Raw genomic sequence first — 144,179 nt, 5'->3', positions numbered from 1 at the left:
TGTAAGCATCCAATAAATGTTTCAATCTAGAGTCAGACATTAAGATTATTTTTATAAATAAATCTACATACTGCATCATCAGTGAAGGCATTTGTGTGTTAATAAACTGCATACCGAGTAGTTAATGTGTAAAGAAGCTGGCTATGAAATGCCCTCTAAAGAAAACATAATTGACTCCAGTTCAGTCAGTTCATCAGTTCCTCTCGAAGTCTTTAAATTCTAAATTGTTCACATTCAAAATGCTCAGAGCGATTTTCTACAGATTCACAATGCATTTAAATATTGTTCTGTTGGGGAAACTGCTGACTCACTTCAACTGAAAAAGGCCACTGACAGCAATAAGCAGTTATACAGTGCACTAATTTTCTCACATGCAGAATAGAAGAAATGATGTGAAGGCTAAGCTGAGCCTTTGCTTCGGGCTGTTTTACACTGGCTCTGTGTCTTTTAAAATGTATAGTTTGTGTAGTAAATGTTCCTTGCCACTATAAACACTCAACACCATTCATTAAGTAGTATAAACACTCATAACTAGACTTCATGCCCCCAAAATGAATATGTGCTACTTAAAGTAGCAGTGGTGGGTAAACAATTAGCGTATTCAGCCCTTCGATGATGAAGCGTCCCACTACCACTATTAAGACATGGCATCTTTATACAGTTTATCCCCGCTGTTTCATGAATTCACAATTACACCTCATTAATGTGTCATTTGCATAATTACAAGGAATGGGGACACCGTTCACAGTGGGAATACACACTACCTTGAAGAAAAAAAGATGCAACACAATGCTGTGTGCTACAGCAGAATAGATATTTTTATACTGTTCATGTTTTTAGGTGGGGAACTTATTAATGTTTTTACAGTTCCAAAGCTGGAACAAAATTCATGTAAGGAATCTTATTGCAGCCGTTCTTGATTGACAGCCAAAATTCACAAAAAGATACCTTTCTTCATATTTTTCCCCTAATATTTTCAAGTGCATTAATTCCCAAAATGCATTTCTTTCTCATTACGGACATGAAATAAAGTGTGATCTCTGCAATAAAGGGCTTTTGGAAAATTCAGGAAAAGAGCTTATTTGGCCTGCACAGGTACTTTAACCCACCGTCTCTGGGTTATTTGTAAGATAAATGAAACCAGAGAAACAGATGACAGGTCTTTAGCTCAACTATAAAATGCAATTAACCAGCAAATGAGGCCAGGCAAGCCACTCTGACCATTCGGTATGAGCAACAGCTAGAGGGGAAGGAGGAGAATGGTAATTCATACCCAATCTGCAAACTGCTCTGCTACCTTTAGTGAGTTGATAAATAGCATTTGACATTTTAACTGCTGCTGATTTGGATATTCAAAGGTACCTAATTATGATTCCCAAGATTTTCTTTCTCTTTGCTTGCAATCTTGGATGATAGTGTCTTTTTGAAATCTGCTAACTAGTTGGCTAAGAATATCAACCTGTCGTGTGTGTGTGTGTGTGTGTGTGTGTGTGTGTGTGTGTGTGTGTGTGTGTGTGTGTGTGTGTGTGTGTATAGATAGATATCACCCACCTGTACTTATTGTGTCAGGCAAGGGCCCTGGGTTCAAATATAAGAGTAAGTCAAATATTATTTTGTGTTTGAGTTTTGTTATTCATTTCAAATATGCTATATAACTATAAAAATGTAAAAGTACCACACTTACGAATGCTCAGTACAGTGGTCCCTCGCTATAACGCGGTTCACCTTTAGCGGCCTCGCTGTTTTGCAGATTTTTTTTTTAAGCTCATTGTGTTCTGCGCCCTGATAGAACATTGTCAATCAATCCCGTGCCATGTCTCCTGTACAGGACAGGATGTGTCCAGCTTATCAAATTTACATAATTCTTCAATCGCTAGCAGTGTGACTCTGAAGTGCTGTACTGTATGTTTGTAAGTTTTCACCCCAACAAACACATTAATGTCAATGAAACAGTTTTGCACCATCACCTTGCAAACGTTTTGCAAGGCACCTGTGGTTGCCTTTGGTTTCATTCTATAATACTGGACTTATTTTTCTACGAAGGTTTGACCTTTGAGGGTATTTAAACGAGAGAGAAAATGTGTAGTGAGGGGTTTACAACCTTAAAACAGCAAACAAGTCTCAGAAGATGAACTTAAATAAAACTCTTTGGAAAGCAAAACATACACAGTTAAAGAAAATGCTAGATTACTATCTGTTGAAAATGTCACTTTAAGTTTGGATTTAAATGATCTAAACTACCATACCAACTTCAAATGAAATAAAGTAACACACATTTCAGGCCTGAAGCTGGCTAGCTGTTTTAGTTAAAGAGCAAAAATAAAATATGGTACCTTATATTACCAAACTGTCAGATTTTATGGTCTTTGAAGAGCAGGATGAGAAAGACAGCATAGGGTAAAATCCCTCTGAGACTTTAATTAGACTCAGTGGTGCCATGAGGTGAATGATATAATCAACATATTGCCATGCTTACAAATGGCTCTGCAAACATTTTACCAAATTTTCCATAATGTATATTACAGTTCCAAGAAAAGGTTTTGAGGCCATTTCGACTTACAGGATTTCTGCTTCTATTAATTATCAAGATCTTTATCCAAGTGCATGAACAAGATTTAACTAAACAAAAGAGCTGTACTGTTGTCTAAAAGCACAAAGCAATCATTAAAAGTGAGTGAAACTCCAAAAAGACTTACTTGGGGTCAGGTGTTCCAGTTAAGAAGGCAGGTGCATCCCTCCACATGCAAAGTCTGCTATTTTCAAGAAAAATTACTTGGTATGAAAAATGCCCTAGAAGAAGCTTTATAGAGATACACAAAACAGGAGATGTCAGTCCAAATGCATGGGTGATAATGTGCAGTAAGACAGGCAATCTGCAAATGGAGTACAGTGCAAAGTATGCAAAGTATATTTTTCCAAATTTCATCATGTTACAGCCTCATTTCAAAATGGATTAAATTCATTTCTCACCTTTTAATTCTACACAGAATGCTCATAATGACAACGAGAAAGAAAGTTTGCCTGAAATTCTTACAAATGTTTTAAAAATAAAAAAACAAAAATATAACATGTACATAAATATTCACAGCTTTTGCTCAATACTTTCTGAAGCTCACTTGGAGCCAATTACAGCCTCAAGTCTTTTTTGGTATGATGCTATAAGCTTGGCACACCTAATTTTGGCAGTTCTTCTTTACAGAACCTCACAAGCTCCATTAGGTTGGAGGGGGAGATCTCAGATCTCTCCAAAGATTTTCAGTAAGGTTCAAGCCTGGGTTCTGGCTTGGGCACTCAAGGAAATTCACAAAGGGGTCCCTAAACACTCCTTTGTTATATTGGTTGTGGGCTCAGGTTTTTGTCCTCTTGTGGCAGATGACCCTTCTCACCAGTCAGAGGTCAAGAGTTCACTGGATGTCTCTGTACATTGCTGTGTTCATCTTTCCCTCAACTCTGACTACTCTCTCAGTTCCTGTTGTTGAAAAACATCCCTACAGCAATGTTGCCACCGCCATGCAGGAATGGTCTTGGCCAGGTGATGAGGAGTTCCTGGTTTCCTCCAGATAGGACGCTTGGTATTCAGGCCAAAGAGTTCAAACTTTGTTCCATCAGACCAGAGAATTTTTATTTCTCATAGTCTGAAAATATTTCAGGTGACTTTTGGCAAACTCAGCGTGGGCAGTCATGCCTATATTACTGAGGAGAGGAGAGGAGTGGAGTGCTGCAGAACATTGTGAGAGTTTTCCTCTCTCAGTAATGCTTGAGTTTTGTCAGAGGGACCACCGAGTTCATTGTCACCTCCCTGACTAAGACCCTTCTACCCTGGTAACTGAGATTGGACAGCCAGCTTTATAAAATGTCTTGCTGGTTCCAAACTTATTACATTTACAAGTGAGGGAGGCCGTTGTGCTTATTGGGAGATTTAGTGCTGCAGAAAGTTTTTTGTAACCCTCCCCAGATTTGTGTCTCAAGACAATTGTGTCTCAGATGTCTACAGACATTTCCTTGGACTTGACAGTGCATGTCAGAGCACAAACCAAGCCCTCAAGTATGGCACCTTGTCTGGACAGGTGTGTGCCTTTCCAAATTGTGTCTAATTAACCGACTTTACTACATGTGGACTCCAATCAAGTTTTAGAAACATCTGACAAATAATTTCTGGGAATACGATGTACCCGAGGTCAACTCAGGTGTCATGGAAGAGGCTATGAATACTATTGTTTAGAAAGGTTTTGACCTTCAAAAGATTAAAACAGTTACAAGCTCTGTGTCTGTTAACAAAATGACATCACAAAGGACGGTGAGAAAAAAAATATATATAGTAGAACAGCCAGGTGAGTTTCTCTAACTCCTAAATGAGATGTTGCTATATGACAAAAAAAGTTATTCAGTCAAATATTACAAATATTGATTAATTGTTCAGTGATGGTCATTGTTCAAGTCGCATAAGTAGCAACAGGAAATGTCTGGTGTAGACCGTTAAACTAGGTCCTACAAAACTGATATCTTTCCTGCCTTGCTATGTATGGTTACTCACTGTGTCCTTTTTTTATTGTTACCGAACTAAAATGTCTTAAATCAGTAAAAAGGTTTCTTCATAGCGCTGGATTATAAGTCTATGGTAACTTTAAACACTATGATGGTGGCCATTCATCCAACAGTTAACACATTATCTCTTAGCCCTTTGCACACCCTTTGACTCAAAAAGTTATTTCGATAATGCAAACATTTTTAATGAAGACGGTAAGTGATAAAACAATATCAAATTTAAAAAGAAACACACAAAAAAACCATCAAAACAAAGAAATATTTTTTCTTCATTTGAAACAAAAACAGAGACAGTAAATGTGTTAAAGAAGTAAATGAATTAAGACAATAAAGTGTATATTGCATAAAAGCAGAAGTGGGGGAAACATCTTACTCAAATGCTAAACTAAACAGATGTCTTTAGTGGACTTTAGTCAACAACCAGCAAACTTAGAGGTGCAGAAGGAGCCTTCCACAGGTCTGGCACCACACCCTCAAAAGCTTGATTACCTCTTGTCCAGGTCCATAAGCCAGGTGTATAAAAAGACCACAAACAGTATGTGAAAGTTGGGGAGTCAACAAATAAGTTGGCTATAACTTTGTTATGCCTCAAATTCTCTACAAAATACCACTAAAAGTAATTTTAACTGTGGTTCCAATGCTTTGGTGGACTGAAAAACAAGCCAATTTTTTCAGTCCCCATGGCCAAAAAGATCCCTGTTGTTGTAGTAGAAATTAAGAGGATCTGATAATAAAACTTCCGCACAGTTGCCTTTTCATCATTCACTGTGTTTAGAGTATAATCTGCAATCACTACAAAGGATGCCTGCATTTCATCAGGGAAAACGTACAGCTTAGTGGTTCCGCCCACCTAGCCTATCCACAAACAGCCCACAAGCCCCAGTGGTCGGATACCTTGCCAAGGCCTTTTGTTCTCAGCCATAATACATCTTTATTAGTATAATCCCATTGCTCCTCTGCTTTACTCACACGCCATTAGTCTTTATCCAAATCATGTAGTTACAAACAGACTGTCATTGAAGGCAGGAGAAATACTCTCCGGACATCATTGATGGATAATTGCTTTAACTTTTCCACTAACTGTTTAGCGCATCAAGTTTGAAAAAGCCTTTGGCAAGGAGACAACAAGCACCCCACATTCAGAGCTAAGCACTGAAATGAAAAGCCTCCTTCTGACATTTACACTGTCTCCATATTGAAGAAACCTGGCTCTGCCTTTCTTTCACTCCCCTAGACTGGATACAACAATGTGCACAGAGGTCCTGAGATTTATGGGAGCAGCTCAACATAGCTGGGGGGGAAGTCTTTGGGGGTTTTTACATCCCTCCATTTGTTTTGCACATTACTGATGTTTCCCTTAATGTGCTCCGAGCATTCCCTTGAGAAGCTTAGATGGGGCTGTTCTCAAGTTCAGGCTTCATTTAGTTTTCCCCCTGTTCTTCTCTGGAGATAAAACCTGACATACAGACCTCTCTGACTCTCCTGAGGAGCTATTAATACAGGAAAGGGAACAGAGGACAGGATGTGGCAAGCCCCAGATCCACCTGGCAGACCGAGCAATGCCATGTTTATTTGGATCTACATGGAAATGGATGAATAGGCAAGCGACAGCTTTTAGTAATGCTGGTAAACTAATAGATCTGAGGTCCCCGATGAGCAGAGGAACTTTTTGCGAGCCAGAGTTCTCCCTCGCTAATCATCATATCTCTAAACATCATTAATACAACTGTGAACTGCTTAAATGATATATCACCCTGGAAAGGTTTTCTAAAATTGTTGCTAATCTTTGATTTACAATCTTGGCTGTTTAAGTGAGAGTACAGCGTAACAATACATTGGCTGGATTTCAGCTACTGCATGAAACATTGAAAAGAAAAAAGATTGCATTCTTAAAAAAAACATGTTCCTGCTTGCAAATATCCAGGCATAGATTTATATCACTTCCATGTATTTTGTATTAAAGGTGATGACCTCATTCTCCAGTTTCATCTCCTGACATTTATGTGCAATAAACATGTAACCTCTGCTGATGAAAATTTAAAACTGTATTATTATATATTGTATTATTCAGAAACAATTCAATGTGGTGTCAGTGAGCGGTGGATTCCTCTGACCTGAATGTACTCTTGACTCGACTGGTGTTGTGGTCATAATATAAATGCTCCTCCAGGTAAATCCCGCTCACAAAGCACTCACACACCATGCACTTCTTGTGGATTAATTTGAGCAATACTAAAAGATTTCATGTTCTTAACTGATCATTAACAGCAAAGGACTGAGCAAGCTTAGGATGTGTAATTAGACGTGACGGTTGTCATGAGCCTGTGAAATTAAACCCAAAAATGCTAAAAGAAAGTGCAGTATGAACAGTACACCCCAAAGTAATTTGTTAATGTTAGAAAACCTGGCAAATGATGTCTTCACATATGCCAGATTAAAAACTGAGACCCTGTTTTGTTTAACCTTCTAATAGCACCATTTAAAGTTGATACAGCAAGTACTTGATGCTAACCACAATCAGAGTTTAGCTTAGTAGGATAGGTTCAGCTCTTTATTTGCTTTGGGGAGGTTTATCTGGCCAACTTTCACCAAAAACAAATGTATATAAATGCTTTTCTTTTTATTACATGATTTAATAATATTCACCATGTGAAAGCTTAGTTAGTGGTGGCTATTTGCAACTAAGGCTATGTTAACAAGATCTATATGCACATTATTCCATCCATCCTCCTTCCACTTATCCAGTTCAGACTCGTAGGGTGGGCTGGAGTTGTACCAGCTGTCAAAAAGAAAGAAACAGGATTCACTCTGGAAAATGTTACCAGTCCAAAGAAAGGCTGACACACAGAAACACAAACAACCATTCATGCACACATTCATACCTACAGCTAAATATAGGTACAAAGTGTTCTCTTTATTTTTTTATCCGAATCAGTCAGAGATACCAAAACATCATCCAGAAGTTTAAATGAAAAACTTGCTTTCCTCAACATCCACTGATGCAGCTCTGTCACATGTATCACCTCCAACAAACATATATTTTGGCCAGACAGATCAAAAACGTCCAAATCACAATCAGTATTTATTTTTGTCTTCAGCTGGTGAAAAATTCAAACAGAAATATCAGCAGCCTTTCTGATTCCTAGCACAGAGCGCATCCATACCCTGTAGTGGACACTACTCCTATAGTATAAATGTGTGTGTGTGTGTGTGTGTGTGTGTGTGTGTGTGTGTGTGTGTGTGTGTGTGTGTGTGTGTGTGTGTGAGAAGAGGAAACTCTTGCAAGCTCAGGGAGAACATGAAAACCCCACAATGAAGGGCAGTTCCCAGGATTGAACCCAAGACCCTCTTGCTATGAGGTAATAGTGTGGGTAGTAGTTAAGTTCTTCTGCATTGCATTGAGTTTTATTATGAATTGCACTCAAAAATAATAACCTATCGGAGAAGAGGAGCTTTAGGATACTAGGGCACTTCTCTCACCACTGGACTACCTACCTACAGCTCGCACTCCTCATGCATTATTTCTCTAAGCCCACCAGGCTAAAACTGCTTTCATCTGAAATGAAGGACACATTATTGAAGTTGCACTTGTTCTTGATATGTTATTGCATATCATTCTAATGTTGCGTTCACTCACTCATACATTGTGTCAGTCTCTGCCCTGTTGGCCAGGTTACTCTTAAAACAAAAACTCAGTGAAGCTTTTATTCAGATTAATAATGGATGTTAGTTGTATTTCATACTGTTATTGAACAAAACATATGCTACTCTAACATGTAAGGCTATTGGAAACCCAAAGTAAGCTGGAAAACTGAAGCTGAGTTTGACAAAACAGCAAAGAGTCAACCAGGAATATTGTCATACAGTAGTCTGCTTCTAGTTTCACAATATATCTGCATTAAAGGGAATTTTACTTAATTATACAGTGGAACCCCGACTTACGAATACCCCGTTTCACGAAAAATTCAAGTTACGAAGGCACTGAACGGCAATATTTTTGCCCGTGTTATGGCAAAATGCCCGAGTAACGAAATCCGCTGGCTCTGATTGGCTGAGCCTACAATGCTCACAATGCCTTCCAAATCATGTGACAACCCCTTGGCTTCCGTACTTGCGCTTCATTGTTCCACTTGAACGACGTATTGTTGTTCTAGTTAGCGATTAGCCTATAGCCTATCGTTCAGCATCGCCTCAGTCAAAACGCACGATGGGTGCTTCGACTTACGAAGATTTTCGACTTACGAAAGACCCTCGGGAACGAATTAATTAAGTATTAATTAATTAAGTCGGGGTAAATGAAGTTCACAAAAGTCTGTCCTTGTGATTGTCCTTCCTGGTCTTGTTAAAAAGATTTCCTCAACTGACACTAGGAAGGGCACACACTGTTCAATTCCTGGCAACCCATAATACCTTAGATAAACATGCGTAGATACTGTTTAGATACATAGAGAACCATTTAGGCTATATTCATTCATGCAGCCTGTCTTTACCACTCTCTCAAAACTTTGCCATGACTCAGTCTCCCCTGGCTAGCTGTGCAATGCCTTAACATAAGGACAATGAAGAGAAGGTGATAAATCTTTATTGAAGCAATTATAGAGCAAATGTTATTTACACCATGTAATTGGGCGCGGGTATCTCTCTGCTCATAGAAATTAAGGCTCGAGGGAAGTTAAAATGGACACCAATTAATTTTTGCTGACAGAATCAGCAAAACAGCAAATGGCAACAAAGGGAGTTTCCCCAGGAGGTAGTGACTTTAGAGAGAGGTGAGAATAACTCCACTAATGTAGTCACAACATCACACCATTTCCATATAAATAACTTCCTAAGAAATAAGAAACTCATTTGCAGGGATAAAAAGAAATCAATTATGGCAACAAACAGGCTAGTCCCATTCCCTTAGACCTTGAACAGTATGAATGACATGGTTATAGTACATTGTAATGCTTTGCGCAGGTTCTAGTAGAATATGCATAATGTGCACTGACGGACAGGGAGGGGTAACGTCAGCTAGTAAATGTCAAGTACACATACAGGACCGCACACAGCTTATTAAAAAGCTGTCACTAGGAGGGAAGAAGCTAACAGGATGTACCAGACTTGATGAGGATTTATTACCTACTGCCATCTTTACTAAATGGCATTCTTAGACTCTCTGAGTCTTAAAATAAATCATGCTACCAATGAGAGTATGTGTCTGCATGTGTATATGTGTTATTGGGTCACTTTTTAAAACTTGTTTTCTTCAGCATAATCTTTGACAAGAACAAAAATTACAAAGGCCACATTTTTTAACTTCAGTGTCATTGCACAGTATATCAAAACAAGAGTAAATGTGGTAGTGTCAGCTTTTCCCTCATTGTACTTCCAGCACTATTTGATAGTTGAATTGGGTTTGTGCATTGCTACCACTTGAAGAAACATTGCACACAGTGAGTGGTGGTATCCTGAAAAGTTCAGGGGGGGCTGAGCTAAATAGGCAACGGTTTCAATAACTATTAAAACCTTTCTATTTCAAGGATCCTGCAGAAATTAAAGCAATCTTTTTTTTATTTGACAGACACAAAATCAATCTCATAACAGTTCAGAAAGTAAACATGTCTCAAAATTGGATAGCTTAACTCAGAAAAAAGAGAGCTGTAACTGTTTAAAAAGTGACTGAATAGACTACTGCAACCAGGTAGATTGACCTTGAAGCACAATACAAATTGAGGGCAAACATATCCCAGTCAGATTAAGCACTGAGATGTTGCTTCAGTTTTCACCTAAAGAGATCCATAAATTGCCACCTCTACTGTAGCAACACAGTTTCCAACAGTTTTCTCTAAGCCTTCAGTTCCAGGTTGATGACTCGTCTCTTGGGGCCAAACCTTCACCTGTTAGGAAAAGCCCAAGGGACAGTGTTAACAAAACAGCTTCATAAAGCGCTGACAAAGTGCTTGACATATTAGAAGACTGAATTATATCATGACTCCATCTGCTATGTTACATACCTTCTGGCCCCTTACTTCCAATGCATTCTCTTCCCAGAATGTGAAACACTGTTTCTGTCAGAAGGAAACCATATTCATTTCCTGTTTGTCCTGACGGTCCTTTTCACTTGTTGGTTTAGGTTTAAAAAAAAATGATGCACTTTCACAACACTAACCCTTGCAAGTGCCTACTGTTAACCCAGTGTGTTTATTGCCAAGGGATTCTTTACATGTGTCCAAATGTGACCATGTGGGAGTGAAACATCTGACTATTGCCATCAGTACATCTAGCCCCATAGGTACTAAGGACTCACTGTGGACATTCATGTGAGATCTTTGGCACAGAAATGCCAAAAAAGCAGCATGCCACAATCCACCGTGTAACCACATGATGTGTCCTAGAACACTAGGATCTCATTCACTAATGTCTAACTAAAAATGATTTTAAGCTGAATAAAAACTATTCCTCAAATGACACTTGAATTTATAAAATGTGCACAGCAGCCTATTTTGTTTTTACCACCATGAGTATAAGAGTAAAGAATCTATTGAAATCAGTAGGCTTGTGCAATCTACATACATTCTGCAGGCTTTCTGCATACTGTATAGTACATAAAAAAGAAAAAAACTTTTGACATCAATGATATGATAACAAGAAAAGATATCATCACATGACTGTTTTTAAAAAGGAAAACCAGTGGACAAGGAGCATATGACCTGTTAGCCACAGATAAGAAAGTCACCACAATAATTAAAAAAAATTAAAAAGCTTGATGAAAATGGGATTTTTCTAAGATTTTCAAGTCCTTTGACAATATACTGAAGGGATGTTGCATATACCTGCTTTCTCGGTGCAATTCCCTTTTTGGCCATAATTTCATATATACCATGAACCTTTAACACATGCAGCTGAATGAGATATATCAATCAAACAATATTCATTCAAAACACATTTTCCGTGTAAAATTAGATAAGATTATTTGACATCAGTTTATGTTGGATGCGGCTGTGGAATTTCCGCATTCAATAACTTTAAATTGAAGTAACCGTTGTGTCAGCTATTTGAAGGATAAAGTGATGGAAATCAATCTGCTGAACAAACTGGGAGCAGTCTTCATTTGGAGCAGAAATGAGTGGAGCACCAGTGGGAAAAAGCAATATTGTCTGCTCTTCCCTCACTGGACAAGGTCAATTAGAGAAGGACATGGATTGGCAATCAAACCTGACACCAAAGATTGACTATGGTGATTATAACCATGCAGATGGGGGGCTTTAAAGGTTATTAATAATGATTTATGGAATTAATTAAAGAAGTGAGATAGGATTCCGTGCTTTAAATACATTATATAAGTCCAGCTGAGGGAACATTTACCACTTGCGGGAACTCTTGCTATAAATGCAATATGTTCTATGACTGAATGGATTGTCTTCTGGGCTGCACTGGAGTTATGATCGTGATTATAGTGAGTCAAGATTGATTAGTTGAAAAGAACAACATAAATGTCAGATATACAGTTCTGTTGTTTGGTTCTGGACATATTTGTCTCAGCATTATATATGTATCGTACTCTGATATCCATCAGGTATTTACAAAGACATTCTTCATAACTCATCTTTATTATTGGCTTACAGCAGCCATCTTGTTCTTATCTTCGGTGGCATGTTTCTGCACGTCAGACGGTGGCCACTGTTTGTAAGCTAAGCTATATTTTCAGGTGATTTTTTAATTATGGATTTGAGTTTCAGTGGATGCTCTTCTTAATTTTGTTCAGCTGTGAACTGCAACTAAAGTTTGTTCCATAAATATATAGGACTAAACATAAAATAGTGTATTACAAAATGTACACTCTTTAGTGCAAAGGACACCTCATGTGTTTTCTATTTCCAGGATAATGAACACATCATTAAAAAAAAAACCTCTGCAGTATAATGAAAAGTTTTCACTCTGGTAGAAAAGTGCATGTTGGTGGGCAACTTTAAAAAAGACACATTACATTTGGGTTTTTTAAAAGCTGAAAGATAGGGCTGTGGCTACTTTGATTGCTGTGTTGACAGCTGTAGATGGAAGTTGCAGACACTAGATATCTGCTAGACAAATGATGTGTCTTACTCTGGAGCAATGTTCCCTCTAAGCTGCGCGCGTGCACAATTGCGCACTGCTGGCACGGTCTCTGCGCACAGAAAATCTGCATTGCGCACAAAAAAAAATCTAACCTGAATTGCAATTAAAATTAAAACTTGAACAATTGTGTTTTGCAGTGTTGGTCAGTAAGTGACTAGCGACTCACGTATGGGATTAGAACGATGCCACCTTAGCCCATAGTCCAGCCAATGATGTGATTCACATTCGTATATATGCAGCTAATCAACGTCGTTGACAGGCTATGACAGCGTTCTTATGTGCTGACACCGGTGTTTTAGCTAGCAAAGCAGCGTGGCTGATGTGGAGTGAAGCCACATTAATGACAACGTGTACAACCATTGGAGATGTGAGCAGGACAGACGGAACAATTGATGGAAAAAGTGTGGACTTTATACCAGTTTTTAAATTGTGTTGTTGTTTATATTTACTGCGGGAAGAAACGGTAAAAACAGCATTTTAGCTCGAAAGCACTCTCCGCCTGTGAGCAAAAACAAAACCAAAAAAAACCCCACCCTAGGGCTTTGGAGTTGACGTAACACCGCAATGCATTGTGGGAGCGCGGCACCATTTGAGAAGGCCACAAATCAAAACAAACACACTGTGTTGGAAGGATGACTGCCAGAACCATGCTTAAAATCAGCTAAAAAGTCAAAGGCCTGTATCGAGACCGGTTGCGCCCGGACGCCAAGAGACCGTACTTGGAAAAAATAGCATGCATTGGTAATGTGGACCCGTATGATGAAATACGGGAACTGTAAGTGATAACTTTGGCACCTGATATAAATTTAGTTTTAGTAGTTTGACTAAAATGTGTAATAATTTTAGTCAAATTACTTTGACCAAAAAAAAAAAAAAACTGGCACCACCCGATGTTCTCTTGCTATGTCCCTGCTAAACATTGTAATTTACATAGCTGTGAGTTTAAAGATATGTTAAGTCACTCCAGGCTTCAGTGTAGTCTGAGCTGACCAACCTTGAGATAAACCAAAGACGTATGAAATGAAGGGCATTCAAAATATTTGGGTTTACTGTGAACATTACATTCTCCATATCTATCGTAAGGAAAAAAAAAAGGTAAATGGCCTGTATTTGTATAGCACTTTATTTAGTCCCTAATGACCCCAAAGCCCTTTACACTACATTCACACACTGGTGATGGCAAGCTACATTGTAGCCACAGCTGCCAGACACTGGCACCACCTGGCCCTCTGACCACCACCACCAGTAGGCAATGGGTGAAGTGTCTTGCCCAAGGACACGACGTTGACTGTCTGAGCCGGGGCTCGAACCAGCAACCTTCCGATTACAAGATGAACTGCCTTGAGTCACGATCGCCCCATCGTAGGATGCTTCTACATTCCAAAAAGAAGGTCCACTATCTATATTATCTGCATTACATTAGATTATCTATCAGTGCTGTCAGCATTCATATGAGCTAATGTATGATACTGTATATCACAGGGTCAGTTGTCCAGGAACTACAGTATCTGTGTGCATGTCTGAATATTAAAGCTCAGCAGTGACCCTTAAAGCCTCATTTCCTCAACAGAAGACAGAATCTGTCCGTGTTCTTCTTTCTTTAATTTAAAAAATATAAAAAAAACCAATGAAATCCCTTTTTTCCATGCACCTATTTCAGACTGCAAGATGACTCTACTAGCTTGTTAATCATTACCCATGCATGGTCAAAACTGACATGATCATTTGATGCATTACTATGCAATGCTCCAGTAATTATTCTTTCCTTTAACGAGGCAGGCAAGCAAAGCCAGGCTGCCCTCTTTCCCTCCCATGTCTCAGTCATTTATTTCTTCATTTTCTCTCAACTTAGGAACAATCTTATTTGTACTGAAGCATGGAGGAAATGTGACCCAGGGAGTGCTACTCTTTAGCTAATCTGCGAAGGCTAATCAGTGTTATAGCACACTAAGCTACACTTTGTAAGAGACTTGATTATTGTTAAGGTTTATGAATCCAGGGAAGCTTGATTTAGTGCATAGATTATTTTTATACGTAGAAAAACAATGTACACCCACATGTATGAGCAGAGCAAAGTCAAAATATGTCTTCTATTGTTGCTCTTGCTGCACTGGCAAAGATGGTGGTTCAGGGGTCTTGCTCAAAGGCACCATGATTGGCAGTATTTTGTTAGAGGTCAAAGTGGCTCATTGTCTTCCTACACAGTGGTTTACCCCTGCCAATCCGAGTATTTGAACCAAATGACCTCAGTGTTACATGCTTGCTTTTTTTCTGTAAATTGTATTTCTCGCTGTAGCTCTCAGGTGATTGTTAGAAGTGAAATAAACTGGATGTTATTGCAGGTCAACCAGAAGTTGTAAAACATTGCATTCCTTTAATTGCCCAATTGTAGGGAATTCTAACTAACCTTTCTTACCCTTCTGTAGAGCTGCAGCTTGGAAGGATTTATTTAGGGGTTACAGATCAGTAAATAAGGGTGGCACAGTCACCTCACAGCAATAAGGCTTTGGGTTGCCAAGGTCTACCCCACCTCTTGCCAAACGTCTGCTGGGATAGGCCTCCCACAGCTGCAGTAGTTGTTAAGAAAACACATCATTGGATCGGTAAATCTTCTTATATTAGGTAACAGTTATATCGTGCACTATAGATGGACATGGATGAGTGTCTGCCAGGTTGAATTAGACTAATAAAATATGAGCATCTATACTTAAAGTATTCCCAATATTCAATTAAAAATGACAAATCTAAGGTGAGCAGTAACTCATAGAAACTATATAGTCAAAATATAATTACCTTGACTAAAATAGCATTTGCTAGTTAAGATAAATATTAAAACATACTGACATAATAGATATATACTTTTGTCCACAAGCACATACTTCAGTATTTTGGTGTGAAATCTGATGAGAGCCCAAACTGGTGACTTTAATTTGCATTTTTAAAGGGTTTTTTTCCCCCATCATTTGACCATGCAAGCATCATACATCTATGGGTTTCAATCTCTTAGTCAGTTGGTAAACTGATTTCCTCAAGAGTAAAACTTTGCAGTTTTAGCCAGTTTTTACAAGGCTCCTGGTGTAGCCAGGCCAAGGCTTGCCTGTTTTCTTGATTTTGTTCAGAAATACATGAGGAGATGAATTCAGGGGCTATGATTTGGTGTTAAAGGTGACTTCATACACTGTCTATCATCTAACCAATGGCAACTTTGGCAGATATAGTAACTGCTTATTGCACTATGCTATAAACCTATTAGAATCCATGTGACTGCAGTGTTTCTCTTCTTAGGAATATTGGAGAGATCATTACAGAACAATAAAATATGAATGATATGAATATTATTGGATCCTTCTGCCTTGAAACGCTAGGAATCGTCTGCATGGAAGAACAGCAACATCCAGAGGAAGGACAAAAAAAACACAGCTTTAAAATGGTTAAGATTAGAGCTATTCAGCATTGAGGTGTCTGCTTTACTTGAATTTCATTACTGTTCAAAGGTCAATAACAACAAAGGAATCAAGACTAGCACTAAGGATCTAGGTAGTCATGCTTTGAAAATGACTAGTGTGTGTGTGTGTGTGTGTGTGTGTGTGTGTGTGTGTGTGTGTGTGTGTGTGTGTGTGTGTGTGTGTGTGTGTGTGTGTGTGTGTGTGGCCTTGACAGAATAAGAAAAAGGAAGAGTCACAGGGAGAGAAAGAGTGAGAGAAGAACAGGTAAAAATGAAAGTAGAGGGGGTAAGCCATTGAGAAACACATCCTACATGGTTCAGGAGACTAATTATACAAGAAGGCCATGCTAAGTCGACCACTTCAGAGAGTCTGCAGGCTACACAGGGACCAAGCGACATGGATACCCCATTCAGAGGAGGGAAACAGCTTCTCATGCATGCCTTATTACCCCAAAGACCTGCGTCTGTGGCAGATAAGTCACCTACTCCTTCTAGCCTTGCTCCTCTGCGGACACAGATCCTGTAATGATACATTTCACTTCTGGCTATTTCCAGTTTGATGGGTAGAAATGTGAAAACAAAAAAAGTAAGAAGTGTGCAGTATGGGACATCATCTCTGACCTCCATCAAAGAGTTCTCTCGTCACATCGTGAGGTACGGCGACATAGTGCCAACCCCTCATTTTCCTGCGGTCCATCTCTAATGGGATTTGGGTTTTATATTAAGTCCACCTTCCCCTCCCACCCTCCCCGTGTCCTGACACTGTGGTGTGAGTGATTTGAATTTAAAAACTGGCTGAATCCACAGAGTAGACTTCAAATGGGATTGTGTGAGGCTTTAACTGTTAAACAGGGCCTTCCAGGTAAGCCCATCCTGTAAAATGACAGAAAAGGTGAGGGGTGCAGTTATGTAGGGTACCGCTACGCTACATGCTGGTTCACAAGTGAATCCTGCCTTAGATCGCATTGTATAACTCAGTAAGGCAGATTGTCTCTCTCTCTGAGGATGGCTGTCATCACTTTTCATCCAAGGGTGCCAGAAAATTGTCACTGGGGGTGTTCATGAAGAGAACATGCACAGCATTTTGTACATTGCTTTCATTATGCACAATAATGGAGGGAGATGAGATTCTGATGAATAACTGACTCAAGGTCAGCTACGTAGTAACATGAGTTACATGAAGCATTAAACTGCCTTAAGCTTTACACTCATATCATGTGGACCGTTACAGACGTGTTCTCACTGCATGATAGCTTGTTCCAAACTTAAAGATATGTGGCAGACATTCACGTGTATAGAACATTAATCTTTAGAGGTGTCATTTGTAGAAAATAGTATAGCAGAAGGGGTCACTGTTATTTCTGTTAAATAGCCCTGGATGGTGAGGCCACTTTCATGATGTAGCTATATGTGTGTTTTAATACTGACTAGGGTACTTAAATCAGTGTAGAAGACACTGCCAGGCACAACTACAGCATACACATTATCCAACCACCAACCTGCATAATGATCGGCTGAAAATTCATGTCTTGCTGCAGGAATCAAGCCTCCAGTTTTTGCCATTGCTGTTGTCCAGGGGAGGGTATATCATAAGAAGTGTTTGAGGAAGTGTAACAGAGTGCACGATGATTGTGGCCAATGCTGGGGCTAAAAACATATCCCATCCAGCAATTTTGTCTGTCATTATCCAGCACTCTGACTACTTCACCATGCCTTGCAAAGAGGTAGGGATAAGACCTTTAAAAAAAGATATTTTCTGTTCAGCACTCTTGCTTCACCCCATGCTGGACTCAGGGCAGATAGAACACTAGGATAAAGCTATGCAATCTTGAGGTACTACCCCGGTTCCAAAGAAAAGTTCAGACATGCAAAATGCAAAATCTGAGATTTGCAAATTTCATAAACTCATAATGAATTCACAATAGATGATAGAAAATATATCAGATGGTTGAAAAAAAGAAAATGTGTCATTTCTAGGGGAAAAAAAGAGATAATTTTAAATTTGATGGCAGCAACATGTATGCATACTGTGTAGCATCCCCAATTTGTTTAGCAGTCTTTAAACATCTGGGAACAGGAGACCATTTGATGGACCTTTGGTAGAGGACTGCTGTCCCTTTCTGTCCGATATAGGACTATAGCTTCACAACAGTCCTGAGTCTTCTTTGTCATATTTTTCATTTAATCTTGTTTTCAGTTGGCAAACGGTCTGGACTGCAGGCAGGCCACTTCAGCACTTAAATATTTTACTATGGAGCAATGCTATTTAATAGCTTCAGTATGTGGTTTACCATTGTCTGGCTGAAATATGTAATAAATTCCCTGTAAAAGACATGTAGATGGGATCATCTGTTGCTCTAAAACCTGCATATCCATTTCAACATTGATGTTGCCTTTCCAGATGTACAAGCTCCAAATTCCATAGGCACTAATACCACCAAAAATGCAGACTTTGAACTGATTGCTGCTTCTTCTCATTAGTCTTCTATGTAATTCATCTGACAACAGAACAGGTTTTTCTTTTTGTCTCCATCCATTTTAAATGAGCAATAAAATTATACAGTGAGGAAGAATACTGGATTTGGATTATGTGGAATACTGGATTACATACCGGATATGTTCCACAAATTGTCTTTTTGTAGACTGATGAATCTCTACGTATTTTTATTTCTGAGAAACTGCCTCTGATGCTTTTTTATACAGTCTTGTTGCTGATCTAATTATTCCCAAAATGTTGCTCCAGTTGTTTCTTTTTACTACCACTTACTCTTCTAACCTTTTGATGTCCCTGTGTCAACTTTTTGGGGATAATTTGTGGTCATCTTTGTGGCTACTGGGACACGCCCAAAAACAATACTGCGTCCTTTGCCATCCAGCCTAGCAGTGGATAGTTGCTGTGCTATCGGATGCACTAATCAAAGTTTATTTATAGCTGCCAAAAAGGGTGTTTAGTATAGCATCAACATGTGAGCACACCTCTCATAACCCTGCCTTACAGACCAGATCACACCAATTCCTGCTTCTCCACAGCAGCCCAGGCTGTCAGTGGCTCATTTAAACTGTAGGTATGATTTACCTGACATTGAAAAATATTGTGGCCTTTACTGTTATGACACAACATTGATGTGGCAAATTAATACTACCTGTAAACTGTAAATGTTTTTACAGTGAATAATTTCTTTTTCTTCACCCTGTTCTTTCTCTCACACAGCAGCATTATTTACCCATCCAGCAAAAATCTATGCTGCTGGAAGCATTCATCCTGGCAGCAGTGTAAGATGAGTTATTCTCTAAAAGATACATGTATATGTCACCAAACTTGGCTCTGCAAAAGACATTGCCAGTTGGAGGGATTTAAATAAAGCAGACGGGGCAGATTATCAATTACGAGTTGTCAAAACTGGTAGTTTCTCTGCATCTCTTTGTTTTTTCCTCCATGGATAGATGATCGAAGTAGTCTTGGATTGAGACAGGTGAAAAAAATACACCCCTCTGTCCTGCAGTACTACTGTCTGTCCACTATTGACCATCATGACACAGTAATGTTTTGCCTGCCAGAACTGTGAGTGAGTCACATGACTGTAAACTATGTCTTGTGAAAATAATTTGGGTGATAAGATTTACAATCATTGCATTCTATTTGAATTTACATTTTACACAGAACCCCAATTTTTGTTTCTTTTGTAATTGGAGCTGTGGAATTATGTTGGTTGGCTTCAACAGGTATCTTAGTAACATAATATCATAATACCATTATTAACAAGCCATAGTATTGTTTGATCACATTCTTTACAAATTTAATGATTTTATGATTATCAAAAGCTCTGCTTAGGTATATAACTATATGTAAGTCAGTACATGAATAAATAAATAAATAAAATTTATTTATTTATTTATTTATTTACATGACTTCTTTCGGTCTATTCATCTGTAGACATATTCATGACACTTTATCAATTAGTTGTGGAAATATTTCACTAAAACGAACTCATGGTAGCTTTCCAATATTTGAGTTTATGCCAAACTGTTGTACCAACCCACCAGGATGTGCAGTACTGCCCAACCTTACAATGAAAAAATATCTATTCCTAATTTACTGGCATGCATCTGTCAGCATGTTTTTTGTCATGCATTCAGTCTAAATTTGCCTGACATGTACTGTGTCTAAGCTAATTAGAGAAGTAATACATTGGTCCATTAGTAATTGCCTTGACAGCGCAACTCATTTTTACCATAACTAGCTGGGACAATTGCATTGGTCTAATAGCATGCACGAAGTCATGCCTTCAGCTAAGAATACATTCCAGTGTGGCAAGGAAATTGTGTGTATTTGAGGTGAACACTCTATATTCAGAGTTATGATGCTCTAAAAATAATGCTGCCATCCCATTCTGTCTGACAGATTTTTGTGTTGTATTCTTCTTATTTTTCCTGGATTTTTGTTGGTGTTGAGAAAACAGAATTAAGCAATGACAAAAAAATATATATTTTTTTTATGCTGTATTTGTTCCAGGTAATTATAAACATAGGTTCCCTTTTCCCCACAAATGGTGAAATTCTGTCCCCATTAAAAAGTCAGACTCTCTGTTGTCAAGATATCAATTATCTGTCACCTGGCCAATGTTCCTCTGGATGGATTTCCTTTTTTATCTTGTTCATGCAATGATCCTGCACTTTATAAGACAAGCATTGTCCTCCTGTCTCCTGTCACAGACCAGCATGTAATGTTTGCACTTCTTTACATAAGCTAAACCCTACTGACAGTCCTATGAGCAGCAGATATCATCAATGATGATATCGTGGAATTTTAGACCATTATTAAACAGAACTGCAAACTAAGACTTATGAGAAACCTTGAAAAGTGGGGCTTCTCTTTAAAAAGAAACAGCTCCTTGATTACTGTCATCGGCAGGACTTTAATGAAGCCATAGAAAGTGCATTTTAATTTGATAAATAAAGTAGTAACAGTTAATTTTAGTTGCTAGGAAGCAACACAAAAACAAAGAAGATTTTCTAGTTAATAACTGGTTAATAAGTAGCTCAATATGGCATATGATTATATGATGAATAATGTAAATACTAATTACTTTTTTTTAATTGATGGTGATTTAAAATGTGGTAATTAAGTCTACAGATAAATTATGACTGTTAAGTTGTTAAACTTTCTGTTAAAAATTCAATATCAAGAAATGTAATTGTAGACATGTTTTTAATGATGAAAAACTTGGGCAATTGTAAAATTGTCCGTTGGGGTTGCCTCACTTCTGGAATCACCTTCATGTGGCCAGTCTAGGAAATGCAATTTCTGGTAATGCAGAAATGAAATCCAGGATGCCGCCATAGCTTATCTGCAGGGGCCAGCGTTGGAGTCAGGCCCAGACCATTTCTTGCATTTCATTACCCTAACGCTCTTCCATATTTCCAGTCTGCATCGTCTTATGTATTTAAGACAAAAAAAGACCAAAAATAAATCCTAAAAGTTAAGAAAAGAACATTAAAGAGTTACTGTTCTGCATGTTTACAGATGAAATTCTTAAATCCTTCTTTTACATGTCTCACAATTATAAAGACAGTAATTGCTTTTTTTTAAAACATAAATTAAATTTAGTGCTAAATGTAATAAAACATGCATCCATGGCATCTAATACATGTACTTTGGTTTCTAATCTATCAAAAACACACAAAATAGTCATTTTCAAGCATATACTGAGTCGCAAAAGTTCATCTATCTTTGACATCACAATGGGTGAAGTTTCTTTTACAGAGGCTTCCTATTCACCCACATCCAGCCAAAGTAGACCTTGCAAGCCGAAAGACCTTTTCCACATCTATCATGTCTGAGAACTGAGGGCTGCTTTCTTGCTTTCTTGAAGTTGTCACCTTCAAAGCCTATGTTTGGGAGCATGGAGAGATGACTGAAGCAGATGTTGCTCGAACTGAGATATGTGTCAGGAATAATGCAGTCTTCCAGTGTCTCCTCCCACGTCTTTTTCTTTTTCTCTAAGATCAGATTGTCATGACATATAAATTCAATCTTATCATTACATTGCAAACAATGCCAGAATTCCCATGGCAACAAAACTCTTTTCCAAGAAGATTATCACATAATTTCTGATCCTCATTCAAGTTGTATAGAACAATTGCAGATATAGGTAAGATCTTTTTGTGTCTTTACAGACAAATCCAACAGTGTGAGGGAAGCTGGTGGACAATCTGTTGTCCAGTTGTTTTAGTCACTGTTCTAAATGTGCCTAGGTCAAAGTGGTGCTCCTTGCAGTGCTTTTGAGCCTCAAACAAGGTTATTTGGAGCAGCAGATACGGAAGCGTTTTTGTGCAGCAGACGAGGGCTGCAAGATGAAAGGCAGATGAAAGATGAAGTTAAGAATGACACAAAAGAAACTGCTACAATTTGTCATTACTTCCCAAAGCTGGCCTACTGTATGGCTTTAACTATCAGATGACCATTGTCTACACTGTAATGTCTGTTTAACACCTATAGTTATATAAGAAATGCTCCATCTACACTGGTAGTGTAAAATCAGCTTTTGCAGACTGAGTAAGTTGCTACCATTGGTTCACTGATAAAAATACAGTGGAAAGAGTAGAAAAAGATCCAACTATCCATTTTCTGAGAAACCATATGTCAAACTCACAAATTATGTCACCTGCATTAAAAAAGGGTTGCATCAGAACATACGTGAAATCTCACCCAGGGAAGAAAGTGTTCTGTTTAACTGAAGAGTTAGTATAATAAGAATATAAAACAATCTTTTGTGTGTCATATGATGCAATAATCTAAGGAAAGCAGAACAACTGCTATAGCATGAAATGTGTGTTATGCAGCCAGCAGCCAAACAGTGGAGCATAAGGTTTTGTGGTTTGCAATAACCATTAGAAAACACTGAGCCATTGAACTGCCATCAATGCAGCTTGCAAAGACACAGACAGAATGACACACATAGAAGCAGAAATGTTATTTCAGGTTTTTTTCCACTTTCTTTGAATAGACAAAGAAGAGGCGATGGAGTCCTAATGCAATAAAGACTGCAGTACATATAAACAGATCAACGGGCGGCATCCCTATATAAATATATATCCTATATTGTATGTCCTGATAGATGGTGATTTTGCCCACAAATTCATGGTAGGACACATTCCCTCAAATCCAAACAATAACTATACATTTTGGCTTTGGCCCCTTCTATCAAAAACATGATCAAACTTACTAGAGAAAAAAGCTCTGTATAGAAGCCTATTTATTCTGCATTACCATTGCAAAGAGTTTCACATTCAAAAACATGAAAAGAGAAATGAGAGTGAAAGAAATCAATATCTTGTTTTGTTTTGTTTTTGTTTATTTAATACCAGGTTACAAAATGAAATCAGTTTTAAGGGTCAGGACTGTCAGAAAGGCTAATCTCATAGTAAAAGGTAAATAGAGTGTTTCTGGGTAAAACCAGCAAAGATGGCCTTCTGCTATTACAACTCAAGCTCTCGCCTTATTCAACAAATACTATAGGGCAACAAGTTAGAAAGGTAGTCACTGGCTGAATAACTATTTTTTTATTAGTCCTTTATTTATCCAGGTAAAAAAGCTCATTGAGATAAAAAAATAAAAAAAATCTCATTTCCAAGAGAGACTCGGCATCATGGCAACAAAAGTCAAAATACACGTACCACATAAGTATACAACATTTAAAACAAATACAATATCCCGTACAAACATGTGAAAGATATACAATAACAGATCAAGATAAGAGTACATTAAAAACAATCACACTGAGTAGAAGAGTTATTCTCTCGTTCCTTTAAGACAGACTTAAACTCTCCCAAGGTAATCAATTCTGATAATTTCAGTTCCATCTGCAGATTATTCCAGGAAGCAGGGGCAGCGTATTTAAAAGCCTTTTTCCCCAATTCTGTTCTGATTTTTGGGACAATCAACTGTATGATATTGTAAGAACGAAGGCTGTATTGGTTGTGGTTTTTACACATATAAACACATAAATAAGATGGAACCAGCCCAAGGAGAGATTTATAGATAAAGAAAGTAGTAGTAATAACTAAAACCTTGCACTGAATTGTAAATTCTTCTCACAGCCAACAGAGAAAGGCTGACATTGGACAATTTGCTTCTGTGCTTTGTCCTTACTGGATGAAGGGCTTCAGCATTATGAACTATGTGCAGACAGACTAAAGCACCACAGCTGAACCAGCAGCAGAATGCTGAGTATCAAAGTGACAAAGCTTGAGTTTAACAGCATTTTTTAATTAGAACTATGACTGATCCTTGAAAATTTTTCACTGCTGAAATATATGTTCAAGGTTTTTGCTGTGAACTGGTCTTTTTCTTCTCTACTTTCTTTCACGGATGTAGCCATCATGCAGTCTATTGTGTAGCTAATGCACTCCAAAATGTACAAAGATGTGAGTCGTTGTTTTTTTCTGCATTAAAAGCATGAAAAAAAAAAACCAGACAGAAATTATTAAAAAATGGAAAAGAGGAAATGTAATTATATTCCTTTTTCTTTCTTTTTTCACTGGAACTGAATCTCGACGCTTTAAAACTGGTTTGCCAATCTATAGGTATACGAATTCAGCAAGCCACAAATGTACTCACAAACTTCACTTTGTAGAGCTCAATAATTCATAACTAGAACTTTGTTTTGAATTCTGTATTTCACCAGAATCTGATTGCAAGAAGCTTAAGCTGTTTCTTTGTTCCTGTTAGAAAATATGCTGCAGCCCTTTGATCCACCTGCTTACTGATCATCGACTGAAACAGAGGCATGTTGAGTTATAGAGTACAGATGTCACAAAAGTCTCAATTTGAAAGCATTTTTTAACATAAATCATGGCTGATCCTTGAACTGTTGCACAAGGTGCATACACTTCATACAGTAGAGTTACATATAATCCTTAAGTTTATTATAAGCACACAGTGACACAATAAAAGTATTTGAAAAATACTTGCAAAGAGGTGGGAATACTTTGACCGTTATGCCACACAGACTTTATTCCATAAGCTGACGTTTCAGCACAGGAGTGCCTTCTTCAAAGCTTATCCACATAATGCCCTGCTGCCTGTGTCACCATGATAAATCCAAATCTTTTAACAAACCTAAGACAAAATCTACCAGCAAGTCTAATTGTGTTCCTCTAACCTCTCAACCTTCACAGTTTACAGTTTTTTGCAGCCTGTTTTCAGACCTAAAAACATACTATATAGACTTACCATATAATAAGAAGCATATAGCATCACATAGGGTTGTAAGTTGTCTCAGTGCAAATACCTCTCCATGCACTATTTGTCAGTGTAGGTCAGTGTTAATAATTTAAATACATTATACACTTGTTTTCAGAATAAAGGCTTAGAAGGAAGAGGGGGACATTTTTTAAAAGCATTTGGTTAGCAGCAAACTAAAGAAAGAAAAGATTGTGTGCTCCAGAGAAGGACACCAGTTTTACCAGAGCATGTGCTTGGATGCAGAGGGTATAAAAAAAAGGTTGTGGGTTGTGGCTGATTCATTGCAGGGGGGCTTTTTGAGATCCATAGATGCCCTCTCCTGCCCTTCACCCCAAGGTAACTTACTTTTATTGGTAGTGGTGAGACAAAAGGTCAAAGAATTTGAAAAAAAAATGTATATATAGATCAGTGCCAGCCCACCAGGGCTTAAAACATCCATAACTGTCAGCTGGTTTTATGTGCCACCCCACAGTTGCCTCCATTTTGTCCTGTTGTCTAGAATCACTCCCACTGGGCATCTGCTTTCATCATCTGAAGGTGTTCTCCACGTGAATGGATGCTCTTGGCTTTAGAGTGAAGCTGACACCAGACAACTTTGTCTATGATGTCTGAACAACCCAGGCCTCTCCTGAGGCATGTCTGTTGGGAGGATGACCTATAACTGTGGCGAGTCAGATGCCCGCCCTGTTCAAGTCTTTCTCATCCACAGCCTAAACACATTTTAGAGAGAAATACATCAGTTCTGTTTGTTTGCCATCAACTTTCTGGCAGAATGTGGTCTGGCTTTAAAATTAGATTTTTATGAAACAGCTTTTACTCAGTGGGAACTTTTCGCTGAATTTAAACAGTTTTCACCATGCAGACAATTTAACTGTTATCATTTAGTCCAAATAACTGCCAAGTTTGACAATTAAGTGTAAAAAATGTTTAAAGTATGGAGTCAGGATGTAAAAGAAATTTAAAATATTGCTATGGCTTTGCTTTCTGTTAAGATCTTGTAGAATTATGGATACCATATTTTTTTTATATTCACGTATTTGTTATTAAGACAAGCAGGTCCTCTTAACTAACACATTCCCCTGTTCATTTTTCTAACAATAGTACTACTCCACAATTATTGGAGGTTAAAGGATAACTAACAGGGAAGAAACAATCTGGTCTTGTGGCCGTTCATCCTGTAGTAATAACATTTAATCGAATGATTGGTGGTGTTAGACACAAATTTTCATTGTTGTGTGTGTGTGTATGTGTGTGTTTCTCAATGTGAATTTCCCAAAAATATTTATTGTTCCTCATATGGAGGTCAGAGGGATGTTTGAGCCCTATATCAGAGCTCCAGGTTTGGCTCATGTTAATAAAATGTGTCACCTCACCTCTGTCAGTGCGCCCCAGGGTGGCTGTGGCTACAATGTAGCTTGCCATCACCAGCGTGTGAATGTGTGTGTGAATGGGTGGATGACTGGATGTGTAAAGCGCTTTGGGGTCCTTAGGGACTAGAAAAGCGCTATACAAATACAAGCCATTTACTTAGTTGGGTTTATCTGTTACAAGTTCTTGTTTAAGAAGTCGGCAAGCAAAAAGATGGATGGATCGATAAATCGGTCGATAAGATCAGGCATTTAAAATTACTGGGTAACACGAGGACAAATATCATTGATTGGGTTATAACACAATGGCAGCCTTGTCTTTCAAATCTTTATCTTTCTGGTTGCCATGGTGATACCTCCCTTCTTTCTATGCAAAAATAAATGTGCAATTCAGACACTCAATATATTTCCTATAGAAATGAATTTCTTACACGTCTGCATTCACTAACACACATACAAAAAATGTCATACTTTGTGTTTATGAACACAAAAATGTAGATTCATAATTTTGTGACTCTTCCGTGAACTGCCACGAGACCAGGCCGGGGCAAACTACATGAAAGTGAGGTAAAGCAAGTTAGAGAGTGTATTGTATCAATACGTTATTAAACTGAAATAATAATTCAGACACAGTGGCATTCGTTTGGTATGAATAACAATACAATGTCTGCTGTTGATCATATTGTTCTATTAAGTATGACTGAATCACTATATTATGATGCATACATACATTTACTAGGGAATCATGGGGAAAATATTGTGACGCACTTGACTAAACATGAATTATGCAAATGTTAATTCTACACTTCTTAACATAGATGAAACCAAAGAGAAACATCCCCATAAAGATATGAATGTATGTCAAGTATGTCCAACTCAGTCTAAACTCAGTGAAATGAAACCCATGATATTCATGTGTGCCAGTAATCAGCATGTGCTGCAGCGACTTCTTTTTTTAACCAAGTCATTTACACATTACTAAAGTCTTCCCTGCCTGTGGCACTTATTAAACCTGCAATATCTGATTTTTTGCCACTCTTTACAGGCTATCATCCTAACAGTGATGTGACCTTTTCAGCTGATAATGGCGTGCTTACAAAGATTTCCTTATTTACACACCCAGGGTAACATTGCCTTTGTTTAGAGTGTCTGGACAAAGGTGAATTTCTTTGAGCTTTGTTTTTGGTTTCTAACAGTGCTGAGGGTTAGCATTTGCCTCTTTCTGAGCAGGTAGATTAAACCTGTCTCACAAATATTATTTGTTATACCTGCTGTACAACAAAAAGTTTGAAACGCGGTAAAAAAAATCTTGAAGTAGTGAAATGAAAAGATGATTTTACAAATAGCTGGTAGAACACAATCCAGACTGGCCATGTCAGGGTTGGGTTTATCTATATTTTTTGCCGATTTTAAAGACAAAAAGATGCTAGATTGCATCCCCTGAAACACTGGCACCTTACTCCTTCTAACACTGAACTGATCTTAAGATTCTTCCCCTTTTGAACTTAAGCCTTTCTCATTTCCGATACAACGTCTTCCCCTGGAAGGCAAACACATGGGCACATTTTGCAACACCCACAGGTCATCACACAGGATCTATGCCTTTTGCTTGACTTTCTAATACCTCCTGGCTTTATCAAAGTGCACAGATGGTGAGTCTTAGCATCTTTTGTGTGACCTTCTACATTCTAGCCTGATGTGTATTCCTGCCTACTGTGACAAAAAATGGAGATGGATGACTTTTTACTTGTTTGCTGCCTTCTCTGTCTTGTATTAGTTTGACTTGGATCTGAAATAGAACACAAGAGCTGCCAGTGCATTTGAGCTTGGTCTCACGAAAGAAGGTCATGGTTTCTTGTCCTGCTTCAAGGTAGGCCTCAAGCAGCTCTACATGCAGTTCCTTGACCCATACACTGACCTCTGCATGCAGCATGCAACAGAATTGTTCAAGAATGAGAATCTCCTCACTTTGTGTCTTCTGTGGTTCTGCTTGGCCACTTCTACTTGTGGTAGAGTTCCCCTTATGCCACAGATCTCCCAGGGGGCCTCGTCTGGTGTGATGTCAAGTTTTTGTGGGTTTCAATCTGAAGTATTTTATGCTTTCCAAACAGGACTGTGTGATATATCTCTTTTTTCACCACATAAAGGTATTTTGATTTTGCAATTACACTAATTTGATATCTTTGGATAATAAATAAACCAAATAATAATAAATAAATGAACTCAGTATTTCAGTATTGTAACAGTATACTGTTCAACCTTTAATTGAGACATTAATATGTAACTTTTTAAAGTCGCAGCAGTCTTCAGCAGTGAAGCAGTTCAGATTCAGGGTTTTGAGCTCATTGGCACGACAGCTGAGAAAGAGTTACCAACCTTGGTTTTATCAAAGCTTCTAAACCAAATGTTCACTCATATGGGATATGAAGGGAAATATATGTAAATGAAAATCCCTAATATATACACTCTTTTTTTTAACAAAAAAAGTTCTGCAAGAAAACTTTTGTAGCAACTAGAATGTTAACTAGAAATGGATCTTCAGATATGTTTCCCAGACTTGAGGTAGTATTTCAGACAAATGGTTATGGGGGTTATGTTCACACTTTGCTATCTTTTATGTAATTTATGTTGCAATTAATGGCAGCTTTCTGTGCCAATGCAATAAAAAATGAAGTATATATAATGACAAAGAGTTGTTTATAGTGACGATCCCACAGAGACTTAACGCCTTGTTTTGCATCAACAAAAAATTTTGGACTTTAAGCTCATTCTTTGTATTTTCTGTTCCCCAATAGCTCTGAACACTACCCAGCCAGCAACAAACAGAAGAAAGGTAAATATATGGGTGCTTCAAGCTGCTTTAGAATTTCCCATCAAGGTTTTGTGAAATAGTCTTTGCTACCACTCAAACAGACCTTTTTTTAATTGTCAAACCCCAAACCACTGATGATAGAAGGTTATTTTCCATGACCAGTTATTACCTCACATTCAGTTTAAATCATTGGCAATGAATATGTTTGAAGAGGAATACTTTAGTTCTGATTCATCAGAGTATTTATTTTTCATATTATCAAACCTATTATTAAGCTGTATATTTTAGCCTTAGGGTTGATAACTTATGGTAACAATGTTGACACCAGTTTCTAGGATCAACACTTTTTAAAATAACACTCTATTTAAACTAACGCTTTTGTATTGCAAATATGGCAAGCGCACACAATAAAATACAAGTATTTATGTGTCAAGGTGAAGATGTGTTGAGTGACAGTGATTATGAGTTCAGAGATGAGAGAAGAGTAAATGACAGCCTGCAGAGAAGGAAATGAAGGGGGAAGGAGATTGCCAGTACCTTAAATTACTCAATAGTATCTGATAGGAGACAAGAAATGAGCAGTGGTTAATTCTAACCACAAAATAACAACAATGTGGTGTTTTATTGCACAACTGGCCCACATATCTCCAGTCTCTGCTCAGCTGCATAAAAAAACTAAGGCATCAGAAATATAATAGTTTCAGTTTTCACACATAGTTCCACAAACACATCCTTTAGAAGCAAATTGTTTTACTCACTGACAGGCAGTTCATCACACTGATGTCAGCGGATGAACAGCGGGGGTCAGGATGGGCAAAAAAACCTACCCTTACCACAGGCTGAATGCATCTCTGTGTTCATCTAGTACAGATGTTGTGAAGATGCATGAGACTAATGGCAGTGCTGGAGAGATAAAGCTGTTCTCTTCCCATCAGCTCTCTGCCACATCACCATTGTCTGGTTCCTCAGATGAGACTGGTGAGATGAGGTCCAATTATGATTTGTGATCTTTCAGCACCGCATATAAAAGTCACCTCTGACTGAGGATCCCAGCTTCATAAAGGAATTCATTTTAAGTAAAAGAGCCAGGTCATAAAGTGTGTTATGTCTCTACAGCTCTGGATTTTTTTTTTTAAGTACACATCTTCTCAGAGATTAGAAATGGGAGTTTTATAAAAGAGCAGTGCCTTGACTAGCAAGCTTTCTTTGCATGTACTACTTTTTTACTAGTATTTTCTCTTAACATCGTTTTGAAAGTCCTGAAGTCCATTGACAACACGTGAACCTGCCTCTGTGTTTAATCTTCTATTTCATTTGTTGAGTCCCTTTCAAAATTGGCCACTGTTCTGTTAAGATTTTTTTCTGCTCAGTTTTTAAAACCTTATGGTGTACAGATTTGATCAGATTTGATTGGGGTTGTGACATTTTGGTAGCAAATATTTTGAATCATAGAGCAAGATGTTAATTACAAACTTCAAATCAAATCAAATCAAATCACTTTTTATTGTCACATCACATGTGCAGGCACACTGGCACAGCACATGCGAGTGAAATTCTTGTGTGCGAGCCCCACAAGCAGCAGAGATGTGCAAACACAACAACACAAACGAGCAAAATACAAGAATGGCCAACCTGAAACTAATAAATATATGTACAATATATAATAGTGTATGCATTTCTGGATGTGTATACTAAATATTTTCCTACGTGTGTGTGTGTGTGTGTGTGTGTGTGTGTGTGTGTGTGTGTATACACATTTTTACAAATTAAATAGTAAAAAAAAAAAAAATAAATAATAATAATAATAATAATAATAATAATAATAATAATAATAATAATAATAATAATAATAATAAAATATACAGAGTTGAATATGTGCAAAACAAGTGGCATTTATATACAGTGTGGAGTGCATAATGTTAAAGTTCCAGTAGTGAAGCTGAGGTGTCTATGACGTGTTCAGCAGTCTGATGGCCTGGTGGAAGAAGCTGTCTCTCAGTCTGCTGGTTCGGGACCGGATGCTGCAGAACCTCCTTCCTGATGGAAGCAGTCTGAACAGTTTATGGCTGGGGTGACTGGAGTCCTTGATGATCCTCCCCGCTTTCCTCAGGCAGCGCTTCCTGTAGATGTCTTGGAGGGAGGGAAGCTCACCTCCAATTATCCGTTCAGAGCACCGCACTACTCTCTGGAGAGCTTTGCAGTTGTAGGCGGTGCTGTTGCCATACCAGGTGGTGATGCATCCAGTGAGGATGCTCTCAATGGCACAGTGATAGAAGGTCCTGAGGATGCGGGGGCTCATGCCGAATCTTTTCAGTCTCCTGAGAAAGAAGAGGCGCTGCTGCGCCTTCTTCACTGTTTTGTTTGTGTGTACTGACCACGTAAGATCCTCAGCCAGATGTACTCCAAGGAACCGGAAGCTGCTCACTCTCTCCACAGCAGCGCCGTTGATGGTGATGGGGGTGTGTACTTCTCTGCACCTCCGGAAGTCCACTATCAACTCCTTTGTCTTTGCGACGTTGAGGGTGAGATGGTTGTCTTGACACCAGTGGGTCAGGGCGCTGACCTCCTCCCTGTAAGCCGTCTCATCACCGTTGGTGATAAGACCCACCACTGTAGTGTCGTCCGCAAACTTCACAATGATGTTGGAGCTGTTAGTGGCTGTGCAGTCGTAGGTGTAGAGTGAGTACAGGAGAGGGCTCAGTACACACCCCTGTGGAGCACCAGTGTTCAGTGTGATGGGGGATGAGGTGATGCTGCCCAGTCTGACCACCTGGCGTCTGTCAGACAGGAAGCTAAGGATCCAGCTGCAGAGGGAGCTGCTCAGTCCTAGATCCTGCAGTTTCCTGTCCAGCTTCGAGGGAACGATGGTATTGAATGCTGAGCTGTAATCTACAAACAGCATTCTCACATACGTGTCTCTCTTCTCCAGGTGTGACAGGGCAGTGTGTAGTGTCAGGGCTATGGCATCATCAGTGGACCTGTTGTGGCGGTATGCAAACTGTAGAGGGTCCAGTGAGTCGGGTAGTGCAGAGCAGATGAAGTCCCTGACCAGCTTCTCGAAGCATTTGCTTACGATGGGGGTCAGGGCTACAGGTCGCCAGTCGTTCAATGAGGAGATGGTGGAGGATTTGGGTACAGGGACGATGGTGGCCATTTTGAAGCAGGCTGGGACTACAGACAGAGAGAGGGAAAGGTTGAAGATGTGTGTGAACACTCCAGTCAGCTGAGCCGCGCATGACTTGAGGACGCGGCCGGGAATCCCGTCCGGACCAGTAGCTTTGCGCGCGTTCACCTTCCTGAAGCACTTCCGCACTTCATTGTGGATAGAGCCATCTGAATCTCTTTGTCGGCTCCAGTTTTGTCCTAATTGATGAGCTTGGTCTGCCCTTCATTTACTCACAGGTGTGTAGGTGTTCCCCAATGACTGACCCGCAAAGACTGTCTTGTATCTATTTAACCACCCCTCACCCAAAGCTTCTCAAATATGTTGTCTTCATTACTTTAATGATACTTCTGCAGCTAGCCATGCAGTGGCAAATATGTCGACTAACTCTTCCTAGTATTTAGTTGTTTCTTTGTTTTAATATTTCATTTTTAGACTTCAGCTAGCTCGCTAGCTGGCTTAGTGCTAACTAATAACGTTACTCTTTGTTGTAACATCTGCATGACCAGCTGATCACTTTATTTGTGCTGGAAACATTTTCTAATTCTCAGTGGGGCCTCTGTAGTTGTTTGCATTTGAGAATCAAAGTTTAATTTGGAAATGGCGCAAATATGAGACTGGCAAGCGATTACGGTAAAGTTACAATCTCGGAATAGGAATTTTGACAAACTCAAGAACGTGTGCCATTTTGCTGTGAGACCACTTGTGTACACATCAGATAAATTAAACCAATATCTCTCTTTTTCAGGATTTTTCTTCACTTTTTTGCACACACGTCTCATCCACCAATATTGTCTGCTGCAATATGTATAAAACCAAATTTGCTTTAAACAAAAAAAGACAAAAGAAAAAGAAATAATAGCATATAATGTTCTATTTTCTGACACCAGTTACCTACAGCAAGTGAAAATTTCATTATCAATTTACTACTTCATGGTTAAAAAAGGGTCATTTTTGCCTCAATCAGAAAGTGGTCAAAATATTCTGTGAAGCAACGACACCTCTCACAGAAACACTATGAAATAACACTTACTGTAATTCCCAATCAAAGACTTACAAGTAAAGCTTATATCTGTGAATACTAGACACCTCATTAGGCAAGCAATGTACAAGAGTCAAGTTCAGCTGCATCAGGTCCCACGCAATGGACCTAATAGTGGTTTAGCATCATTTCCATTTTGACTAATCAACTGAGTAAGGCATCTGCTCTTGCCAGTTTGAAAATGTGTGTGTGATGAACAGAGTGGACTGAATTACGCCCAGCTTGTAAGTTACAATTAATCTTGCAACATAATGCAGGCAACATCATGGAATATTCAGTCACACACTAACACACTAGCAGATTTAATGCTGTAGCCCTCAGGAAGAGAAACTGTTGTAAACAAAGACATTTTAGAAGAATGGAACCAAAATTTATCTGTAACATCTAATAAGGATTTATGGAACGTTGCAGCGTGATCGGGATCAAATAAATTAGCCAATGAATATAATGTAGAATCTGTAAAACAATTTTTTTATTAATTCAGGCTATATAGGTTATATATTCCCTGCTATGCATTGTGCGCAACTGTAATAGTGGTATATTAAAGTTGGATACTATTATTAACATGCGAGATATTCATGCAAATATAAGATTAATATTATAATGTTAACTTAGGAGAAGGAAAATATCATAAGGTGCCCGGGGAAAAAGCGATCCAACTTCTCAACAGCTGTAATATTCTTAGTTCAGAGTAAAATATCACATGAAGATTAAAGTGGTCTTATAAAAAAACATGATTTGCTAGTATATTGTCATCCCAGATTTATCAGGCCAGCCAACATGACAACAGCCCACCAGCAGCCTTTTCGCTGGCCAAGATGAGACATGATCGCTTCTGAAGTGTGAGAACATTTCAGCATCGGCTAATTAATTGTAATAAGGCTGGCTGGCACATACGTTGGCAATGACAACCCTTGGGTGAGAGGCGAGGCGAGGATTCCCTACTAAAGCCGGTGTGGAGTTTGAACTGTCAGGCCGCTGTGCACCAGAGACTTGGTCTGGCACTCACCTAGATACACATCTGCTCTGATAAATCGCCTGCATCACCCAGTGCATACATTTCATTATCGGCTTTAAGTGGGCGAAAACAACAAGAATCGGGGCTTTGAGCAGAACTTGGGTGAGAGGGCGGATGAAAGGGAGGAACAGGAGCAGAATATGCTGGGTGTTTAAAGAAATGCCCTCCTCATTTTCCTGTTAGTCACATTGACCTCTATCAACCTCTATTGACAGCTATGTGCAACTACAGAATCACACAGTTTAATTGTCTTCCATTGTTATGGGCTGATATTAGTGCTAAATTATTTGAAACTGTTACATTAATATGAAAGCATAAAATAACACGGGTTCCATCCCCATTGCAGTGTGCTATATTAACTACTGCTGAGGATTAACAGCCTTCCTCAAGGGTAACTTGACAAAATGTTCTGAGGGTTTGATAAATTCTGCATGGTTTCTGGCTTTCACAGGGTGGGAAAACTGTATTCTGCAAGTAACACAGTTTAAATGAGAAGGCTTTATCCTGCACCACACACCTGATAAGGGATGATCACTCACTCTGGCTACATCCAAAGGCAATTCACCACGACTTTCTTGTCCATCAGCTCTTTCATTGATTTTATGATTGTTCATGTCCTTGCTTGTCAAGAGCAAAGCTCCTCTGAGTTTGGTCTCAAAATGTAAGAAAATCTCAAAAGCGTGTGTAAGAGCCATTTTTATTCACAAACTCTACTGCTTTTCAAGTCTACTCAATATAGAACAACACTGCCATCACTTGGCAGCTTCTGCTCATTACTCTGACTTGAACCCACGCCGGCAATGCTGCAGAGGGCACCAAATTTGCAAGAAAGAGCAGAGTTATGCAGTCCTGCATGGAAGTTGAAATTAAATGGGTCAAGGAGATTTAGATCTAGGCCATTATTGTCAAAGAGAACAATGGGCATGGATGTAGGAGTAATTGGTAGAAAAGGGTAAGCATTTGTCATGTTAGTTCAGACTGAGTTCTGCACATACTTAATAGGGTTTCACATGATTTACAAAGGCATATTTGCTTTATTACAGCCAATGCCAGACTTGCTGTCACTGAGTATAATTAATGTGTCACACTTTAGTTGCTTCCTCTTTCTATAGTTTAAAACACCGCAAACTTTAATAGTAAAAGATTTATTTATATAAATATCCAGCACTAGCAATTTCACATGCACTAATTCCATTTCAAAACAGATTATCAATTAATCAGACAATCTGGAACTCAATCTTTTTACAATTGCCATAACTATGAGTAATTCTGAATTAAAAATTTTTAGAAAAAATGAATAAATTGCAGTTTTTATTTCTTTCAAAAAGAAGAATGTGACAAAGTTAGAGGGTGTTGCACTTCTAGCTTAAAGCTCATATTAGCATGCTAACATACTAACTCTGCTAACATGCTATCACTGATATTGCCAAACTAAACAGATTGTTTACCGTGTTCACAATATTTATTTGGCACTATATTGATATATTATTTGTTTGTCTCCTTTTTTTTCTGTTGTTGTTGCTATACTATTTTAACAAGTTCAAAATAAAGATACATTCTAACTATTACCCAGTAAAAACTGACTGAAAGTCACAGGTGTGTAACCACAACTGGAGCTGTCCCCTCAGAAGTGATCCTGAGAGTAAATGACCCACCATGTAATCATGTAAGACGTTTGCAGTCACATGAGTCAAGTTGTGAGTCAAGGTGTGAGTTGTTAATGTCGCACGGGCCAAGGTGTGAATCCACTGTGAGACATTACCCTACCCCACCCCCATCATGTAAGTTACTATGAGCAGAGGATTGGAGAGTGGATTAACCACTCTCAACACCACCTCCCAGGGGACAAGCCCACTAAGGGTTAAACACTTTTAGTGCATCAGAACTGAAAAGCCTCTTGGATGAGAGGTGACATGCCTTCATAAACCAAAAAGAGGTCCAGTTCATTTCAAGTGCTTGAGTTTTCCAGGTCAGAAAACAAAGAAAGCAGCTTAAGAACAGACAATGAAATGCCTCAATGGAAGGAATCATGAGAGGTCATCATCGGGTAAACGAAGCACAATCCATCCAGTTTTTGGGACACTAAAAAAAACTGTACACTTCAAGCATGCTTCAAATCCTGATGCTCATCCATCACCTTAGAGCCTGAAGTCATTAATATAGTGTCATCAGCCCACAAAACCTTTTCTTAGCAGTGTTGTAGAGGCACAAAGCGCAGTGCTGCTTGTGTTTTTGGAGTTCATACTTAATCTCAGGTGTCCTTTCATGAAAACCTCCCCAGTTTAATGATGTCCCTTTACATTTTTTAACTTAAACCAGGTTCTACAGAGCAGGGTGTACCTTAGCGAGCCCCACCCAGCCACACACACAAAGAGAAAGAGAGACAGAGAACAAATAAAACTACAGATTGATTGGGATTCTCTGACTTATGCAGCGTTTCAGAAATAATTAAATGTTCAATCATAATGAATTATTAAATATTAAATATGAGCCATATTCATTTAAGCAAATTAAATTACATAAAAAAGAAATACGTTTTCACTGGTGGTCTCAATCATTTTACTTTGCTGTAACCATGACCAATGTCCAACAGACACATGGTGCTTCCTAGATCTGTTCTTTTCCATCACTGATCATACAAAATAAATCCAGTGAAAAATAGGTTTACTCATCTATTAATATTTGTCATTTTTAAATTGAAATGTAAGTGCATGATTGATTAAACTTACATTTTTTTTGCAATTCAGTATGGTCTGATCCATCCACATAATGTACCATCATGAACTCAGATACAGCCATGCAAATTTACACTCCAGGCACATCTCTAACAATTTCTCATATTCTGTATCTGTGTATGAGGGTTATACTTCTTTATGCGCTGCAGGTAGGTCCCTTTAGTGGAGGAAGAAACCCCTGTGACTTGCACACAGCCCAGCATGGTCACCGCCCTGCACTCTACCCCTCTCTCCTTCATGCTGACAAGTGGGATCCATTCTTCTGTGTCTGGGTTGAAGCACTCAGTGAGGGTGGTCTGGCCCCCTACCATGCGCAGCCTGCTGTTCAAAGACACCAGGCACATCCCATACTCTGCAGGGAGCAACAGCGTGACAAGATTTATTTTAATAAAAAGGTTAAATTAAAAATAATGTGTCTTTTTGCACATACAGTCAAGAGCAGGCACTTAATACTAAACAAATCTCAGATAAGTTTGTCTTTTCTATTTGTTTTTTGTGACTAGATTTGCTAACACAGCTACGTGGATGTGGGTAATATTATGGTGGTTGAAATCCACTGTGAAACTTTACACCTTTTCTTAGATATAGTTGCCCTTGAAACCAAAAGATCCATCTGCTACATAATTTCAACACCTGACAAAATGTTAAAGAGAGAAAAGCAGAATAGAGATTTGATCTCTGACCTGCCTGCTAGCAGCCTGTGGGCTTCTTTCATCAGCAGGAGGGCGCGCATAGAGCTGAGAGAATGCTAGCATGTTGAAGCACTTGTCCACAACCAGGAGGGCCTCTCAGGCCCCTTTTACTGCTCAAAACTGCAGTAGGTCAGCAGCCCTTAGCAAGCTTTTCACGTTCAGCAAGGTTATGTTGACTCTGGAGGAGTAGACACGAGTCACCCAAGGCCAACACAAGCGCCGCGTCTGCCCCCAGCAGCTTGGATGAGAGAAGTAAATAACATCTTTACTTTCAAACTAAAATGTTTGTACACATTTGAGAACTTCTTATGAAAGTTAACCTCTAAATGCCAATCTCATGATTACATTTTTGTGAAGAGGACCTGCCCTTTACTTCCACACATTTATATTATTTGTGGGTTTCTTTTTTGTTGTTATTGTTGTTTTTACTGCATGATAGTTACTTTAACAGCTCCACTGTGTAGCAGTTTGCACATTCCTCTAACAACCAAACGATCCCTGCTTTGATCCTGGAAGGAGAGACTAATTTCTTTGTTTTTTTGTCAGGAGAGGAATCCTGAAAGGTGTAAAAGGTCTCCCAACTCTAAAACATGCAAGACGACCTACTTTGGTTGTATTGCTGTGAAAGAAAAATGGGAAAGCAGGTCCATTTGCATCCAGTTTCCTTTACTATGCATACCAAATGAGTTACAGATGCAAAAATCATATGTTGGAATGAAACTGACTGCTTCCGAACAATCTTTTGCCAAACTTTCCAAGGAAAATAGTCAAAATTCAGAAAACTTGTACCCAAGTTTGACAGCTTCAGTATTCAAGATGGCTGTTTCTAAGCATCTTCGTTTAATACAAAAATCCTCATCTAAACCCTCTTGCTACTGAAGAGTGAATTCAGAGAGTAAACAAAGCCTGCTTGTCTTGGACTGTAATACCAGGTTAGATCTTAGACAAGTGCAATTGAGTTGTTGGCCCTGATTCATACTCTAAATCTATGTTCCAACCGTGATGCATTTGTGCCAACCTACTGATGTGTGGGGGGCTTTCAGTCTTAGGAAGGAATATCTTTGCATCTCCACAGGATGTAACTGCCTCTCTGGATAGAAATGATAAATCAGTCCTTCATTTGCCACTGATTGAAGTCTGGGTGACAACAGCCCATTTGCATTTATTCATTTGGCAGACACTATAATCCGTACTGATGTACCGCTGAGGCACAATCCAAAGCACAGCAGATCAAGAACTGAGAAAAAAAACCCTTCCAGGTGTGATGTAATACACAAGTGTGTTGTAATTTTCTTTTTTTCTTTCTTCTTCTTCCTTTTTTTTTTTTTTTTTTTTTTTGGAGAAACAAGTGAAAAATCAAGCAAGAGAAATAGACAGAGGCAGTGCAAACTAGTCCAGTAACTCAGAGGCTGGGCTCCAAGCGAAATTTGACAACAGCAGCCTAAATTAAATTTGGTAAATCATTCCACCAAACCAATACAGCTCTACCATGAAGTTCTAAATACCCAAGCAGCAACCTCCAGGGCTGAAAAATGAAGCCAGTACCAAACACATTTCCTTTAATTGTAACCTGAGGTTGGCTCCAGAAGTGACTCAGTCCCCATAGAGGCCCATGTTAAGGTGTCCACCTCCAGCAATGAAATGATCATGTTTTTAAAATTACCAAGGCTTATGGCTTTGGCAGTGATGGGAATAATGGCGTTACAAGTAAAGGCGTCACTAACCTTGACCACAAACACAATACCGAGAGTGTCCGAGCCGGGGCTCGAACCGGCAACCTTCTGATCACAAGACAAACTCTCAACTCTTGAGCCACGATTGTCCTAAATAGCAATGATAATAATACTTATGTGATACTTGTGTTCTTTGGTGTATTAAGAGTTTTTTCATGTGCTATGTGCAGAGGTGTTTTTTTCTGTTCTCAAACTGATCTCCCTGTTGGAGCTCAGTCTGGTGGGAGTTATTTTTTTCTCTTTATCTTTCCTCATGTGGTGCATTTTCCATTGTTATACCTCTCTGACCTGTCTTCCCCATGTGATGTTTTGTGTAATGTATGTATGGTCGGCGGGTAAGATGGCGACGCCATTGCGTGCAATGGGTCGGCAGCCTTATGAAATTTCCCCTTGTGGGACTAATAAAGGTATATCAAATCAAATCAAATCCATAGCATTACATTTGAATTCAACAGTTCAATCTTTCAAATAACGGACAGATATTTGTGAAATCATGATACATTTGTGAATGTATTTTAACAATCTAAATATGCATATGTACAGACAGATACAGTTAATAATCATGAAAATTATGTTTTATTACATTACAGTGATTTAACATTAATTTACATTTGAAATGTGAAATCACAGTCTATCTACGTAACTTTAAAGATATTCTAGAAGAACAGAACAAAACTGTACAATGCACAGTAAAATACTTTTATATTAGGATTTTTTCCTACAGTACAGCCATACCCACGACCTTGTGGTTGTTAGTTCACATTCATTGGCCGATGCTTAGCGTCATGTTATTATGTGTCCCAACATCCAATGGCATGTCACATTGTTTTCATGGCCACACCCTCACCCCAGGTGCAGAGGCCTATTTCTGTTCAGGAATGTTGTGAATACTTTGAGATTTTTATTAATTGCAATTCCTACCTCTACATTTATTTTTTAAAATATATAATTAGCACAGCGTGGCCGTGCAGTGTTATATATATATATTTTTTTTTGTTTTTATTCCTATTAATTATATTTTCACTTGTTATCTCTGAATCATTGAATCAGACCAAGATGACATGAAATTTTCAGCAAAATTATAATTGAAATACTCCTTTAATTATTGATTATTTTCATTCATTTTCGATCATTTTATATATTTTCCATAGTATTACATTTGAATTTAACAGATCATTCTCTCACATAACAGACAAATATTTGTGAAATTATGATACATTTCTGAATGTATTTTTACAATCTAAATATGCATATGTACAAAAAATATATATTTAAAAAACAATTAAATTGTGTTTTACTATATTTACAGTGATGTTATGTTATTTTACCTTTGACATGTAAAATCACAGTCTACTTATGTAAATTTAATGATATTCTAGAAAGACAGTACAAAACTGTAAGATATACAGTAAGATACTTTGACATTACTATTTTTTGGAACAGTGTAGTAGCAGCCTTCTCATTTCTTTGTGTTTTGTGCTGTGTTTTACAGGCCCACAGAGGAGGACAGCTCCGAGGCAGATGAGGGACAGGTCCCAGGACGGTCCATCGGCAGTGGAGCTGGCCATCCTGGTGTCCCTGAAGATGCCACGCCAGTCTTCAACGGAGCATTTCCTCCTCGGTCTTGTTCCTGCTCTGGAGAGCAGCTGGGTCCTTTTTATTCCTGTCTCTCTGTAAATTCTTATATTTTATATATTTATGTTTAATGTTTTTCTGTTTGTAAATTTTAATATTATTTCAAATAAATTTTTATAATGACTAATGTCTCAGTTCTACTACACAGCAAATGTTGGCACACGACTTGACACATGTAGAATTTATTTCATATAATACTAACGACAAAATATACTAACACAGTGGGATGCAAAGGTTTGGGCAACCTTGTTAATAGCCATTATTTTCCCGTATAAATCGTTGGTTGTTACAATAAAAAAATGTCAGTTAAATATGTCATACAGGAGACACACACAGTGATATCTGAGAAGTGAAAAGAAGTTTACTGGATTTACAGAAAGTGTGCAATAATTGTTTAAACAAAATCAAGTAGGTGCATAAATTTGGGCACCACAAAAGCTAGGGGGCAAAACAATCACATGAGTGCTGCTTTTTGACAGAGGAAGAATAAAGTAGTCATGATAAGCCAATCACATGACCACTTCAAGATGACAAAGCAACAAGGTGATATATACCAGTTTTTAAATTATGTTGATAGTCATGATAAACAATATATACGTGGCGTTTTTTTCCTCAATAGTTTTGTCACGTTTACTGTCTAAGGACAGCGCTAGTAAGCACTCTCTGCTTATGAGCAAAAAACAAAACAAAACAAAAAACAGCCCGTCCGTGTTGGTGGAAAAATGCACCATGTCGACCAATCAAAAATAATATGGCAACATGACATTTGGTTGCTTAGGAACACGGAGAAGTTTTAGGAGTGAAGTCCAGAGAGAGAGAAAGGAAGACAGCAATAGAGAGTGAGTTTCGTGAGATTTTTTGAGATTGTGAGATTTGTGACGTTTAGCATGTTTGGAGTGTGTGTGGCATCTTATTGAATGCAGTGCGTGCCACAGGTAAATCGATTGCAGTGTCGCTAAACGGGGTGTAACGGTTTGCAGTGTTGTGTTATTTTTCGCACCATTTGTGTGGTAAGTCTCATGTGCATCAGCCGGATGTTTTGTAAGTCCTGTCTGGAAATAACTGGGAATTTGTATGTCTAATTAATGTAATAAATAAATGATCAATTTATTTCTTTGCCCCGTTTACTCATCCCTTGTCCTCGGTTACACAAACAAGGCAAAGTAAATAGTTTTTAAAGGTGAAATGTAGAGGAAACCTCAAAAATAGTGAAAAATGGTCAATTATACCCTGGACCCCAGAGGATTAAATATTTTGGGCTAGTGTTGGGCAAGAAAAAGGACCAAATGTTGTAGTCCTTGATAATGCATTGCTTTAAAAGGCGAGAATCTTGAGAGATGGCTGTTATGAGGAAGGGCAGCCCAGAAACTTTACTTTACCAGCAACACACATCATTGTGTGCCTCAACTTTCCGTCTTTTACCCAAGCTAATCTGCCATTTTGGGGGGGGGGGGGGGATTAGAGAGCTGATTTAGATTATCATATTAAGATTTAGGGACACATCATCAGTAGTGTGTGTATACACGTGTGTATATACACACACGTGTGTGTGTGTGTGTGTGTGTGTGTGTGTGTGTGTGTGTACATGTATATACGTATACATACATATGTGTGTATATATGTATGTATATATTAGGGGTGCAACGATACACAAAATTCACGGTTCGGTTCGGTTCGATACTTTGGTGTCACGGTTCGATATTTTTTCGATACAAAAAAAATGTTCATGCCTTTTTAATTTGTCATTTATTAAAATTATAAATATATATTTTAACTCAAAAGTACAGTTTTTAAATTTAACCCTAACCCTTGTGCATGTTTTTTATTTTGACAGTGAATGCGCACCTGCGGACCACTTATGTGCAGCCCTGGTTATTTAGCTCGTCATATTACATCCACAGAAATTCTTTTGTCCATGAAACCATAAAGCTGCACTTTCTTTTTGCCTTATAGTCTGATTTGTCATAACTTCTCCGTTTTGTGGTAAGCTTTTCTTTGGCTGTCACTTCTTCACCCTGACCTGTCTTATTTGGCTCAGCAGAACTGAAATGCTTTTACACACGCACTCACATAAGCTCAGCGATTCTCTGCGCGATCAACCTCTCACATGTTTAAGCTGCGGGAGATTTCACTTGTCATGTTTGCATAGTAAGCTAACAATTAATAAGACGATGTCAGAGGAATTGGTGCACAAATTATCATCACTCACAGATCAGTGCTGTCGCTCTCTATACACAGTTCGCACAATTGCAAAGTGAAAGCAAAAAAACAAGCGTAAATTCAAACGCGACTTCAATATGTCACATATTGACAGTGGCTCACCGATGCCAATGACATAATTACCCAGCTACATTTCCGAAAGAATGCAAAAGCATTGACATATATTTTTCCTACAATAGCCCGACGGGCAGGGCAGAGATAGATTTTGGTAGCCCGACTGAAAAAATCGCTAGCCCCGGGACGTCGGGCTAGCGATATTGCGAGCCCTGTATCTGATTGAGGAATCACTCATCTTTGGAAAAGAGAGTTTATTACAGAGAAATTTCTCTTTCCAAAATAAAGCTATACTATCCGCTTCTTCTGGGCTATATTCTCAGCAGCATATTAAACAGCTGTCTAAATGACTCGGCTAAAGTTAGTAGCATGCGTGCTTGTTTTTTTTCTGCTTCCACTTGTCTTTGCACTAGGATGATGTCGGCGTAAATGTGCAGTCATATTCGTTGTGTTCCCACTAGTGCTTTCAGGTTAATCTCGTTGAAATGACCTTAACGCCACAACACGGCAAATCTCCGTTAACGAGCTACCGCCGATCGCCCGTGCATGGGGCTAGACGGCCAACACGTTAACGAGCTAACTGCGCTAATGCACTAGTTCCCACCCATGTAATTGAGCATTGCATGGCACATCCAACATACTGTTTTACTTTAGTCCATGACTCGCTTACCTTCAGGGTCATACGTCACATGAAAACCAAAATAATTCCAAACGCCAGATCTGAATGAGGGTGGGGGAGGTCCATCTTGTAAGGAGAGCTTAACTTCTGTCTCGCTAGCTTGCCCTGCGCTCTTCCTTCTGACTATGCTGTCTGTGTTGAGCGCTCAGTGAATCTGCGTTCGACTACTCCGCCTAGGCTGCACTGTCGACCCTAGGCGGAGCAGTCGAACGCAGATTCACTGAGCGCTCAACACAGACAGCATCGTCAGAAGGAAAGTTGATAAAATAAATTACAAATTTTGTATTGTTCGATACATATGCGTACCGAACCGAAAGCACTGTATCGAACGGTTCAATATCGATACGAATATCATTGCACCCCTAGTATATATGTATATGTGTCGTTAAATTCAATTCATTTTATCCTTTCATCTAGAGAGTCTAGAAGCTAGCTTTTATATTTGTCACTGAGTCGTAAAATTACTTTAGATTTTAGGACAACAATTAATCTTAATTAGTCTCATAATTGTCTCATTCTCAATTCTCATTTAATATTTCTAACGAGAAGCTTGTTTTCATCCATTTATGAGTCTGTATAGTCAGTACCCCTCAAAAATCTATTGGACTACATTTAGTATTTTTAGTATAATTGTTCATTGTGAAACACGATTTAAAGCAATACCTCACAATATAATGAAATCTCACCTCACCATCACAGTGTTACAAAACCATCTTAATTACTGCAGTGGAAAATATTTGCACTACATTAATTTGGAAATATATTGGAGATAATACTTTAAAGATATGGCCCCAATATTTTATCACTGCTGGTGAGATGTAAGACTTGCCTCTAGAAGGATTTGAGTAAAACCTGAGAAAAAATAATCAAAGAGGTAATTAATTTGATTTAATCACTGGAATTACACATTAACAACACAAAATATTATTTTATCAAACTGGCTTTTGACAGTGGCAACAGAAAGTCAATCAATGCATATATACATATATATGTCTCCATGAGCACGGCTGTTGAAATTGTACATAAAAACTGAATAGTCTATTCAGATAATGCATACTGGCCACAAGAAACCTGAGCAAAATCCTAAATGAGGCAGATATCAGCTGAGGTAAGTTCATGTAAAAATGTTACATTCAAAATGTTGACAAAAGCACCTTATTTAAAGTATGTATTAGTTACATTATAATGTGCCTTTTACAGACGTATTTTTAGTCAGTTTACACTAAGACAGACAACTTCATGCCATTTGGCAGTTTCAAGTTCCTGGTATGGTGCATGCTGTAACACTGTCTGGAGCATTTAAATATAACACACCATAATGCCATCAGTAACATCAGTGCTTTTCTTTTCAGAAATCAAAATGTCTTACACAGAATATAGCAGGGAAGAACTGGTATAGTGTTTTTCTCAGATTCATAAAGAAAAATTACTCAAGTTAGTAGGAGTGCTTTAAGCTTTCGGTCATAATGTGAAGAGACAACTAACATTTGTAAACTACAAACCAAATTTAATTAAATGCGATATCCAGAACCCATTGTTTGTTCATTGGTTTGGAAATATTAACATATATCCAGTCAGCCAGTTTCCCAAACACAGTCTGGTGCTCACAAAATGAATAAAATTTTAAAAAGAAAGAAAAGAACATCAGTGAAGGTCTTCACTGAGTAAAGAGTTTAATCACCAGGCTTAATTCAAGGTTGGGAAATTGAGCAAGTGTGTGTTGAGACCCACAAAACAAAGAACGAATTAAAATTTTTATCTTTTGGCCTATTATTAGAACATGTTTATTAGCAGCCTGTCACAAAAACACAATGATGTCCCCACTTCTGTAGTAAAAAACACCAAAGATGACACAGTTTGACAGGCATGAATTTGCATTATAGTACCAGTGAGCTGATTTCCAAAGTGTTTTAGAAGAAATCCACATCAGTCAGTGTGTAAAACAGGAGGCTCTTTCGTGGTTTGGGGAAAATAAAAAATAAAATAAATTAATACCTTAAAAATTTTGAAAAGTAAAGGTCGTATCAAATATTGATACAATATTTTTGCACAGTACTGTGGCTAGATATAGTGCAGACTGCATGAAGTACACTGATTTAAGGTTTTCAGGTTAATAAAATGCCTTTAACATGAACCTTTCTAGAAACCCTAGTCCAGAAACATTTCAATGGAGACATCTTTTAATTTTTCTTGTAGTCTGGGACTAAAATTAATCCATGTCTCAAATCTGCTCAGAAATTTCCCTGACTTCTACTTTATCAGATCAAGTTAACTTGCTGGTTCATCTCTGCTTCTTGGATCAGCCCCAACAACAGATCTTGAATACTATACTAAATATAATCTTAACTGAATTCTTACGTAGTATTTAACATACACTGCACATGTTGTGACACACTGCCTATGTATTGTTAGTGGTTTCAGGCGCCTCTATTTTCGATCACCACGGAAAATTAGAAAAATTGTAAAGATCATGAAGATAAAAGATAAAGGTAAATTTCCCTGCAGACGAATTACCCTTTTTAAAAGACTGGTTTACATGTGCAAATGCTGTCGTTTTAAATAAGTTAAAAATTTCATAAACTATTCTAAAATTTTGAATTATAATATGAAAAAAAAAAGAATACAGGCGGCACAATGGATCCTGCAGTGCAGGCTCAATATTTGTAATATTTCATGTGCCACGGCTACGACTGCATGCTTGCTTTCAGCTCCCGGAGAATGTCAGTGCCACTGCTCCAGGCAATGTTTTTAGCTCTTACAGAAAAGTTGCCCTCCTGACCTTCCAGTTTGGCTAGCAGCTTCTCCAGAGTGTATCCCTTTCTTGGCATCACAACATCACGGCCTCTCAGACAGGAAGTAGGGCAGAGATCATTCCCCCCATCCCCCGCATAAAAGATTTGCTCATACTCCACGCCGGCATCAGATTGCAGAGAAAGGTAAAGCTCCAGGACTTTTTTCTTGCAGAGGTTGACAGGGCATTGATCACAGGCGTGAGAATGATAGCACTGCACCTCAATGTGGCCCAACTCATTGAGCTTAGCTGGGTTGGTAAAAACCTTGTCAACAGCCGCCTGGAGTCCTGCAGCATGGAGAATCCATTCTATAAACAAGGTGTTGGAATCAGAGATGACTATGCAGTCAATGGCACTTTTATTCTCTGCTATAAATGTCAGCAACTCAGTCATTCCAGCTGTGAAGGGGATGGTCTCCATCACACTGCGAACCCTGTCTGGGCTCACCTTCTGCTCACCTGCGGGCATAGATTAGAAAATGTTGAAGGCAGATTTCAGGAAGTAGTAAAACAAAAACAAACAGCATGACAGACTCACCTATGTAGTTCAGCACCCTGCCCATGTACTCAGTCCAGTAGCCTTTTCTGTACGAATTCTCCACAGAGCCAGGAAGTGTCTTATCAGGAAGGCACCTGACACAAGGAATATATAAATAAGAGAAATCAGGATAACTCAGCTATAGTGTTTCTCTAATGGTGTATTAAGGTCCTAGTATAAAACAGTAATTACAGAGTAGTAGCAGGAGCAGTGCAACAGAAAATCTTTGTCAAGATAATACATACAGATAAATACAAAGAAACATGGAAAGAGCTGAAGTAAAACTTTCTTGACCTACCTGACCACCCAAGTGTCACTGTTGGCATCGACCACGGTGTGGTCAAAATCAAACACCATCAGAATCTTCATTTGGCACCTTAAAAGCAAAATAGCACACAAAACTAACTAATAAATTAAGCAAGATAATAGTTATTTTTAAGCTCCACCCTTCTATTATTTCGTTTGGTAACGGATACTGCTCTCAACCGGTCTATTTACGTCTTATCAGCTCAAAACACAAGTAACTGAGCCCACACTTCCGCTTCTAAAAAATTACCCTTCCCATTAAAGCCGATCCTTACTTGACATGTCAAATAACATTTATTTAACAATATTTATTATTCCTTTCTCCATCAAAACTACGTTAAAACTAACGAACTTTTAAATGCCTTATTTTTTAAAGGAAGTGTGGTGTAAACTCGTCCCCTTACAAGTAAACAGCCCACGGGTAGAGCTAGTCAGTCAGTCACAGCGGTTCCTAATGTGCTGAAGACACGTGACTGGGATTACATAGCTTTCTGTAATAAACTGTAGTAAACTATACCCAAGATAAATACACATAAAACACATAATAATAATGTAAAATTTTGAGCAACTGCAAAATTACCGGTACGAGTCCTCCGTCAGGAATTCACCGATCTTCCTTATCTTCCTTCTCCTTATCTTGCTTTGCCGCAAAAAGTGGAACAAATCTCAGCTCATTACCGCCACCTGCAGCTTCTTTTGGATGTTGCGTTAAAACGTAGTAGTTCCTCTACTGCCAACAATGAGCACGTACTTTATAAGACATACCATTTTTCTACTTTAGGAAAGGTGTAGATCTTTCAACGTGCAACACTTTTGTGATAGTTTTTACTGATAAATACCGTTTTTTTTATTCATATATTCCACCATAGCACTAACAACAACCCATCAAACCAGACTTCCCATATTTGGCCTCCGGGTGGCAGTATCGCACAAGTGCACACACGAGAACGCAGAAGAAGAAAACGTCAGTTTATTTCCTGGTTGTATAGTCAGGAGAGTCCGTGCAGATTGTTTTTCCGTATCTTTAATTTAATCGATCGGTGTTTTTCCACCAACATGTTAAAAGGTTTAGGGACGTGGTTGGGTCTGGAGGGCCCGACCGTTACGGAGACGTCGGTTGACAAGGAAAAGCTGAATGTGGGGCAGGAAGAGAAGGTGGTAGAAGCACAAACCGAGGTAAACAAACAGCAGCCAGCTGACCAGGATGGAACACCAGAGGCGGAGCAGGAAAACTCGGAACAGTCCACAGGACTCGGCGGTGAGGAACAGCTCATATCTGGATGATTAACTCTTAATTAACTCTAAGCTACGTGCTCAAAGTTACTCAGCGTGACGTTAGTCTTTCTCTCTGTGTTGAACCCTGAAGGCTTTCCTGTTCATCTTTTTTGTATGTTCTTCACTCCCAGCAAGAGCAAATATGACTGCAGGAGAATCTGTTCTCTCATATATGTATCTTTTATTGCAGTGGCAATGGTTTTATTAACAGACTCTTTCTCCATTTGAAGGTTACATCTTCAGTTTTGCTTCCAGTGCCACCAAGAAAATCTCTGATTCAATGGTGGAGACTGCCCAGACCATCAAGAAGACAGTGGAAGAAGGAAAAATTGATGGCATCATAGACAAGGCATGTTGCTCTCAGATTCTTTTTGACTGGTTTTTCAGATTTTAAAAACGGCGTGGGGTTCATCTGTGCATTTGTGGGTTTGTAGGTCAGTTTTCTGTATTTGCTTTCCCCGAACTGGCACACAAAGCTGGTTATCAGTTCGCTAATTTAACCCAGGGTTTCTCCTAGAACTCTGAAACCTAAGATTACTGTCTGGCAGTCTAATAAGAAGATGAGCATAACCTTCTCCCAGCAGTTTTATTTTTGATATTCTCAGCTGCAAACTTTAAAGGTTTGAGAGTAAAGGTTTGTTTGTTTTTTTTATTCAAATATTGGCTTAGTCTACATAAGTTTCATATGAGTTCAGCAAGTACACTGTCGGTGTCCTATTTTAGGATCAGATATTAATACTTATAGTTTGTTTATTAAAACCAAAAGAATAAAGTTGTGTCTAGAAATCTATAGTATTTATTTCTGATTCTTATTAGGAAAACAAAGACAGTAGACGCTATAGAAGAAAACTTTAGACTCCTGTTTATGCACAGAAGTTTGAGGGATCTTCCAGGAATAGTGATGCTATTTTCTGGAGAATTGATTAATTAGTAGGCAGTGAGTTCATATCTGCTGATCTCTATTCTGGATCTTAACTTGCTCCAGATAGCGATTTACCCCGAGTAAGAAGTGAACCACCTTCAAAGTACAGAAAACCCAGGGGTTAAGCCTGAGCTTACCTGGATAAGCAGTATTGTATTATTATTAAGTAGCATTGGCCTCTGGACTTAAAGGTTTGATTATACACATAAGCGCACTGTGCTGTATATAGTCTACACACCCTCTTCTTATTTTTGGCAGTTTGATCAATAAAAAATATCAGGGGCAAATAAAGCTTCCATAGATTAAACATTACTTAAAAAAAATTTCAAAGTATTTTTAAGTCTAAAAGTGTTAAAGTTTAAAATTTGTATCAAAGTTTCCAGATTTTTTCATATGCAAGTAAAATCCTGGATTTTATCATAACTTTTTCAGGACTTCCTGCTTTGTTAACACTTTCCATTTATGCATCAGCTTTTCCAATCTATTTATTTGTGTGTGTGTGTGTGTGTGTGTGTGTGTGTGTGTGTGTGTGTGTGTGTGTGTGTGTGTGTGTGTGTGTGTGTGTGTGTGTGTGTGTGTGTAGACATTTTTAGGGGACTTCCAAAAAGAGCAAGAGAAATTTGTCCAGGAGAAGAAGGCCAAGAAATCAGGTAAACCAGACTTTAAAGCATGAATGTTATTTACTGATGACCTCAAATGATTCGTACAGTCACCACATACGCTGATTACACACCTTTGGGATTACAGTGACAAATCTGCAGCAGCTGTGTGGTGCTATCATGTCAATATGGATCAAAATCGCTGCATGATATTTCCAGAATTTTATTGAATCTGAGCAATGAAGAATTAAACTGGTGCTACAAGGTGAATGAAGTGTAGTCATAATGTTTTCCAAAGTCAATTATTGAACCACTATGAAAATAAATATATCAATCAAAAGTTCAAATATTAATTTCTGAAAGCAAGACTTACACTTTGAAATTGACACACTTTGTTTAAAATTGGAGTCTTGTGAGACCTGACTGGGATAAACTGTGTAATCTTTATTTTTACATTGCGCCTGTGAGGGGCAGCAGAAATGATATTATCACGATTTTATCAGCATACGTCACTTACTGGCCAAGCAGCTTCTATTTACAGAGAGCCAGGTTTGTACATGTGTGCATCTCAGAGATAAGGATTGGAACTGATGGTACATGACTGAATGTGTGTGTGCACACATGCTCTGATGTTTGTGTAGAAGCAGCAGTGCCACCCTGGGTCGGCTACAATGAAGAGGAGACAATCCAGCAACAGATTCTCGCTCTGTCCGCTGTAAGCAAAGACATCATGCACAGTATATAGTACAAATGTATGAATGGGTAGCTATTTTTGTGGCTACTGTTTTACTTATTTAAATTTATAAATTATGCTTTGAGTAGAAACTGAGCTGTTTGGTTGCTGATTCTAGGACAAGAGGAACTTCCTCCGCGACCCTCCCGCTGGTGTTCAGTTCCACTTTGACATGGAGCAGATGTATCCTTTAGCTGCAGTCATGCTGGAAGAAGATGAGCTCCTCAATCGCATGCGCTTTGACCTGGTTCCTAAACAGTCAGTGCTCCTCAAACGTGTGTGTGTGTGTGTGTGTGTGTGTGTGTGTGTGTGTGTGTGTGTGTGTGTGTGTGTGTGTGTGTGTGTGTGTGTGTGTGTGTGTGTGTGTGTGTGTGTGTGTGTGTGTGTGTGTGTGTGTGTGTGTGTGTGTGCGCGCAAATGTACCTGTTTTTGCCTCCATTTATAGCAGAGTCAACCTAAAACTGATATTTAAAAATGGATGGTGACATGTTTGTGTTTGACAGTGTGAAGGAGGAGATGTTTTGGCGGAACTATTTCTACCGGGTGTCTCTGATCAAGCAGTCGGCTCAGCTCACAGCCCTGGCAGCCCAGCAGCAGCGGAACAATAGTGTGGACAAAGGGGCCAGTGTTTCACCTGAAGACATCGTCCTAACAGGTCTGAATTTTTAGCTCTGCTAGAGAGGTAGAGATCACCAAGAAAACTTTGTCGTATCACAGCTGCAGGAAGGCAGGCGGATTTACAACCCCAATTCCACAGTGGAAAAATTAAAATGTAGTGATTTGAAAATCTCTTTTCAAAATCTTTGGTCATGGCTTTATAAAGGTGGTTTATACAGTCAAAGACCTTCACAGTCCTGCAACTTAAGCTGTGTTATTTTACAGTTTGCAGGCACCTAAACACCATGTAAGAAAGAAAGGGGCACAGCTCTCTCTTAAAGTTGGAAAGATATCAGTTTAAAATGTAAAAGCAGATACTGTGAAAGGAGCTAAAAGCTATATTTATTTTGTTCTCTAGGAAAAGTTGGCAGATGGTCTGAGAATTCAAGAGTACTTGTACAATAAAGATTACTCAGTCAGATCTTTTGTGGTCTAGAGCCACAGAGAGCTTTATATCCAAACAGCAGTACTTTAAATTGTTCTCTGACACACTGGAATCGATGGCAGAAATTGCTGCCATGTGTTCTTTTCTTGGGCTTTATTGATACTCATTCAGAATAAAAGGAAGGTGTCTATTTGATGTGAAATAATAATGAAGGAAATGGAAAAACCCAATCATCTTAATGCATCGCTGAAATCTCTTTTCCTCCCTTATTTAAATGGGAACATACAGTGTTTGTTAAGACTGATGTGGAATTTATTGTCCTTGTCTGTTTGAGTAGCTCATTGGCTACAGAGAGAGAGAAATTGTAATCCAGCAAACACAAAGGCTTTCAGTAGCGCTGAGAGCAGTTGTCCAAAAAGCCAAGAACAAGTTACCCAACAGTGATGGTTTATGTAGATAGAATGCTGATTGGTTGATAAGCTAAAGGAACCAGGAAAAGGATGATCACCAGGAAGAGGCATGTTATGTAATGAAGGCTTCCTCTCTAAGCTAAAGGATCAAAACCGGTGGAAACATAAAGAGCAGCCCACATTACCAGTTGTTCCATATATTTTTAACACTACCCCCAAGTCACAGTACTTTGCTACAATGTATAAAATGGAGCTAAATACTGTTTTAGTACGGTTTGGGAAGCTCTGTGGACTGTTTGGGAAGCACTTGTGGACTGTTTGGGAAGCACTTGTGGACTGTTTGGGAAGCTCTGTGGACTGTTTGGGAAGCACTTGTGGACTTCCAACACAATATCTGAATGTCTGATTCAATTGTTTAATTAGGGAAAGAAATCTGTCTTTTTTAATTATTCAATATAAACATGTAAAACGTCATTTCTTTTTTATTTTCTGCTTGGTTGAACTGGTAAACAAATTAGATATTTTATTTAAGGACTGAAAGGTAAAGAAGTCATATCATATAGTATTATAGAGTTACCTAAATGGATCAGGCGGCATCCATGGTAAAAGCTAATAAGGTTTGTGCTCATATTTTGATAAATGACCTCAGACACCATCCAAAGGTCAGAGGTTAAAGAGTAAGTCCATTGTAATATCAATGTGTTATTTCTTTGTAGACAATGTCAGACCAAAAACGCCACCAGTTTCCATCAGTGACATACAGAAGGTAAAAGCACTGCACACGTTGAACTTTTCCAACCACCTTTTGAGAAGTTAAGAAAAAAAAAAAAACAAGAGTCGCTCTCCTCTTTCTCTGCTGCCTGTTTTCCTCATAGCCAACACATGAAGAAGATGAGGAGATTTCAACAAGTCCCGGAGTGTCCGAGTTTGTTAGTGATGCTTTTGACTCAACGGCCATAAACCAGGAGGACCTAAGGAAAGAGATGGAGCAGCTGGTGCTGGACAAGAAGGACAGTCCTTCTCCTGATGGTTGGCTTTGGAAGAGTTCCTATCCTTTTTTTTAAGCTCAAAGTATTTCTTGTTCTGTAAGAGAATGGCTTTGCTCATAATATTTCCTCCCTTTCATATCCAGACGAATCAGCAGATTGGGAAAAGGAGCTGCAGCAAGAACTTCAGGAGTATGAGGTGGTGACTGAATCGGGCAACAAAGACGACCAGTGGGATCAAGAGATCGAGAAGATGCTCCAGTCTGATGACAGCTAGTGTGTTTGATGCGTTTATAGTCACTTGTCTGGGCTGAAATTAATGAATCGTGACCATTGATGCACAAGGGGAGGAACTTTACACGACTCTCATTTCTATCTCGTATCTGATGAAGTGTCGTAGATCCAATTATAGCAAGAATGTGTCACCTCTGCTGGAGGCAGCAGTCATTTTCTGGCATATTAGTGAGTTCATTGTTCCCTCCTAAATGAGTTTCCTCTATTTGGTTCTCCTAATCAGCTGTGTTTTTGATGAGAAATATCACTAGATGATACTCCAGTACAAGTACTATGAATTTTATAATGGAGAAAAATGGTCTTTATTATGTTTTGTTTGTTTGTTTTTTAATCTTAGTTTTTCACTGCTGGTTCCTGGTGGCTTGGACAGTCGTATATACGTCTTGCTATAATCTTAGTACAGAGTACTAGTCAAAGTCAAATGTAAAGTAACATGTATGTAAATAAAGAAGACTGTAACACTAAACTGCCAGGTGCATTTCTCTCTAATTATATCTGTCTGTGTGTTTTGCTGCTACTGCTGTGTCATTCTGTTTTATATGTCAGCCTTTAATAAAAATGCATCTGTTATGGAAAATTATGCCTCATGTTCAAGGTGGACACAAAGTCAAGGAAAACTGATAACCGCAGCTGATAACCTGAAAACCTTCCTTTGGAAACTTCTAAACTATGTTACAAATCTTTTAAATCAGCTCTGACCTACTACATATAACGTTATTCTACCTTAAAATATTTATGTGTAATGACTTGACTATGTTTTTTTACTTTTATGTTTTGTGACTGTCTGCACAGTCGCAGGTATGTTTGGTGACTTTCAGTGAGGATTTAGTGCCCCCTCACCCAGATCGAACACTGGTGACACTTTTCAGTGACAGGTAATGGATTCATTTGTATATACATTCCTACTGCTTTTCACACAAGTGGTCACGCTTTATAATCCAGTTCCAAAATCACTGGTACAGTCTTTAGAATATAAATGAAAGAAAACAGCAATTTGCAAATCACTATAAATATTTAATCCTGTGTTGAAAAAACAAAGCAGTCCTGCATATTAAACAGTTTTGAAATACCATATACTCAGCACTTTCTGTCTACACCCAGCTGAAGAGTATCCAGAGCAGATAACACAGTTCAGCCTCAGGGTGGAGCCAGAGCTACAACAATGGTGTTAGCAACCACATATCAGTTTATCTCATGCTCATTAACTGAAAGTAAAGTCTAGATATTCTATTGAGACTAATCTCAGGTTGCTGGATTACGAAAAAGGAAAGAAAATAATCAATACATCAAAGTCTAAGGCTTTATCAGTTAACTGCATGATTATTAGAGTCATTCCTGCCTCAACAGTAATTTATATTCAGTGCTTAAAAAAATACAGTTTTCTTTAAATGTTTGTTTAAAGAAAGTTATGAAACATTAAAAATAATTTTGTTAAACTGGGGGGAGGAACACGAGTATTTCAGCAGAAAAAAACAGGCATTCATAATAGCCATCAGTCTAAAACAGCAAGAGATGTATAAAAAACAAACACACAGACAAATGAAGACAAAGACCGCAGACAGGAAAGATGTGCAACCGACACAGTCATGTAACCTTTGTTGTAAACATCAAACTCACATGATCGGTGTGCTTTACACGTCCTACAGTATTATCATTTTCAGCTTTCAGCCTAACTTTTGAAATGTTTCGAAATATTTCATACAGTCATGCCACTTAGAAGTCTATAACATAGAGGTTTTGGGGGAGTTTTTAAATGATGAGGAATAAAATCCACTAAATCCATTCTGACAAAAATGTGAAAAGTTTTATTTTCCACTGTCAGTGACGGTAGAAGTCAGTGATCTTTTTTTTGTTTTGTTTTGTTTTGTTTGCAGTACAGTCTTAAAAACTCAAGAGAACCCTCCAGTAAACTAAATGAACATTCAAGTACATCATTAGTATTGGAGGCCAGCCTCTGCTTTCATACAGTGTCTGACTTTTTAATCCTATAGTACACTTGATGCTGTATTTGTTGTCACTGATGCCTGTTCTTTTCTATGCTATATTTGTGTAGAATGCAGAGAGTTTCCAAAACAGAAACATGCCACCAAATATTAATTATTGCAGATGAATAGATTTTTTTTTCAGTCTCTTGTGAGATCCTAACGAATAATAATTTCATTTTTGTACTAAATGTCGTGTGAGAAACATGGCAATCCAATTCAAATTTCTCATCTAACTTTTCAGTACCAGGTCAAGTGCTTTTCAAATGTTCTTTTCTTCCACTTCAATATAATTTCAGAGGTCCACAGTGTTGACCTTGCAATTATGCCACATTCTTACATTCTTCCCACGAGAATAAAATGGAAGTTCTGAAGCCCTTTGAATTCCCAGAAATGCCCATACCTGTACCCCCTCAAAACTGAGTTAAAGTACTTGCAATATAATGTGTTGTTTCTATGTACAAACAATGCTTGTCCTAGCCAAATGTGAAGTGGAATTCGGAGTAAGGTGAGAAAAGAAAGTCCTTCAAAAGAGTGATTCAGTCAGCGTGGAATGATGTCCTGGATGTTTGGTAGTAGAAAGTCTGTAATCATGAAATGAAACAAACACATATCTCTGCTTGTGCCAACCAGACAGCAAACCTGCCCCAGCACGCTCCTTACAGTCTATATGAGACTGGAAGGAACAGATGCCACACTGTCTGTAGTGTTAATGCTACTCCTACCACTTTAAGGATGCTGAAATGAATTGCAAAATGAATGCTCATTGGGACTAGCAATCAATACAAGAATCAATAAACCCTGTATGTGAGCTGTGCCTTGTGTTTGAGGTGCTTCCAGGCAGTTTTATGGGTAGGCTCATTCTCAGTGCTGCTGTGTGATGTCTTCTCTCTTTGTTCTGTCTCTCATTCTAATTCACATACATGTCACTCACATCACATCATCACAGCTAGACTCCACCAGCTGGCCTCAAGTCAGCTGCACAACCATCACCATGGTGATAAAGCCCAGCAGATGAGGACCCATGTGTGTGGTTTACTGCTTGTGTGCGACGCTGCTTTAATAGTGTTTTAATAATGCATAGGGGCAGACTTGTCTGTGCGTATGTGTGTTGTTGTGTGTCTAGCCCCCATAGCCTGCAGATCTTCTGTCTGACTTCAAGATAAAGAGGATGAAGAAGAAACAGAAATGAAGAAAAACCCCATTGAACTCTCTGAACTGCACTTCACACTTCATGTGCAGCACACAATATGCTGTTATTACATTTTACTGCTGGTGTTCAGACATCCTAGGTGAGGACTGCAGAAGAAAGAAACATACAGAGGAGGTACTGTACTCCCAATCGTCTGCTAAAGGGTGGAGGCTGCTATCAAACAAAGACAACAAAGAAAGTTTGTTTGTTTTTTGTTTGTTTGTTTGTTTTGAAAGTATACCACCACTGAATTCATGTTAGCATAGAAATATTTCCTAAGCATATTTTTCTTTAAAAAACCTCACAAATGAATTCCTCAGTTTGAATGTTCCAAGTGAATAAGTTAATTTTTATTTTTCATTTATTTAAGTGGTAAGGTGATTGTTTTGCTATACATAATACACACTCTACTACACAATACTAATTATCGTGGTGCATGTTGTCTATTGTGTCTCTTCTCACACTTCCTTAATCCGTCAACCTCCCCCACCTTGTCTCTAAGCATAATGCATTTCAGCATTGACTTCACCTTCACAGAATAAAATAAGATGCTTTCATTTATTGATTTGTTTGGTGGTGTTACAAAGACAGTGACCATATTTATTTTGTAATAGGCTGGGGGAGATTAAATCAGTAATCAAACATGACTGTTTTAGTTGATAAGGTTGAACTCCTGTTGTTATATGTGGGTCCACATGCAGTTCTGTCTTATCTAGAAGAATCAGTAAGAGGGAGATGGATAACTTTAGAAGAAGCATCTTTATTGTTCACATTTCATCTCTACCACCATGTAAATTTCCTCCCTCTGAGCCCTTGTCCATGAACTAACCAATCAGGAGCTAGAGGCTTTTAGAATGAGGTAAAGGTGAGAAAACCAGGGACAGACACTTAACACAAATGTCAACCTTTATACATATATGGTCTGAATATCCTTTACCATTATCTGCTTTCATAATTGGACTTGAAGCATCTTGTGCAGCTTCTAATCTAAAATCCCTAACACCCAATTTTCATGTGCTAAATGTGCACATATGTCAAAGATAAGTCTTCACTCAGAGACACCCAGGGGCCCCAGCAAGGAACGTGGTAAACTGTAAGTTATCTTTCTAGACACAAGGTTTCCTTTCAGTCATCAGACACACTTGTCTGGTGGTTGGACTGCAGCTGTGGCTGGTTTCACATATGGTGCTACTTATTACAGTTTTTATTTAGCGCAATTCTGAAATTAGAGTTCAAGTTGTTAGAACGATGAGCAAACATTTTCACATTTTGTTGATTGTGCAAACAATTTGTGACTTGTCACTTTGTGACAAGTTATTATGCGCTAAGTAGCTTTATTCTCCAAGAGTTATCATCACAGTATTCAATCGGATATGCAGAGAACATTTTTAAGATATGATTTTTGTTAAACATACTTCCATACCTTGCAAGACAAACATCTAGATCGAGCATGGAAAAGCGTGCAAACAACAGATGTGACAAACAGCATATTTTCACTTCTTGCATTGTAAGAGGAAGGATTGATGAGAATCTGTTGATCTGGCGCTATGTGTGGTGATTGTCAGCAATATTTTGCTATTGTCAAGAAAAATGTGTAAAATAAGACTTTTAGGAGCTAAAAAATGGTGAACACATGCTTACTGACAAATCTAAAGATTTTGACTTTTCTGATTTCCGTAATGTCACCTGAAGTAGATGTTTTATTACATGTGACTTGTTCCGATTGCCCCCTGAGTGAGTTAGTGTGTCTTGCAGGTTAACAATAGAGTTTTGTATGAGCTCCTTTGAGTTTCCAGAAATGTGCCCAATGGAGTGAAGTTATACTGTAATATTTCTATTTTATTTTTATTTTTTTTCTCAATATGCTGTGCACACTGGCTTCCTAAGGAAGTTATGCTTACATTATTGTGCACTAGTTGAGAACCATTGGTCCAGCATACAGTTGAGGATAATACTTTTAGTATTGTTGAAACTGCTATCAATGCAAATGATTGCTTGGAAAAACCTTAGGTTGCTATTATATGATTTCACCTGATGTCGCATCAATTGGGGAAGGACCTGCTGCTGCTTCATTCTCTCTGGTTGTTTCTAAAAGGAAGTAAGTGGTTTAAAGTTGTGCTCAGTCATTTTGATAGATATAGTTTCATATCTGACAAGTTTGTTATTGTTTGTTTTATTCCAGGCTAGCATTCCAGCCAGCGGTACCCTGTGTAGTCTGTTCCACTTTTCCTACAACCAGAAAGCCTGTATGCAGTGCTGATTTCCATTTCCCCCAGAAGTTGGATGTCTGATCTGGGAGTCATTTGCAAGTTGTCCACTTTCCACTCAGTGACTCGATTCTAGCAGTGAAGTGAGAAAAGCAAGAAAAAATAGAATTTGTTTTGTGCTTTAGCAAGGTAGCGCATCATTAGAAAGACAGCACAGTGCTTGATTTTGTGATTAAAACCCCCCTGTAGCACATTCATGGATCATGTCTATAACTTATTTAGCAAGTCACAATAACACGAAATACACAAAGGTTGCAGTAGAGATTACAAGTTTTAAAGTTCTACTGCTGTTTATGGATCTGCTGCATTTGATCTCTGAATTTCTGAGTCCCAGTTTCCCTCAAGTTGGACTTTCAGCTCCACAAACCCCAACTTCACAGTCCAAAATGGTAGTCGTGCACATGAACATTACCAAAACTGTAAAAACTTGTACAATGCACTACCACTGTTGCACAGTTGTGACCAGGCGTCTTTTCTGAACTTGTGAGTGACATCACTCCCACCGCCAACATCTGCCTTCAGAGTCAATTGGGACAAAGCAGAGAATTCAAGTGCCTTAGCCCCATCCAATTAGCTAATTATGTGTCAGGAACTAACAACTTTAAGTTAAACTATCTTTGTTGTATACCCATTTGAATAATTGTTTTAAAATGGTGTGAAATGTACCGAGGTCAGATGAACTTGTGGCAAGTAGAGCTGATTCAGGACCCTGTTGTTTCTGCTGCAAAAGCTAGCTTCTCTTTTATGACAGAGCTATAAAGTAATTATTGAGAACCCCAGAAAGCTTTGACCATTGTTTCTTAATTTAACAAGAAAGGGGCCCCCGTGAGAAACACCTACCAAGAGATCACAAGCTAACATAGTCTGAGCAAGACTGAAAGTGAGAATTACATTTCAGAACACTTCAGATTTAGGTCAAGATGGTCGAACCAGTGAAACGTCACACAAGATGTGAAACAAGAAAAAACTTGTCAAGGCCTCACATGTAGCTAAATGTGTTACAGTTGTTAGAGCCTTACATTTCTGTGTGCACAGTGCAACAGAATGCCTTAGCAAGTGTCTCATTCCAAAGTGGTGTGTGTGTTTCCCCTACCACTACTGAGTATTTGCACAGTTACTTTTTATTGTGTTGGCAACATGTTTGTTCCAAAATAATACTTGAGCTTGAAGAGGATTTTCTTTTGGATCTCATTCTTTGGTAGCTGCTGGTGGGAAACCATAATTGCAGTACGATTGACTGAAACACAGTTTTTTGCTTGTCTGTTTTTCCTGTGAAGCTGACATTTGCACAACGTGACATCACCGCGTGCATTGTAAAAGTAATTGTCTTGCAGTTCAGCCTAGATTCTGACTGCATTTGGAGCGTTCCACAGGGGATACTATTCAGTGTATATCCAATACACTCAGGAGGCAGAATACGCAGGACATTATTTGATGTTGGCAAACATGATCAAATATTTTCTCTTCTGCTGCACCTTAGCCGTTTAGCACAAAGCCTTTAATAGGTCATGTATTAAGGAAGGACTTCAGCCACTCGAGTAGTCTGTTATGGTTTTGCATGGTGATGGAAGATAAGATAGCTAAGTTGCGCAGATGCGTAATGGTCTTACACTGCTGCCTTTCATCAGCATTTTCTTCCTCTTCTCAATTGTCTGTCTGGCACCCATTCACCAGCCGGACTTGCACTTTCACCTCTACTTTCAAAACTGCACTGCACTTCTTCTAGATGACAAAGGTCTCTCACTTTTAGTTCTATTCCTGTTTGTCCTTTGTGTTTGTCTTTGGGTGTGTGCGTGATTCCAAGCACACCTGCCACTGCACACACAGTGAGCCCTTTATTACCTTAACCCACGCAATGCAGCTGACAAACTCAGCCCCAGACAAGAACACACACATGCACGTATTACCAACCAATCATGTAGACAGTTAAACTGAAAATAGGAGCCAGGTGCTCGACCAAGCCATTTCCTTCTCTCTTTCTCCCTTCTTATTCTTCTATATTTGTCTTTTCAGAGGAATACAAAAGCTTAAATTTGATATTTTAAGAGGTTTGCAGTGGAAAATAGGTTTTAAATTGTTGTGTGAGTACAAGAAATGGTATCAGATATCAGTGCTGGGGGTTTAAACATTAACCTGCAGCTCAAGATATTTCCTGGATTTCTCAGTTTTGTGCAATGCAAATCAGAGTCAAGTTCATTCAAACCTAATTTTATTAACAAGGAAACAGCATTGAGAAGGAAATGCTGCTTTAACCACAACTTCTTTTTTTGTTTTGGATATTACAGTAACTTGCAAAAATATTCGCCCCCCTTGAACTTTTCCACATTTTGTCACATTACAGCCACAAACATGAATCAATTTTATTGGAATTCCACGTGAAAGACCAACACAAAAGTGGTGTACACGTGAGAAGTGGAACGAAAATCATACATGATTCCAAACATTTTTTACAAATAAATAACTGAAAAGTGGGGTGTGAGTAATTATTCAGCCCCCTGAGTCAATACTTTGTAGTGATGGGATTTCCGGCTCTTTCGGCTCCAAACCGGCTCTTCAGGTTGTTTTGTTGCTTTAATTAATTTATTATTAACAATAATATAAAATTATGCACAAAAGGAATTACTAATGTAAAAAAAAAAGTGGTTTTATTTATATATGTTTATATATAAATATATGCAGTGGCCCCTAGAGACAAAACACGTACAAACTCCAAAACACATTTCTAGCATGAACTGAACTTCCAAAACAGAGCTACCTAGATCACTTAAATTACACAATTGAAAGCATGAAAGCATATGTGTATTGTTTGTGTATTTATACACAAGCATTCATATATAGTCAAATAATAAAAAAACAGTTTTTACCAGAAACCAAATCCGGTCGTTGGTACTGGCTGGCTTGTGTAGCCACTAGGTAACAAAAGTTCAACACTGCCCCTAGCATCCTGGAGCACTTCTGTTGCCTTTTGTACGTGTTTTGAGTTTTTATGTGCTTCGGAGTTTATACGTATTTTGGAGTTTATACGTGTTTTGGAGTTTGTACGTGTTTTTTTATGTGTTTTGGAGTTTGTACGTGCTTCAGGGTTTGTACGTGATTTGAAGTTTGTATGTGCTTTGTCTGTAGGGGCCACCGTAAATATACTTTTATTTATTCACTCCACATAAAATGTAATAAATAAATCATATAATACAAAAGTCAACTATTCACATTTCAATTTTTAACTATTTAAATTTTCAGCTTTTTCCTTTTACAAATTTAAAGTGAAACAACACAAAACACTGCAAACCACAACACAATTAAATATAAATTATAATATGAAAACAAAAAGAACATGCATATTGTCTGTCATATGGACCTGCATGAATAAACTTTCTCAATCCTTTATCATCTGCAACTGAAAATAGTTGTGGATGATTACTATACCTTTCTAATGTGACGTTGTTATCCCTGGCTCTTTCTCTGTCTCTCCCTCCTGCTCTGTTCCTGTGCTACTGAGTGTAACTACCGCCCCTCCCCCCTCTGCCCAGCGTAAAGCACAAGGCTCGCGTGCTGAATGAAGCGGAAAAAAAGCGCGAGAGAGAGGGTGAGAGAAAGAAAGAAAAAAAACAAACAAACAAAAAAACCGGCTCGTGATAGCAGAGTGAAGCTGACCCCCCACCCACTTGAAACGTAAAGGCAAATAGGCGGAGCGGTTAGTGCTACGTTTGTGCTGATTTGTGCAGGTAAAATTAGCGTTTGTGCTGCTACGGTTTCCGAGATATTAAACTTTATTTTATAGGTCATTCAAAGGTCACCATCCCCCCAGACTGCTCCAAAACGGGCCAAAATGGTCTACTTTTTTAGTGCTACGTTTGTGCTGGTTTGTGCTGCAAAGATTTTCGTTTGTGCTGCTATCATTTTAAAGATATTAATAACAATTTCTAGAGGTCATCAGAGGTCAACCAGCCCCCCCACATTAATTAAATCAAACAAAATGGGTGTCAATCAACTGTGCTACGTTTGTGCTGGTTTGTGCTGCTAAAATTTTCGTTTGTGCTGCTTCTGTTTTAAAGATATTAATGAAAATGTAAAGGTCAAAAGGTCAACCAGCCCCCCCACATTACCCAAATCCAACAAAAGTGGTATCAAACGTTTGTGCTACGTTTGTGCTGGTTTGTGCTGCAGAAATTTTTGTTTGTGCCGTTATTATTTTAAAGATATTAACAAAAATTTCTAGAGGTCAACCAGCCCCCCAATATTAATGGAATCAAACAAAATGGATGTCAAACGTTTGTGCTGGTTTGTGCTGCAAAAATGTTTGTTTGTGCTGCTAACATTTTAAAATGTTTAATAAAATAACGTCTTGATGCGTGCTTAATCATCCAGGTAAGTAAATCCCAAAAGGTTGATTCTGTTCATCTGGACATTTTCAGTTGGAGAAACGTTTCGTCACTCATCCAAGTGACTTCTTCAGTCTCAGCTGACTGTAGGTTTCCCCAACCATATAAACAGTACATTTGCATAGTGAAGGAAACTAGCGCCACTGAATGAACAATGTGCCGGGGGGTTAATTCCATGATTGTTAGTATGCAAATTCTTATGACCATTGATCAATGACAACTAATCAAAGCCTATTGATCAATGGCCATGAGTACCATTCACAGAAAGTGGGGAATGGCTACAATCACAGCATTGTAGGATGGCGAAAGATGTACCCTTGGGCCCCCCTTCTCGATCCAGAGATGGTCAGCATCCTGACAGCCCGATGGACGAAGCTGTCTCTCAGTCTGCTGGTTCTGCCCCGGAGGCTCTTCAGTATCCTTCCTGATGGCAGCAAACTGAAGACGCTGTTGAAGGGATGAGTGGAGTCACCTGTAATGGAGACGACCTTCCAGATGAGGCAGGTGCAGTAGATCTCCTGGGGAGGGAGGCAAGAGAGGTCCCCACAATGCTCTCGGCTGCTCTCACTACCCGTTGTCATTTTTTCCTGCAGAACCCAATGCAGGAGTCATACCACACCAGTGATGCAGCTGGTGAGGATACTCTCAACTGTGCCTCTGTAAAAGGTGCTCATAATGGGGGTTGAATCTCTTGTGCTTCTCAGTTTGCAGAGGAAGTAGAGTCACTGTTGGTCTTCTCCACATTCAGGGACAGGTTGTTGTTGCTGTACCACTCTGGCAGATGGTTAACTTCACCCCTGTAGTAGATCTCGTCGTGGGTCAGCAGAGTGAAGAGAAGGGAGCTCAACACACATCCTTGGGTAGCCCCCGTATTCCGTGTTCTTGGGCTGGAGGTGTTGCTGTTGACCCGTACTGTCTGCTGTCTTCCTGTCAAGAAATCTAGCAGCCCGTTATACAGCAAGGTGCTGATCCCCAGCAGATCCAGTTTGTGAATGAGTTGCTGGGGAATGATGGTGTTGAATGCTGAACTGAAGTCTATGAACAGCACTCTGACATATGAGTCTCTAGTGTTCAGATGTGTGAGGGCTGAGTGAGGGGCAGTTGAAATTCCATCATCGGTTGAGCGTTTTGACCGGTATGTGAACTGAAATGGATCCAGGTTGGGGGAAAGCAATAATTTGATTTGATGCATGACTAACCGTTCAAAGCACTTAACTTAATAATGATGGAGGTGAGTTTGACAGGACGGTAGTCCTTAAAGCAGGAGATAGATGACTTCTTGGGTTCAGTAATGATGGTGGAGGGATCTCCACACACTGTCTGGGGATTGTGTCACCACGGTCTGTAGAGTGGGCTTGTAGTCTGTGATGGTTTGTATTCCTTGCCACTGCCTCCAAGTATCTCTGCTGTCGCTGAAGCTTTGCTGTAGCTGATGCCACGTGACAGGTTTGCCCTTGCTGTTCTTAGACTCACCTAATTCCCGGCTCTGAAGGCTTGCATTTTTCAACTTTAGGAGCATTTAAACCTGACCTGTGAGCCATGGTTTCTGATTGGCCCAGACAGTGATAGTCCTGGTCTCTGTGACATCATCGATGCATTTTGGGATGTAGGCAGTGACAGTTTCTGTATATTCCTGAAAGTCTGTGGTGTTGTCGTGTGTGGCGGCCTGTGGTGGAAAAGCAGTGCCTCTGAGGACCCTTCTGGCCACACCTGTACCTGCTTACGAACTGGTTTGGTGACTTTGACCAGGGGCCTGTGGGAACCCATGGCACACCTAGATTTCTGCCTGTACTGACCCTTATGCAAAATAGGTGGAATTAAGACAGTTCCAAAAGCAAACACAACTGATCAGTGCTGAGAGTGGTCCTGTTGCTGAGGTTGGGATGATCCTGTAATCTCTTATGAACGACCTCCAACGCTTCTATGTCTGGGATGCAAGTGAAGACAGATGTAACATCTCTCTCTCACTGTACATGTACTGTTTATAAAATTAGGGAAACATAACCTGCACAAACAAAATAATTTGCAGGACAAATGTTTGACATCAATTTTGTTCGATTTGAAGAAGGTAGGGGGGGCAACTTCACTCACGGGTGTTTATAAGGTTGGGGAAACCTGCAGTCAGCTGAGACTGAAGAAGTCACTTGGATGAGTGACGAAACGTTTCTCCAACTGAAAATGTCCAGATGAACAGAATCAACCTTTTGGGATTTACTTACCTGGATGATTAAGCACGCATCAAGACGTTATTTTATTAAACATTTTAAAATGTTAGCAGCACAAACAAACATTTTTGCAGCACAAACCAGCACAAACGTTTGACATCCATTTTGTTTGATTCCATTAATATGGGGGGGCTGGTTGACCTCTAGAAATTTTTGTTAATATCTTTAAAATAATAACGGCACAAACAAAAATTTCTGCAGCACAAACGTAGCACAAACGTTTGATACCACTTTTGTTGGATTTGGGTAATGTGGGGGGGCTGGTTGACCTTTTGACCTTTACATTTTCATTAATATCTTTAAAACAGAAGCAGCACAAACGAAAATTTTAGCAGCACAAACCAGCACAAACGTAGCACAGTTGATTGACACCCATTTTGTTTGATTTAATTAATGTGGGGGGGCTGGTTGACCTCTGATGACCTCTAGAAATTGTTATTAATATCTTTAAAATGATAGCAGCACAAACCAGCACAAACGTAGCACAAACGTTTGATACCACTTTTGTTGGATTTGGGTAATGTGGGGGGGCTGGTTGACCTTTACATTTTCATTAATATCTTTAAAACAGAAGCAGCACAAACGCTAATTTTACCTGCACAAATCTGCACAAACGTAGCACTAAAAAAGTAGACCATTTTGGCCCGTTTTGGAGCAGTCTGGGGGGATGGTGACCTTTGAATGACCTATAAAATAAAGTTTAATATCTCGGAAACCGTAGCAGCACAAACGCTAATTTTACCTGCACAAATCTGCACAAACGTAGCACTAAAAAAGTAGACCATTTTGGTTTGTTTTGGAGCAGTCTGGGGGGATGGTGATGTCATCAGCAAAAAATATAACTTTTAATATCTCAGATACTGTAGCAGCACAAACGCTAATTTTACCTGCACAAACCAGCACAAACGTAGCACTAAAAAAGTAGACCATTTTGGTTTGTTTTGGAGCAGTCTGGGGGGATGGTGACCTTTGAATGACCTATAAATAAAGTTTAATATCTCGGAAACCGTAGCAGCACAAACGCTAATTTTACCTGCACAAATCAGCACAAACGTAGCACTAACCGCTCCGCCTATTTGCCTTTACGTTTCAAGTGGGTGGGGGGTCAGCTTCACTCTGCTGCTCGAGATAAGGAGCCGGCTCGCGTCGTTCACGTCGAAGAGCCGGCTCTAGAGCCATTTCGTTCGCGACCGACCCATCACTAATACTTTGTAGAACCACCTTTTGCTGCAATTCCAGCTGCCAGTCTTTTAGGGTCTGTCTCTACCAGCTTTGCACATCTAGAGACTGAAATCTTTGCCCATTCTTCTTTGCAAAACAGCTCCAGCTCAGTCAGATTAGATGGACAGTGTCTGTGAACAGCAGTTTTCAGATCTTGTCACAGATTCTCGATTGGATTTAGATCTGGACTTTGACTGGGCAATTCTAACACATGGATATGTTTTGTTTTAAACCATCCCATTGTTGCCCTGGCTTTATGTTTAGGGTCGTTGTCCTGCTGGAAGGTGAACCTCCGCCCCAGTCTCAAGTCTTTTGCAGACTCCAAGAGGTTTTCTTCCAAGATTGCCCTGTATTTGGCTCCATCCATCTTCCCATCAACTCTGACCAGCTTCCTGTCCCTGCTGAAGAGAAGCACCCCCAGAGCATGATGCTGCCACCACCATATTTGACAGTGTGGATGGTGCGTTCAGAGTGATGTGCAGTGTTAGTTTTCCGCCACACAGTGTTTTGCATTTTGGCCAAAAAGTTCCATTTTGGTCTCATCTGACCAGAGCACCTTCTTCCACATGTTTGCTGTGTCCCCCACATGGCTTGTGGGGGACACAACACCTTGTATGTGAGGAGCAGGATTTTGAATTCAATTCTGGATTTAACAGGAAGCCAATGAAGGGAAGCCAATACAGGAGAAATATGCTCTCTCTTTCTAGTCCCTGTCAGGACTCTTGCTGCAGCATTTTGGATTAGCTGAAGGCTTTTCAGCAAGTTTTTTGCACATCCTGATAATAACGAATTGCAGTAGTCCAGCCTGGAAGTAATAAAAGCATGAACTAGTTTTTCAGCGTCACTCTTAGACAGGATATTTGTAACTTCAGAGATGTTGCGCAAATGGAAGAAAGCAGTCTTACATATTTGTTTAATGTGCGTTGAAGGACATGTCCTGGTCAAAAATGACTCCAAGGTTCCTCACAGCATTACTGGAGGCCAAGGTAATGCCATCCAGAGTAACAATCTGCTTAGATACCATATTTCTAAGCTTTTCAGGGCCGAGTACAATAACCTCAGTTTTATCTGAATTAAGCAGAAAGTTGGCGGCCATCCAGGTCTTTATGTCTTTAAGACATTCCTGCAGTTTAACTAATTGGTGTGTTATCTGGCTTCATGGACAGATAGAGCTGGGTGTCATCTGCATAGCAGTGAAAATGTATGCTATGTCTTCTAATAATATTGCCTAGGGCAAGCATGTATAATGTAAACAGAATTGGTCCTAGCACTGAACCCTGTGGAACACCATAATTGACCTTAGTATGTGAAGAGGACTCAACATTTACATGCACAAATTGGAGTCTATTAGATAGATATGATACAAACCACTGCAGTGCAGTACCTGTAATACCTACAGCATGTTCTAATCGCTGTAATAGGATATTATGGTCAACAGTATCGAACGATGCACTGAGATCTAGTATAGTTGTCCTATGGACAGATTCCCCCACCTGAGCTGTAGATCTCTGCAGCTCGTCCAGAGTCACCATGGGCCTCTTGGCTGCAATTCTGATCAGCGCTCTCCTTGTTCGGCCTGTGAGTTTAGGTGGACGGCCTTGTCTTGGTAGGTTTACAGTTGTGCCATACTCCTTCCATTTCTGAATGATGGCTTGAACAGTGCTCCGTGGGATGTTCAAGGCTTGGGAAATCTTTTTGTAGCCTAAGCCTGCTTTAAATTTCTCGATAACTTTATCCCTGACCTGTCTGGTGTGTTCTTTGGACTTCATGGTGTTGTTGCTCCCAATATTCTCTTAGACAACCTCTGAGGCCGTCACAGAGCAGCTGTATTTGTACTGACATTAGATTACACACAGGAGCGCTGTATGTAGTCATTAGCACTCATCAGGCAATGTCTATGGGCAACTGACTGCACTCAGACCAAAGGGGGCTGAATAATTACTCACACCCAACTTTGCAGTTATTTATTTGTAAAAAATGTTTGGAATCATGTATGATTTTCATTCCACTTCTCACGTGTACACCACTTTGTGTTGGTCTTTCGCGTGGAATTCCAATAAAATTGATTCATGTTTGTGGCTGTAATGTGACAAAATGTGGGAAAGTTCAAAGGGGCTGAATACTTTTGCAAGCCACTGCATATAATACTTCCACACAAGACAGTGCACGAAAAAAGATTTTGAACATATACAAGCATACACTTTGTGCATGTGTGCACCTTGAAAAAAGGTTATGTCTATATTTTGTGCAGCTTTGGGGTTTCTTGAAAGTTGCCAGTAGTAAGACACTCAAGCCTTTGTTGCTTGATATCTTGCAACATAAAATTTCTCGCGATTAGGAAGAATTGCCTGCTGAGTCATAAACTCAGCTCAAATATGTAGAGTAATACTTCTCCTAGTCTCATGCAGCTGAAGATTATTTTATAAACTAGTTGATAGAATGTAATCTATCTTGGACACCACAAGGAAGGAACAGTGTTACAGCTGTTCGTAATGTTACACTTTTGTTTTTTGTAATTAAGGACACCGAGGGCCTTGGTTGTCTGTTGTTCATGCTAAATATCACATTATAACAAAATTTTAGTCTTTTGCACTTCACCTGTGGGGTTTTCTCATTGATTTCTTTGCATCTCTGTTCAAAGCATCTCCAAGGTGAAGCTGTGGTTTGTGGTGATATTTGAAGTCTAAAAGCATGCCAGCTGCTTGTGGCATTGACGTTGTACAGTCATAACTGCCTTCCTGATATCAGTATCACAAAAAATAAGTCACTTTTATGGCATGTTGATCTATTGATAAGGTGGAGACAGGCCTGCCTTTTCAAGTGTTCAGGCACTTAAGAAGTAGCCTACTTAAGTGGCATTTAAGCACGCATAGAATAACTGATTTGCGCTTTTAAGCAATGCCCAACTCAGAACAAACCTTCCCACAGTGAACAAAATAAATCGATATGAATAAAATTATAAATTTTAGGAGGTTTATAAGATGTGATAACAAAGCATAATGTAATAAATGTCTATATGCCAATAACAATCGCATTAAGTGGGTAGTTATTCAATAAAGCTATGCAGTGCTGAGGTTTGTCCCCTTGAGAATGTTCTTAGAAGTAGAATGAGTAATTGGATTCTCGCCTGTCCTCTTCAGTTCAGCCCTCTCTTTCTCTCTCGCTCTCTTCTGCTCCCCCCCTCCCCCCAAGATCCAGGGATAGTCACTCTGTCTGGCTTTCCGTTGAACACCTTGCTGCTGTGACAGCAGTCAAGTGAAACTCGGAATTTTAAAGAGAGGGAGAGAGAAATACGGACAAAATTGCGTGGCTTCAAAATAAAAGCACCAATGACCAAAGTGTGAAATTGAAACTTAGTCAAGTTCAGTTTCCTAAAAAATATAGGTAACTAAATTACTCTATGGCTAAATTTAGTTCTTGTTTTTTTTAAAGATGCATATGCTTTTAACAAACACATAGAATCTGTCTGAGATTACAAGATTAGTTTTTTGCATTATTTAATTATTATTTATTTATTTATTTTGCTTAGGTTTTATTTTGAAAGTCTAAAGGAAAAGTTCCCTTATTATAGTAAACTCGACAGCTGCCGGCGCGGACACCTAGTTATCTGTGGACAGGCTTCGCGGTGGTCGGCTTCAATTATCGTTTTACTGGGACACTTTTTTTAATCGCTCACTTTCCTTTAAAAAACAAAACAAAAAACGTTTTCACGGTTTCGAACTGCTGCTGCCGCAATTACCGGGAAAAAAAAATAGCAGCAACGGTCCAGGATGAACTTTTCCTTATCCCGGTTAACATTTTCGCTTCTTTGATTGGAGAATCCCGGGCGTGTGGAACTACACTTTTCCATTTTTAGTGGGTTCACTGCGAGTGGAACAGTGGGCGAAAGTGTTAGGTGAAGACTTTGAACATCATAAAGCGTGGTGGTGATTTTCACGAGGAGACCTGAAACCTCGAATACTGACGGGGGAAATATTCAAGGTAAGCCTACGCGCTCATGGAAGAATAATGCTGCATATGTTGGTTGGCTTTAGAAACCTAGGCTAAAGTTAAACACACACACATATGTATATATCACATTATCTCTCGCTCTCTCTATATATATATGTGTATGTGTGCGTGTGTATAGAGAGACAGAGAGATATGTATATATCACATTATAGATAGCTAGATAGACGTGTGTGTATCTATTTATGTATGCGTTTGAGTATCTCTGATATACATTTGCACCTCAATTAATTTATGAAAACATTTTGTGAATAAAATATAAACTAAAATAATCTTACTAAATAATCTTTGTGCTATAAAGTGATAATTAATTTACAAAAACATTAAAAAGGAGAGAGATACTAAGGCTCATTTGTTACATGCCCTGTAAGATAATAATGGTGGTTCAGTGTTAGTATTTATTATAAATGGCTTGGTTAACAGTGGTCGACCCATTTTTAATGTGTTATTTTGCCTTGTTTATTTCACATTAATTTCTTTTTTCATTGCTTATGTGCGTGCTTGAGCTAGGAATACATCAGTGCGCTGTTTACAGTAAAAAGGTTGTGACATTGGTTACCATTTTCTTCACCTCTCTCAGCCTGTATCTGTACAAAGAGGTGATGTCTGGGTTCATGCTGCTGCCTGAAGGCAGCCATCAAAGGTAGTGATAACAGCTCGAACTTGCTCTCCTTACAGCTGTAGCGTGCGGTTTCCTGTCAGTGATGAGATGCACAATCAAAAGACTTCACTCATGTAGAAAAAAAAAACTCCTGAACAACAGAAGATGGGCAATGGCCCAAATTAAATTAGATAAAGCAGCACATGCAGATATGAGAACTACTGGAAACTGAAAGTGATAAAGTAACAAATGAGAAGGGTATTTTTTTTAACCATTCATCTTGAGAAATGCAAATGCTGCTGTGGTTGTGTGACTCATTGCAGAAAGCGCTTCTCCTTTGTGCTGACTTCTTTTTTTTTAATAATGAGGAAAAGAAAGCCGTTGATGGCGAACCAAAGCCCTTGGCGATCACCTAAGGCCACACTGGGGGTGATTTAGACTTAATAATATGCAGTCTTTTGTCCGTGCCAGAGTTCGTATGTGTGTTGTTTTATTGATTTATTCATATCCCCGAAGGAAATGTGTGCAGCATTCCACCTGCTCCTCCAATTTCCTCGCAGAGTATGTCGAGATACAGATAAAGGAGCCATGTAATCACATGCACAGACATGCACCCTGCATCACTGTGGTGCTATGGGAAGGTATGCAAGGTCCAATGCAAATGTACCCTCAGGAACATTCCCCACGACCCATATTCCACCTAACCTTGAAAAATATCTCCGCATTCCTGCTTTGACTCAGCTTTCCTGGGGTTTAGTTGAGTGTCTGCTGCATGTGGTGAGATGAGAAAAAACAAACAACTTATTACAAATAGAATCTCACTTTGAGACTCATTCAGTAGCCGCTCAGCGTTAGTGCTGTAAATCAACATGACAGCAGCAGCACTGCTGGGCCCGTTGCTTCATGTAATGTGCTTCAGAAAAACAAAAACGTCTTATCTTTTAGGAAACGGTTGCACAAAAGTGTAGCCCAGTGAAGTCTCCTCCTAGCAGCACCATTTAAGCCAGTGTTAGAAAAGGCTTGAAATGCTTATTAAGGACCCCTTTTTTGTCCCTTAATTGATTCTGTCATTTTTCTTGATGAAAAATCATATAGAGCCATAAAATAAGTAAATCCAAACACATACGTACGTTTCAATGCAATCAGCGAATATTCTAATTTAAAAGTAAGTGACAGCTTTGTAAGTGTAAGCTGTCAGTATGGGTGTGCACAGTTCTTTTAACCACTGGCTGAACCAGCCTCTGAATCAGCCAGTGGTCTTTGACCCTTATTCATGCTCGCTGTCACTTCAGCTCTAAAGCCTGACAACAAAGAGCAGCTTTTGTTCCCTGGCTTACTCTTCTTCCATGCACATTCTTTGCTGCTTCACTCTGCTGCTTGTAGACGAGTGGGGTGAATTTAGATTGAAAACTGCCACAGGAAACAAACTCAGGCTACTTTAAAGGCACATTCATAATAAATATGTTAATATGTCTATAATTTAAAATGCTCCAGCTTGTTCCAAGACTGAGGGTAAAAGAAATGGTGAAACTGGATGGGTCGTTTTTTTTTTTCACATATTTAACTCAGGTGACTAGTCAGCAGAATAGAAGGACAGACATGAAAAGCAGTGACAGAAAATGTTACCCTGAGGTACTTTAAATCTTTGAGAATGACAGGAAATGGTATTTTCAAGGTACTTTTACTGAAACCAGGTCACGTATATCAAAGGGTTTAATAGGAGGTGCTTATCATTTGTAGAAAACATTCTCATTAACTCATGAAAGATTAAACTAAGAATAGACTAAAAATGTAAATGTTGCCCCTTTTCACAAGTGAATTGTATAATGTGATACCTAAGTCTTGTGAGATGTGTATATGAAATAAACATTTACTTTTGAAGAGAAATGCTAATGTGAGCATCCTAGCATGCCCTCAGTGGCAACGCTGAAATGCTGATCCTAGCAGTTTCGTCTACTGTCGTCAGAGCTTCATCTTTTCGTGTTTGGTTGAAAATCAACCCAACTGACAAGTAAATTATAATTCACTAGAAGATAAGTCTGTCACACGCATTTACATTAAGATACTTTTGGTATACTTCGTTGCTCAGTTATGGCTATATCTAGCAAATGTGTGTGCTGCATAGATGCTAGAAGTCGTGGCGTGGGCTGTGTCCCAAAATAACACAACACACTTAACATCTAGCCCACATTGCACAGGTCTTTGTCTGAGGCGATGCAACGCGTTTCAGTTCATCTGCTAGAGGTGTGAATTACCAAAGACCCAAAGGGGCAATATTATCATAATACCCAACTCAATGATACAATTTATTGTGATTCTGATACTTTTGCTAAATATTGCAATAAGTTATTGTGATATATTGTGTTTTATCATATATTTTCTGTTGCAAATGATGTCTTCAGTCATTTTTTTCTACAGCAAAGTGTGATTGTTAATCAGCCAGACTGACCAACACAGTTTATTCAAACTTGTAATTAAAGTTGCATGCACCTGACAAACTGAACTTTTTCTATTGCAATCTAGTCCAGTTTACTGACTAACTAAAATACTTTCTATTTACTTACCAATTCAATGCAAACATGTAGACTATTGTACCATTAAATAAGTCTTGAACCTAGAGAGTGATCACCATTTCTGAGATGTGAGGTGTTGTATGAATCCAGTGCCTGTGATGTCCACATGTGTCAGGTTAATGCAACCCTTTCTGCTGTACCTTTCCTCAACTTTGCACTTCCCTTCTCTGTAGAACCTAGGTGTGGCTGTATACATGAAAAAGCATTGAGATGGTGTCAAATATCTGGATCCCATTGTCTTCATCAAGACCAGGTGATCGATATGTTATCTTCTTAGCTCACTCTGAATTGGGAGGTAGCTCTAGTGTTTACTTTGGCATCCATGGCTGATTATTTTCAGACTTTTTACTATCATACAGTACTCTTTACAAATCCATCTACTTTGTCTTGCCCTTGTAAGAAAAAAATAAGTCCATGTGTCTGATTTAGATGTAGATGGCACTTTTTTGGTTTTCGTTCTTTTGCTTTATATCACCCACACCAAAAAGTACCAGTAGTCAGTACTTCGTTTTCACATATGCCAGAACCAAAACAAGATTATGCCTGCCTAGAAAGGTAACTACACATTGCTGTCAACGCAGCCCATACAGTTGGAAGCGCTGGCCACAATGTTGATCACTACCTTAGACTACCTTATATTGTAGTACAAGCGTAAACCAGGTTGGTTATGTAGGTCAAAGTACAACCGCAGCAGATTTATTGGTACTCTAGCACAGTGTATTTGTGGTAGTAAACTGCTACCAAACATACACCGCAACTGTAAGTATAACAACTATAACCCTGCTTGATAACCAAGCGGTAGTCTCTATTGTAAAGGCATACATAAAACAAATTTAAACTACTGGATTTTTGAAACAGATTTGTCTCTTTATTATTATTACAATTACCTATCCTCAAGCTAGGGCTGCTCAATTAATCGAATTTTAATCACGATTACGATCTGGGCTTTCAACGATCATTAAAAATGACTGAGCCGATTATTAGCCCCTCCCTCGTGCTTTACTCTCACGCTGCTCCGTGTGGCAAATCAAGCGCACCTCTCTGCATTTCCAACATGTGTCACAACAATTAAGAAGACCCAAGGGAAGCTCGGAAAGCTATGCAGAAGTTATTTGGGGAGGAGAGTGACTGCCGTTGGTTGAAAAGAGAGGTAAAAGAAAAAAAACTTCAGTGGTGTGGAAACATTATGGGTTCTACTTGACGTGGATCAAGTAGACATAGTGTGTACACTTTGCTACAGTGTCGTAACTGAGAGCAACACTGCAAAGTTCACTAAACATAGATGTTTACATTTTTCATTTATTTTTTATATTGCAAACATTTGCACTGTTATCAGTATTTGCACACTATTTTATATTATTTTTTAAAGTCATTATTCAATACATTGTTATTGTTAACCCTTTAAATCCCTGTAGAACCTGAACCGCGTAAGCTAGCGCAATAATTTGTTTTGCATATGAAACCAGAGGAGTTGTACTTACATCTTATGCCATCAGCTTGTCCTCGGTCACGGTTCCCTTCCACATAAAGCTTTGCAAAAATTGCATAAAAAGCGCTTGCAGGAACAAAAAAATAATATTCCAGAAACACGCTTTGCCGATCCGATCAGCTGTTCGTAACACTTCCCACATTGAACAAGACGTCAACGCGAACTATCGCATGTCCGCCATTTCCTGTCCGAAACCGACTTCATTTTCACGGAAAATGTAGTTTTTTACTTGTAGGCCTTAAAAGCCTATACTGGTGTTTTTATAAGTCATGTTTGACTTTTCTGAATAGTTTCTGTGATGCTTAGAACTCGAATTGCACTGCTGGAAATAGTTTATTTTGATGCACATGCTGCTTTCTTTGCAAATTTGCATCATAGGATTGTTTTTTGTTTTTCCTGCAGTATATAAAAATTGATGTATCTCCAAAATAAAACTATGAAGACACTCAAAATAAATTTACTGTGGTGGGAAACTATGTTTTGCAACTTTTTTGTATTTAAAGTTTTGAGGGATAAGCCTCTTAAATTTCCCCAAGTAGAAATATATGTAAAAAAAAAAAAAAAAAAAAGATTTTCAATTGTTTTGTAGTTTATTGCACTTTTTTGTAATTAATGTAATTACTATGGACTTAATGCATACATATTATTAAAATATGGGCTATAACAGTTGTATAGCAACTTGAAATGCTCCCAAAAATGGCACTACAGCATGTAAAAAAAAATAATATAAGCTCTGGTGGACTTGGTTCTATGGTAGGTCTTAAAGGGTTAAATAAATATCGTCAAATAATCGAGATCTCAATTTCAGTGAAAATAATCGTGATTATCATTTTTGCCATAATCGAGCAGCCCTACCTCAAGCTTCACAGCCACTTCATTACTAACACCTTGGTAGTTCAAGGTTGGGCCCTCGGGCCTTCAGATTGCCTAAAATTTGCGTGTTAAACATTAGAGAAACAATCTTCAGAGATTTTTGTCCATATTGACACAATAGCATAACGCATTTGTTGCAGACTTCTCATGTCCACTTCTCAGTGTAGTTTATGTTTGATGAATGAGAATGAAGAACGGCAAAGACAGTCGGCCTTGATGAGCAGAAACGTTTCAAACTTTTGTGGCAAAATATATTAGGTTTGGATAATTCACTAGCAAATATAAAAGTGTTACATATCCATGTACCTTGGAACACAGATTGCGTACTCCGTCTGGTATCATTTTCTGCCATCTGTGTCACACATTGTTTTGACTTTTGTGCCATAGTGTGAGAACTTGTAAAGATGATTCATATAGGCAGGTGAGTCAGACCCACATATGTCATTACAGGAAAACAGAATCAAGCAGACGGGGGAATCACAAGTGTTGTCTCGTTAACACAGTTGTGGGTAGTTTGAATGGATGCATGTGTTCACATAAATGCTGAGGCAAAGGCTCTTATCATATCATCTTATAAATGTGTAGGAGTGACAAATGGAGTGAATTTAGTTTCTGGATGTGTGGAGTCTTTGTGCTGAAAGGTGAGAAATTCTAAGACTGCTACGGTATGCGAGCACTGCGTCTCACTAACACACTTCCACGTATGCCAGGCTTTGGTCATTGCATCTCTTTCACACCCACATTCACACAAGCATAGGAAGTGAAAGAAAAGGGGAAATTCTTGTGCTGAATTGATCCCTGGCCAGTGTACATGAACAATAGAGAGTGAGTGCAGAATTAGAGATAGTTTACACGACAAGCTGAAATATTGTGTAAGAGAGAGTGGATATATTTGTTTAAACTTTGCAAAGACTCGAACCCAATTATATAATTGCACATAAAAGATTTGATAATAGGCATCATTGTCACCTTAACTAAGCTTACAGTGTGTGTTCACTCTTGTAGCTCTGGGTGTGGTGACAGTGGCCATTTATTTTTAACCTCTGATCTCTTCGTAGATATAATGAGAAAACTGTAATGAGCAGTTCGTGGGTGATGCTGCTACAAATCATACACTAATGCTGTGTGTGAATTCATCACCACTGCGATGCACCTGATATTTCACCCCAACTCTAAATTTAAAGTTTGGGGATTGTGTTAAGTACGTATTGGGACCATGGACTCTATTATGAAGATGCAAACAATAAGACATAACAAATTAAGACAAACATTTTAAAGCCTCAAGATTGGCCTTCTTACCTATTTATTTATTTATTTATATAAATAGGAACTCTCTTTGATGATATGGGTAGTTTCTAAAATGTACTTTCATGAGAAATGGAACAGCTGACAAAGTAACCACACCCATGTTTATTCACAACTTCATTATTTCAGCTTATATGTATATATGTAGGAGGAGATCAGCTGACATTTTGAGCCAAACTAAATTAGGGTTTTGTGGAAGGATCATTTTGGGAATTTTAGCTCGAAAAAGTCCAAATTGGTGTGTAGGTGTAAAGGTCATATGTAGGACTTTGATGACACTATTGTCGTGTTTTTATAACCTTAGAATGATCCTTTTGTATCTACAGAGGGAGGGACTCCTGTTCCTCCGAGTCCACCAGGAGAGACAGAGGTGTGTGTTTAGGTTAAGGTACCACAACAGCTCATTTCTGTCCTAGCATGGTACCATGGTACAAGGGCCACCAAACAAGCTCATCACTTACTGCTTTTGAAGATTCATCAAAGCTTTGGTCTCTTGAGCTTTCGTTTCCGTTGTAATAACATACATGAAACAGACCGATGGAATTGATGTTTTTCCTTAACAGATGTCTCTCTCATGAGACACACTGATAACAGCAATTATCCCATGCTCAAGCTTACTTCTTCTTAAGCCACTTCATTAAGCACACCTTGGTGTTACAAGGTTGGATCCTTTTTGCCTTCAGAACTGTTGTAACATATTCAACAAAAAAACATTCCTCAGATGTGTTGGAGCATATTGACATGATGATATTACACAGTTGTTGCAGACTTATCAGTTGCAAATGCGTGATGTGAATCTCCCATTTTGCATGTGCTCTGTTGGATTAAGATCTAGTGAATGAAGAGGCCATTTGAATTTGTGAAACGGTGCATCATCATCCTGAAATCAGTCATTAGATGATGGCTGTTCTGTGATTGTAAAGGGATGGACAACCATAGCAACAATACTCAGGGAGTCAGTGGCATTTTGGAAGTTATGTACAAAGACTCTACCACTACCACTCTGACCTGCTGACCTGTTGATACAGGACAGAATGCTTTTATTAACACCAAATTCTCACCCATCAAACTATTGCAACAGTTTATCGTCTACCTTTGGTGAACATATGTGGATTGTTATTTGAGTAATTGTTGCCTTCTTATCAGTTCAAAGCAAGCTCCTCCTCTGAACAACAAGATATTTTTACACAGAGAACTGCCGCTCAGTGGATATTTTCTCTTTTTCTGACCATTCAAGGTTAACCGTAGAGATAGTTGGGTGGAAAAAATACAGTAAATTGACACCACCAATCACATCGTTTTCAATATCTCATAAATCACTTTTTTCCTGACATAGAGGCTGAAATTATGATACAGAGCTCCACAATGAATCATGTTATTATATCATATTGTATCATGCTATTCTAGTAAAAGTTGTAATTCAGATAAATAAGTTTTCTAAAGATCCTAAAGCCTTGATAAATGAAAAGACAGTAACATATTTTAAACTACAATATCTGTTTAACTGAGGCAGAGAAATATTACTGCACTCCTTCCTGGCAGGTCACTATATTACACATTAGTTTCTCAAGCATGCACCGCTTGAAGTTACACCTTAGCAACTTTTTTGCTTTTGTCACTTTTAAATTATCAGAGAACGAAATGCCAAAACCACACTTTGACACGGAAAATACAAAGGTTTCATTTTCACACGTCTTTGTGTTAGATAACTGAACTGAAAAGTAAACTGTGGGATATTTTGATATTGTCTTCTTGGCTTCATTTCAAGAAGATATCTTATGTCAAACCACAGTTCTGCATCACAAGAAGTGTCGCAGCTGAGAGAACTGGCTGGTGTGACGTGGCATCTTCACAGGAAAGCTAATGTTCAGCTGTCGCTCTCAAACTAAATGCTTGAGTAACAAGTGGTGAGGCTTGTGTGTTGACTGGGATGACCATAGTGAAGACATGTGACACAGATAACGATAGAACAGACTAACGCTCTAAAATTTAGAGCATTCTCATGTTGGTATATATAAGAAAATGCAGTTAATTCAATATGACTTTATTTACATGACAGATTATTATCTCAAGGCAATTTGTACTGTAAGCTAAAAACCCTACTGTTTTTATAGAGAGAATCCTAACAACAGACATCCTCTATGAGTAAGTATATGGCAATGGTGGGGGTGAAGAACTCTCTTTTGACACGAGGAGACCTCAAGCAGAACCAGGCCTTGGGAGGGGCAGCCAATTGCATTGACCAATTTGGGTGTCAAGAGAAGGAAAAGGGAGGAAAGAGGAAGATATAGAGGCAAAAAAACAACAAAGAACTGAGCATGTTAACATCACCGACTTATCAAACTCTAAAACTGAAGCCAGGCCAATAGAGCATCAGTGAAAGTGCCGCATAATGCAAAAAAGTAAGGTAGCATTTTGTGTGTTCATCAAATAAACCTCCTGTTTGTGTGTGTTTGTTTGCTTATTTGTATGTCTCTGTGCATTAATGGGTGGGTTGTGCAAGGCTTATATCTTTCTCAAGTATCGAGTGTGGGTGTTATAAATAGCAAGCTGTCCTCTCAGGATATGCAGTGTGATATTTCCCTGTCTTTCTATTGTTCTTTTTTCTGTCTGTCTGCCTGCTTTGTCTGTGGTTCAACAGGTTCCTGTCTGCTTTTTTGATTATTTTCCAGACATTCTCACTGTCACGCATACCATGCAGTAAACCCACGCGACGTGGTCACAGATCTAGTATTTGTTAGGTTTTAACTTCCACGCTATGAGCTTGTCTGGATGTGGTGATGTAAAGCAATGACACCAGACTAGGATGAGTTTCCGTCTTTGGTTGAAATTGAAAATGACAAAAATGCATTTGTGGTTATTTGAGACATGTCCGTCTGTTGACAGTCATGTGATTCTCTAATATGATGCAAAGTGGATTTTTTTCAAAGAAAATTCCCAGTTGTATATTTTTCTGCTTTAGACACTAACTGGTGGTGGACATGGAAACTGTCAGTATAAGCTTGCTTGACTATTCAGCACTTGACCTTGGAGGAAAAGCAGCTCACTGTAGGGTTATGGAAAGACTGAATTGCTGATGCATGTGTATGTGTTCTCATTCCCGTTACAAGGGGAAGACTGTTTCCATTGATAAGAGCTTAGAAAGGTCGCTGTGTTTATTTTGAGGCTGAACTCATTTGTGTTCACTGATATATAAGGACAGATAACAAACCAGGCGTCCAAATGAGAATGGTATCACTAAGAAAATGTCATTACATTAAACTGGGAACTTTTTGTTTCGTTTTTTTATGACTTCATGTAAAAAGAATGTAATTGATATGCTTTTTTTATTTGTTCTAACATTTTCTATATGTGGTTAAAATTGGCTGCAAATTAACACTGTGCTCTTTCATTTAACCATGCACACACACACACACACACACACACACACACACACACACACACACACAGTTTTAGCCACTGATTTTAATGGTGCTAAATTGCTGTTCTCCTTGCATAAGCATTTACGCAGTTATAAATTTGTTCCCCTTTTAAAACCGTTTCACTTTTTGTATTTCTGCAGAACAGGTGTTAGCAACCGAGCTGCAGCCGATGGATAATCTGAAGTTTGCGCTCTTCTTAATCATCCTCACCACTGGTAAGATCTTAGAGATACTTTATCTTGTTCATCATAAAGCAAACTGCATTCATGTTGTGCCACTTCCTACATTATACGTTATGTTGCCCTTTTTATAGATATTCTAGAAGAGACATTAAATGAACATGACAGAATTCTCAAAAATATATTAGATTATCAGTTTTTCATAGCATTTCCTTTATAGTATTTTTCTCTATGTGACCTCTGTTTGTGAGCATTAGACAACTAGAGTGCCTCAGATAGTAAGGAAATACTTTGCTGACACAGGAGAGTTAAAGCTTCCACTACCACAAGAACTCTTCGGTCAGTATCATAAAGCAAGGCAGGACACATGGGCTCCAATAGGAATCAATGCAACGCCGAGCTCATGAACTGATCATAAGTTTAAAATTTGTAAATTGTAACTGTGACCTATTACCCAAGTGCTGGCAGACACACATTCATTTACATGTCAGTTTTCTGCCCTGAACCTAAAGTCTAGCCAAAGTAGTGACATTTTAGCAAACAATGCAGGTAGATGGCAGGATTGTGTTACTGAATGCGGAGGTGTAGTATTCATTGCTTTCAGTCATGTAACCAAAGCAAAGCCCTGGAGGAGGAAAATAATATAGCGACAACATGCTAGGAAACACTCAGTACTATAGAACTGCAATACAACCCACTAAGTTTCCCAGTAGCTTCAAACCACAAATATTTAAATCACCTCAGTGAAGAGAAGTGAAAAATATTATTTGAGCACTTGTAGTCCACATTGCAAAGTCCCTGCAAGAGGTCTACTTTAGAAATGCTTAACTTCTCTCTCTTGAATAATCCCTGCCCTTAAACTACCACCAGGATGAAAGCACATACAGTAGAGTGCAGCAAGAGGGTTGTTTTTATCATCTGGACTGGTCACTAATACCATTGTGAAGTAGACGAAATTTTTCATTTTCAAAACAAGTGGGAGAACCAATTAGCTAAATGTGTTAATTATGTTTTAATACTGTGTGCTGTATTTTAACAGTTTCCAGTAACAATGACAATGACCTGGACTGGAACTTTTGCGGCACATGGCACCATGGCAACAACCCCCTGAGCCTGAACCTCAACATCTCTACTGGCTGTAAAGGAATCTCCATTTCAGCCAATGAGAGCTTTCTGTCCATCAACGGGCAGATCACAGCCCAGTGTAGGCGATCTGAAGTGATTACCTTCAAGCACCTTGGACTTGAGTCAGGGGAGGACATCAAGTTCTGTCTGGACTGGGAGCCACTGCTGGACCAGTTAATGCTGACAGTAAGTGATAACAATTTTTAAATTTAAGTGTGGGTTCTAAATGCTATTTTTTTTTTTGTTTCATCATTTGACACCCATTATTTTACTCAATAACATTAAAGTTCAGGAGAACTCAACTAAAAATGAGCGTGAGGTAGTTAAATGAAAGATGTGGAAAAAGCACATGTGTATAATAATATACCACCACCACATTCTAAAAGCCATATAACAAAATGTAAAATTTATATGATGTTCTGTACACTGCATACACTACACTAGCTAAATTCAAGATTATTATGATAATTTCTGTTTTTTGTTTTTGTTTTTCCTGTTGTGATGTTCAGGTAGGAGAGAAGAAGCTTATTCTGTGCTCACCTGCAAGCCTGCAGGGTAACTGCTGCACTGACCTGAGTGATGGCCAAAACACACAAGAAGCAGACTACGGCATCCTCAATACCGAGATTAATCATGATTTCATCACCGACAAAACACGGATGGCGTACAACTTTCAAGCACATTCCACCAACTACAGTAAGGAAGATTACACATATTGTGTCAGCATATTCTTGATAGAAAATCTGTGAATGAAATATATTTAGCAAAAAATAAAATTGATGTTCTGTACTGTTTTATTTGTTCCAATAACTCAGTTTGTCTGTAATGTTGTTCATATTTAGCTTTGCTGAACCAGCATTTCAGATTTCTGTTATCAAGTGCAGCATGTCAGAATCAGAACTTTCTCTTCTTTTCTGTTTTTGCAGCAGAATTATGTGAACAGGCGAAACGGGAATCCGGCCCCAACAAGTAATTTCCTCTCTTTTCCTCACATGCACCAGTTTATTGCAGGGATATCATGGCAGGATGTTGTAGACTGAAGTACACAAACTTTGATTACAAACGAGGAGTGAAGACATTAGCTGTCTGATGTAATATTGCTCCATTCAAATGAAACATGACAAACTTATAATCATGGCTGTGCCTGATGTTTGTGTCCAGGTGTGCTGAGCCTCCATACGCTCACAAATCTGATGTGGAGATGAAGGAAGATTTCAAAGGCCACAGCGTCACATCACCTGTAAGACAAACACACAAAAGTTAAAGAGACTTGTCTTCAGATTAACCTTTTCTTTTTCAAACCAACCAGTGTGAGAAGGCTTTGATGATTTATTTTTAGAGAGTGGATGCTCTTTGTGATAGTGTGTCAGCTGTTGTATTGCAGTGTTACTGTTCTGAACTACCTCATCTTACAATCTCATTTAATTATAGCTACATTATAAAAAAGATAAAATTGAACAAAATTTTATTTGTAATAAACTATACTGAAACAAAATGAAATTTATTAAATTTCAATTATTTTTCAAAAAAACATTTGCAGTTCATTGTAATTCATTTATGTCGCCCACTGTGGCACACAGATATATTTTTATAGGTTAAGAGGAACACAGAGGGCAGAAAACATGTCAGGTTTTGGATTTGTGTACACTCAGTAGTGTCAGTTATTATTTGGTGTAGTAATGAGTTTAAAAACTGGAGGAGTGAAGAATGAAGTTAGCCTTACCTTTGCTTTCTTTAGTGCTCAGGCTGTGATGAAATGCAACCTTTCCTCCTTAGACACACAAAAATGTCCCGCTCTGCAGAGTAATATCACCTCTTAAATCCAATTATTAGGTTTCTGTAGGTTTCACCTGAATCACACATCTGCAGAAGTGAGGTTTCACTTTCAGTCATACGACTGGGATGAAGATTCATATTTTTAGAGTTTGCACTGCTGACATTAGCAAAAAACCTTCTTTGCATCTGAGACTGTGTGCTTCCATTTTTAATCCAGACTTACTTTACAGCACATTTTTGAATAACCTAGAGTATTCATGCAAGTAGAGGGGAGAAGTGATGTAGTACAGAAAATAGGGTGGGAGGTTAGTCACATAAAAGTGACTGATGGCAGCATTCTACTGACCATTACAGGATGGTGTTGAAAGCTGACTTTTTTTTTCCTCTAAACGACCCTAAAATAGAGTCATTTAGTAACCCAACAATCTCAAAGCAGAGCCACAAGCAGAGCTGCAGAGTGAAGCAGGTTTTGCTTACATTGTAAAAACTCACAGTTCTTATATGTGCTGTCTTTTCCAGGCCATTGCTGGTAGACCTGTCAAGTCCAATATCACTGTCCACCTCCCTGCTGCCTTAAAACAAGCTGTGAAAAATGTTAGCAATGTAGCCTGCACTTTCTTCAAGAACATCTCCCTGTTACAGGTAAGGCTGTTTGCCTTCAGTCGATACAGGCACATATGACAGGATTTCAGGTGACCTTATTTAGCTGTCAGCCTGCAATTTTTTCCAGTGTTCACATTTGCGATTCTATCTGGAATACTTTTGTTGCTTTGTGTGCAAATATTTATGCTGCATTGTGTAAGATGAAGGTCAAGTTGTGTGTGTTTGTTTCAGGAGGCTCACAAAACTGCCAAGCCTATCAATGATGTGGTGGAAATCACGGTGGAGAACGAGATCATCAGAAATCTGCCTGAACCCATTAGGATAGATTTTTACCATGAAGCCGTATCTGTAAGTTTGTGTGTTTCTGTGGCGTTTAGCCTGTATCAGTATGCTCCCCACCCACTTTATATTACTTAAAGCTACTTCCTTAAACTGACACTTACTGTACCAAATAGTAACTGCTGAATTGACTGCAATGTGCTGCAGTGCAAATATCAGTAAACACTCAGGGTGACAAATATGGCTTAGGTGCAGAAAACAAAAGCAAAATGCTGTTAAGTTCTGTAATATCAGCCTGTTGACCTCAAAGGTGCAACAAGCACAGAAACCATGTGTAGCAAAAATAGACTGCGGTCTTAATGCGCATAGTTTCTGTGAAGTAGTCATGGTGACACATGAAACTCCCTGTTTTTATGTTAACTGTGATCTAAACATTCTTTAGCATTATGGCGATACACAGTAAGCCAGATTATGTATGCAGCAAATAGGAAACAACTTTAAAGGAACTAAAATGTAGATTTTTACCATGAAGCCGTATCTGTAAGTTTGTGTGTTTCTGTGGCGTTTAGCCTGTATCAGTACGCTCCCCACCCACTTTATATTACTTAAAGCTACTTCCTTAAACTGACACTTACTGTACCAAATAGTAACTGCTGAAATTGACTGCAATGTGCAGCAGTACAGATGTCAATACACACACAGGCTGTCAAATGTGGCTCAGGTGTGGATGCTGTTAAAAGACAAACAAGATGGTTTTTACTTCCGTGACGTCTGCATATCTACCTCCACGGTGCAGCAAACACACAGAAACCACTTATAGGTTTCTTTTCTAACCTTATGTCTGGCAGAAACAGACTGTTGTTTATGCAATTTATGAGGCTGTCTATTGCATCTGTGCAATGCACACAACAACACATAAAAGCACCTGTGACGTGGATATTCTTTGACATTGTGGTGACATTGCAGCTCATGTCTCTCCCCTCCTTCTTTATTTCAGAAAAGAAAAACAAGGGCATGTGTTTCATGGGACACCAGAAAAGGTTGGAACCATTTAGAGATGAATATTATGTGCTACTTTACATATTTATCTGTATTTTCGTTTATCATAATTTTCAGCAATGCGGATTGATTTGATATTTCCCTGTTGCAGATTCTCTGCAGGTGAACTGGTCGAAGGATGGATGTAAGACAGAACCGAGTGGGGTAAACCACACTGTGTGTCAGTGTAACCATCTGACGTACTTCACTGTGCTGGTGGTGAGACATGCGGATACACTGCTTTTCATACAACAAATAAACAACAGACAGAAACCAATAGTGATGAGATTAGTAATGATTTTTAAAAGATACACAGAAATCAACAGTCTTCATTGTACCAGTGTGTCTTGTGAAGGCCATGTTGCTCACTGCACTGTTTCCTATGGCAGGACCTGAATCGTCAACCAGTGCCCCACCTGCTGGAGCTTACTGTCATTACATATCTGGGATGTGCCGTATCTCTGATCAGCTGTGTTGCTCTTATAATATATCTCTGCAGGAAAAGGTACAGATGTTATTAATGTAATATACAATATAGATATTTTTTTTATTATTTTATTATTTTAACTTTCCACTAACTTTCAAGGAGGCGATCAAAGGAGCAGTCCTTGCCCATCCATGTGGGCTTAGCTGTGTCCCTCGCCTTCCTCAGCCTGATTTTTTTCTTCAATGGAGTCCTGGCTAACGTGGGAGGGGAAAGTGTGTGCACTTGGGTAGGAGCAGTACTTCACTACGCCCTCCTCTGCTCCTTCGCCTGGATGGGCATCGAAGTGTTGCACACTTTCTGGTTGGTCTACATGGTCTTCACCCCCCGTCTGAAGCCCTACATTTGGAACCTAGTTGGTTTTGGTGAGTTTCATTTCTGAAATGTATCTCATGACACATAAAGGTAAAGCACATGTAAGACTCTTGATTATTCTTTTCCAGCTCTTCCTGCTGTTCCCGTTGTCATCCTGGCTCCAATAGGTGATATTTATGGGCTCATAGAGGTGCCACCAAGCGAAGACCCTGAGAATCCATATAAGATGTAAGCCTTTCCTTATCTGATCTAAAATTATTTGGAAAGTGAATAAATACAAGCACATGCTTGTATTTAAAATCATGCTTTCAAGGCAACAGCAAAACATTTCAAGGGGATTATGGGAATCGTTAATAAAATGCTGAGCATATTTTGAACATCATTTGGCCTTTATATTTGCATTTTTATTCTGGATTTTTTTTTTCTTTGTCTTCTGACTGTTTGATTTTTCCAGGTGTTGGATGGATATAAATGAGAATAAAGGCTGGCTAGCTTTCTGTTTGACCAACATGATGACTCTGGCCCTCCTGGTGTCATCTGGCCTTGTGATGCTGTTCCTGGTCTACAGGCAGATCCGCACCAGGGATGAATGGAAACAGAACCGAGTGGCGTTTCTCAGCATCTGGGGCCTCAGCTGCTTATATGGGACCACTTGGGGTCTGGCCTTCCTTAAGTTTGAGCCCATTTCTACCTTTATTCTCTTCATCACCTGTATCCTCAACTCATTTCAAGGTCAGTGCTTTTGCTGTACAGTGATTCCAGATTACACTCCAGGTTTAAAATGAGATGTTATACTTAAGGACAAGTACCATAAGGATATTTTGCAGACCATCACGTGATAGATGAGCAGTTCGACAGTCATGATGACTGAGAGATGCTCTCACTCTCATACATTCTCCTACAGCTGTGCGAACACTGAACTGCTCCTGATAATACAGCTCACATGGACTCTTTGCTTTTCAGACAAAAACCAACATGGCCACTCACTTGTAAATATCCAGCAAAAGAAAAAAGGAAAAAAAAATTAAACTGAGGCATGAAATGCCATGCATCTTCATCTTTCAAAATCCTTCGGGAGTTTCCAGAGGCATTATATTATGCTGGATACCCCTAATTTGCATATAGAACCCTACACCTCAACTTTATGCAAATAAGGAATGTGTACCTCAACACCACATAGCCTGTAACACAATGCAACTTTACCTCAGTGTGTTATGTAGATGTTTTTGTAGCACAGTAGATGGAAACAATGGAAATGACAGACTCCTTGGACACATGCCATTGGCTTTACAAACATGATGAGCTCATGTTTATGAACTACTTTGCATTTGTTCTTATTTATGAATACATTCCAGAAAGCTGTCAAAAGAGGATGATGATGCTTCTCAACATTAAATTACATCATTGTCATCTAATAAATACACAGATCCAAAGAAAAAGTGACTTGGAATAACCTCCACGTGCTTTTATAGCTTTTAACTATTTATAGTCGGTTGTTAGATGGGAGTATATTCATTGTTGGCTCATACACTGTGACTGTACATGTGGAGCCAGTGGCCTATTGTATCAGTGTGGGAATGAGACAATGGCCATGATTAATCAAGGCCTTCAGTTGCTGTTGCCTATCAGAGACAAAGCTGTTTCCGCTCACATGCAGCATGCTTGTTTTTGATTCAGCACCAAATATGTGATTTATTAACCCCATTATTGCTGCATAGTGGTATCAGAATGTGTTCTATGCCAGCCATATAACATGCAGTGGCTAAATGCTACGTCTGTAAATGACCCTACCTACAGGTGTATTATTTTCTTAAACATAGAAACAATTTAGAGCCCAATCTAGCTGTTTGCTGACATGACATTATCTGCATTTATAATGGCTGTACGTTTGTATAGAATAGGATTCTCTGCAACTTCCTTGTTGCTAGCACACAAGCTTGGAATGGTACGAACACAAAGACCATCTGATCCAAGCAAAGGCAGGCAGCATAGAAATGACTAAACTATGTCTCGTAACAGTAAAACAAGATTAAAGATTATTTTTAAACTGAATCGTTATGATATCATTGTAAGAACTACCACATAAATGATACCACAGATTATTTATTGTATTATATTTTTGTCAGCAGAAGTTGTTGTAAATAATATGGTTTATTTTTTACAAAACAGAATATAATTTTTCATTTTCTGTTCATCATTTTTAGAGTCATTGTTCAGCTACATCCAGGCAGCTGATAAAAACACGAGTGTATTGGTTCACCTCTGTACACTGTAAAATAATTTATTTTCAAAAATTCTTTAAATAAAAAAATATTAAAATTATGCAATATCTTTGAGTTAAAAAAATATTTTAAGGCTTTTGAATGATTTTAGAAACACGTGAAGTGAGCTGTTCTGCTGAGGAATGATAAGATAAGATAAGATAAGATAACCTTTATTAGTCCCACACGTGGGAAATTTGTTTTGTCACAGCAGGAAGTGGACAGTGCAAAAGTTATGACGCAAAAATTAGAATACAATAAGAATAAATACAGTACACAGCTGTACAGAATAGAATAAAATAATATACTATATACAGTAGAATAAAATAGAATAAAAATATACAATAAGATAAAAATAGAATACGAATGCTATATACAACTGAGTAAAAATACAACGATGCCAGAAAAGATTATTGCACTTAGTGTTATTGCACATGTGTGGATGTGTGTGTTTGTTCAGTTAAAGTCTTTGTTGTGGAGTCTGACAGCAGTGGGGAGGAAAGACCTGCGAAATCTCTCCGTCCCACACCGTGGGTGCCGCAGTCTCCCACTGAAGGAGCTGCTCAGTGCTGTCACAGTCTGCTGCATGGGGTGGGAGATGTTGTCCATCAGGGATGACAGCTTAGCTGCCGTTCTCCTGTCACTCACCACCTCCACTGGGTCCAGAGGGCATCCTAGAACAGAGCTGGCCCTTCGGATCACCCTGTTCAGTCTCTTCCTGTCCCCAGCAGAGATGCTGCCGCCCCAGCAGACCACACCATAAAAGATAGCAGAAGCCACCACAGAGTCATAGAAGGTCTTCAGGAGTGGGCCCTCCACTCCAAACGACCTGAGTCTCCGCAGCAGGTACAGCCTGCTCAGCCCTTTCCTATAGAGGGCGTCTGAGTTATGAGTCCAGTCCAGTCTGTTGTTCAGATGAACACCAAGGTACCTGTAGCTGTCCACAGCCTCAATGTCCATACCCTGGATGTTCAGTGGTTGCAGTGGAGAATGCTTGTGCCTGCGGAAGTCTACCACCAGCTCCTTGGTTTTACTGGCGTTGATCTGGAGGTAGTTCAGCTGGCACCAGTCCACAAAGTCTTGAGTCAGTCCTCTGTACTCCTTGTCGTCCCCATCAGTGATGAGGCCGACTATTGCAGAGTCATCAGAGAACTTCTGCAGGAAGCACTGGGTGGAATTGTGGGAGAAGTCTGCAGTGTAGATGGTGAAGAGGAACGGAGCCAGAACCGTTCCCTGTGGGGCCCCCGTACTGCAGACGACCCTGTCCGACACACAGCCCTGAGTCCTCACATACTGTGGTCGGTCGGTGAGGTAGTCCAGGATCCAGGTAGTGAGGTGATGGTCCACTCCAGAGTTCTCCAGCTTGTCCTTCAGAACCGAGGGAAGAATAGTGTTGAAGGCACTGGAGAAATCAAAGAACATGATTCTCACAGTGCTTCCAGCGGTCTCCAGGTGAGCGAGGGAACGATGTAGGAGGTGAATGACGGCATCATCCGCTCCAATGCCAGGCTGGTAGGCAAACTGAAGTGGGTCCAGTGATGAGCTTGTTAGGCGCCGAAGCTGAGCCAGGACCAACCGCTCCAGGGTCTTCATCAGGTGGGATGTCAGAGCCACCGGCCTGTAGCTGTTGAGGTCCTTGGGGCGTGAAGTCTTTGGCACTGGTACAACACAGGAGGTTTTCCAGAGCTGTGGTGGCATTTACTGCAAATAACAGATATTAAAGGCTCATTTTTTATGTAGTATATCTGAGAACGTTTTGGCACTGACTTATTCTTACTGCAAATCATGCTCGTTTCCTGCTAGCATATTTACTGCAAATTTTCTGTCCCTATCACACTCACGTCAAAGATTTTTTAAAACAATCAGATACTGTGGCAACTGAGTAAAAACAATCCATTTTGAATCTTGGTTTCTCGTCTGTCGCTCACAGGTTTCTTCCTGATGCTGCGATTCTGCATGCTGGACTGGATGCAGAAGCAGGCTGGTGGCTCTGGTCTTGGCAGCAGCAGCACCGGATCTACCAGGCAGCACATGCTCCAGGCCCAGGAGAAGAGTTAAATGAACAAAGATGCAGAAGCCGGACTTTGAATGTAAAAATAATGCCAGTATACCACCAGTGATGGAGGAGCTGGAGGTTGACCAGGACGTTTCTCCTGGAGGAGTGTTCTGATGAAATGTGTCTGTCAGGGGTGGTAACTGCAGGAGAATATGAGCTACAGCTAAAAAAAAAAGGTACAGCAGGTTCTCCATATATCCTACGTTTCTTAACTCTGTAACTCGGTAGTAACGAGCACAAGTTAGCTGTACGGGCAAACACAAATATGACCTGCTGTGTAACTGTAAAAGTGAAGATGGGTCAGTATTCCTTCCCAAACATAATCCAGCTGCTGTAACTTCTCAAACTTTGAGTGTACAAACCTTTTTTATTCACTCTAAATTATTTATTCTTGAGCTTGTGTTCTATTTAGTAATCATTACAACAGGAGAAAAAAGAAACATTTTACAAAATATATTTGCTGTTTATTTATAGCTCTATATGTCACACATTCTGAGTTATAATTAATTTTGGTGGCGATTAGCTAAATATTATATATCAATAATTCACTCAAGTTGCATTACAAAAAGGCATTTAATCACTTGATTCTTTTAATTTAGGCCCGTGGCAAAGAAATGACAGTATCACTCAGGAACTCCTTAATCAGGCCTAAAGCCTGCGTTTGCAGAAAAGCTAGACTGGCTCTAGTTGTACAGGAGGGGGATGTCAAAGTTCAAACTAACGTATGTGAAATTAGAAATTGTAAGTTGGAAATAATTATGAATTATTCCCAACACGGAAATTGCGAGCAGGAATAGATGCAGGTTACTGTTCTATTGTATATAAAAAAAAGAAAGCTATATAATACTATTGACGATGTTTTGAACTTTAGATAAGCTTTTTATTTTATATTTTGTATCATGTATGCTTTTTTATAGCTGCTTCCTAAGTTGTTTAAAGTAGCACTTTAGATTTTCGGTCATTTAAACATGTACTTGTTGAGCCTCAGTGAGTTTTCTTTTGAACTGTTTTAATGTGCAGATGGTAAATTCCATATTGCATTTGTCCACACTGTAAATTAATAAGTGAATATTTTATAAATGAATCCAGAGTGACTGTTTTTCTTTTTTTCAAACCTGATTATCAGACCTTTGTCTTTAAAATGGGCCAAAATGCATTTATTTGGTTGGATGCGTTCCAGTATTAAATAGAAATGTAAAATTGTCATGTATTTCATTGGCGTTATGTTTCAGTCATGTCCAGCAGAACTCACATATGTAAGCTTTTAGATACTGTGATGTTTGCACTTTTTTCAAAATTTTAAAACTAAAATATATGTCACTCAATTTAATGTGTATATTTTGGTTTTCTGGATATATATTGACTTTTAATTAAAAAAAATCTTTTGGTTAAAAATGTCGAACTGCTGTGTGTTTGTGTAGATGCATGCCACACTGCACAACAAGAACATTTGCAGCTTGCTGTTTTCCTGTTCCCTCCCTCTTATCTGCTTCCTCCCCTGGGTTTTGTTTTTTCTTAATTGTTGCTTTCTTGCTGCTTGTTTTCCATCTCTATTGTGATACAGTGCGTACGTATTTGGTGGAAGAAGCCAGCCTGATACTTCGAAGAAAAAATTCATGGCTTTTCTTAATGCCTCAAAAGACTTTCATTAATAAATTTCATGATAGTGTTTTACATTTTTTTGCACCATAGCAATAAAATACATCCTTGCTCCTAGCATATGGATGTCACATTATTCTGTCTTTTCAGACATGGTGTCTTTCAGAGGACAGGTCTTTGTTCCAAAGATTCAATGGAAACATTATTTCATCATCCTTAACATGTAATATATTCATAATAAACTAAATAAAACAGAACACTTCACACTGACTTTCCCTATTGAAAGGAATAATAATACATTATATTAAATATGCAGGCCCTAGCCTGGCGACCCCTATTGGATACAGACACCCTGGTCAGGAGGGAAGTAGTGTTACCACTATGCCATCCAGCTGCTATATATACACATTGTGCCAAAATCAAGTCTTAAAATCATTGTTCAAATTCATAATTGGTCAATTTTAGTGTTTAAAGGATAAAACGATTATTGAAATTGCATGTATAATTCCTTGAAGCTTAAAAGATCACATTTTGAGTTTAATCAAAGAATTTGAAACTAGCACATGGTGAAAATATGCAAACTCCCCAGGACCCTCGTGATGTGAGGCATCAGAGCTCAAAAGGTTACCGGTACTGTTGCATTAATAAATAACTTATGACTGGTTGTTTTTGGCTGCCAGCAGTTACTTGCTCTGTGGTGAGCCTTTCATGGTTTTTGCTGTTTAGGAAACAAGACCCATCACTTAAAGTTATTTTGTAATACACTACTTTGTTTTTTATGCATTGCACAAAAGGTCTACAGCTATGAATGTGTCCTGGATTTTTGCGGGTGTGCTGACATGGATACATTTGTTTCATCACCTGACATCTCACTAACAGAATATTGGCACATTCTGTTCAAGTACCCCTCTGCCCCATGCTTCTAACAGGAATGCTCTAATTACACATGTGCTTTTTACACACTCACATCAAGTGCCAAGGGGCCAATATAACTGAGAGAAGTGATTAGGAACATGACAGCAACAACTTGATGATACTATTATTTGTAGCATCCTGTGATGACTTTTTGTCATCTTTTTTGCCTCAGTGTAAACACAATTAGTCCCTCTTTGGTATCGGAACAATGATATGTCGATCATGGGTATGCGCAGTTGTATACGAAGAGCCAAAAATACTGCAAGATCACGTGACGACGTCTCCTCCTGAGCAGCAGCCGGTTGTTTACTGGGTGATGAGGACGCACTGCTGGCCAGCTGTCAAAATCATTAGACAGGAGGAAAACCAGCACAGGTACCACTGGGAAGCACGGCTCTGAACCCGTCGTCACTTAGCGGGCATAGTTTATGTTAAATGTGTTCGTGTTCGGAAGTTTTAGCACTATCTGAATTTAGACAGAGAAACGGGAGAAAGGGGGAGTCCGTTTGCTACAAGCTAGCCGCAAAGAGGCGAGACGGTACAGGAGGTAAGAAGCTCCGCATTCAAAATTAAAGCCTAAATTACAATTAGCCAATTAAATTCGTGAGAAATTAAAGCTGTGTCGCTTGATAAAAGATGGGGAATTTCTGCTGTTAGGGAAAAACAAAACAAAGAAAAAAGCAACTTCATGGTTTTTCTCAAAGAAATCAAAGCTATGATATGCAGTGAGTCGGCTCAAACAATAAGCTAACAGGCTAATATAATTTGGATAGTCTCATGTTCTAACTGTTTTTAACATTAAGGTAAACTAGACCAATTTTTTCCATTTTATTAATTGTTACACTTTTTTGTTCGTTTACTATATATCATTATTCACCGCGCACGCATTTTCGTTTTTGAATTGAGGTAAATTCTTAGTAACGAAAAACCTGATGAACGTGGATTTGACTGATAAAATTGACAACAAAATGTAGCAAGGTTGCCTTGAAAAATAAAGAGAGAATGTGCGAGAAAATAGAGAAAGCCCTTTTCTACCAGAGATGCACTAGATGGTTGTAACTTTATTTTGAAAGTCTTAAGCGGAAGTAAGGTTATTGTTTTAGGAAGAAAACACCGGCTGCTGCTGTTTTGCGTTGACAGATGTTTTATTTTGACTTTGAGGTAGGCAGGGGACTGGCAAGAGAGCTATTAGATCATATCCGTATATAGGTTAATTCTCTAGCCTTAAAAACAACATTTTACAGATTTAATTTAAGAAGAAAAAAAATTCACATCATTATTTATTAGATTTCCAACAAATGTATTTCACAAAGGAGGGAATAACGTGTTATTGAACGTGCTGCTTTTGCTCAGCACAACAGTACCGCGTTTTAGAAACCAAAAAACCAAAATTAAAGATTGTTACGGTGGTCCACTCTAATAATTATATAAAACAATAGACATATTGTGACTACAGCAAACAAAAAAACAAACAAACCCTAAAAGCCCTGCTTGCTTTTGTTACTAGGGACTGTCTGTTATCGTGTTTACCTGCCTGTAGCTCCTCCTGCACTGCTGAACACACATCTTGAATGGAATGCAAGGACAGATAAAACCTTTTTTTGTTGTAATTGCAGAACATGCTGGCATGCTTACATACTTGTTGAGACCAGTAGAATACATGATGTGTACAGATAGATTTCAGTATGATTCATTTCACCTACTAATTCCTGGTCATTTTTCTTCTATAAAAACTACCCTCCTTGCCATCACGTCTTTGTTGCGCAATGTACAACTGTAAGGCAAAATATAAGAAAGCTTGGAAGCAATTTTGAAATAGTTCTCATGGGAATATTTCTTGATTCTTTTACAAAACAGATCTTCAAAAGCAGGATTCGGCTAACTATTGGTTATGGTTTTTTGGGTCTGTTAATCAAAAGAATATGAAGTGAATGAGGATGCAACTACTTGGTTCATGAACACAATTTTCCTCTGAAATGCAGCGATTTTCCTGAACAATAAACATTTTTGTTACCAACCTTATTTTTTAGCCACCGTTTCCAATGTGGAAAACAAAACAATATGTTTATTTTGTTTTTATGTTATACATTGTCTTTGCCTTACATAATTCATCTGTATTTGTTTTTGTTTTTTTTTATTGTTTTCTCATGTTTTTAACTAATTGTGAAGCACTTTGGTCAACTCTGTTGCTTTTAAATGTGCTATAGAAATAAATTAGATGTGATTTGATTTGAATGCTACCGATTTTAAACCAGCTTTGGGGTTGCAGTTACTGAAGCTTGATGTACAGTACTGATTATCTAATGGATAAAAATAACATGGATATGGATTCAGTTCAGTCAAACAATCTAACAGTTGGATATATTGTGCTTGGAAAAATCTTCTGTATATACAGTAGTCAAGTGTTTCTTAACATTGGACAGTTGACCTACTACGCAGTGTACTTTGTTGTTATTTTTATATTTTAGCCTTCTTTTGAAACCACAGGGAGAAAGTCAGTTGAAATCCAGAATATCACCATTGCATGAAAAGATCTCCAAGGGATGCCTGTTTAGTTTTAACTCTCTTTGAATGCTGAATCCTTCTTGTGTTGTGTAATCTTCAGGATCGTTAGCAGAGTTGCATGATACCTGTTGCATTTCGCACATATGGAGATTCACACCACCGTCACCCTTTGCTTTAATGAGGCACAGGCAGCTTAACGCAGCCATGAAGGCAGCTCTATCTCCTCTGTTGTTGAGTGATGAGTCAACAGCTGTGACCTTGTTTGACTCATTGATTGTTAAATTATCATGAGGTAAACAGGTGGTGTGCTGGCCAGGTTGTGCGTGAGGAACAGATGCCTAATGATTGAAGTGAAGCATGTACCTCGCATGCACACAGGCACAAGCAGCTGCCCATTAATGATGATTAATGCAGAATATAATAAGAGTTAATAAGCAGCTCATCATATCAAGTTGTGGTCATGTAATTGAGCTGTAAATTGCACATTCCACACTGACAATACAGAAAGCCACTGATATTCTAAACTGCTTCTCCCATATTCAGACTACTTTTGCAGCCTTATAATTTCTAATTTGGTTTTTATTTTTAAATAATTATTTCCCTTTTAACAGAAGTTAAAGGCTGAACAACCTTCAGCATCCTCCATGCACAATGAAAAAGGTCCATGTCATAGCCTTATAAATTATGTTCCTCCACTTGACTATCTCTGGCAATAAGTGATACCCTGAAAATCAATCACTGGACATTTCTCTGACTGCTGAGAATTTATTTTGGGTATGGACATTGAGGCTGTGGACAGCTACAGGTACCTTGGTGTTCATCTGAACAATAGACTGGACTGGACTCATAACTCAGACGCCCTCTACAGGAAAGGGCAGAGCAGGCTGTACCTGCTGCGGAGACTCAGGTCGTTTGGGGTGGAGGGCCCACTCCTGAAGACCTTCTATGACTCTGTGGTGGCTTCTGCTATCTTTTATGGTGTGGTCTGCTGGGGCGGCAGCATCTCTGCTGGGGACAGGAAGAGACTGAACAGGGTGATCCGAAGGGCCAGCTCTGTTCTAGGATGCCCTCTGGACCCAGTGGAGGTGGTGAGTGACAGGAGAACGGCGGCTAAGCTGTCATCCCTGTTGGACAACGTCTCCCACCCCATGCAGCAGACTGTGACAGCACTGAGCAGCTCCTTCAGTGGGAGACTGCGGCACCCACGGTGTGGGACGGAGAGATTTCGCAGGTCTTTCCTCCCCACTGCTGTCAGACTCCATAATAAAGACTTTAACTGAACAAACACACACATCCACACATGTGCAATAACACTAAGTGCAATAATCTTTTCTGGCATCGTTGTATTTTTACTCAGTTGTATATAGCATTCGTATTCTATTTTTATCTTATTGTATATTTTTATTCTATTTTATTCTACTGTATATAGTATATTATTTTATTCTATTCTGTACAGTTGTGTACTGTATTTATTCTTATTGTATTCTAATTTTTGCGTCATAACTTTTGCACTGTCCACTTCCTGCTGTGACAAAACAAATTTCCCACGTGTGGGACTAATAAAGGTTATCTTATCTTATCTTATCTTATTTACTCTCTACTTTACCAATAAGAATTTTCTTCTTCTGGTTCTGTTGGACAGGTTGTTTCAGAGGTTCTCAGAAATTGACAAGGGACTGTAGCACACACAGCCGGTCTTCAGTTCGTGCTGGTTTTGCCCTGTTGCAGCGGCACCATGGCCAACCGTGAAGAGTCCAAGAAGATGAATGGCAATTCTGGTGACTCTTCTACCTTTTTGGAAACACCCAAAGTGAGCATGCAGCTTAAAAAAGAGATCTCATTGCTTAATGGAGTCAGTCTGATCGTAGGAAACATGATAGGCTCTGGGATCTTCGTGTCCCCGAAGGGTGTCCTCATTTACAGTGCCTCTTACGGACTCTCACTAGTCATCTGGGCGATTGGAGGTCTGTTCTCAGTAATTGGGGCCCTTTGTTATGCTGAGCTGGGCACCACAATCACCAAATCAGGAGCCTCTTATGCATACATACTGGAGTCATTTGGTGGTTTTATTGCATTTATTCGTTTGTGGACATCTCTGCTGATTATTGAGCCCACGAGCCAGGCAGTCATAGCCATCACATTTGCAAACTACCTGGTGCAGCCGCTCTTTCCAACATGTGAGCCACCGTATGCGGCATCCAGGCTCATTGCTGCAGCATGTGTTTGTAAGTACTTTAGTTCTGTTTATATCCAACTTCTGTCTGCTCATATCTATCTAGCCTTTTCTGCAGTAGTAAGTGTTCCTCTCTTTCCAGGCCTGCTGACATTCATCAACTCTGCGTATGTAAAGTGGGGCACCCGTGTTCAGGACATTTTCACCTACGCTAAGGTGGCAGCCCTGATCGTCATTATAGTCACTGGCATCGTCAAGCTATGCCAAGGTGAGTGGTGACGACAGTACTCACCTTTTCATGTAGTTTGGAAATTATGATTAAATAACATCCACAGACAGATGATCCCTTGGCTTTAGTGCTTGTTGGAGGTTTTCTAGGTGTCAGGAAAATTAATTTTGTTTTGGACGCATAATTCATGGAATGTCTATTTGTCAGTTAGGAACTTTTAAATCAGGACTTCAGTCCTGAATTATCAGTGCAGCTGAAGAAAGTTAACAGTGTAGCTGTAAACCCATTCTTGAAATAGTACAGAACTTTCATAAAAATGAATGTATCCTCCAGGTTTTAAAGCAAACCCAATGCAAAAGCAGTCTTGGAACTCATTGGATAGTTCTCTAGTTTACCTGGTCAGGCCAACAACTATTTATGGAGTCTTCAAGTAAAGTCAAGATGTCTTCCTCTTCTCTGTGGTGGTCATCGCCTGCAAATGCACACTGTTAAAAAAAAAATCTAAATCATCAGATGGCAGCCACCAGTCTCAAGTCCTTCTTTTGATCAGTACAAAGACTGATTAACTTCATCCACACAAAGTCTACTGTAATGTGTTTGGTGAACAAACCCAAACTATAAACAGAAACGAGAATCCTTCCAGTTCCAAAGAAAAAGTCAATTAATGATAAGGTCTGTATAATCATATTGATATGCATTAATCCTGATTAATGGATTGCTTTAGATTGTTATTATTTCTGAAGGTCAGCAGTGCCTTCAGAAATAATAACACTTCTGCTTAGGAGTAAAGCAGAGATCTTTGCATGAAAGTTTATGACAAATTGACTCTGGATATTGCTTCAGTAAACATTTTCCTAAGGACTTTATGGTCTTAATCGCAAGTTCAATGTCGTAATGAATATGGTATAAAATTTTGAAAATTACAGGTTCATTTAGAATAAAGTGAGTGATAAAGCAGGGGCTACCTCAAGTCAGCTACTAATTACCATACGAATGTGTCCTCAGAATCCTTTTATAACTGCTTGGTGCTACAAACCAAACTGAAATCTCGGGAACCATCAACATACTTCTCGCCAGAACACCTAATGCTGTGTATCTGTGGCATCTTATCACTGTTAATTTGAATGCAATGAGATTTCACAGACTGTTGCTTTGATTGTCATGTTTCCATTTTAGGCTACACAGGCAACTTCGAATCATCCTTTCAGGGATCATCTACCGACCCCGGTGACATTGCATTGGCGCTGTACTCTGCCCTGTTCTCTTACTCTGGCTGGGACACTCTCAACTTTGTAACTGAGGAGATCAAAAGTCCTGAAAAGTACATTTTCTTTTCAGTGTTTTTTTTTATTTTAATAATATTATTATTATTTTCCTCAGTAGAAAAGATGTGACAAAAATACTCAGCCTGATCAAATACCCCGTTTTTCCAGGAACCTGCCCATGGCGATTGCCATCTCTATGCCGATTGTCACCATTATTTACATCCTCACTAATGTTGCCTATTATGCTGTTCTGGATGTCAGTGCTATACTGGCCAGTGATGCAGTTGCAGTGGTGAGTAAACAAACTGAAAAGTAGCTAATGAAATGGAAAACTATGCTTGTGTTTGAGTTTAAGTTGTTGAACCAGTTTCTGTTTACTGCTTAGACGTTTGCTGATCACACGCTTGGTGTAATGAGCTGGACCATTCCCATTGCTGTGGCTTTGTCCTGCTATGGAGGCCTCAATGCATCTATTATAGCTGCATCCAGGTAGAACAAACAAATATGCAATGATTTAAGAAGTGCAATAAATATACTGTGGTGATTTCTTTTTTTTTAACCATTTATTTTTACGGGTTGATTTATCTTTAAATGGCAGAAATGGTATCCTTTGTGTCCAGGTTGTTCTTTGTGGGATCTCGTGAGGGTCACCTTCCAGATGCTCTGTCCATGATCCATATACAGAGATTCACTCCGATTCCTGCTCTGATCTTCAATGTATGTAAATAGAAATGCAGATTATAGTGGTGGAAGAAACTCCTACTTAATAACAGCTCACTGGGAATCCTGTGATTACTACTCCTTGATTGCATTATTGAAACTCAAGGGTGTCAGTTTCATTTCTTGTGTTGGGAAATAAAAGGATATAATACAAACTGCTATCATAGGCCGTAAACCATAAGGGGCCCTTGGCACACTTGTTCTATTGTACTTGCTCAAACTATGACACAAACTCAGATTCTGGTGTCATTTTCCCCGTCTGCTGTCCAGTGTGTCATGTCACTGATCTACCTGACAGTGGAAGACGTCTTCCAGCTTATCAATTACTACAGCTTTAGCTACTGGTTCTTCATGGGGCTGTCCATCGCTGGCCAGATCTACCTCCGCTTGAAGGAGCCAGACAGACCCAGACCTCTTAAGGTATCTCAGGTTTTCCATGTTCAGTTTGAATATAATGCATGTAATGTTAGAATGTGGGTGACTCATTTTAATTATATGTAATTATAGTATTAAAAGTAATGAAACAGATTTAATTTGGTTTTATTTAATGCTTTAGGAAAAAAAAACAGCTTCTACACACACTTTTCTGCTTTGCCAACATTAGGCTGACTGTTTCACTAATAAGTAAAGTTACAGTAACTGGATGGATGTTATGCTGAGGTATGAAGAATGTCACAGTGTAGGTTTACTCATATAAAATCCAAAATAATAATGATGAAGCAAATATTTTCATACTATGTTTTTATTTAGGAGGATCTGTTTTTGAACTCGTGACTCTCTCTGCAGCTCTCATTATTATACCCGGTGGTGTTCTGCCTCTGTACCATTTTCCTGGTGGCAGTTCCTCTCTACAGCGACACCATCAACTCCCTGATCGGCATTGCCATTGCCCTGTCTGGTGTTCCAGTCTACTTCCTGGGTGTCTACCTGCCAGAGTCCAAACGACCACCTGTCATCACTAAGCTGCTGCGTGAGTGCACTACATGGGAAGCAAGAAGGATTTGTCATTTTCACTTAACTTCACCTGAGTCAACTAACCAACATGGTGTTGTCTGTTTTCTGCAGGTTCTCTGACTGACTTCACCCAGTACACCTGCTTCTGTGTGCTGACTGAGATGGACAAAAGTCAATAGACTGTTACACTTTAAAACCCAGGAGTTTGTGCATCCTCACAGCCAACAGATGTGGCCTTCAGCTGTATAAAACAAACAAAGATTTTTGTTCTGGGAAAACATTTCAAGGTGCAGTAGAGAGGTGGTTATGCAGTTTATTTATTATTAATCCTTATTAAGTTTAGCAGGTAATTTTATATACTATATGCCTTTTAAACAGTATATGCCTTTGAGACTTCACTGGTGCTATGAACATGACTGCAGGGACCAGAGCATAATGCAGGTTAATATTCTCTCCTGGGTTCTAACTAAAAGGTGTGAGTGTGTTTAACATTGATCTAAACTATTGGTCTTATTTATTTTCTAATGAAGAAGGGGAGAAAATACTACTGCTGCTATTTGAGGACAGTGACTCATCCCTGTAATGTCATTGCCTTTATTTACTCTTGGCCTCATTGCTTGCAGTTTCTTGCTGTTTTTTTTTTTTTTCAACCAACATAACATGTTTTCCATGTGTTGAATTCAGTGACTCTTGAGTGTTTCAAGCTGACCAGCTGAGGTGGGTTTAGTGTAATTCACCCTGTTTCACAGTATGAGATGCTGTAAGCCTTTTTTTTTTTTTTTTTTTTTTTTTTTTATTTAAACCCACTGTTGTTATTTTTGAAACACATAACTAATATGCACTATTTCTTTTTGTTCTTAATCATGTCCACACAGACACTTTGTTCATTCCACATCTTTAGTCCAGTTGTGGAACTTCTGCACATCCTGTCTCCTAAAGTAAACTATGCTCCAGACATCTTGTATCTCAGAATCTTCATTTCATCTCAAAAGAGAACCTTTTAGTTTCAGATTTGTGCCTTGGTCAGATTTGGAGCTTTAGTTTTAGTCCAGTCTGCTAGCTGTTGTTGTATGCACGTAGCTGCTTTATGGCTTTTGAAAATTGTCTGTAAAATTCCATAATTATTATTTTAAATGATCTGTCCTGTCAAAACCTGACTGCAAATGAGAAAAGTTGCAGAAAAAACAGCTAGTCTAGCTGGCTTACAGATATAAACCTGGGACATTCTGAGTAAACATCACAGAGCGATCACTGTTATTGATTTGCTGCACAGCAATGGCCATCATCTTAAGCAAGATGTAGCGAATTGTGGAATTATATGTAGAAATATGTGTGACTTGGCAAGGTAGATGTTTTATAATAGAGGTTGCTTTGTTTTTTTGTTTTTTTTTTTACAGGGCGATATGGATAAAAGAAGCTCAATTGATCAGTCTAATTCTGAGTACATCAAATACTGCTGTTTAGTCAAAGCGGTTCCTGTCTCAGAGGTATGATCCTGAGACTGGTTTTATCCCAGGAATATAAAGGGTGTGTCTGTGTATGTGACATCTTTTGCCTGGCTTGAAAAACACCGGGAACATTTCATAAGCAAAGCATTCAGTCTGTTCAGGGTCTTCCATTTTGAAATTAGACTAAATGTTCAGCAGACGTCCTGCTGTTTCATCTGCTCTGTGCAGCTTGAAGTTAGTTTCATTAAGATTGATTAGCATTTTTAGTTAAATTTTCAGTGGGCCTGATCAGCTCCAGCAGCTGCACAGGAGTCCAATCCTGTTGTGCCCTGTTTAGTCTCATAGCTATTTTTGACTCACTGCATTTTAACATTAAACCACATGTTTTCGACTAGCAAATGTAAGTAACTAAAAGCAAAATGAGAAATTGAGTGAAGCAGGACAAAAATTACAGGATGAGCATTAGATATACATTCTTTAGTATTTTAAACCATCTGTTTTTACTTGATTTCTAATCCAGATGTTTATAATTGCACTACAGTATAGTGGCTGTTCATTTGGAGACTTTTCTAAGCAATCAAAATGACTGTCAGGAATTTTCGAACAAGTTATCATAATATATAGTTATTAATCATTATTTTGAATCAACAACATTACATTTATGGCACAGAACAAAAGCACAAACGGTCATGTTTATTTTCAAAGCTTCCAGGTGTTATCAGGATACTTTTACATGAATTTATGAACTGTCATAAAATGTTATGCATGCTACATGTAGTCTGCTACACGTAGCATTCATAAGATGGGATTTCTTTCTTGGCTTATATTCCGTCTAGTCTCAGCTACACAACATACAGAGTAAAAGGTTATTTTTGGAAAGGGAAGTAGAAAGCTTTCTTAGCAACTGGGGTAATTGATCTAAATTATATTTGTCTCCACTGTCATTGTCATCATCATCATTGATGTCATGTTCACCATGGTAGTCGAGCTATTGGAACATTTGCCTCAGGTGGTGCTGCATGAGCTGTACAATTCTGATCTAATGAACTATGGGTATTGTATTGATTCTGTTCTACTACTGAGCTCATCTTACTGCTGCTTTCCTCCCTTTGGTGAGAACTACAGTGATGTTGTATTGGTGGGTATATTGTTGGCAAACAACTACGTGGTCCAAAACAACTACGTGGTCCAAACCAGCTTCGCTCATGGCCTTGTTTCATACACTTTGCTGCTTACATTTTTATTCAAGTTGTTTATTTATTTTTTAATACATGTTTCTGTGACACAGTGAAAAGCAGTCATGAGCAATTCATTCATTTATTCATTCAAGACTTTTAATGGCAAATAAATACATTTTTTGGCATTAGTGACACTTAAACCAAAACCTTTGACCACAGCTGTTTCACCTGTGTGCAACAAAACCTACCTCAGCTGTTCCAGCTTGTATAAAATTGCAGATCACTTAGATTTGGTATGCTGAAAACGCTGAAGTGACAAGCTGGATTGTGAGACTTTATAAAGATGACACAGTGTACAAGAACATCTACTGGATATGAGATCCAAACTGAAACACAGGTGCAACAGTTGGTATGAGATAAAGAAAGAGTCATACTGCTGTACATATAAATAAACTGTTTGCCTCTAAAATGCTGCATAATACACAGTTAACCATGAAGTTTTCTTCATAGTTAACTGTGGGAGTAGTTGGATTATGATTTGAAGCTGAAGTCTTTCCTGTGGCCAGGTACCTGTTCCTCAGGTAGGGTGAAGGGTGCTGCATGATGTCAACAAACAGCACTTCTTGCTTACCAAACCTGAAAGATTTTAACAAAAAACAGCCAAAATGACAAATGGCAGCATAATCTATGATGAGATGAAACAAAGAAAAGTGCTTTTTTTTTTTTTTTTTTTTTCACTTTTTGCAGATTGCAGCTGTACTTGAGATCAAATACATTTTATTTATATAGCAGTAAAACACAACGGTCATCTCAAAGCACTTTATAGTGTGAGGTTAAGACACCTCGACAATCAGTTGTGCAAACATAGCCAGACCATGCAAAGGTATTTTAATCTGAAAATAAATTTGGTTCACATGTCCAGAAATTGTTAAAAAAAAAAAACATAACAAAACAAAGAAACATTTCCAGTTTTTAAATGACAAGAATGTGGTGAGAAAACAGTAATACGATTCTGTTATTAACATCAAGGGTGATACGGCTCACATATTTTGGTACATGAGCTGCATCTCTATTTTCAGCAAGTTAACCACAAGATCACAGTAATGCCACCAAGTTTTTGTATGAACTTGTTCTATTGTTGCTTGCACTTACAATAATTCAGTAATCCTATATTAATATTAATATGTATACTATACTTAAATACCCCAAATGTTCTTCAAATAAGATAAGACAAAAACACTATTTATTCCAAAACGTAAGAAAATACCTTGTTACAGCAGCCAGTTTAAGAGAAAGTACAAAAAACTGAAATCCTCAAATCTATGTATTGTATGTACTGTGTATTTAATTGGATGACAGTGTTGAAATATAACATCTAGAAGCAGAACTATATAATGCAAGAAATGCAGTTATAGTATAAGAATACAAAATACAATGCAAACTCCTTGTGTTTGAAGATACTGGCATGTGTCTAATGGAATAGTCATTGCTAGATATTTGCATGGGAGTACTGAAAAGATAAACAGATTACCTAAGTGTAAATTAAAAAAAAATAAAAATAAAAATCAAAAAACTGTTTCCATAGACTGTATGCACACATACCTTTTTTCTGCCAAGATAAATTATAAGAGCAAAACTGCTGATCACAGATACAGCACAGCCTACATATCGAATAGCAGTGAGTTCCAGGGGCTGGCACACTGATCGAGGCTTCAGGTCCTACAAGTGGACAGTGCAATGAGCAGAAAAAGGTCTTCATACACAAAAAAAAAAAAAAAAAAAAAAAGCAACACAACCCCCCCCCCCCGTAAGGCTACGGTGTAACCTTGGTTCTCTTAGTCAGAGACTCTCTCCACACCGTTACATATTCCATATGTACAGGGTAACTCTGTAAGACACCCTGCGAGGAGACAGTGCAACTGAACCGCTGAGAGTGAAAGTGCTGGGAGTCAGTGACCACGCACCAACAGGCACACCACCCTGGTCAGGGCTTCGCAGACGCATAGCCTGAGCCAAGGGGTGGAGGCAGCAGTCTGCAGACCCCAGACTGGCCTGAATCAGTCATGCAGGACCGCAAGTGATTGGCCGATTAAGGTCAGCCCGGGAACCGCAAAGCAGACCGCCAGGGAGCGCAGCACACCGAGCTGCCAAGTAGCTGCCCCAGCACTGTCACTACAGCTTCAAGAGTGAACTCGCAAACGAGACACTCGAGGTCAGACACAAAGTCCCAGCTCACTGGGTGTCCCCGTGCTGGCCATGTAAGCCCGTGACACACAGGCAAAGCACCAGACAGGGAGCCAGCATAGCAGGCTAGGGAGCTCTCACTCACTGGCTGAAGTTACACTAGGCTGGAGAACTGTCACTCGCCCCAGCGAGGTCAGACTGGCATGAAAGCCAGCAAACACGGGCAATACGCCTGGGGAACACAACCTACCAAGCCACTCGTGCACAGCAGCTGGCTATCGCCGTGACCGAAATCCGCGATGACGCTCCAGTCGGGAAGTCGTAGCCACCGGCTGGAGTTGCCAAGTCACAACAGATCCCCGCCTGGCACTAGGCAGTGACACAGTGCCAGGGGAAAAGAGCCTTTCGCAGCATCTCGGCCACTCAGTGGATGGCCGAGGTAGGACGAGGCCCAGGGCCTGTCCCAGGAGCTGAGCAGCCAACCTGCATCATCCACGACAGGGGAGGGGCTGGTGGCTCAGGCCATTGAGGGCCCAAGTGAGGAGCGACCCAAGGTTCGCCACCAGGGCATAGCAGCCACTCTGAGCCATCCGTAGACAGGGGGCCAGCAAGAGTGGGCCTGACGAGACACTGGCGGACAGTCAAGGGTCAAGTGTCAGCTCACTCAGGGGAACACAGCCCGCAGCAGCAGTACAGCTGCAAAGATGAAGGGCCAAGGCAGGGATGCGACCTGAAGGGTCCATCCACACAGCCACGGCGCCGCCCAGCTGTCCACAGACGGAGGTGCGGTCTAGCCCACTGAAGGCCAAGCGGGGACTTAACCCAAAGGTCTGCCCCAGGGCTGAGCGGTCGCTAGCACTGTGTGCAGACAGGGGAGCAGCAAGAGTGAACTTCAAACAAGACACTCGTGCACAGCGCTGCAGGCTGGAGAACACTCACTTGCCGGCTGAAGAATCAAACACAGCAAGGTCCAGCTCGCGTGTAAACCGGCAAATGCAGGGAATACTCCATGGGAACACAGCCAGGAGTTGCAGCAGCTGACATGCCAGAGAAAATCCGTCTAAAATAGGCTGGAGAATGCTCACTCGCTGCAGCGAGGTCCAACTGGCGCGTAAGTCGGCAACTGCGGGCAACACGCCAGGGGAAGACAGCCTGGAGCTACAGTGAAGCCAGGGAAGTGACTCACCATGGGTGTCAGCTCACTGAGTGGGCCCTGCTGGCCACGTAGACTCGCAACAGTTGGGCAATCTCCCAGACAGAGAGCCAGCGCCGCAGGCCGGAGAACTGTCAACTGGTGGCCGAGCCAACTGGCGCATAAACTGGTGAAGCGCGGGCAATATGCCAGGGGAACACAGCCTTCAGCAGTCCTGGCCACGAGGCCCAACTCAAAAGATGTCAGGAGGGAGGAGGGTGGCTGGAGTACAGCTGAGCCTAAGCTCCGAGGTCCTACCCGCCTCAACTGAACACGGCTGTCTCCACACGCCTGTATAGGCCCCTCAGCACAGCGAGGTGGCTGCAGGGTAGACAGGCAGTCCCATGAGGCAACTCTGGTCGTCTGACTGGAGCCAAGCGTCATAAGCATCAACCTCCTGACAATCAACCTCCACCAGCCCAGGCCTCACAGAGGCGGGGCCATGGGAGGGAACACTGTGGGAGGGGCCCGGAATCAGGCAACCCAGACATGGGTTCACCCGTCCGGGACACACTCCAGTGGCAGCCAGATGGGAAGGAAGCTTCTTCAACATCCACCTCACGATAATCAACCTCCACCGGCTCAGGCCTCACAGAGGCGGAGCCATGGGAGGGAACACTGCAGCCATCATCCCCATTTTAGCCTGCTCTCCTTAGAGGCACAGGATGGGGGAGGCTCACCATGTCCCCACCCTGCCTGCAGCTGTTGTGTCAAGCTCCATCCCTATAAAGCGAGCGACAAAATGGCCACCAGCAGGGCAGCAGTTACCCTCACGCCCTTGTAGGGCATGCTGCCCTGCACATGAGGGCCCGAAGGGGTATCCAGAGGGACCAGGGGCAGGGCTAAAGGCTACTACTCCCACCATGGCAGCAACCAACTGCGGGAAGGGGACCATAAATGCTGGGGGGCAGGGCACTCAACTGCCTGCAACCAGACCATTCAGGCAGCAGCAGCACCTGAGATAGGAGGCGCTATGGCTGCGTGATAGCATCAACTTTGAGGTCCGCTCTATTAGACGGGACCCCAGGAAGGGCAAGTTGCCACAACTGGCATGCTCCAATCAAGAGCTGAAGGGACCCATCTCGCCCAACACTGTGCCTAGGGACCAGCAGGGAGCAGACCAGGGAGAGGTGGGCAACACCGAAGGAGAGGATGGAAACCTCTTCAACATCTGCCGCTTGATAGTCAACCTCCACTGCTTGATAGTCAACCTCCACTGGCCCAGGCCTCAGAGGTGGAGCCATGGGAGGGATGCTGTGGGAGGGGCCAGCAGTGAATCAGCAGCAGGTGTTGGAGGAGACCCAGCTCATGGTCACACCGGGCGTGCCGGAGTGTCTTAAAGAAATATCCACACGCCATGACCAAGGGGGGGGGGGGGGGGGTCGTACCCCGTACATATGGAATATGTAACGGTGTGGAGAGATAGTCTCGATATGCTAGAGAACATCTATTTTATACATCTTTAAAACGACTTAGTACTTATAAGCAACATCTCATTACTGTTTTTATTGTTGTATGAAAAGCGGTGTCTTACCACCAGGACAGTGAAGTAAGTTGTATGGTTACACAGACACACAGTGTGGTTTTCCCCTTTCTGTTGTGTCTCACATCCATCATTTGACCAGTTCACCTGCAGAGAATCTGCAGCAGGAAAATATAAATCAGTTAAAGCTCATTGGTGGGAATTATGGGAAAGAAAATGGGAAATACAGATAGATAATAATTAATAATGTCAAATACAGTGGCTTGCAAAAGTATTGGCCCATTACATTACAAAAGTTCAAGACTTTTGTAATGTGACAACATTTTGTCACATTATAGCCACAAACATGAATCAATTGCATTGGAATTCCACATGAAAGACCAACAGAAAGTGGTGTACACGTGAGAAGTGGATTGAAAATCATACATGATTCCAAACATTTTTTACAAATAAATAACTGAAAAGTGGGGTGTGTGTGTGTAATAATTCAGCCTTCTGAGTCAACACTTTATAGAACCACCTTTTGCTGCAAAGACTGATTTATTTAGTCTTTTAGGGTCTGTCTCTACCAGCTTTGCACATCTAGAGACTGAAATCTTTGCCCATTCTTCTTTGCAAAACAGCTCCAGCTCAGTCAGATTAGATGGACAGCGTTTGTGAACAGCAGTTTCCAGATCTTGCCACAGATTCTTGATTGGATTTAGATCTGGACTTTGACTGGGCAATTCTAACACATGGATGTGTTTTGTTTTAAACCATTCCATTGTTGCTCTGGCTTTATGTTTAGGGTTGTTGTCCTGCTGGAAGGTGAACCTCCGCCCCAGTCTCAAGTCTTTTGCAGACTTCAAGAGATTTCCTTCCAAGATTGCCCTGTATTTGGCTCCATCCATCTTCCCATCAACTCTGACCAGCTTCCCTGTCCCAGATGAAGAGATGGTGGATGGTGCGTTCAGAGTGATGTGCAGTGTTAGTTTTCCGCCACACAGTGTTTTGCATTTTGGCCAAAAAGTTCCATTTTGGTCTCATCTGACCAGAGCACCTTCTTCCACATGTTTGCTGTGTCCCCCACATGGCTTGTGGGGGACACAACACCTTGTATGTGAGGAGCAGGATTTTGAATTCAATTCTGGATTTAACAGGAAGCCAATGAAGGGAAGCCAATACAGGAGAAATATGCTCTCTCTTTCTAGTCCCTGTCAGGACTCTTGCTGCAGCATTTTGGATTAGCTGAAGGCTTTTCAGAAAGTTTTTTGCACATCCTGATAATAACGAATTGCAGTAGTCCAGCCTGGAAGTAATAAAAGCATGAACTAGTTTTTCAGCGTCACTCTTAGACAGGATATTTGTAACTTCAGAGATGTTGCGCAAATGGAAGAAAGCAGTCTTACATATTTGTTTAATGTGTGTTGAAGGACATGTCCTGGTCAAAAATGACTCCAAGGTTCCTCACAGCATTACTGGAGGCCAAGGTAATGCCATCCAGAGTAACAATCTGCTTAGATACCATATTTCTAAGCTTTTCAGGGCCGAGTACAATAACCTCAGTTTTATCTGAATTAAGCAGAAAGTTGGCAGCCATCCAGGTCTTTATGTCTTTAAGACATTCCTGCAGTTTAACTAATTGGTGTGTTATCTGGCTTCATGGACAGATAGAGCTGGGTGTCATCTGTATAGCAGTGAAAATGTATGCTATGTCTTCTAATAATATTGCCTAGGGCAAGCATGTATAATGTAAACAGAATTGGTCCTAGCACTGAACCCTGTGGAACACCATAATTGACCTTAGTATGTGAAGAGGACTCTCCATTTACATGTACAAATTGGAGTCTATTAGATAGATATGATACAAACCACTGGAGTGCAGTACCTGTAATACCTACAGCATGTTCTAATCGCTCTAATAGGATATTATGGTCAACAGTATCGAACGATGCACTGAGATCTAGTATAGTTGTCCTATGGACAGATTCCCCCACCTGAGCTGTAGATCTCTGCAGCTCGTCCAGAGTCACCATGGGCCTCTTGGCTGCATTTCTGATCAGCTCTCCTTGTTCGGCCTGTGAGTTTAGGTGGACGGCCTTGTCTTGGTAGGTTTACAGTTGTGCCATACTCCTTCCATTTCTGAATGATGGCTTGAACAGTGCTCCGTGGGATGTTCAAGGCTTGGGAAATCTTTTTGTAGCCTAAGCCTGCTTTAAATTTCTCAATAACTTTATCCCTGACCTGTCTGCTGTGTTCTTTGGACTTCATGGTGTTGTTGCTCCCAATATTCTCTGAGGCCGTCACAGAGCAGCTGGATTTGTACTGACATTAGATTACACACAGGTGCACTGTATGTAGTCATTAGCACTCATCAGGCAATGTCTATGGGCAACTGACTGCACTCAGACCAAAGGGGGCTGAATAATTACGCACACCCCACCCTGCAGTTATTTATTTGTAAAAAAAATGTTTGGAATCATGTATGATTTTCGTTCCACTTCTCATGTGTACACCACTTTGGAATTCCACGTGAAAGACCAATACAATGCAACTGATTCATGTTTGTGGCTGTAATGTGACAAAATGTGAAAAAGTTCAAGGGGGCCGAATACTTTTGCAAACCTCTGTATGCATGGCCACTAAAGGATTCCAACCTTTTCTAGTGTCCCAAGAAACACATGTCCTTAAATAGCTTTCCTGAAATAAAGAGGGAACAAAGATGTGAGCTGCAGACATCTCCCAATAAGAAGTTGCATATATCGCATTTGTTGGACATATTTACATTTTAGTTCCTTTAAAGTTGTTTCCTATTTGCTGCATACATAATCTGGCTTACTGTGTATCGCCATAATGCTAAAGAATGTTTAGATCACAGTTAACATAAAAACAGGGAGTTTCATGTGTTACCATGACTACTTCACAGAAACTATGCGCATTAAGACCGCAGTCTATTTTTGCTACACATGGTTTCTGTGCTTGTTGCACCTTTGAGGTCAACAGGCTGATATTACAGAACTTAACAGCATTTTGCTTTTGTTTTCTGCACCTAAGCCATATTTGTCACCCTGAGTGTTTACTGATATTTGCACTGCAGCACATTGCAGTCAATTTCAGCAGTTACTATTTGGTACAGTAAGTGTCAGTTTAAGGAAGTAGCTTTAAGTAATATAAAGTGGGTGGGGAGCGTACTGATACAGGCTAAACGCCACAGAAACACACAAACTTACAGATACGGCTTCATGGTAAAAATCTATCCTAATGGGTTCAGGCAGATTTCTGATGATCTCGTTCTCCACCGTGATTTCCACCACATCATTGATAGGCTTGGCAGTTTTGTGAGCCTCCTGAAACAAACACACACAACTTGACCTTCATCTTACACAATGCAGCATAAATATTTGCACACAAAGCAACAAAAGTATTCCAGATAGAATCGCAAATGTGAACACTGGAAAAAATTGCAGGCTGACAGCTAAATAAGGTCACCTGAAATCCTATCATATGTGCCTGTATCGACTGAAGGCAAACAGCCTTACCTGTAACAGGGAGATGTTCTTGAAGAAAGTGCAGGCTACATTGTTAACATTTTTCGCAGCTTGTTTTAAGGCAGCAGGGAGGTGGACAGTGATATTGGACTTGACAGGTATACCAGCCATTGCTGGTATACCTGTCAAGTCCATTGCCTGGAAAAGACAGCACATATAAGAACTGTGAGTTTTTACAATGTAAGCAAAACCTGCTTCACTCTGCAGCTCTGCTTGTGGCTCTGCTTTGAGATTGTTGGGTTACTAAATGACTCTATTTTAGGGTCGTTTAGAGGAGAAAAAAAAGTCAGCTTTCAACACCATCCTGTAATGGTCAGTAGAATGCTGCCATCAGTCACTTTTATGTGACTAACCTCCCACCCTATTTTCTGTACTACATCACTTCTCCCCTCTACTTGCATGAATACTCTAGGTTATTCAAAAATGTGCTGTAAAGTAAGTCTGGATTAAAAATGGAAGCACACAGTCTCAGATGCAAAGAAGGTTTTTTGCTAATGTCAGCAGTGCAAACTCTAAAAATATGAATCTTCATCCCAGTCGTATGACTGAAAGTGAAACCTCACTTCTGCAGATGTGTGATTCAGGTGAAACCTACAGAAACCTAATAATTGGATTTAAGAGGTGATATTACTCTGCAGAGCGGGACATTTTTGTGTGTCTAAGGAGGAAAGGTTGCATTTCATCACAGCCTGAGCACTAAAGAAAGCAAAGGTAAGGCTAACTTCATTCTTCACTCCTCCAGTTTTTAAACTCATTACTACACCAAATAATAACTGACACTACTGAGTGTACACAAATCCAAAACCTGACATGTTTTCTGCCCTCTGTGTTCCTCTTAACCTATAAAAATATATCTGTGTGCCACAGTGGGCGACATAAATGAATTACAATGAACTGCAAATGTTTTTTTGAAAAATAATTGAAATTTAATAAATTTCATTTTGTTTCAGTATAGTTTATTACAAATAAAATTTTGTTCAATTTTATCGTTTTTATAATGTAGCTATAATTAAATGAGATTGTAAGATGAGGTAGTTCAGAACAGTAACACTGCAATACAACAGCTGACACACTATCACAGAGCATCCACTCTCTAAAAATAAATCAAAGCCTTCTCACACTGGTTGGTTTGAAAAAGAAAAGGTTAATCTGAAGACAAGTCTCTTTAACTTTTGTGTGTTTGTCTTACAGGTGATGTGACGCTGTGGCCTTTGAAATCTTCCTTCATCTCCACATCAGATTTGTGAGCGTATGGAGGCTCAGCACACCTGGACACAAACATCAGGCACAGCCATGATTATAAGTTTGTCATGTTTCATTTGAATGGAGCAATATTACATCAGACAGCTAATGTCTTCACTCCTCGTTTGTAATCAAAGTTTGTGTACTTCAGGAAGGATCAAGTCTACAACATCCTGCCATGATATCCCTGCAATAAACTGGTGCATTTGAGGAAAAGAGAGGAAATTACTTGTTGGGGCCGGATTCCCGTTTCGCCTGTTCACATAATTCTGCTGCAAAAACAGAAAAGAAGAGAAAGTTCTGATTCTGACATGCTGCACTTGATAACAGAAATCTGAAATGCTGGTTCAGCAAAGCTAAATATGAACAACATTACAGACAAACTGAGTTATTGGAACAAATAAAACAGTACAGAACATCAATTTTATTTTTTGCTAAATATATTTCATTCACAGATTTTCTATCAAGAATATGCTGACACAATATGTGTAATCTTCCTTACTGTAGTTGGTGGAATGTGCTTGAAAGTTGTACGCCATCCGTGTTTTGTCGGTGATGAAATCATGATTAATCTCGGTATTGAGGATGCCGTAGTCTGCTTCTTGTGTGTTTGGGCCATCACTCAGGTCATTGCAGCAGTTACCCTGCAGGCTTGCAGGTGAGCACAGAATAAGCTTCTCCTCTCCTACCTGAACATCACAACAGGAAAAACAAAAACAAAAAACAGAAATTATCATAATAATCTTGAATTTAGCTAGTGTAGTGTATGCAGTGTACAGAACATCATATAAATTTTACATTTTGTTATATGGCTTTTAGAATGTGGTGGTGGTATATTATTATACACATGTGCTTTTTCCACATCTTTCATTTAACTACCTCACGCTCATTTTTAGTTGAGTTCTCCTGAACTTTAATGTTATTGAGTAAAATAATGGGTGTCAAATGATGAAACAAAAAAAAAAATAGCATTTAGAACCCACACTTAAATTTAAAAATTGTTATCACTTACTGTCAGCATTAACTGGTCCAGCAGTGGCTCCCAGTCCAGACAGAACTTGATGTCCTCCCCTGACTCAAGTCCAAGGTGCTTGAAGGTAATCACTTCAGATCTCCTACACTGGGCTGTGATCTGCCCGTTGATGGACAGAAAGCTCTCATTGGCTGAAATGGAGATTCCTTTACAGCCAGTAGAGATGTTGAGGTTCAGGCTCAGGGGGTTGTTGCCATGGTGCCATGTGCCGTAAAAGTTCCAGTCCAGGTCATTGTCATTGTTACTGGAAACTGTTAAAATACAGCACACAGTATTAAAAAAAAAAATTCAACTTATGTGGCAGTGGTGTGATCTCTGGCTCTGCTGCAGTGGGCCAGGTGGAAGGAATCACACTGCTGAACTCTGCTGAACTGTTTGTTCATTAATGATGCTGGGGACCTGCAGTGGAGCGTGGATCCAACTGGAAAGCTGGCCATGGAGAAATCAAAGGTGCTGAGCTGGAAGCATTGTGTGTGCCATAACATTAAAGAGACAAACAAACAGTTACAGTACACTGTGTGGGTCCGAGTCTGAATTGGATAAGCAGAAGATGAATAGATGGATGGACTTTTAACATGGCACTGCAGGAGTTTACATTACAGTCTTTCAGATCAGAGTTTACAAGCACAGATGTGATTCATCAGTAAATAAGTTCACTGAAGCCAGTGTGTACTGTGCTTTAAGCTAATAATTAATAGCTCTTATATAAGTGAAAGAGTATAGGTGAAAGTGGAAACTCTAATTCTCACACCTCAAACTAAATTATTTATTTAGTTTGAGATGCTCACAAACTAAATAGCGGTTACACAGAGAAAAAGTTAGTAAATGCTCCTATTTTTTTATGTTTCTAAGTGAATATTCCTACACACAGCAGCATACAACAACGTATAATGTATGACACAGCACAGCATGAATACAGCACACATGTATGAACAAACTATCACAAAGTGTGGTTCCTGTGTGGTGATCTTACCAGTGGAGAGGATGATTAAGAAGCGCACTATGTTCTCCATCAGCCAGGGTTCTGTTGCTCACACCTGTTCTGTAGAAATGAAAAAAAGTTTTTACACAAACCTATAATTCACTATTTAGTATGGAAGAAAACATTAATTCAGTATACTCCACCATTAAAAATCTGCCACTAAAGTGTACTGTAAGCTTACACTCATAAGCGCAAAACACATAACCAAACAGAAATAGCTTGAACATATTCATCTAAGCTCCCACTGCGGGACTAACAAATACTGCATCTGTGGCCATGCAGAGTTGGGTTGTGTATGCGTAACAGTGTGAATGTGTTGTAAGAAATGGAAGACAGGAAGACAGAAACCTGTTGAACCACAGACAAAACAAACAGATGACTAAAAAGACCTTTGGGGGTCTGAATGTTTAAATAATACAGAGCAATGAGCACAAGTTCATTTACTGAGCTACCTTACATTTCTGACAATTCAGCACTCTAGATGATGAGCCTTAATTTGTCACCGCAATGTTACACGTACATGTTACATCCAGTGAAGTTGGACCCCTTCTGACCATACATACATTGCACAAACATCACATTGGGAAGACAATTCAGAAGAGGCAGCACGAGAAGAACAATGAAATACACAATACATGAGGGGAGAGAGTTGGAGAAAAAAAGAACTCCTCCCAGACTGATCTCTTAGAGAAGAGCAGTTTGAGAACAGAAGAAAACCTTCAGCACAAAAGCACATGAATCTTCATACCTCATAAAAAGATATGGCATACAATGTGGCGTATTGGCTAGCAGGTGGTTTAACACTATCTTCATGTCTGCTTCTATTTATAGAAGCAATTCATGGTCTCCATACTCGTCTTGTGGTGGACGTTTGTATGACATGTATATGTCATACAGTGGAAATTTATGTTTTTATGTTTTATCAATCTGTGTATTGGTACATAGTGTTGATTTTATTTGCATGATTTTATTGTGATATTTATATTGCATGTTTGTTTATTGATATTTATATTGCATGGTTTTATCCTCATTTATATTATGTGTGTTAAGGTTGTACCATATTCCTTTAATCCACTGTGGACTAAACAGACAATTGTAGGCACCTGTGAGGTGGGGGCGTTCCCCAAGGTGGCCTATCAGCCGCCAGGTTGACCTGTTAAAGGGGATAGTGAGCGCAGAGACAAGAGAGCAACGCACGAAAGGTGAGCAGGAAAAAAAAGGAACGCGTGCAAGCCCGCACGTGTGTTGAAGGAACTGCTGCCTGACTGTGGGGTGCCGCGAGTCGTTCAGTACGGTGGGGGTTCGGCGATCCAGTCCCAATGCAGGAACAGCAACAGTGGGTGGCGATGGCCGCAATTCACAACAGGGCAGGGATGCCCTTCTGCCTGCATCTGACGGTGAGACGAGGGAGGCCGTGTTCAGGTGTGGAGTCCTGGCAGGGTTTTTAGCGGGTTGCAAACACTATTTTTATTGTATATGGGGAATTTTAACTTGTATTTGTGATTCTGGCTGTGTTTTTTTTTTATGTTAATAAATGGTGTGTTTGAAGCCAGCTTAGTTTCTGTGCCCTGAGTGCTGATCCGCTCGCTCCCCTTTTCGCTTGCATGTATACAGACGTGGTGGTGAAGATTTAGGTTCACCAGTCTTAGCGGCTACATATAACTATATAACTATACACACTATATATCTATGCACTGAACATATATATTTTAACTTTCACGTAAAGTCTTAAGCACATGGTTTATTAAGGTGGTACAGTAACAGGGCAGTTGATATAAGGGGAGAGTTCTCCTGAATAACTCTCTCTCCAGCTCCAGTAACTAACCTCCCCCAATGCACACTCAACGCCTTTCACGCAGCACAACCAAAACAGTAACATTGTAACAGAGATCCTGAACACATCACAATAAAATATCATGTGATATAATCTGTCTCACTCTCTCACACACACACACACACACACACACACACACACACACACACACACACACACCATGAACCTACACTGAATGTTTTTATATATGAGAATCACCATGTTAAGTATGTAACCAATGTTGTTATAAGGTATATTATAAGATTGTGCCACTTGCTGTGTAAGATTTAATAATTACGGTAAGATTAATGTGTGATGACCGATTGTAAAATGGTAAATGGCCTGTATAGCACTTTACTAGTCCCTAAGGACCCCAAAGCGCTCTACACATTCAGTCATCCACCCATTCACACACTGCTGATGGCAAGCTACATTGTAGCCACAGCTGCCCTGGGGCGCACTGACAGAGGCGAGGCTGCCGGACACTGGCGCCACTGGGCCCTCTGACCACCACCAGTAGACTGTCTGAGCCGGGGCTCGAACCGGCAACCTTCCGATTACAAGACGAACGCCCAACTCTTGAGCCACGATTGCCCAACAATTGTGATGAGTCAAAGCCAAAGGGTTTGACTTGTCGCTGGCCTCTGGCCAGGACCTTGGCTGCTACCTGACCCTGCAGCTGTGTTTGGCTGGAGGACGGGTGGGAAAGTTACCTAGCAGCAGGGGGCGGGGATACTGGTCCCTGTACACCTCAGCTGGACCAGCTGACAGGTTTACTGTACAACAAAAAGTAAACTGTATCACAATCTATGATATCAATTTCCTATGTATATGCAATTGATATATTTACATAACAATAACTGTTACAATTGGAACTGTACCACGCTGGTGATGCTCACCATTATTTTTCTTATGTGAGAAATGAAAAGTATCCTGATGAAATTCAAGCTTCTGTAATTGCTGTATATAAAAACAACCCCTCAAATTTACATTTTCTTCCTGTATTCCGTGGGTCTCCAACTCCAGGCCTCGAGGGCTGGTGTCCTGCAGGCTTTAGATCGCACCCTGGGTCTACACACCTGAATCAAATTAGTTCATTACAGGCCTCTGGAGAACTGCAAGACATGTTGAGGAGGTAATTTAGCCATTTAAATCAGCTGTGTTGGATCAAGGACATCTAAAAACTGTAGGACACCGGCCCTCGAGGCCTGGAGTTGGAGACCGCTGCTCTAAAGTCTAGATGGGTAACAGAGTATTAATTGATGTGCTTGTGTGGTGGAGTTTACCACCCTAAGGCTCACAGACATCTGTGCTCATATTTTTGATTAAAACAATACATCATCTGGTGTATTTTGACACCATACTGAAAAGGACTACCAACAGAAGGAGTTTACCCACATCAGCAGAATGATCTGTTGATCTCTACTCTGGAAACTAACCAGCTCTGGACAAAGAGCTCTGTGGGGGGAGTAGCAGAGTGTTCAATTTTTCTGCTGTTTCTAATGTCTTTTCCTTTCCATAATGAGTGTTAGTAATAAATAAAGATTATTAGACACATTCATTCCTTGATTTTTTCCCCTGTTGGCAGGAAACAATTATTGTTCCATAGCATTAAAATCTGATCTTAAAATAGGACATCTACGGAAGATACTTGGTGACCACACATTAAGTATGTAAACTAAGCTTATATATTGGAATTCTGAGCTGTAATGGGCCGTCACCTTAGAAATAAACAGCAGCACTGACAGGGACGCAGCCAATTAAATTAAAATGTTTATTTTATGTGCTAAATCACCAGATTAACCAGTTTCTGCACTATTAATTGTGTGTTGCATTTCACAGGCACATTGTGTTTCTGAAGTAGGTGGCACTTTTGGGGATCAGTTTCTGTGGAAGAGTCATGATCCTGCAACTTATAAATTGCTTAAATTCTGTTAACAGCGCTCCTTTCATGTGAACATCCAGGGGAAACCCTGGAATAACTTTAAGTGTTGATAACCACTTTAAGTGGTCTGTGTGTCCCAATTGCCAATATTAGCAAGTGATAGTGGAATGATACCCTGGACAGTCAGAACCCCCTTTATTGTACGGGGCCCTGGATTAGCCCAAATCCTGCTTCACAGTACAGGTCTCTGCTCTTAACTGGCTATAGGTTGAGCAGAAGTTACCATGGTCACTTAACCAGGTTGAAAAAAAAAAAAAAAAATAAAGAAAGAACCTGCCATTAATCCATCTAAGCCTTTGAACTCAAACTATGTTTATAAAGTAATAAGATATTTATACATGTTTTACAAACCAATGATATGGCATAGTAATACATTTTAACCTCTTCTTTAGAATGCAGGACAAACTGACACTGAGATGTTTCATGTTTATTTTGAAAGCTTTTCTTTTATACACATCTACATATTTACAAAAACCTTAACAGAACAGGCATCCAAGAGAAACAATTTAAACTCCAGAGGAGATTTTCTGAACCCAACTCGCACACCCACAACAGAATTGATGCACCACGCTTTCACATTATGCAAAAAAAAAAAAATCTAACACAGTTATACGTTCACGCACGTACCATGCACAAAATGCAAACACCCTAAACTGCAACCACGCGCGGCCCGAGACGTCTCACTAACAGAAGGATAAGAGCACAAAGCATACGAGGCATACCACACTAATGTGCAACATTTTCTAACACACATCCACTTTGAACAAACATCCACACATGAATTCACTCCACCACAGTTTAAAAAAACCAAAAAGGACACACGGGACCCTTCTGCAAATAACTCACCTACTCCATCACCATCTGTGTAGGAAAATGATCTGATCAGTTAGTGGCCACTGAACTTCATAACTGTGACAAAATACTTTTGGCACGTTTTTAACCAAGGTATTGTTTCCCGGTGTTTTCCAGAAAGGTTGCCCATTTGTTGAGTGCTACACATAAACTGCTACACTGTGAAAAGTGATTTCTTTATAACCTTTTCAGTCTCTGCTACACAGATGTTGCACAGAGTAAGGGGTTACTTGTGGAAAGGTAACTGGAAAGATCCACTACAAGTGGGGTGAAGAGCAGATCAATCGGAATCATATTTGTCTCCATCGTCATCATCGCCGTTGTCGTCGTCGTCACCACGGCAGCCCAGCTCATGCATCACTTCCCTCTGGTAGCGCTGCCAGCTCCTCCTGCTGTAGGAGTGTTCCTCCTCCCAGTATCCTGCACAGAAGGCAAATGCAATGGTTAGCAAATAAACACCATTCAACACTTGTTTGCACTAAGTGACACTGAGGCTGAAAAATGAAGCAAACACACAGGGAGCAAGAAACAACAGCTTAGTGAACTGAACTTCACTGAATTGCCATTTGAAGTTGGTAAATATTGCGAAATCTGTACTCTAGTTTTAGTAAGTGTTTCATCAGTCCGTTGCTTAGCAACAACTAGCACGTATCTATGTCTGTCTTGCGAGTTTATCGATGCAATCTACAAACCTCAGCCATGAACCTTCTCACCCATATATGTTAACTTCCTGGTCTGAAAGACTACAAAAACCATTGAGTGACGTGGTGGCTCCATCCATGTCCTACATACAGTCTTAAGCAGAACACTTTTCTTAAAAGTAATGCAGTAGTTTCCTTAATCAGAATCAGAATACTTAAAAAAAAACAAAAAACCCTAGGGATCAATAAATTTCATTTAATCGAATTACACTCAGGAGAAAGTAACACGATACACTACTTGTTACATTACTTTGGCATTTCTCCTTAAAATGAACTGAAATGCACTCTCATAAATATCAATGTAACAATACAAACATACAGGCTACAGTCCCACACACCAACACAAATCTGTATTTTAATGAGGATACTCATATGAGCTTTCTCTTGGTATTTCGGTATGAATGCAAAACTGACAACAAAAAGCAAAAGATGAAAACCAGCACACAGACATTCAAATGGATCGCCACAGTGATTCTACTTTAGAAACATGAACAGGTAGAAACGGACACTGCAGCCTCTTTTACAATAAGAATAAAAGTACTGTCTATATCCACTCTGTAGACTGCGCCACCATTTTCCTCCTCTGGCACAACAACTGAAATCAGCTAAATGTAGTGCAAGTGCAATTGATTGGCAAGCAAAGGAAGGAAGGAAATGAACGACTTTGAATGAGTTCTTGTAGAGAACCAATTCTCAAGTTATGCACACTAAGTTTCGTAATGCAGAGGTCTAGACAATCAAAGTATAACTAAGACCTTAGGATACTGTCTATGAGTGAAAATGACTAGAATATCACACTAACCTGGTTTGACCAAATAACTTTTGGCATCTTGCTATCATAGTAAAAGATGAAATGGGAGACATTTGTTTAAATTAACAGGAGTTCAAGTAGAGACTGCAGCACTGAATAACTGACATGTTTCTAAATACATACCACCATAGCGCTCCTCTCTGTCACTGTCTGTATTGCTCTCCTCATCAGGGTAGTCATTCCTCCAGTTGCCTTCCTCGTTCTCATCATCCTCATCTTCATACACTTCCTCTTCATGAACCACAAGGTCAGGAACCTGAGATTAAAAACACCACATTTATCAGAAAAGCTTTTTTTTTTTTTTTTTTTTTAATAAATGATTAAGTCAGTGTTGTGGTTTGATATTAAAAATTACCAGTGAGATTTTGAGTCATCACTGATAAGAAGAAACCCTAACGGTATGCTTTGGCAAATTACTTCTCCACACATCCAGGGCAACAAAACTAAACAATCTTCTTGCTTAAATTTTTACTTTCAATGCTTTAAAATAAACACCATTTAAAAATCATCAGTTAAGTTACAAAAAACCCCAACATTTTTCTCATCTTAACCCCTCTTCTACCCTTTTGAGATTATTTTAAACTAGTGCCAAACTGTAATGAACTACCACCACCAGAAGGTGGCAGTAATGCAACAAAATGTTTCTACATTCCCCAGGCACCATTACAAAGTAGTGATGCTTGTTTACAAACAAGCGATCATTTTATAGCAATGACAGGATACTCCCCTGTAAATATCAAATAATATTTCTGCTTTAAAGGCCACCTGTTTACCACCTGACCATCATTTATTTTTCCAAATATACAGTGGGGCAAAAAAGTATTTAGTCAGCCACCGATTGTGCAAGTTCCCCCACTTAAAATGATGACAGAGGTCAGTAATTTGCACCAGAGGTACACTTCAACTGTGAGACACAGAATGTGGAAAAAAAAAAATCCATGAATTCACATGGTAGGATTTGTAAAGAATTTATTCGTAAATTAGGGTGGAAAATAAGTATTTGGTCACCTCAAACAAGGAAAATCTCTGGCTCTCACAGACCTGTAACGTCTTCTGTAAGAAGCTTTTCTGTCCCCCACTCGTTACCTGTATGAATGGCACCTGTTTGAACTCATCATCTGTATAAAAGACACCTGTCCACAGCCTCAAACAGTCAGACTCCAAACTCCGCCATGGCCAAGACCAAAGAGCTTTCGAAGGACACCAGGAAAAGTATTGTAGACCTGCACCAGACTGGGAAGAGTGAATCTACAATAGGCAAGCAGCTTGGTGTGAAAAAATCAACTGTGGGAGCAATCATCAGAAAATGGAAGACATACAAGACCACTGATAATCTCCCTCGATCTGGGGCTCCACGCAAGATCTCATCCCGTGGGGTCAAAATGATCATGAGAACGGTGAGCAAAGATCCCAGAACCACACGGGGGGACCTGGTGAATGACCTGCAGAGAGCTGGGACCAAAGTAACAAAGGTCACCATCAGTAACACACCACAACGGCAGGGAATCAAATCCCGCAGTGCCAGACGTGTTCCGCTGCTGAAGCCAGTGCATGTCCAGGCCCGTCTGAAGTTTGCCAGAGAGCACATGGATGATACAGCAGAGGATTGGGAGAATGTCATGTGGTCAGATGAAACCAAAGTAGAACTTTTTAGTATAAACTCAACTCGTCGTGTTTGGAGGAAGAAGAATACTGAGTTGCATCCCAAGAACACCATACCTACTGTGAAGCATGGGGGTGGAAACATCATGCTATGGGGCTGTTTTTCTGCCAAGGGGACAGGACGACTGATCCGTGTTAAGGACAGAATGAATGGGGCCATGTTTCGTGAGATTTTGAGCCAAAACCTCCTTCCATCAGTGAGAACTTTGAAGATTAAACGAGGCTGGGTCTTCCAACATGACAATGATCCAAAACACACCGCCCGGGCAACAAAGGAGTGGCTCCGTAAGAAGCATTTGAAAGTCCTGGAGTGGCCTAGCCAGTCTCCAGACCTCAACCCCATAGAAAATCTGTGGCGGGAGTTGAAAGTCCGTGTTGCTCGGCGACAGCCCCAAAACATCACTGCTCTCGAGAAGATCTGCATGGAGGAATGGGCCAAAATACCAGCTACTGTGTGTGCAAACCTGGTAAAGACCTATAGTAAACGTTTGACCTCTGTTATTGCCAACAAAGGTTATGTTACAAAGTATTGAGTTGTATTTTTGTTATTGACCAAATACTTATTTTCCACCCTGATTTACGAATAAATTCTTTACAAATCCTACCATGTGGATTCATGGATTTTTTTTTTTTTCCACATTCTGTGTCTCACAGTTGAAGTGTACCTCTGGTGCAAATTACTGACCTCTGTCATCATTTTAGGTGGGGGAACTTGCACAATCGGTGGCTGACTAAATACTTTTTTGCCCCACTGTAAAATTTGGACCACTCCACCCATTCACTCACTCCAATTTCAGCACTCATTCATCTGTCCGTCCATCCATCCACACACACCAGTTCTCCCTCATCAGCATAGGCTCTGACAGACAGGATGTCCTGGATCCACCCTGGGGTGACCGTTTCCTGGTAGTAAAGATCATAGACGTAGCCATCGTCCTGCTCTCGGTGCTCTTCCCCCAGTCTATCTCCAGATATGCTCAGACGCTCCCGCAGCATCTTGGTGTTGTTACAGAGAATCTCATCTGGTTCTGAGGACAGTATCTTTAGAAAAATAAAGCAAGTGATTAGAAATGGAACAAATTAATGAGCTGATAGTCAGTCTAGTTGGGCCTAATGGCAAATTAAATGACATTTACATCAATACTGAAAAAAAATTAAAAATCTCACAGCTGTTTACCGGTAGCTATCAAAACACATGCTGTTAGGAAGAGGCAAGTTGTGAGCTTCATGTGTTTGCTGGTAGGCAGTGTAATACCAGTGGCTGCAGTAACTCCAGACATTCTCACTAAAGTAAGTGATCTTTCCTACAGCTGAAGCACACGACTGAAATTGTGACTGAAACGGTCGAGCCTGAACGCTTCTTAAAAAGCCAAATGAACGTGACTCTTCGATCAGACACCAAATTTGGCCCGCAGACTAATTACATTTGGCCCGCGAAGCCATACCAAATTACTATTAGAGCTGGCCTACTGGTATTATACAGCTAATATATATATTGTTTAGTATTAAGTTTTGCTTGTTCCATATTCAGTTTTTCAGCAAAACGTGTTTGAGTCCATAAGAAAAGATTAATTCTTATATCTGGAGGAATAAATATGTTTCAATAAATATTAACGTTAGCCCGCGACTTTGTTCCAGTTTTGAATTTTGGCCCACTGTGTATTTGAGTTTGACACCCCTGGTCTAGAACTAGCTAGGCCTGCAGTGTGTGTGTGTGTGTGTGTGTGTGTCTCTCTCTCTCCCTCCCTGTCTATTTGTCAGCAGTGAAAGCTCAACTGGAGTAATGCAGTGTTGTTCGTGCATGGTTTTTAAACTCCAAGGAAAGATTGCTGCTGCTCCTGCTAGCCCTGCTAACACTAGCCACACTTCCAATCCAACATTGCAAGACCAGAGATCAATGTGATTCGATTGGGGAAGAATGCACTTCCAAAAGGTTTTTAAATAAACATGCACTATTTGTTTAACAATTCTGCCTGTTTGCTGAACAATTTCTTACTTTTGACCAGTTAATGTTTTTTTTTCTCTAATTTCTAATGACTATAGTAAATGAATTACCAGGACAATCCTTACTTAACAGAATAGGAAATGTGCTGACACGATGAGAAATCAGAAGATTGGATCTGTGAGACCGACCAATGATAATAGCGTCAGTAACAGTTGATGACTGTGCTAGCCATGTGGTTGAGCTAAGACTGGATGACTCTCAGCAACTGAATTATATTGATATTTGTAGCATCTGCCTTCTGAAAAGCACTTGTTAAACTGCACAATTGTGTTCAGTAAAAGCTTAATGCCTGGTAAATTCTGGTAAAATGATAATCTGTGTTAAACAATCCCAAATACAATCAAGCAGTCCTATGAGGACAACCACTTATGGTTTTTAACAGTCTGACGGCAGCATGGTATTTATTTTTTTAACTGACTGTTTCTGTAATTTAGCCTCCACTAAGTGAAAAAGGTGCAACATATCAGGACCCTAAATTGAGTATAATAACTGATGATTGGGCTGTTCATGAGTACGCTTGCCAAACAGCACTAGGACAACTGCTGCAAACAAAACCCAGAATCTCCAACTATCAACTTACCTTGCCTGAAGGTTTATCCTGGTCCTCTCCATCCTCATGGATCAGATCCACCACCTGGATTTCACCCAGCCCCCAGCATTTGTCCGTCTCTTTCCCCGTTTCCTCTACACACTCAGAAGCACCCATCTGTGGTGTCTGTTGCTCTGCTGGGGCTGACAGACCAGCACGGTGGCTTGAGAGTATTCTGTAGCGTTCCTCTCTCCGAGTACTCCACTTTGTGCTGCGTAAATCACCAAGTATCCGCTGTGAGCTGGCAGCAGAGGTACGCAGTGCATGAGCCGTGCGAGGCCGAGCCAAAGCCTGTCGAACCTGCGTCTGAACGGGAGCTTCCTGGTGATGGGATGACAAAGATAACAACCCACGAGGCTTTAACATAAATATGGATTTCCCTTTTAATTCCCAACTCATAGAAGCTGCCGGAACTGCACACTCATCTTACTCGCGGTTCCACTAATTTAATGCAAATATTATCGAAATCCAACAATTAAAAACCCCACATCCAATTTTCTACAACGGGGAAACAACCAATTTGTAACAATAGACAATAGTAGCAATAGGACATGTGCAAAGATGCAAGATTCACATGTTGAAAACACAATGACCAGAATTTTCTCTGCGCATAGAAATGTTTGGTGCCCTCAAAAGACAATTTGGTCTAGCACAAAAATGACAATCAACATTCATCAAATGGCAAGAAATAAAAGGAAAATCCAGAGAAATATGTAAGGTAACAAAGAGTCTTTGCCTTAACTGTATGTGACTCAATTATGGTTATTTGCTTGGTCACCTCCCAAAGCATAGTTATCACCAGGAAAAGCCTACTGTTAAAAAAATAAAAAGACATTACACGCACCTAAAAATGCAGAAAAGACAGAAAAGCCTGTTAAGGAGAGACTCCTTATCCGCCTCCCAAATAGTTAACTTTTTCATCAGAGCCTAGGAGTGGTGTATTCCTCATTTTGGCTGTGGTTTTATTCATACCCATTTCACTTCCTAATGACATTAAAAACTTTAAGACAGCTTACTTCTGACACAAGACTGAGTACAAAAAACCCAATATAAAAGCTCACCAGAATCAATATTGTGATATCAATTTTTCAGTCATTGCGCCCATCATTCACTAAAGGAAGCATTCTCAAAATGTACTGAAGTGGAAAAAGATGCATTAGCCATCTGTCCGTTTTACCGAATCCCACAAAGAAAACCGTAGTGGTCGGTGTACACATTACACAAACAAATGCAGTGCTACAACTGTATATAGCAGTGTTTACAGCTAATCTAATTAGCTTACGTAATGGGTCTTATTTCGTCTATTGAATTGCGCATGTAAATATTTAATTTACTTCAAACGTTAGTCATACCACAGCCTGGATTTTAATTGTCACTTCGCTTTCAAGGCCCAAATTACGTAAAAAAAAAAAAAAACAAGCTAACAACAGTTTGTGGGGTAGCTAGGGCTAGCATGATTGCTAACAACAGTAAGCACAAAGGCGCGTTGTTCCGGACAGTAAGTGACGCTCTCAGCAGCTTTATTCAGCTTGCTATCACCCACTCAGCTCTTCTGAGTGGTTTCAACTATCGTGATAAATACCACCCCCCACCACCACTATTTTTCAAAAGCTACCCCTTCCACTGACCGCTGCTCTGGCGATAGCATTGGGCCCCTCACCTGTGTTGCTACGGTCGCCACGAGTTTGAAGACAGAGTTTTCCACTTCGGCTTCGTTGGGCTCAGGTACCGTTTCGCCTGAGCTCTGGGACGTTTCGGGACGGATACGTTTGCATGCCAGCAGCAAAGCATCTGCGGGGTCGGTTCCCCTTTTTCTTTTCACTCGGAGAATCGTAGTATTTGGATCCATGTTGTCTCCGTCTCTCTTTAGTGTGTCTGGCAGTTGGAAAGAAAGGAAACACGAGAGAGCGCAATCCTTTTTTATTTCCGGTGACTACGAATGTGAAGAAACTCGTAAAACTATAATAATTTCTTTGATGTAGTTTACTTGATACGTTTCCTCGTATTATTATATAGTTAAATTAACTAAACTGCTGTCACGAGTTTCCAATGTATCACTGTAATCCACAATCTCAATAAAACATTAAACATTTTACTTCTTAAAACTTCAAAGTAAAAGCACTTCCTGTTAACGTTGTCCAATTAAAAGCTGACTTTGTGGACTTCTGCTATTTTTTTTAGACATTACGTCATTGTGATTGCTGTGTTTTGTTTTTTCAAATACATAAATGTTTTTTTGTTTTGTTTTTTTTGTTTTTGTGATGATGGAGCTGCAAAGTTCTACAGTGTTTTGTCTCCGGACAAAAGAGTCGCAAGTGGTTCTCAAACGTTTTGCCAAACTTAAAAATGCTTTCAAACATAGTTATCAAAAATAGCCCAACATCCCAATCTATGGTTTAATCAGTTAATAAAATAATAATAAAACATGATCAGTGTTGATATATATTTTTAAATTTTTTAAACTGTACTTATTTTATTACAAAAATTGTATTATACATAATATTATACATAATATAACATTTGATCATAAAATCAACCTAAAAATAAATCTGTTATCACACAAAGATGGTGCTGCACTAACCTGAAAATTGTTTCGGGTGGAATAACTGTTTTACAAAGACCTTTTACTAGTGAAATTTCATAATCCTGTTTATATAGCCTAACAGTGCAACAATCTTGTCCACAAAATAGACTTCAGCTGCCCAAAGTAAAACAATGGTTATGCAAAATAATATAGATTATATAGATTTTCGCATTCCCTACATTGATGACAGTCATGTAGACCTTTGTCAACATATTGCAGGCGTTTACTGTCACCAGGGGGCAGTGTCAAAAACAACCTATCCGTTATTTACTCCTGCAGTTATTGTCTGTCTCTCTATTACAATTTGAATCACCCCTACAGTGAGTCAGCTAACATAACAAGCATTTTAGTGAGTGTATACTTGATGAAACAATGCAGAAATATTAAAATACCACAGAGTACATAACTGAACTGATTAGTCTGCAGTGAAGTCACCTGCTTTATGAAGATCAATATCTACCATGTCTAGCCAATAACAGTAACAATAATTAATAACATTCTGTAGTATATAGGTTAAGTTTGTAGGACAGATACATTACCTGACCTATACCTATAATACAGTTTAAAGAATATAGATGATCTTCACAGTAACTGCTTTTTTAATTAAATGATTCACAAGTTAATTGTTGAATATACTAACAAAAATCATATTTGTATTTGATTCCAAAATAAGAAAGAAGAGAAAAAAAACATCAACAAATAAAATGAGTCTTCATTACCATATATGAATGTCATTGGGAAAATGTAAGAAAATGCTGTGTAAAATGCAACTAAAAAGTGAATGCAACGGTTTCCAATTCTCATAAAGCCATATTTTATTCACAGTGGAACGTAGATAATATAAAAATATTTAAAAGTTGTTTAAATATAAAAATATAGTAGATGGAGAGGACTGCCAGCTGCTCTCAAAGCTAATTTAGAATGGACAGAGGCACGTTTTACAACAGCATAATAGGAATAGGAGAGTGGAGGTGTGGAACTGCCCAGTCTCCAGTCCGAACCTTTCACAAATTAAAAACATTTGGCACAGCCAATCCAGCAGCTGGTCTCTGCGTCCTAAAATTCAGTTAAATTCAATTTTATTCATATAGTGCCAAATCACAATAACAGTCACCTCAAGACACTTTATACTGTAAATTATTGCATATTTATACCTTGTATATTGCAGTGATAGAGTCTGCAGCTTCCTCTCTAATAAAAGAAAAGAGGATCCTACACACTGGCAAATATGGCCCTGTCCAAACTTTTTTCAGATGTTCTCCTGGCGTCTAATTCAAGCTGGGAGTTTTCTTAGAATGGTACATTTTTATCAGATTTAAAAACTAGATATATTTTCCATGTTCTGCTGTGAATAAAATATGAGGTTTTAATTGTTTCATTTGTTTGCATTCTGATTTCAGTTACCTTTTACACACCATGTCAACATTTTTGGAATTGGGTTTGTAAGTCAGGATAATTCACTTGTCTTAGCTGTTATTTAAACTGGTGGTCAGCTTTTTCTGACAGGTGTCTGTTGATGAGTTATTGTTCGATTGAGGCTTCCTGGTCAAAGCCAAAGACCACAGGAACATGAAGACACCTGATAAGAGAGAAAAAATGCAACTTTTCTCACAAATGATCAAAATCCAGTGCATACTTTATACGAGAATTAGTCACATACTAACCTTGACAGGAGTTGAATATTGTGAATACATAGATACCAGGGAGTGAAACATATGTGATGCTGGTTAACCCCCAAGGTAACCCCAGCACAAGGCTGAGGCCCAACACTTTAACAGAGTCCTTCCATAAATTCCAGCCTTTGTTTTTGTTTGTCTTTTTCCAGCCAGTGTTGCTTCCAAAGCCTCCACTACCCCTTCTTATCCCCCAGAGCTTAAACACAACTAGTCCCATAACACAGGCATTAAACAGCACCACCAAGGAAGGAAAGGCCACTGTAGTGATGAAACTGGTTATAAGGTGCTTCTTCGGGAACTCGCTGTTCATCCAGCATCTGCTCATTGTTGAAAAACAAATATGTATTAAATAAACATTTTGGAGGCAGCATATAAATGTCACCAATGTTAACACCAAAGTATGATTTTTTTTGTCTTAAGAAATCAAATCTCATGGGTCACTGCATGCATAAAAATCCTACTGATGATATTTTCTTACATGTGTGCTGTTGTATTGGAGAGTTTGGCGTCCCGCATGTGCAGGGTGTATTTACCATAAACACCTGAAATCGCACAAATCACTGCGACTAGTGTCGGGAAGCCTAAAAAAGTAGAAATAGAATGATTTTGAAGTGAAGTATTAAATGCATTTACAAAGATAAAATAAAAATAAAAATTGTATGTGCTACAGCTTGAAGTGCAAATGTTAGCAAACATGACTTCTCTGCAGTCTTTCTATTGAAAAAGAAGTTGCTCTACATGAAAAATAATTAAAAACAAAAGTTGAGTGTGGATCTAGACCACTCACCAGCCTTTCAAGATTATCCATCCTTGAGGCTTTATTACGACACTGATTGCTGGACTTTTTTTTTTTTTTTCCATGCTCATTGTAATCACTCGACATTTGTGCACATGCTACAATTTCATATAGTATTATTGGACACTCTCAGCAAATCACTGAAGTATTTGTAGTAAAAAAAAGTTGTAGAAAATGGAAAAAATACTGTATACATACCATATGGACAAACCAATCTCATTTAGCCATTTACCTGGATTTTAATCACCAAATTTATGATGTTTTCTCAACTTTGTAGTATCAAACGACAACAACAACAACAACAAACCTACACTATCCATTTCCATTTGGCCTGTTTGACAGCATCTGACGAAATTGTGTTTTAACCTTACTTTACTCACCCCATCCAACTAAGCTGAGTTTGAGAAGATATTTCCTGAAAGTGATGTTAAAAACCCGACTTAGTAGAAGGTAGAGATGGAACCCCTCCAGAGCAGTCCAGCTGAAGGTGGCCAGCAGAGACCAGTGTAAAATCAGACCCAGAACCAGACAAACTGGGCTGTCCTCATTCAGCAGCCATGCCGAGAAACAGGACAGCAGGAAGCTGAGGTGGAGGCAGAGCATTGCTCCTGTTAGCTGCATGTGCAGATTAGTTGTCTTCTCAGGACGCCGACGACTAAAGAGAGAAACAGAATTACAATTTTTTTAACAATGGAAGAAATTTGGCCTTTTTTTAAACCTTTCGCTTTGAACCCTCAATTTTGATAACACTAACAATAGTAACTCCACACAGATGAAACTGAGAAGCTTGTGATTTCCCATAATTATTGTCAGACTAAATATGCCAGATAATGTATCCTGTTCTATATGTAACCAAGAGTACGGGAACCAAGACTGCCAAAAATGGGAAGAAGATGATGAAGCTGGAGGAAGAAAGAACTAAACCCTTTCAAAGTAATATTAGAGATAAATGAAGTAAATTTAAATAAATAAATGTAGCAATTTAGAGTATGACCCATATGTTGATATTTCTTCATAATTTGCTACTATATTTATTTATTTGAAGACTATAACCCCTTTTTAATAATGTATAGGTTTTATGTAAAATAATGATTATCTTTGCATCCTAACTGCCTTTAATCCAAGGAGATAAGTGTCAGAGGATCCAGTGCTCCTTTTTCTGTTTCTTCTTCCAGCTACTTCCTTTATGGCAGTGGTTCCCAAAGTGGAGGGTGCAAAGCCATTGGCGGAGGGGGGTGGGGTATGAATAATAAAAGAAGCCTTGGACACTGCTATGGACAGGTTTTTTGACGGAGCTCCCACACAAACACAAAGCAGAAGATGAAGCATCGCCAAATATGCTTCCGAACCAACTTCCAAGCCAAAGACTAGAAAATGTGATGAAGCATATCTTGCCATTGGCTTCACCTGTACAACAGTGGTGCCAAGTAGGGGTGGGTTTCAAAACTCGATTTTCCGATCATTTATTTAATCCTGAATCGATTATTAAATATAAATGTATTTTGCCAGAAATGCCAGGATCTCGGGTTAAAACTCACAAAACTATATCAACAACCACCAAACAGCTAAAATAGTAAATGATGGCAGGAAAAAGGATTCCACACAAAGATGTGAACACAAAGCGCAGACCCGACGCATCAGAATCTGTGAGATGTCGGCTTTCTCACCCGACGGCACATACACGGGCACGCTGTCGGTGCTGAAAGCTGACACCTCACAGCTTCTGATGCTGCAGGTTTTATCACTCTCTGACCTAAATTCACTGAAACGGCAGCAAAAGATCAAAATTACACTTCACATTTGATAAATATCATCATTACTTCCCTCTTACTTTCACCGTTTTGTGTCCACTACGATAAAATCACGCTTCCTGCACAGCTCTCTCTCTCAGTGTATTTTTTAAAACAGTTTCCCATCTGTATTTTATCCTCAGTTACTTTGACACAAAGGTGTCTGCAGTGATGCTCACACCTCTGATGAAGTCTCACAAGTGTCAGTACTGATAAATGATCAGAATTATAATATTTCTGATTGTCTGGGGCAAAATTTAATCAAATCGAATCTGAATCCAATTGATTAGAAATCATTGATGATACCCAGCCCTTGTGCCAAGGTAGGTTTCCCCTGCGTCGGGAGCACGCACTGGGCTCACTGTCCAAATAACGGACAAACATTATCTCACATGAACACTTCTTATAATTATTGAAATTTTGGAGATGTTAGCTCATTATACAGTGAAGTTACAGTGGGAATCTTATAAAACAAAGGGGGCCTAGCAAAAAAAGTTTGGGAACCAGTGCTTTAGGGGAAATTGTTTTAATGTAACTGCATAGACTTCAGCTTCAGAAAAAAAAAAAAATCCAATTTTGTCTGCAAACATGCAGAGGGCTTCAGGACTGTTCACACTTGACTGAGGATCAGTCAAGTGTGAACAGTTTTTGACCGACGACTGTGGGGTGCCACACTTTAGGAAAGATTATGTGCAAGTGTTTGTTTCCCACCAGATGTGACACAGTACATTTAAACTGGTCTGACTGATGCAATAAACCAGTCTTTCACAACATAACTTCTGTCAGTGGTTGACCTTTAGAATTTTTTCTATGAACTAAGCCAACAATAATATATTTCTTTATCAACACATCACCTCTTTAAAATGTAATACTAGAGAAAATATCAAAACATGGCAGAAGTTAAAAGGACATTCAAGTAAAACATATGTACTCACTGTAGACAAATATAGATGATCAAGCTGATGAATGTGAAGACAACGGAGAGTGCTGATCCAATGTAAGTGATGTAGCTGAGTGTCTCCGAATGAGATTTACTCACTGATAATTGTGGGTTCTGGAACATAAAAAGACACTGTTGAAATGAAGTCTATGTTAAGATGTTTAATGGAGGCCTATCCACGGGCCTCGGTCAAATAGTTTCGGTATTATAATTTAAAATCACTCCACCTCTTCTTATAACAACTTTTCCACTTTTTTCACTCTAGTTTTGACCCATAGAAGACTGCTGCACTCCTGCTTCAAGTTCTCATATGGCATGGTGAACCGTTTTTATAGACAAAGATTTCTGGATGTGTTCCTCAGCCCATTCAGTGACTTCCATGACAGAATCATGTAAGTTCCACCGGAAATCATGAGTATCCACTATTGATTTTCTGCCTTTTTTTGTGGACAGAAATTTATTCAAGGCAAATCTGTTGGGAATATATATAATGAGAGGTAAAATGTTATTCTAGCTGTCTTTTTATTTCTCCAGCCTTTTATAGCCCCTGTCCCAACCTTTTTGAGATTTGTTGTTGCCAACAAATTCAAATTAAGGGTATTTTCCCACATGCATTCATAAGATTTGCAAATCACTGAATTCAGTTGTTTGTTTGTTTTTGTTTTTGTTTTTTTTAAATTGAAGTGCTAAATTAAAACTCCTTCAATCAAATGTTATTTAAAAATTGAATGCATGGGTTAGCTAAGATCTGAAAAGCATCTCTTACTTTGTTAGACATATGGTATCTAACCAGATTCCTACTCTGGATGGCATTACCTTGGCCTCCAGTAACACTGTGAGGAACCTTGGAGTCATTTTTGACCAGGACATGTCCTTCAATGCACATATTAAACAAATATGTAAGACTGCTTTCTTCCATTTGCGCAACATCTCTAAAATTAGTCTCTAAAAAAGTCTCAGAGTGACGCTGAAAAACTAGTTCATGCATTTATTACTTCCAGGCTGGACTACTGTAATTCATTATTATCAGGATGTCCTAAAAACTCCCTGAAAAGCCTTCAACTAATCCAAAATGCTGCAGCAAGAGTCCTGACAGGGACTAGAAAGAGAGAGCAGATTTCTCCTGTTTTGGCTTCCCTTCATTGGCTTCCTGTTAAATCCATAATTGAATTCAAAATCCTGCTCCTCACATACAAGGTCTTAAATAATCAGGCCCCATCTTATCTTAATGACCTTGTAGTACCATATCACCCTATTAGAGCACTTTGCTCTCGCTCTGCAGGCCTACTTGTTGTTCCTAGAGTATTTAAAAGTAGAATGGGAGGCATAGACTTCAGTTTTCAGGCCCCTCTTCTGTGGAACCAGCTTCCAGTTTGGATTCGGGAGACGGACACTATCTCTACTTTTAAGATTAGGCTTAAAACTTTCCTTTTTGCTAAAGCATATAGTTAGGGCTGGACCAGGTGATCTTGAATCCTCCCTTAGTTATGCTGCAATAGACGTAGGCTGCCGGGGGATTCCCATGATGCATTGAGTTTTTCCTTTCCAGTCACCTTTCTCACTCACTATGTGTTAATACACCTCTCTGCATTGAATCATACCTGTTATTAATCTCTGTCTCTCTTCCACAGCATGTCTTTATCCTGTCTTCCTTCTCTCACCCCAACCGGTCGCAGCAGATGGCCCCGCCCCTCCCTGAGCCTGGTTCTGTCGGAGGTTTCTTCCTTTTAAAAGGGAGTTTTCCTTCCCACTGTCGCCAAAGTGCTTGCTCATAAGGGGTCATATGATTGTTGGGTTTTACTCTATAATATAAGGCGCCTTGAGGCGACTGTTGTTGTGATTTGGTGCTATATAAATAAAATTGAATTGAATTTGTTAGAATTTGTTATTATATGTGGGAACTTCCAAGAGAAAATGGCTCTTTTGTTGCTTGCATTTAAGTTGAAGATATCACCCTTCAAGCTCTTTAAAGACTCAATTCATATGCTGTTCCTAATTAAAGTTGCTATACACTGATTAGACAAGCGCAGATTTTATCACAGGGCTTTATTACATTCTGTAGAAAGAAGTTATCATTTTACCACAAGCACAGCGAAGAAGCTCAGATGGTTGCAGCTGCAAATAAATTCATTTCCTGTGTTACTGGTTTCACAGCCTTCAGTGCTCCAATAACCTAATAAAATAAATACGTACAAATACATTAAGTAGTTGTAAATCTTCTTTAGATTTAGAAATGACTATACTGGAGGCTGACATCTGTAATAATACCTGTTCCATTTCCCATTGCTGATTCCGCCCAAAATACACAAGTCCCATTTTCCACCTGTGAAAAAAATGAATAGAAATACCATGAAAACAGATTATTAGATTTTCAAAGTAAGATGCTGTTGCAACCATTTTGATGTCTTCTTACCTCTTTGTCATGTCTGAAGATTAACTTGATGGGTTGCTGGAGGTTATTCACTGAAAGAGTTCCTGCCTTCACCGATAGGACTGAGCCCCTAAACACAGTGCCTTCTCTGCGGTGAAACTGTATTTGCCTGCCTTTTGAACGAGGACTTAGCTGCAATGTGTGAGACACGTGAACAAAGTGCTGGGATGAGATTGACTGCAAAAAACTCTCCTCTTAACATGAAGACCCACAGGCCAAATCTAGCCCTTCACTAATTTAAATTCAGCCCACATACTAACACATTTGTTAGTATGTGGTTTACACAACTACACACACCCACGCAGTAAACAGCCTAAACAGACTCAACACTCAAAACCACCTGAAAGCTTACAAGCTAGAAAAAGCAGAATAGAACAAACAGGAAAGCAGATGCAAGCAAAGATGGAAGTCTGAGGTTGTTTTTAGCAGAAGACGTTTGTATAACAGAGCGCCATATATCTGTTTTTAAAGAACATAAGTTACATTGTGATTGTGATGTTTGAATCCACACACCAGCATGACAAGAGACGTGGAGTTACAGATGGACACCAGCGACTTTAGGAAGTTGCCAAATTTACAAGAGACATACAGCCCAGTATGTTTCTGTTTTCTGTACCTGAGCTGTAAAGGCAAGTTTATGTGCACTAATTCGAGGGAAGAAGGGAGGCTGAAGGCTGAACTACATGCTCAAACATGTTTTTACTCTTGTTTATGAAACTTCCCACACAACTGATTTGTCATTTTCAGGAATGTGAAACAAAACTGGTGAGATTTCTGGGTATATGTACATGGAAATTTAAGATTTGATTAAATATACTACCAGACGTACATATTTGACATGATATAAAGGACAGTATTTCTCATTTCCTACTGTGGCCTTCAGTGAAACTGAACCTGCAACCCCCACAGATCAGCATTTTTTCAGTGAATGACATCAACGTTCTCTTTCTGGAGTCACTGACCTTAAAATGACTGCTGTTTATTACAGAGGCCACCACCAGGACCTCCACCTCAGGCACATTTCCTCTGCTTCTCTGGAGAGCTGATGATGGGATGTGAACCCTATGTTCATGTGTAGGACTCACATCAACCTGAAGCGTATACACAAAAACAAAATTTTAAATATTCTGTTTTTGTTATTTATTGAGTTCATTAATACAAAAATAAAGCAATTCAGATAAAATGTAATTTTTTCACTTCCAAAAAGCACTTCAGCTCCAAATGACCTCACCTCTTGAAGCGAGTCTACTTTGAGTTGTCTGATGCCTGCCATGAAGCGACCTCTTGGCTTGCAGGTCATAATTTTGTCCTCATAACAACTACCAACAGAAATTTAACATAGTTCAGATATACAAATTAGTGATATAACTGAAGACAGAGACAATAAACTAATAGAAATAATTAATAAATAAGAAAAAAACAATTATTTCACAGTCTGCTTTGGTGTGATTTGAATTTATTGATTTCATTTGTTCACAGTTATATATTATATTTACTTGCTTTAAAAAGTATCAGTTATTTTGGGGAGTGCAACCAACACCCTTTCCAGTTAGACACATTATAGCACTGATCTTTGAAAACCCCTGACAGTAATTTAAAAATAATGTCCTACGCTTCCAGAGTGTCAAATGCATCTCAAAATGTGACAAAGTGTCCTTTCATGTCATAAATATTTATTTATACACAGACACTTTGCCAGGAGCCCTCAGTGTCACATTTGATTGAGATTACGGTATAAATTAAAAAGATTATACACTTAGTACGTTTTTATGATGAAACCATGTTAAAACACTGAAAAGCAGCCTATGTAGAGATAAAAACATTTTAACAGGCAGTAACTTCTGTTATATGGAGTGAATGCATAAACAGTGATCATATCTCTCCTTCAGGTTGTATCAATTATGTTAAACTAGTATTTATCAACAGCAAGTTTATTTATTCATGAGAAAGATGATATAACCTTTCAAAAGCAGGAATGTGAGATGTACAGAATAAAACGAATTACCGTGTCCATGCAGTGGGCCCTTTTAGGCACTCCTGGAGAACATTTTCACAGTAGTCTGCTATAGTGATACACACCAGAAGTGAAGGGATCAAAATTAGCATCATTAATACATTTAAACAAGACTGAAAGGTGATAAAACATCAAAGTGACATTTAACTCCAGAGGCAAGTGAGAAGCAGCTGTTTGATCAACACTAGGAACTTAGCGTTCCTGCTACCTGATAGCTGAGATGCTAGTCAGTGATTTTACTTTTCTCGTGGTTTGAGAAAATCCACAACCTTGAGATAATAACAGTTAGAGTGGTATTTCCCTCACAAGCACACAACTTTAAACATCATAGGAATGATATGGTAAATTTACTCACCCACAGCTTGGGACATAGAAAAACAGAAGATTGTAACTAGAAAAAATGTAATCCACATCGTGGCTCACTCAGCCACAAACACAGGTATGCTCTATGAGGTCCACAGGGTGTTGCTCTGCTTGGCTGAGGCTTGCTAACTGAGACAAAGTGGGAGTTTCACATCTGTATATATCACATGTTCTTGGCAGAGGCAGAAGTTCAAGTAGCGAGTTGTTGCTCTGAGTTATGATAGAAATATTTACACAGACAGTATATAACCACACTGAACACACAGGCAGTGAATCAGTTTGAGCGTTGTCTGCCGGAGACCCTGCTGCTATGGTTACATGAAGGAAAATTATCAGTTGTTTTATCAAGGCTTTATCATTTGAATTAATGGTATGACCTTAATCCTTTCTATGCTGTGCTTCTTGGTTGACAGAGAGAGCCAGAGAAAGATAAACATTCATAAACACAAGATAACTTGATGAGATCATAACTTGGGCAAAGAACTTCAATAAATTAATGTTAAAACAAGTCTGACAGAAATCTTAAAATCCACCCTAAAGAAAAAAAGAGAGTTAGGAAATAAGTTTAAAAAAATAAAAGACATTTCCAAAGTAAAAAAATCCAACACAGAGTACTGTTGCACCCTGTTTCAAACCATGCTGATAGTTACAGCCATCAGTACCATTACAAAAGCCTCAGTTAAATAAAGTTTCATTACTGAGTCATAGAAACCATTTAAAATTAATCTATTATGCTTATTTCCAGCTTATTTCTGCTACTCCTTCACTATATTTTGTATGTAATTATTGTATTTTGTACTTCATGTCTTTATAATATATCTATGGGTTTATTTTGATGCTGCCTTCCTGAGTTCCTGAAGGCTCTGGATGTTGTAGGGCTGTCCTGGTTAACACACCTCTGAAATGTTCAGTGGAGATCTCAGGGGGTGCCTTTGGAATGGCAGACTGTAGTGGTGGTTCCCCTGTTAAAGAAGAGCTCCGACAATAGGGGATCACACTTTTCAGCCTCCTTAGGAAAGTGTATGCCAGGGCACAGGACAGTCTGCCAGTTAGTCAAACCTTGGATTCTGGAGGAATGATGACTTTTTTGTTCTGACTGTGGAACACTAGACCACATCTTAAACCTCTCAAGGATATTCAAAGGTGGGTAGGAGTTTGCTCAACCAGTATACATGTGTTTTGTGGACTTGGAGAAGGCATTTGACAGGGTCCCTCAGGATATCCTGTTGAGGAGAATGGGGTGCCTGGCTCATTTTTACAGACCATTCTGTCCCTGTACAAATAAAGCCAGAGCTCGGTTCATATCACTGGTAGTAAGTTGTACTTGTTTCCGGTTGGTGTTGGACAGAATATCTAAGCATGGCAAGGTGGTGGAGGGTCTTTGTTTGGGTTTTTTGAGATGATGTGTTCATTGTGCGGTAACCTTCTGCTTTGAATGGAGCAGTTTGTGGCTGAGTGTGAAGCAGCAGGAATGAGAACCAGCACTTCCCATTCCAAGATCATGATCCTACTGGGAGGAGGACCCAGGGCAGACCCTGGACTCACTAGAGATTGTATCTCTCAGCTGCCTGGGAATGTGAGTTGGAGGAGTTAGGTGGGGTGTGGGAAGTCTAGGCTTCTATGGGGTAAGGAATGATCCGGTGTAGACAGCAGCCATGTTGTCCTGCAGCCTTTTCCAGTGCTGGACTGGACCGTCTGCATCAGGTGGGTAGCAAGCATCAGAGGCTTTGGAATGGGGACGGGGGGGTGAGTGTATATCTGCATCAGTGTACATGCATATGTGTGTGTGTGTGTGTGTGTGTATCCTGTGTTCAGCTTGAGAGAGAGTGTGTCCTTTCACCTGGTTAAGCAAAAGTCAACAGTCCTCGGCTGATGCAGGTGTCCTTGAAGGATAGGGGCAGAGAGTCAAAACAGAGTCCTGTTATCAAGGAGAAGAATTTGTTGTTCCAGAGCCGAATGAGTGAAGGAGATGATTATGGACTGATTCTTATATAGTGCTTTTCTACTCTCCCCAAGTACTCAAAGCACTGTGTACAACATGCCTCATCCACCCATTCAAGCACTTCTAAACACAAGTACAAAGTAATCTACATTCACACACATTCACACTCCGATGAATGCATCATCTTGCCCAAGGATATCTGACATGCAGACTGGGAAAGCCAAGGATCAAACCACCAACCTTCCAGTCTGATCTGCTCTACCACCTGAGCCACAGCCACCCGCATGAATAAATAAACTTGCTGTTGTTTGGGTTAATGTGAACAACTGCATCCGATTTTGCAGTCGGGCTAATGTCCCTCACTGGTCATCAGGTATACAGGGAGTGCAGAATTATTAGGCAAGTTATATTTTTGAGGAATAATTTTATTATTGAACAACAACCATGTTCTCAATGAACCCAAAAAACTCATTAATATCAAAGCTGAATGTTTGTGGAAGTAGTTTTTAGTTTGTTTTTAGTTTTAGCTATTTTAGGGGGATATCTGTGTGTGCAGGTGACTATTACTGTGCATAATTATTAGGCAACTTAACAAAAAACAAATATATACCCATTTCAATTATTTATTTTTTACCAGTGAAACCAATATAACATCTCCACATTCACAAATATACATTTCTGACATTCAAAAACAAAACAAAAACAAATCAGCGACCAATATAGCCACCTTTCTTTGCAAGGACACTCAAAAGCCTGCCATCCATGGATTCTGTCAGTGTTTTGATCTGTTCACCATCAACATTGCGTGCAGCAGCAACCACAGCCTCCCAGACACTGTTCAGAGAGGTGTACTGTTTTCCCTCCTTGTAAATCTCACATTTGATGATGGACCACAGGTTCTCAATGGGGTTCAGATCAGGTGAACAAGGAGGCCATGTCATTAGTTTTTCTTCTTTTATACCCTTCCTTGCCAGCCACGCTGTGGAGTACTTGGACGCGTGTGATGGAGCATTGTCCTGCATGAAAATCATGTTTTTCTTGAAGGATGCAGACTTCTTCCTGTACCACTGCTTGAAGAAGGTGTCTTCCAGAAACTGGCAGTAGGACTGGGAGTTGAGCTTGACTCCATCCTCAACCCGAAAAGGCCCCACAAGCTCATCTTTGATGATACCAGCCCAAACCAGTACTCCACCTCCACCTTGCTGGCGTCTGAGTCGGACTGGAGCTCTCTGCCCTTTACCAATCCAGCCACGGGCCCATCCATCTGGCCCATCAAGACTCACTCTCATTTCATCAGTCCATAAAACCTTAGAAAAACCAGTCTTGAGATATTTCTTGGCCCAGTCTTGACGTTTCAGCTTGTGTGTCTTGTTCAGTGGTGGTCGTCTTTCAGCCTTTCTTACCTTGGCCATGTCTCTGAGTATTGCACACCTTGTGCTTTTGGGCACTCCAGTGATGTTGCAGCTCTGAAATATGGCCAAACTGGTGGCAAGTGGCATCTTGGCAGCTGCACGCTTGACTTTTCTCAGTTCATGGGCAGTTATTTTGCGCCTTGGTTTTTCCACACGCTTCTTGCGACCCTGTTGACTATTTTGAATGAAACGCTTGATTGTTCGATGATCACGCTTCAGAAGCTTTGCAATTTTGAGACTGCTGCATCCCTCTGCAAGATATCTCACTATTTTTGACTTTTCTGAGCCTGTCAAGTCCTTCTTTTGACCCATTTTGCCAAAGGAAAGGACGTTGCCTAATAATTATGCACACCTGATATAGGGTGTTGATGTCATTAGACCACACCCCTTCTCATTACAGAGATGCACATCACCTAATATGCTTAATTGGTAGTAGGCTTTCGAGCCTATACAGCTTGGAGCAAGACAACATGCATGAAGAGGATGATGTGGACAAAATACTCATTTGCCTAATAATTCTGCACTCCCTGTATCAATTCCCCGTTGCAGAGCCAAGATCTCATCCATATTGCGTTCAATAAACACAGTCTGAGCACTCACGGCTTGCCCATCACAATCATGTCAGCCAGCCTCGTGGTGTTTTGAACAGCTGTAACCGTGAGTTGTTTGACAGATGTGATGGGACTTCCCATGATGCACAAAAGAATTCTTCCTCTGTTAAACTCTTTTCACTCTTGATGTGTTTTACGGCACTACTGCTTACCACAAAATGTTGCCTTCTTCTCATAATTTGTGTCCTCCTTATCTCTGTGTGCTCTTCTTATTTATCCTCTATTTCCCCTCACCTGGAACCACAAAAGCAGATGGCTTGTGTTGAAGATCTGTTCCTGTCTCTTTCCTTTATGGCCAAGTGCTGCTTATAAAGGATCACCATATGGTTGTGGTTTTCCTTCCTGGGGTCTTTGTCTTATTATGTAAGGTGCCTTGAGAATAATGTTCTTATGAACTGGATGTATAACTACAGCTTAATTGAATTAAATGCTACTCTGGTTGCATGTGTTTTGGAGGATCTGTCACATTATGTGCTGTTGTAAATCAACCAGCCTATGAGTAAAACCACGAATAAAACAAAAAAAGGCTGCAATTATTGTGCACAAGGGGTCACTCTACAGCGACTCTGTTATTGAGTTT

The 144,179-nt window shown here is 39.5% G+C and overlaps 7 protein-coding genes and 1 long non-coding RNA gene across 12 annotated transcripts; 3 read left to right on the top strand and 5 right to left on the bottom strand.

Annotated features, from left to right (window-relative positions):
* Positions 1-45,352: 45,352 nt before the first annotated feature.
* phospho2 (phosphatase, orphan 2) lies at positions 45,353-49,024 on the bottom strand. The gene is made up of 4 exons (XM_012920045.5): positions 48,700-49,024; positions 48,112-48,189; positions 47,814-47,908; positions 45,353-47,734 (listed from the first exon to the last, which is right to left on the bottom strand). The coding sequence occupies exons 2-4, from the start codon at positions 48,180-48,182 to the stop codon at positions 47,169-47,171; spliced, it is 732 nt and encodes a 243-aa protein (XP_012775499.1). The 5' UTR covers positions 48,183-48,189; positions 48,700-49,024; the 3' UTR covers positions 45,353-47,168.
* A 34-nt stretch (positions 49,025-49,058) lies between these two features.
* On the top strand, positions 49,059-54,846 carry syap1 (synapse associated protein 1). Its single transcript, XM_004539812.4, has 9 exons — positions 49,059-49,377; positions 49,625-49,743; positions 50,900-50,966; positions 51,557-51,630; positions 51,767-51,906; positions 52,152-52,303; positions 53,817-53,866; positions 53,976-54,129; positions 54,233-54,846. Exons 1-9 carry the CDS (start codon positions 49,176-49,178, stop codon positions 54,361-54,363), a joined length of 1,089 nt encoding a protein of 362 aa, XP_004539869.2. The 5' UTR covers positions 49,059-49,175; the 3' UTR covers positions 54,364-54,846.
* A 4,721-nt stretch (positions 54,847-59,567) lies between these two features.
* Positions 59,568-63,310, bottom strand: LOC143419908 (uncharacterized). The gene is made up of 3 exons (XR_013099932.1): positions 63,245-63,310; positions 59,760-59,893; positions 59,568-59,642 (listed from the first exon to the last, which is right to left on the bottom strand). It is a non-coding gene; the product is annotated as an uncharacterized LOC143419908 (long non-coding RNA).
* Positions 63,311-71,238: 7,928 nt separating this feature from the next.
* adgrg1 (adhesion G protein-coupled receptor G1) lies at positions 71,239-93,593 on the top strand. Of its 3 annotated transcripts, none has more exons than XM_024804348.2 (15): positions 71,239-71,627; positions 82,058-82,132; positions 83,136-83,407; positions 83,731-83,917; positions 84,151-84,190; positions 84,383-84,461; positions 85,517-85,639; positions 85,832-85,948; positions 86,877-86,919; positions 87,030-87,136; positions 87,307-87,422; positions 87,504-87,766; positions 87,845-87,944; positions 88,171-88,448; positions 91,908-93,593. In XM_024804348.2, exons 2-15 carry the CDS (start codon positions 82,087-82,089, stop codon positions 92,033-92,035), a joined length of 1,899 nt encoding a protein of 632 aa, XP_024660116.2. In that variant the 5' UTR covers positions 71,239-71,627; positions 82,058-82,086; the 3' UTR covers positions 92,036-93,593. The 3 variants fall into 3 exon arrangements, with proteins under 3 accessions (XP_024660116.2, XP_024660110.2, XP_024660104.2); XM_024804342.2 differs by having other exon boundaries at positions 82,063-82,132; positions 84,148-84,190; positions 91,908-93,591; XM_024804336.2 differs by having other exon boundaries at positions 71,564-71,627; positions 84,148-84,190; positions 91,908-93,592.
* Positions 93,594-94,826: 1,233 nt separating this feature from the next.
* slc7a6 (solute carrier family 7 member 6) lies at positions 94,827-103,765 on the top strand. 2 transcript variants are annotated; one of them, XM_004539817.3, is made up of 10 exons: positions 94,827-94,922; positions 98,695-99,277; positions 99,368-99,493; positions 100,631-100,775; positions 100,888-101,011; positions 101,105-101,208; positions 101,340-101,436; positions 101,710-101,859; positions 102,226-102,409; positions 102,505-103,765. In XM_004539817.3, exons 2-10 carry the CDS (start codon positions 98,788-98,790, stop codon positions 102,570-102,572), a joined length of 1,488 nt encoding a protein of 495 aa, XP_004539874.2. In that variant the 5' UTR covers positions 94,827-94,922; positions 98,695-98,787; the 3' UTR covers positions 102,573-103,765. The 2 variants fall into 2 exon arrangements, with proteins under 2 accessions (XP_004539874.2, XP_004539873.2); XM_004539816.4 differs by having other exon boundaries at positions 94,834-95,094; positions 102,505-103,764.
* A 1,379-nt stretch (positions 103,766-105,144) lies between these two features.
* Positions 105,145-116,725, bottom strand: LOC101487204 (adhesion G-protein coupled receptor G1-like). Its single transcript, XM_014409238.3, has 11 exons — positions 116,654-116,725; positions 115,660-115,931; positions 115,150-115,336; positions 114,877-114,919; positions 114,595-114,673; positions 113,397-113,543; positions 113,088-113,204; positions 112,515-112,557; positions 109,930-110,036; positions 106,622-106,738; positions 105,145-105,655 (listed from the first exon to the last, which is right to left on the bottom strand). The coding sequence occupies exons 1-11, from the start codon at positions 116,691-116,693 to the stop codon at positions 105,647-105,649; spliced, it is 1,161 nt and encodes a 386-aa protein (XP_014264724.3). The 5' UTR covers positions 116,694-116,725; the 3' UTR covers positions 105,145-105,646.
* Positions 116,726-120,832: 4,107 nt separating this feature from the next.
* slc7a6os (solute carrier family 7 member 6 opposite strand) lies at positions 120,833-129,064 on the bottom strand. Its single transcript, XM_014410274.4, has 5 exons — positions 128,701-129,064; positions 127,032-127,361; positions 125,281-125,487; positions 122,908-123,040; positions 120,833-121,692 (listed from the first exon to the last, which is right to left on the bottom strand). Exons 1-5 carry the CDS (start codon positions 128,887-128,889, stop codon positions 121,553-121,555), a joined length of 999 nt encoding a protein of 332 aa, XP_014265760.2. The 5' UTR covers positions 128,890-129,064; the 3' UTR covers positions 120,833-121,552.
* Positions 129,065-129,483: 419 nt separating this feature from the next.
* LOC101487409 (adhesion G-protein coupled receptor G1) lies at positions 129,484-139,891 on the bottom strand. Of its 2 annotated transcripts, none has more exons than XM_004539819.4 (12): positions 139,627-139,891; positions 139,263-139,320; positions 138,489-138,576; positions 138,220-138,348; positions 137,240-137,389; positions 137,095-137,149; positions 136,908-136,999; positions 134,822-134,940; positions 132,477-132,751; positions 131,779-131,881; positions 131,289-131,617; positions 129,484-131,203 (listed from the first exon to the last, which is right to left on the bottom strand). In XM_004539819.4, the coding sequence occupies exons 1-12, from the start codon at positions 139,682-139,684 to the stop codon at positions 131,091-131,093; spliced, it is 1,569 nt and encodes a 522-aa protein (XP_004539876.3). In that variant the 5' UTR covers positions 139,685-139,891; the 3' UTR covers positions 129,484-131,090. The 2 variants fall into 2 exon arrangements, with proteins under 2 accessions (XP_004539876.3, XP_076744892.1); XM_076888777.1 differs by having other exon boundaries at positions 139,263-139,317.
* Positions 139,892-144,179: the final 4,288 nt, after the last annotated feature.

This window comes from Maylandia zebra, linkage group LG1, assembly GCF_041146795.1.
Source record: "Maylandia zebra isolate NMK-2024a linkage group LG1, Mzebra_GT3a, whole genome shotgun sequence".
Taxonomy (NCBI): Eukaryota; Metazoa; Chordata; class Actinopteri; order Cichliformes; family Cichlidae; genus Maylandia; species Maylandia zebra.
The sequence above is the reverse complement of the archived record's forward strand: the minus strand, read 5'-3'. Positions and strand labels throughout refer to the sequence as shown.

Excerpts from the sequence above, each read along its gene's own strand:
- phospho2 (XM_012920045.5), bottom strand. The coding sequence starts at position 48,182 with ATGAAGATTCTGATGGTGTTTGATTTTGACCACACCGTGGTCGATGCC. Across the intron at positions 47,909-48,111 it reads AGTGACACTTGGGTGGTCAG|GTGCCTTCCTGATAAGACAC; the intron begins GTAGGTCAAGAA and ends TCCTTGTGTCAG. Across the intron at positions 47,735-47,813 it reads CAGGGTGCTGAACTACATAG|GTGAGCAGAAGGTGAGCCCA; the intron begins GTGAGTCTGTCA and ends CTATGCCCGCAG.
- syap1 (XM_004539812.4), top strand. The coding sequence starts at position 49,176 with ATGTTAAAAGGTTTAGGGACGTGGTTGGGTCTGGAGGGCCCGACCGTT. Across the intron at positions 50,967-51,556 it reads GAAGAAGGCCAAGAAATCAG|AAGCAGCAGTGCCACCCTGG; the intron begins GTAAACCAGACT and ends ATGTTTGTGTAG. Across the intron at positions 51,631-51,766 it reads AGATTCTCGCTCTGTCCGCT|GACAAGAGGAACTTCCTCCG; the intron begins GTAAGCAAAGAC and ends TGCTGATTCTAG.
- adgrg1 (XM_024804336.2), top strand. The coding sequence starts at position 82,087 with ATGGATAATCTGAAGTTTGCGCTCTTCTTAATCATCCTCACCACTG. Across the intron at positions 83,408-83,730 it reads TGGACCAGTTAATGCTGACA|GTAGGAGAGAAGAAGCTTAT; the intron begins GTAAGTGATAAC and ends TGTGATGTTCAG. Across the intron at positions 85,640-85,831 it reads AGAACATCTCCCTGTTACAG|GAGGCTCACAAAACTGCCAA; the intron begins GTAAGGCTGTTT and ends TGTTTGTTTCAG.
- slc7a6 (XM_004539817.3), top strand. The coding sequence starts at position 98,788 with ATGGCCAACCGTGAAGAGTCCAAGAAGATGAATGGCAATTCTGGTGAC. Across the intron at positions 99,494-100,630 it reads CATCGTCAAGCTATGCCAAG|GCTACACAGGCAACTTCGAA; the intron begins GTGAGTGGTGAC and ends TTTCCATTTTAG. Across the intron at positions 100,776-100,887 it reads GAGATCAAAAGTCCTGAAAA|GAACCTGCCCATGGCGATTG; the intron begins GTACATTTTCTT and ends CCGTTTTTCCAG.
- LOC101487204 (XM_014409238.3), bottom strand. The coding sequence starts at position 116,693 with ATGGAGAACATAGTGCGCTTCTTAATCATCCTCTCCACTG. Across the intron at positions 114,674-114,876 it reads CGGGAATCCGGCCCCAACAA|GTGTGCTGAGCCTCCATACG; the intron begins GTAATTTCCTCT and ends GTTTGTGTCCAG. Across the intron at positions 112,558-113,087 it reads TTTACCATGAAGCCGTATCT|GAAAGCTATTTAAGGACATG; the intron begins GTAAGTTTGTGT and ends TCTTTATTTCAG.
- slc7a6os (XM_014410274.4), bottom strand. The coding sequence starts at position 128,889 with ATGGATCCAAATACTACGATTCTCCGAGTGAAAAGAAAAAGGGGAACC. Across the intron at positions 127,362-128,700 it reads TGGCGACCGTAGCAACACAG|GAAGCTCCCGTTCAGACGCA; the intron begins GTGAGGGGCCCA and ends TCCCATCACCAG. Across the intron at positions 121,693-122,907 it reads CAGAGAGGAGCGCTATGGTG|GATACTGGGAGGAGGAACAC; the intron begins GTATGTATTTAG and ends CCTTCTGTGCAG.
- LOC101487409 (XM_004539819.4), bottom strand. The coding sequence starts at position 139,684 with ATGTGGATTACATTTTTTCTAGTTACAATCTTCTGTTTTTCTATGTCC. Across the intron at positions 131,618-131,778 it reads TCCAATACAACAGCACACAT|ATGCTGGATGAACAGCGAGT; the intron begins GTAAGAAAATAT and ends AACAATGAGCAG. Across the intron at positions 131,204-131,288 it reads AATATTCAACTCCTGTCAAG|GTGTCTTCATGTTCCTGTGG; the intron begins GTTAGTATGTGA and ends CTCTCTTATCAG.